At 52.4% G+C, this 116,440-nt stretch overlaps 3 protein-coding genes and 1 long non-coding RNA gene across 13 annotated transcripts; 2 read left to right on the top strand and 2 right to left on the bottom strand.

Moving 5' to 3' along the window:
* Window positions 1–3,042: 3,042 nt before the first annotated feature.
* Window positions 3,043–56,516, top strand: LOC130156972 (zinc finger protein 501-like). 10 transcript variants are annotated; one of them, XM_056356079.1, is made up of 16 exons: window positions 3,068–3,223; window positions 5,717–6,389; window positions 7,254–7,420; window positions 8,520–8,708; window positions 10,155–11,386; window positions 13,173–13,258; window positions 17,909–18,094; window positions 18,542–18,730; window positions 25,110–25,246; window positions 27,016–27,146; window positions 29,982–30,097; window positions 37,461–37,795; window positions 43,218–43,367; window positions 44,212–44,343; window positions 47,223–47,425; window positions 49,687–56,516. In XM_056356079.1, the coding sequence occupies exons 5-7, from the start codon at window positions 10,267–10,269 to the stop codon at window positions 17,945–17,947; spliced, it is 1,245 nt and encodes a 414-aa protein (XP_056212054.1). In that variant the 5' UTR covers window positions 3,068–3,223; window positions 5,717–6,389; window positions 7,254–7,420; window positions 8,520–8,708; window positions 10,155–10,266; the 3' UTR covers window positions 17,948–18,094; window positions 18,542–18,730; window positions 25,110–25,246; window positions 27,016–27,146; window positions 29,982–30,097; window positions 37,461–37,795; window positions 43,218–43,367; window positions 44,212–44,343; window positions 47,223–47,425; window positions 49,687–56,516. The 10 variants fall into 10 exon arrangements, with proteins under 10 accessions (XP_056212058.1, XP_056212057.1, XP_056212054.1 ...); XM_056356078.1 differs by lacking the exon at window positions 3,068–3,223 and adding an exon at window positions 3,240–3,504 and having other exon boundaries at window positions 4,148–6,389; XM_056356081.1 differs by lacking the exon at window positions 3,068–3,223 and adding an exon at window positions 3,243–3,504.
* A 7,361-nt stretch (window positions 56,517–63,877) lies between these two features.
* On the bottom strand, window positions 63,878–70,384 carry LOC130157203 (uncharacterized). Its single transcript, XR_008824730.1, has 2 exons — window positions 69,463–70,384; window positions 63,878–66,052 (listed from the first exon to the last, which is right to left on the bottom strand). It is a non-coding gene; the product is annotated as an uncharacterized LOC130157203 (long non-coding RNA).
* Window positions 70,385–87,847: 17,463 nt separating this feature from the next.
* On the bottom strand, window positions 87,848–94,105 carry GLUL (glutamate-ammonia ligase). The gene is made up of 7 exons (XM_056356092.1): window positions 93,960–94,105; window positions 92,584–92,774; window positions 91,195–91,356; window positions 90,784–90,930; window positions 90,218–90,345; window positions 89,838–90,037; window positions 87,848–88,883 (listed from the first exon to the last, which is right to left on the bottom strand). The coding sequence occupies exons 2-7, from the start codon at window positions 92,747–92,749 to the stop codon at window positions 88,565–88,567; spliced, it is 1,122 nt and encodes a 373-aa protein (XP_056212067.1). The 5' UTR covers window positions 92,750–92,774; window positions 93,960–94,105; the 3' UTR covers window positions 87,848–88,564.
* Window positions 94,106–102,111: 8,006 nt separating this feature from the next.
* Window positions 102,112–113,248, top strand: RGSL1 (regulator of G protein signaling like 1). Its single transcript, XM_056356207.1, is given in 15 exon segments — window positions 102,112–102,181; window positions 103,221–103,302; window positions 103,578–103,653; window positions 104,416–104,545; window positions 105,456–105,560; window positions 105,901–106,062; window positions 106,222–107,180; window positions 107,752–107,814; window positions 109,637–109,672; window positions 109,674–109,810; window positions 109,812–109,858; window positions 110,507–110,585; window positions 110,817–111,221; window positions 111,300–111,663; window positions 112,303–113,248. Coding segments are annotated over 15 exon segments (2,964 nt in total). The 3' UTR covers window positions 112,552–113,248.
* Window positions 113,249–116,440: the final 3,192 nt, after the last annotated feature.

The following is a 116,440-nucleotide window of genomic DNA, read 5'->3' as shown; positions in this document are numbered from 1 at the left end:
AATATTTTGGGTTTGCTCTGAAATCGTTACGGGAGGAGTTTCTGGATTATACATCACGGTTGCTCCTGCAATGGAAGTGCAGCTCTTCTGTCAGGGTTTCAGCCTGGTGATGTTTCTGGCTGTTAGGGTGAAACCCCAGACTGTCCCCATGGCAGGAGACAGAATACACTTGCAAATTCATGCCAGCACAGATTTTTATTAGGGAATCTTATTTACATACTGCATTCTCTTCTTGCACAAGAAAGCTGGAGGCATTCTTCTAACGTATTTTAGAGGTGATTTGACATTTTCTAATGGCTTTCAGGTATAATTGAGCCTGTTCCATGTCTGCAATTTCCAAACTAAAACTGGAAGATTCTTTGGTTCCTGCTTTTTTTGGACAATCATTACTCTCACTTTTTCCAGGTTGACCTATAAATGTCCATATGCTGCTGGATAATTGCAGTAGGTGTAGGTTCCTTTGGAGACGGTCTTGTGTGGGAGACAATATGACAGCTCATCTGCATAGCACAGGCATCATACCCCTGACTTGATTTAGCAAAGAGTCCTGGATCTGGAGGCTTCTCCCGTTTAGCCTGTATATTTAGGGGATTGCTCATATACACTGTGCACTCGCACTCTCTCGTAGAGTCATTTCTCTGTTATCTGTGGGCAGCTCGGCGGGTTTGAGAGTAAGTCGCAGCCTGCAACAGGCGCAGCAGACCCTGGCTTGGGGGCACAGCTGCTGCTGTTGGATCCTCAGGCTGTATCCAGGCATCCCATGTTGTTAAAAAATGTGTGTTAACGTACAGCTGGAAGATTTTATGTGAAAAACTTTGGGTTGACCATGTGTGACAGCAGCAATGAAGGCTGCACTGATAACCAATGGAACCGATGTCCCAGGAGAGTGTTCGGTCATCCAAACCCAGTGCCTTTTGGTTAGGAACCACACACAAGTCATCCCTAGACTTGTTGAGCTTTCGTGAGACTCCTGGGGGCAGAAAAACATCTTGGGAAGCTGGGATGCAGGTTGTCAGCCTGAAATTGGGATGAGGTACAGGAAAAGGAGCTTCATCACACCATTCCACAGCATCCCTAACCCTGTTACAGTCAGATGTCAATGATTCTCACCTGGCAGTTAGGGAATTTGTGGGCATTTAAGTGTTTATTTTGAAGACCTCCAGCAGGCAGATACCCTTCCTGTCTGACAGGCGTGTTTTGGAGAGTGATTGAGCAGATGGGCTTGAACACATAATGGAGACTGGGCGCTTTGTTTTGGAGTCCTATGTGCTCTGAGGAGGTGTTTTCCGTGGCTAAGGACCCTACAGAACAGTGTGCTCCTCCTGTGAGCGTGGCAGGGCTGTCTCCTGTTGTGTATCTTCGTGTCTATTGAGACCCCTGTGAGCAGAGGCTTCCTCAGCCCCATGGAGGGACGTGGCCTGGGCTCACCGGCTGTGCGAGGAGCAGAGACATCAGAGGCATGAGGGGCTCTGATAGGCAACTGATCCCTGTCAGGCATACTGGGGGAGCTGGTTGTCATGCTGGTACTATTGGCCATCACGTTTTCTGTGCCTGTGTCCTGGGTGCTGATGGGGTGGTGGCCCTGGGTGTCGGTCAGACTACAGCTGTGGATGCTCTGGTTTCCAGGTGTCAGTCACTCTGAGGGGCTGTAGCAGGAGCTGGAGTCTGGCTGTGTCAGGCCTACTGGAGAGGTGGCAAGGGTTGGTGGCTGGGTGACAGTCTCACTGGGAGTGGGTCTGTCAGCCTCGTGGGAGTGGGCTGCATCAGGAGCCAGGAGTGGCCTCAACGTGTCAGTCGCTTTAGAGGTTGAAGCAGGGGCTGGTTGCTGGCTGTGTCAGCCACACAGGGGTGTGTGTGACAGCGGGGCAGCCTCAGAGTCTCAGTCACACTGGGAGAGTGACAAGGCTGGTCCCTGCCTGTGTCAGTCACTCTGGGGGTGTGATGGGGCGGTTCCTGCCTGTGTCAGTCACCCTGGGGGTGTGACAGGGGCAGTCCCTGTCTGTGTCAGTCACACTGGCAATGTCAGTAGTACTGGGGGTGTGATGGGATGGTCCCTGCCTCTGTCAGTCACACTGGGGGTGTTATAGGGGAGGTCCCTGCTGGTGTCAGTCACATTGGGGATGTGATGGGGCGGTCCCTGCCTGTGTCAGTCACACTGGGGATGTTACAGGGGCTGTCCCTGCTGGTGTCAGTCACACTGGGGGTGTGATGGGGCAGGCCCTGCCTGTGTCAGTCATACTGGGGATGTTATAGGGGAGGTCCCCGCCTGTGTCAGTCACACTAGGGGTGTGATGGGGGCTAGTGTTTGGCTGTATCAGTCAGCCTGGAGGATAATAGGGATTGGTGTCTGGGTGTCAGTCACACTGGGGGAGTGTCAGGGGCTGGCCTGTGACTGCGTCATTCCCACTGGGGGGTGAGGAGGGCCAGCCTCTGGCAGTGTCAGTCACACCGGGGGCGTGACGGGTGCGTGTGTGTGTGTCCCCCTGCCTGTGTCAGTCACATTGGGGGTGTTACAGGGGAGGTCCCTGCATATGTCAGTCACACTGGGGGTGTTACAGGGGGGTGTCCCTGGCGGTGTCAGTCACATTGGGCGTAGGACAGGACTATGTAACTCACACAAAGGGTTGTGAGAGGACCTGGCCTCCAGCTGTGCCAGTCACACTGTGAGGCGTGACAGGGGCCGGTCTCCAGCTGTGAGAGTCCCGCCGGGGGCGTAACGGGGGCCGGTTTCTGGGTATCAGTCCCATGAGGGCCGACCTCTGGCTGTGCCGGCCACCGCGGCTGAGGGGCCGGCGGCCCGGGCGCGTGTCGCCACCGGGAGTGAGGGGCCGGCGGCCCGGGTGCGTGTCGCCAGGGGGGACTGCGGGGCCGGCGGCCCGGGTGCGTGTCGCCAGGGGGGACTGCGGGGCCGGCCTCAGGGCCGCGTTTCCCTGGGGGCGTCAGACGTCCGGGGGCGCGCGCCACGGTTCCTAACGCGGGCTCCGCCCCACGGCCGTGCAGCGCCCGCCGATTGGTGGAGGGGACCTGTCCGTCAGGCCGGGGCGGGGCCACGGCTGCGTCACCAGCGGGGGCGGCCTGTTTCCCTCTGCCCGTCCCTGAGGCGGGTCCGGGCATAACATGGCGGCAGCCGGCCGGGCTGGGCGGTGAGCGCGGTTGCCCTCGCCCGGCGCGGGGGGAACGCGGCGGCCGTGCACGGCCCGGCCCGGCCGCGCACGGTGAGGGGGTACAGGCGGCGGGGGCTGCTGCGGGGAGGGCCGGGCCGGGCTGCGGGCAGCAGCAGCGTGAGCCTCCTGCCCGCCCTTTTACTCTGGGAGGAGCGAGGGGCGAGGCGAGACAGGCCCTGAGGGGCAGGGCTGGGCAGCTCCCCTCGGCCCCCTTCTGGGGGGCTCCAGCGGCAGTTCAGAGGTGCTCGGTCCGTTTTTCTTTAAATCAAAAAAGAGCTCGCAGAGAGTTTGCGTTGTCCTAAGGCACCACTAAGTAAAGTCCCCGTGTCTGCTTCGTCAGGTACTCCAGTAAAAAGCCTTTATGCTGAATGGTTATTTGAAAAGATTACCAAATGCTGTTGTGAGTCAATTTAGTAATCCAAGAGGTCACAATACAAACCAAATGAGTACAGCTCAAAGGTGTTGAGAGATGTGTTCAGCAGGGAGAGATTCCTGCCTTTAACTTTTTAACAAGCTTGTGTATGCATTTTGTGGGCTTTCAAAACTAAGCATGTATGAGGTACACATGCAGATAACATACATGTCTAAAACCACAGCCAGTCATTGCAAGAAGCCACAGAGCATGTCTGTTCTTGTGTGTGCACCTTCTGGCCTGCACCAGAAGGGTTAGGTTATTGCTCTGCAGGCTCCTTTACAGCCTTGCGTGTCCAGCGCTTGAACTGAGCTGTCAGAGTTGGGTGGGGGTTGTTTTGAAAGTCAGGCAATAGCGTTGCATAGAAAATTGCTGCCTGTTTAGATCAGCGTGTGCAGAGGAAAATGCAAGTTTAAGAAACTAAAGCATGCCAGCAAGTTGTTACTTGATCCTTGCTTAGTTTCTTCCTGTTTGTTGTTCCATGTTCTTTACAGCTTGACTAGATTTTGTAACTGTATCTGATTTTCACTGTAGTTAGGACTTCCATTCTCAGTGTGTTCGTTTCTTCCAGATTCCTTGTTTATGAGATGCCTGTTGACTGGGTCCCAAAGACGTAGAAGATCCTGGCAATGTTCACGGAAAAAACCCATGTTGTAACAGGCTGGAGCTGGCTAGACATAGTGAAACAATACCTTGGTCCAGGTGATTTGAAAGAGGATTCTGCACCTTCTTTCAGCCGTGCTCTCAGCAGGGTACTGCTGGGGTTTTTGGCTGCTCACTCTTTGTGGCTGTAGCATGTTGCGTGTGGTGTAAACAGCTTTGGTGGGAGAGCGCTTGCTGGTGAGTGCTGTGATGGTTTTCTTGCAGAATTCAGTCTCTCTTAACAGTAAGCAGCTATTGCTAGTCTTTCACCAGAGTTCAGTGTGTTAAAGAGAGCCCATCTTTCCCCTGGAGAGTTAAAAGTTCAAGCTTCAGTCAAGTATCATTTCAGTCTCTCTGAATTCAGCTCCTACTTAGAAGAAAACTTGGTTGTTAGGCTTTTTTGTTTTATGTAGAAGAGTCTGAAGCTCTCAGACGTTTAAAGTGTTTATGACAGTCCTAAAACAAAGTAGCCAGATGTCAGGGGAGAAACCTATATGGCCAATAAAAATTCAAATTTGATGGGATGTGATCATAAACCCTTCATAAAATATATTAAGCTCCCATTGTGACAGCAAGCAATTTTGCACTTTTTAGCAAATTTAACAGAAACATGGGAGCATAGAGTCTAATCCTTCAAAAAAAATTTTTTTTAAATGACTCAAATCTGACAAATAGGTTACGGATACTCATCTGTCCTGACAGACTCTTCACATTTAAAAAATATAAAGTGAGGCAGCATAAATAAAAAGAAGGATTTGGCATCTATATATGTGTGTTGGGAATATAAATGTAGGATGGGTAAAAAGCACCAATAATGTAATTTTAATAGGAATCGTATATTATAAAGAGATAGGCGTTTCACTTATTTTTCTGCTGCCTTTTCTTGGAGGATTATAGCTTATTTTTTTGTGTGTGCTGGAATAACTCATCAAGGCTGATGGGATAGGCTTAGAATGCAGAATTTAACGAAATTGTGTGCTTATAAATGTGAACTATGAAATAGAAGGCAGGGTACGTTTTAAGTACCTCAGTATTAGGAGGAAAAATTATAGTATCTGGAACTTGGTAGAGCTAAGTATACTCAGCTGAAGACCAATATATACATGAGATAAGACCTCCAAATTTTGGTTCTTATTTTAGGTTAGAAGGGAAACATTAGTGGAGTGGTTTGTTCTTCATTACTGAAAGCAGGAGGCTCATGGGGACTGTGCCCATGAATTTTATGAGTATGTGGGCACTTTTGTCAGTCTGGGTGTTGCGGTGCGTACATGCTGGTTTTATTAACCTTGGTATAGAAGCCCTTTTCTGCCTCATCTTGGACTAACAGCAGAAGACATGGTGTGTTGAATAGAGTTGACCATGGACCTTGTTCTGACCCATGAGACACCGTTTGGAGTGTACTGCATTATTTAGTACTACTAATGTGTTTCCAATTAAACTGACATCTTAAATACTACCTTTTCCTGGCAGATAATGAAATCCTTATTTTTTTTCCAAGGAAGCTGACATGAAAGAAGCCAGCCATGAGAGGTTGCAGGAATTTGTACTGACTGTGTGATTACTAACAAGCAAGCACTATACGATACCATAGGCTGGAGCCGGGTGTCGTTTCTGTTAATGACCATTGCCAGACAAGTGAGGAACATTCAGGTGATTCCAGGCAAGCCTCAGAAAGGGTGGGCTGCAAAACTAGCTTGTAGCTGGAAGTGGATGAAGATTACTCACCACCTTCTAGTCCCAGGTGCATCCTCCTAGGCCTTCAGTCTGACAAGAAATCCGTATAGTACAGTACAAAGAAGAGGAGATACCTGAAATTTACTCCCAGAAGTGTAATTCAACAAACCCAACAACCTTGACCTGTAGTGTGAAGATGAATGTTTAGGATGCTTTTCCTCTGAACGCTCTGAGGAACCTCAAGGAAGGATAAGAAAGAATGAAAACATTCTTATTGATGCTTTTGAGGAGGAGGAGGAGGAGGACCTGGAGCACCTAAGACGCTTTGGTCACTTCCTTCATGATCCCTATGAGGAAGACCATTGCTTGCTTGCATTACACCGTTCCTTGGCAGCTGCAAGAGGAAATGCTGCCATTGTATCATGTTGAAGTCAAGAGGGATGTGCAGTTGTTGGATATGATCAGGACCAGCTGGACTCACCTGGGCACCTATGCTTGTAAGACTGATGTGTTAAATTAGAGCTGTTGTGCACATGTGCTAAGTGTTGCTGTCTAGACTATCACCACCCCCTGGGGCTGGTTTGCAAAAGCATCACTGTTAGGATGCACAGCCCACTTGGCCAGAACGACTCATTCACCTCCTCCCTCCATACATCCTCTCATGTTTTAATGTATTAGTCATAATAAACCATTATTTGGATTTTTTAAAAATGGCCATTCGTTGTCTGCGTCCCACACAGGTATGCTGGGCTGGGGAGGTATTGGTGCTGTATATGCTTATATATTACTGGAGTTTTCCTTACGAGGACTGATGAATGAGGGTCTTCCGTAAGGGATGTGGAAGGGGTGCATGGTTCTGTGCGTCTTGGGTCTAGGTGGAAGAAAGCCTTTGCCCTGCCCAGCTACTGTGTTGCAGTAAGAAACATCTAAAAATTTTAAATTCAGAAAAATTATAATAAAAACGAAAATCCTCTGAGGTTTTCCCCCTAGTTGGTGAGAGTTGGAATGGTTCTTTCTCTGCAAGGTTTGCCATACTGAGTAGCATGTGAGTTTCTTGTGGATTCAAAGGCTGACATTAAAGGAATGTTGCTAACTTATTTTTTAACTGCCTGATCTAAAGAAACTGAACTGCCCCTCTGCTCTCAAAAGTAGCTGGCTTTTCTGTGTGAAAGGACTAGGTACGTTTCCTCACCATCAACTCCCAGCAGAGTAGTTTCTGGTTTTGTGTTTATTTTTAGAAAGATATGTAAGAGCAGAAAAATGTAGAAATGGGAGCATTCTTATATACCATTATTTGCATGCCAACAATATACATTCTTGTTAATTTTTCATTTCAGTACCGTATTTGCTTTCAATTGTAGAAGCCCATTTCCAAAACCTGTAGGAGTTTTGTTGAGAAAAGGCAGCAAGATCACTGTCCGTTGTGCAACATAACTGCTGTTAAAGTTCTCTGCGAGGTGACACGGTGATGTTGGAGAGTCGTTTCAACTACAGGAAGCACAGAACTGGTCAACATGATAACGGAGAGGTACAGAGCACTGAGGGTCAGGGACCACTGGCTGCAGCTGGAGCTTCCCAACAGCGATCCTAGGGATTGGACCTTGAAGGGTTCCATTAATGGTGGGAATGTAAAACTGGACATGTGGGAATGAAATGTCCTGACAGGGAGTATGAACAGGAGGGAGGGCTGCAGAGCCATGGACGAACAAGGTCTTTTAGAAATGGTGGTAGAGAAATGGTGACAATTTCTGCTCCAGAGCTGTAAGGGATGGAGGAAAGGAGCTCGAGAAGGCCTACGGACTGTGCTCGAACTGTGGCTTTGGAAAAGGCAGACAGGATCCTAGGATGTGTTGGGCAAAGGACTTCCCACAAGGAAATAGTGCTGCTGTGAAAGGCCCTGGTGAGGCTCTGCTGACGATGGTACTCAGGGTGAAGAAATCCGGGGCGAAGAAATCCTGGCTGAGGCTGGAAGCGGGGCGCAGAGGCGGGGGCCGCGGACAGAGCCTTGCTGCGGGCGCAGAGCCCCTTCCATCCCGCGAAGCAAAGCCTGAAAGTGAATCCAATCGCTGCCAAACTTCTGTGGGAGGATGCGCGGTGCTGCCGTTTCGGGGGGCAGGGGGAGCACCCCGCGCCTTGCTGCGGGTTGGAGCTGGAGGAAGGCTCCGGTCCCCGCAGCACCGGGTGTCCGAGCGGGTGCGGGTGGGAAGGGCGCCCGTTCGCTTTGGAACAGCGACCGGCTCCCCCGCACCCCCCGGCCGCTGCCGCAGCAGTTTGAAACAGGGCGCCGAGAGCGGGGCGGGGGGTCCAGGTCCCCGTCCCCCTCCCCCGGGCGGCGTTACCGGAGCCGGGCTGCCCCGGTCCCGCCCCGCCGCTGGCAGCCGCGGCCGCTGCGGGCCGGGCCGGGCCGCGCTGCGATTGCGCCGCCGCCGCCGGGGGCCTCCGCGCCGGCGCGAGGGGCTGCGCGGTGGCGGTGGGGGTGGCACCGGCCTCTGCCGAGCGAGCCGCACCGGCCCCCCGGTGCGGGGGGAGGCGGGGGCTTCGTTCTGGCTGCAGCAGCAGCAGCAACAACGAAAAAAAAATCCCATTTTTCCTAATTTATTTCATTTTTTAAAATTATTCTTTTCAAGCTGGCATCGTGATGTAAATATCCCCCCCAGCCCCCGTGGAAACCGGCCGGGCCTGTCTCAGGGAGTTTGCTTAAGCCAAGCCGTGCCAGCATCCCTGGAAAAGTTCTTCTGCAACAAAGGACCTCCCAGATGAGTTGTGGGGCTGGGAGCCGGCGCTGTGCTGCTCGAGGTGCTCGGCCCGTGCAGGAGGTGAGCAACGGTTCTGTGCTTATGCACTCGTTATTAAATTAATAGGAATGGTTGAAGTTGGGGGATGACCTGAGCCATTCTGTTCCAGGCAGCGAGTAATGAAGAAAACTAATTCAGCTTGTTTTCTGTATCACAGCAGAAGAAAGCGCAGCTTGTGTCTCTGGTGAAGCTGGTCTTTCTGAGATGTGAATAAGACCTTTCACTTAATGCACATTGCTGTAGTGCCTTTGTAACTATTTAAACCTACTGAAACTAAATAGACAAGCTTTATATGTATGTATGCATGGAAATATGTACATTTTAACGTATATTTTTGCATGTATGTATGTGTGTTCGTATTCAGAGAAGTTACCTAGACAGAAGTAGTGAAGTGAAGAAACAGTGGGAGTAAAGGAAATACAAAAAGTGGGTGTGAGGGCAGTTGGAGGAACAGCCAAGGTATCCATCAGGACAGGAAAAATGCAATTTCTGAGCTTAGACTAGCAATTCAGTGTGAATGCAGGTTTAAACCAGGTGAGTGAAAGCTCCCTGTGGAGCTGCTGTCAACAGCAGCTGCTGGGACAAATCTAGAAAACCTGTTGCAAATCCATGCTTTTGTATGGCATAAACAAAAAGATCTTCACAAGAAAGTGTGTGACTCTGGTATTTCTGACCAATTACCATTACTTATCTTTTCTGCTAGCAAGGCTGGTCTGCAAAAGGGGGTTTACCCGGGGAATTTGAAGCTGTTCCAGTGGGCCAGCTCTGCAGGATTGCTAGCTGTGCTTTGAAGCCTGGGAGAGCTCTAAGTAACTCTCTGGACAGCTCTTTCATGCTTTTCCTTACATAGGTCCTCTTTGCACGGTGCTAGCTGGCAGTGGCACAGGGACCCCATATATCCCCAAGGCAGAATATTTCTGGTCAGGGTGGGAGGCCAAAGGTGGTGCTCCTGAGCTCTCCAGACCCCCCCCTTCCACACATTGCTTCTGGTTTTGGCTGTTTGACTGACACAGTTTCAGGGTCTCACTGCATTACCTAACTAGTTTCTGAGGCTTGTGACTGGCACTCCTAGTTCATATTTAGCAAGGTAAAAACAAAGATTAAACATGAATCCTCAGAACAAGGTCTTGTGGTGGGGGCAGCTGTGATGTAGGACTTGGCTGAAAGTGTTTGCACCCCAGAGTTCTGAAGTTTTCTCATCTTTAGGTGAATTCAAAGTGGAAATTATCAATTTATATTTGTAGCGAAGGCTGGATTATGATAGAGGATTTAACTTCATTAAACATTGTCTGTATTTTGTATGCTGAATGTATGTTTTCTACCTGTATAATAGTAGAAGACTGTTTCTTGTACTGCTTAACTAGTAGTCTGTCTCATTCTTTTAATCAGAAAAGAATCTTCACTGTGGTAACTGTCTTCTGTTAATATCAGAAAAATCACTGATGAAATGGGTGTTCTATTTTCTAGGTAGGACTGTAAAGAGAGCTGAGAATGAGATGGACTTACCGTGAAAGACCTGAAGCTCTTGGTATACACATCATTGATGAGCTGCAGATGAACACAGCGTACGCCTTGGAGGATGGATGTGAATGCGGACTGGGACTCTGAGAATAGCATTTGTGACACAGGTGAGAAGCGTTCACGTTATTCCAGAAAGACCACTAAGCAGGTGGGCCACACATCTAGCCTCCAGAAGGAGGTAGACATGAATTACTCGCAGACATGCAGTCCGTGTTGCAACTCTGCTGGACCTTCAGGTAAGCAGGAGCTTCCTGCAGAGCTGCAGTGTGAAGACAAAGAAACCTATGAGACCTACCAGCATCGAGTTGAGAGTACAGCTGGGGTATTCGTCCCCTCCAGTACCAGGTTTGACCTGCAGTGTGAAGATAAAGATTCAGAGCACTGTTCCTCTGAGCAGTCCAAGAAACCACAGAACAGACTACGTGACGATAGCAAAAATACCATTCTTGCTGATGTGTTCGATGAGGACCTGGAGCCTGTCCCCGAGGGAGCTCTGCCGTATCGGTGCAAGAAGTGTGGTGCTGCTTTCCAGGGTATGAGCGAGCTGCGGGAACATAAGCGAACTCACCTTGTGGAAAACTCATACCGATGTCCTGTCTGTGCCAAAGAGTTCTTCCGTGCGGCAAATTTGCGAATGCACAAGCTCATTCATTCTAGTGACAGGCCACACAAATGTCCAGAGTGTGACAAGGGTTTCATTCGCACGGCCGATGTCTGGAGGCACCTACGCAACGTGCACAAGATAGAGCGCTCCATGGTGATCTTGGGAAACGGCATGGCTAGGAACCCGTGGTCGATAGTGCACCGTAACCAGCACACTGTTGAGTACACTGATCAGCCTTGTGCAGAGAACCAGAAGTCTGAGGAAGATGACTATAATAAACCTTATGCCTGTCCAACATGCGGCAAAGGTTTCGATAAGCCTAACCTGCTTTCCAAACACAAGGTGATCCACCGGCAAGAGAAGCCCTATAAGTGTCAGGAATGTGGCATGGCATTCGTCCAGCTGCTCAGGCTGAAAAGACACCAGCAGACTCACTCTGGGGAGCGTCCCTTCTATTGTGAGGAGTGTGGAGGGACGTTCACGCGGCTGGCATCGCTCCAACGCCATCACCGCATTCATACTGGAGAGAAGCCCTACTCTTGCAATTACTGTGGTCATTCATTCACTGAGTCAGGTACCCTACGGAGGCATGAGCGCACACACAAATTGGACAAATCTTAATTCTTTGTTCATTTGTGATTGTCGTCTCCTTGGTTGCTTCTTACTTGAACGAAACCTGCGTGGTTGGGATGGAGAAAGCACTCTGCTGCATGCGCTCTGGCCAGTCCAGACCCACTTCTCGGCAGTGGCTGACAGGGAACCCTAGTTCGTCAGGGGGATCTCTGCAGCTTGTACTGGTAGAGATTGCACTTGCTGGCTTTAAACTGGCTTTGTGTGAAAAAAATAACCTAATTACCACCGAGCAATGAAATGTGAGGCCTAAGACAAGTGAAATCACTCATATGTGCTAACACAGCCTTGATTTGCTGAACTGACGATGCATCAACTTGAGCTTTTTGCAAGGATGCACGGGCTATGAGACTTCTCTCTGCAGTCTTGGTCACTAGATAAATTGGCCCTACCCTCACGTGGGATGGCTCTTTGGCACTGGGTTTGAAGATCTGTTGTTGCAGGTCTTTGCTAAGTCAGAACAGTCCAGAGTTGTCACTCTACCCCTTCTCTCCTTGCTTTCTGCTGAATTTTTCTTTCTAGTACTTCTTTTTATTTGGAGGGAAGTATTCTTGTTGGTTATTTTAAAAAAAACAACAACCACCCACAAAACAGTTCTTTAATAAACTCAACAGTTACCAGCCGTGTTTCATAAATGTTTTTGTCTAAGGGAGTACACATGCACTGTTGTGTGATTAGCTGAATGTCTGTTAATAATGGAAAAAGCTTTATTTTCGCTATGATGGTGTATGTTCTTGGGGTGAGGGATTTGAATAGATTTGTGTCTCTGATGGAACAGTGCACTGTAAATCTGTCCAGATGAGTAATACAGTAGCAGATGTTTGAGAACACAAAATTCAAAGAGCAGAAGACCAAATTTAAGCCGCCTTTGCTACTCATTGCATTGGAATCTTCTTCATTTAAACGTTTTCACACATGAGGAAGCTTCTCATAACAAAACCACGTTTTGTGTTCTGTGACATGTCTGAGCACTACCTAAAGCGTCTGCGAGGCTCTTCACTTTGATTTAGGTTCAAACGTCTAGTGAAGAAAAATTTCCTTAGAAACTAGCCCAGCAGTCTCAGGCAGGTGCTGCCAAAATCCCCTGAGGCTGTAACTTCCAAAGAGGTATGTATTGCCTCAGCTATAGCAGTGGGGTTTTAAACTTTGAAACTTAGTAATGACACTTCATCTACGGTTAACCACTGTGGTAGAATCATTCAGTTTGTCCTTAAATTGCAGCCTTAATTTCCTCTCCGTGTCAGAAAGCTTTGCTTCCTTTCCCCTGCCAGCTGCTGTAATTTCACTAATTTCTTTCTAATGCATTCTGCCTTTTCAGCAGGAAGTTGTGCAGCAGAGTGAAAGTAAAGCTTCAGGGTAATGTACCTTTGCATTTACTACCAGGCTATTTAATGTAAAGTACTGATTGTGCCATTTGTTTGCATGTTTCATAGTGTAAAAAATGGTGATGGTTGCTTAGCACCTTCCATCCGTGCAACAGCTGAGCAGGCGTTTTACAGTTGTGGATACTGTTGTGTTTGATGTGAGGTCCTTGGCTCAGATCAAGCACAACCAGCCATCCACAGCAGCACTTTAGCTTGATTGTGAATGGGAGACTAATTCTCCCAGCCTCACTTATGGGTCATTTTAATTTCATTCCTCAAAGGAGTCTCCAGATTAGGGAACTGATCTGCATCCCACTTCTTAAGGATGTGTTACGTTGTCTGAAACTATGTACTTTTGTAATGCAGATACCTCTGCCGGGATGGCTGGACCCCGCGTACCATATGCATTCGCTACAGCTGTGAGTGAGACTTCTCCAAACTCCCCTCTGCAGGTAGTTCCAGTACGGTTTTAGGTTTCTGAAGGTCTTTTGACAGGGCCCCTCACCAAAGGGTCAGTCTTACCTGAGAGCTGCTTAGTGTCTCTAAGAGGAAAGATCTTTGCATGAAAAAAATCCTGGCTAAAAGGAGACTGTGGGTAAATGATCTGCAAAGAGACATCTTCAGTGCTGTTCTGTGGGGACTGTGCTGTTCAACACAATCTGAAATGACCTGGAGTGAGGGCAGATAGCAAGGTGACAAAGCCATTCCAGAAGCTATCATGCAATAAGTTTCCACTCTTTATCTTCTAAACCCATTTTGAAGTTGTCAGCTGCAGTCTCCCCTTTTCGGCATTCTGCTTCTCCTTCAGGTGTGCAGTGCTCTTGCTGTAGGGGGTTTTAATATCCAATTAAACTTCAGCACTATGTGCACCTTCATGTTGTGTGACTGTTCTGCTTAGACAGTTGTGGTAATTGGGAACATCTAGTTATTCTGCTTTTTGGTGTTAGCAGTTGGTGGAATTCGTACCTGTAAGAGCATAATGGTGAAAGTGTTTAGAACAAAGGTCTGTTTAATGGGAAGAGTAAATGGTTGGTGAAATGAAAACTACTAGGCTTAACTAAAAGGTTATTAAAAAGATACTTGCCTGGAAGGTTGACTTGCATATAAAGTGCTTGAATGTGTGAAAGGAGTAATTAAAATGTGGCATGGTTTCTGGGAAAAGTGTGTTGAACCCTCCTCAAAGAAACTTCCACTAACTCCTGAGTAAGCTGCAGGAAATCCCTTGGAGCTTAAATCTAACCCAGAGATCATCACTTCAGCATTTCACATTTTTAGTATAAAGGTTTGGAAATGTCTCCCAGGCCCTGATGCTCTCACAGTGTCAGTCTGAGTTGCTGGTAGCCTACAACAGACATAATCAGTCACATTAGCTAGCTGAAGCAGGAAGAGAGTGAGCAAATATACCTGCTGTACAGCATTGCTTCATTAGAGAGGTTTTGAATTGTGTGGTTTCAGTAGAAGTAATTTTTCTTTGATTCAGAGTAGCTCTGTTCATTTGTGTCTGTAAAGGCCATGGAAGAAGCAGTTCCCTTTGATACTGTGCTGTGCAGAGGACTCGCTCACAGGCTGTCATTGCCAGGGCATCACGGGAAGCACCTGGACACAAGCACAGCGCTGGAGCTCTGGGCTAGGCAGGGGATCCTGATTGTGCGAGTACTTTTGGTTGCTGGATGGTGTTTGTGAACGGTGGAATGTAGAAAAAAGCTTTGCTCTTTGCTAGTTTTCCTGTCCCTTCACTACATCACTTCTGCCCAAGTCATTTCCATCACAGGAAAATTGTCTCAAGACTAAGAAGACTAGAATAGCTCCAGCACTGCAGACTCCTGGCCCTCACTGACCTGGAATCACCGGCCAGTCCTTGGCAGCTACGGTACTATTTTCTTTGTTAACAAAGGAGTTGCATGGTAAATACACCTGTGCTTGTGGGGTGTACGTACAACACCTTGCACAAAGGAAAAGCTACTACTGTACAGTCTTTCTGCTGCTCTGTATAGTGTCATCCTCCTCTTAACACTATTTGCCTTCTCCCGGTGTGGAGGAGTCTGAAGCAGGAGTCTGATGTAAACAGGGAGAACTAAGCAATCCATCATTTGTCAATTAATCTGAGCAAAGTGCATTGAAATCTCTGGAGTAGGCAGCTTTTATTTAAAGTGAGACTTCATCATGTGATGATCTGCCTCTGATGCTGTGAAGGTTCTGTTGGCATAAGGAGCCTCCACTGCGGTTTCCTTACTTACAGACTGAAAACGAGCAGGGGCTGAGGTCTCACCAACAGAAGGGCAGATGAATATTTCATTAGGATAACATAGTGGAAATAGAAGGGAAAACAGTTTTTTTTTTATTATTTTGGTGGTCCCAGCTGTGTCTGATGCTTTGAGAAAGTTAAAAAGGTGTGGGCCTGTGCAAGGCTAGGGTCATCTAACCTCCAACTTTTAAAACCAACCACTGAATGGGAGCCAGCCTATGAAGCAGGTAACACAGCCTCTGCACCAGAGTGCAGTCTACTTGCAAATTCACCGCAGGGTGGCTGTGCTGCTGAACTGCCTGCTGCTATGTGGCAGTGCTGTTTTCCAGGGAGGGTGTGCTCAACTGAACGTGCTCATGCAGTTCATGTAATGGCTTTCCTCTTGTTTATCTGCTAGAGGAAAACATCAGAGCTATCAACTCCTCTTCTTATTAAGGATAATTGTTGCTTTCCTGCTTCAAATCTGAAAGCAGGAGCGGTAATTTATTCTGAGCAGGTCTGTTTCTGTACAAGCTACCAGCACACATCTTGTTGGCTACAAGGGACTCTTAAGGAGTAGGTCCCTGGGCTCAGAGCCATGCACACGTAGCAGGAAGGTAGCCTCACCACCAGCTTGCCATTTAACACCTACTCCCAATAGCTACCTGGCATGTCTTAAAAAGGGATGTCTTCCTCGATGCAAGGATGCTCTTTGTTGAGTGTGGTAAATTTTACCCCAAAAGAGTCAGCATGTTTTGCTGACCTGCTTGCCCAGCCTCTGTTCTCCTGCTTGAAAGAGATTGTGCTAATTTTCTTCTTCCTCGATACCCTGACCATTGTTGCTGCTCCTGAAAATACTGCTGGTGGTGTCAGCAGGGATGGTTTAGTGACTTCAGCGTGGTTTTTTTGGCTTGCCTGGTCGATTGACAGTAATTTAGAAAGAGGAGTTACTAAAACTTGAGGTGTCAGCAGTTGTTAAAGGATTTGGCATGAAGACTTTTGATGGGTAAGTGGTGTGAGTGATGGATGACTTGTTTTCATCTTGGGGAAAGGGAATTGGGAGAAGGCACTATACAGCATCCCGTCTCCCAGACCACAAGATTAAAGTGTGATCTAACTGAACTTCCTTGTGGGACCTCTTAGGAAGCTTGCCAGTATGTATGTCTTAGCTCTTGCATTTAAGAAGCTCTTGGACCAGTTGTATAAATATGAAATCCAGCTAACCTTGTTTAAAAAGAAGGTGAACTTGCTTGTGGAAGTTTGTCTGCTGACTGTGTGAAATAGTTTGCCCCAGGAGCCTGAAAAAAAAGGCATTGATTTTTGCACTGAGAAGAGTCTGTGCTCTGTAACGTGGTTCAGTGCAACCCCACGGAAATATTTCTGCTGGCACAGTGTTATATGTGCTGGATGAAAGCTGACCTTGCCAGAAGGCACGGCTGTGTTGGAGCGCTGTGGGAAAATCCGGGCATTTAACACCACACTGCCTTTGCTGCTGGCACTGAACCCAGCGGACTGGGGATGTTTTTCACCTGGTGCAGTAGGCTTTGGGAGTTGCTTCCTTCCCAGAGAGCTGGGGGGTTGGGGGCTGTGTTTCCTGAGTGCAGAGGGATGGTTAGCTGTCCTGTCTTCACCTGCACATCAGCTCCCGGTTACAGCGCAGCAGCGTGCGAGCACGAAAGAAGTGCACTACGTGGAGAAGGCTGAGGTCCCTGTTTGTGACCATGGTCCTGCAGATAGAACCTCTGCTGAGACAAGGCTGCCTGCATGCTCTCTGTGAAGCCTACCACCAGCCTTTGCTTGTCATGTACCAAACCTCACCCCTCGGGATACCTGCAGGCTTGGGTTGAGGTATAAGAAGACATCTGTGAGTAGTTGCAAGACTTTGTGTCCTGCTTCACTTCTGAACATGTGCAGATGCGCAGTCCTTGCATACAGTAATAGACACTGAAATATGCTATGCATCTGTGCAAATACAGCAGCACATGTGAGCTAGAAGTGCAACAGTTTCTCTTTCAAACTGTTCATGGCATACATGAGTAGACAGAGAGTATTTATTTCCAGTGTATTCACTTGAGAGAGGAACAGCAGCTTTAAAATAGCTCCAGGGCAGTGGAGTTCATGTAAACACGAAGAATATCCCCAGTTTTAACTACATTATTTCCTTCTCTGTTTGCATACTGTGACACAGCATCCAGTTTGAAATGATCAGACAGTAATCACTACAAGAGTGAAAAATAAAGCTAGGCTCCCCCTGTCCTTGGCAGCTACAATACTATTACAGTACAAGCCCATTTATTATGAGCACATTTCTGTATCATCATTTACAGGTATATTTACATGTTTTCAATAGCACTGCGTGCCCAGGTGGTCTGGGAGCAAAGCTTGGCTCTTCAAGCAGGTTTTTACCACTTTGAAGGGCAGAATAAGAAATCCAGAAGTAACATCTGAGCAATGTGGGACATCCTCCCAAAGCACAGGGGGTTAGTGCTGGCAGCAGTGTTGTTGTAAAGGTCTGACCCACTAAGGTGGCAAAGCGAAAGACCTTTGCTCCACTCCAAACTGGAAACAAGGATGGCTCTCGTTCTGGATGTGCTTCCTCAAATTGATGCGTTTTCTTGCGATGGAAGACAGCCAGCTCTGAGCGGGGAAAGGCCCAGCTTGATCTGTTTTGTTCATACTGAAGAGGGGGAAGCAAATTTGGGAGGGCTTTCAGAAATTTCCAGTGCAGAGCCTTGTTGAGTGCCTTGTGCATTCACCTGTCTTTTGACCTGACTTCCTTTTTATTTTACAGTTTGCTATAATTGCTTTTTTTCTTCTTTTATCAGGAAACAACCTTGAGGAAGAGGTTTAAGTGACTTTTCTGTCTTGTTTTGTAAAGATTTTGCTGGCTGACTGTGTACAGACCTTTAAGACATGACCACCACCCCTGGCAGTGGAAATGATGGAGTCAGCCTAGCGTGCACCTTCCTGTCATGGTTTAACCCCAGCCAGCAAATAAGTACCATGCAGCCGCTTGCTCTCCCTCCTGCCCTGCAGTGGGATGGGGAGGAGAATTGGAAAAAAGGTAAAACTCATGGGTTGAGATAAGAACAATTTGATAATTAAAATAACAACAACAGGTGTAATGAAAAGGAGAGAGAAAGGGAGAGGAATAAAACTAAAGGGAAATAAAGCCAAGTGATGCACAATACAATTGCTGATGCCCGGCCAGCTCCTCCTGGTTTATATACCGAGCGTGATGTTCTGTGGTATGGAATAGCCCTTTGGCTAGTGCAGGTCAGCTGGGCTGGCTCTGCTCCCTCTTGGCTTCTCGTGCCCTGTGTCTCGCTGGCAGAGCATGGGAAACTTGAACAGTCCTTGATTTACAGTAAGCACTACTTGGCAACAACTAAAACATCAGTGTGTTATCAATATTATTTTCATACTAAATCCAAAACAGCACTGTACCAGCTACTGAGAAGAAAATTAACTCTGTCCCAGCCAAAACCAGGACACTTCCTTATTCTTCCAGACTGGTCCGCCAACCGTTCCTGGAAAAGCTGGCATGCTGGAGGTCGGACAGGCTGAAGCAGAGTGATATGGACTCTGGAGCAGCACAAACCCACTACGTTTCTGGGCTTCATCTGACACCTGCTTCCCTTGTGGGGGAAGGGGATACTTGTCCTAAGACCACGCAGAGCCCTGTTCTCCCTTCTGGAAGGTCAGTGCTAAACACCAGCTCAGGGTATACTCAGCTTTGCTGTGCATGAGAGAGACTAAAATCTGGGGATACTCTGACTCGGGAAACACCACCAGAAGCTTTCCTGTAGTGTTCTTGTCTCCTTCCAATGAACATGGTGTTGGGCTGGCATAGCAGGAGCGATGGAAGGAAGGGCCAGAGGCAGGGGTGCCCTTGGGTGATGGGCTGAAGTGTAAGCCAAGTGGGACTGGTGGAGGTTATGATGAGGTCAAGGATGACTTGGGGTTGTGACAAGAAGCATGAGGTTCATATGAAGAGCATTCTGGGTCTTGGATCCTGACCAGACCTGGTGTTGGTGAGCAGGCATTAATAAATAACACGCTTTTAGCTAATGAGAAAGGTGGAAGGGGCTTTCAGTTTTCTCCCAGATGCCAGGGCCCTTGCTGAATCGAAGAGGTTGGCAAGGTGCATCTGCTGTGTCCCCTGACCATTCCATGTCTTTCAGGCCCACCTCTGGCCCCATGGGACCCTCAGGTAGGCGGGGGGTGAATCTTCCTTCCCAAGCCCTGTGTTCGTGGAGTTGTGAAAAACAGCTGGGAAGTCCCTCTCCCAGAGGTGGCCAGCTGAGTTTTTGGGAGGAGCTGGCAGTGTGAGCCCTATCTGCATGAGGATGCTCCAAGGTGGGCTCCCATCCAGAGAACTGCTTCCCCTGCCTGAGAGGCTCGGGTGCAGCTGGTACACCAACGTAACTGGTGGGAAGCAAATAATGCTGGGCAGTAAGACAGCAAGGGATGGGACTGCAGCTTCATCATGGAGCTGCTCCCAGGCAGCTGCTGGAAAGGCCTTTCAGGCAAGTGCTCTAAATCAGACAGTGAAGCTCGGAGCCCTTTATGTGAATAACTTGGGCAGGGAGATCTGGCCGGCAAGATGTTGTTTGTCACCAAGTAAGGCTGAGTAAATCAGGTACCGACCTCTAAATATCTCTGTTGTCATTTGGAAAACCCTTGGGTTTTAGCATTTGGGGACGCAGCAATAACTAGCAGTTAATTATCAAGTAAGAAAGAGAAAAAAAAGCGCCTAAAATGCTTCTTGCCCTTTTGTTCTTCACAGTAGACAGGTGAAAACAATATGTTCCCAGCAGTAACTTTTAATTATTTCACCACTGCACATCTCCCTTACACTACAAGTTAGAAATGTCAGTTTAATTTTCTTTTAATTGCCTCAGCTACCAGCTACCTGAGAGAAACCATTTTTACCAACTGTCTAGTCCCTGTTTTGGTCTCAGAAAACAGCTTATTGCTGTAGGAACACTCGGTGCACTTCTGCTTTGGAAAGAGGCTCTCCAGAGAGGAGAGCGAGGGTGCAAATATTTTGCCTGTAATTACCATATCCAGCATACTCTGTGTGAAAGGGTTGTGTATTGCGGTGCTCATCTGTTTGGCAGCACAGGAGGGTTGGGCTTTGATTTAGTTTTCCTCACTTAATTCCATGTGGAATTTAAACCCAGTGTGTGTTTGTTTAACCCATAGAGGTGCTGGGCTTTTCACCGTCCCGTGGAACGTGTACAGCACCTTTGCACGGCTGGGGCAGGATGCTCAGCCTTGCCAGGGGGGCGGATGCCATGCCAGCCAAGCTGGGATCCTTTTTGTCCTGGAGGGAGAGTAATCAGAGATAAATAATGCACGAGTGACTGAGCTCTGCCTCTTTGCCCAGTGCTAGATCAGCCTGCTTTTTGCTGACCACCTCCTCTTTCCCCGTCAGCCATGGGCTGGGGGCTCCCTGGGGTGCAGAGGCACTTGCAGCCTGGTTTTCCTCTAACTGTGCAGCTCTCCCTCAACCACTTGTCCTTGTGATGGGAAAGTCAGGGTTCCTCTGCGCCGTGCTGGGGGATGTCACCGTCCATGCAGAAGGACTGGTGGTGCACGCACCACCAGGGCTGGCGGGTGCCGCTTGAGCGTGGCCATGCAGGTGAAGGCATGGGAGCAGGCAAAAAGTTGCTTGCCAGTGTGTGTGTGGTGGTGGCAAGCGAGGTGGGAGGACTGGGTGAAGGCTGTGCTGCTGTCAGGGCACTGGTAGGGCTGCTTACCCGTGTGCAGGCAGTGGTGCTGTGCGGCGTGCCCTGGTGCGAGTAGGCTTTGCCGCAGAGCTCACAGGCATCGGGCTGTGCATCTCTTGGTGGCTCAGCAAGTTGCTGGGCTACTTGTAGGAATGCTCCTCCAGGGGGAACCTCTGCAGACCCCCTGGCACGATGGCCTCTGTGCTGGTGAGAGCTGATGCTCACCAGGTGACGTGGCTGGAGTGGCTGTCTCTGGGTGCCACGCCAGAGTTGCTGCCCAGGGTCACTGTAGTGTCCTCAGCACCACAGAGCCTGGTGGCCCTGCCATCCATCCGGGGTGTGTGCTGCTGGCACAAGGGTTCCCCGCAGCTGAGCTCACCACTCAGATGAGCTCACCAGCAGCTTCAGCTTCCTGGCCACGCCATTAGCATTGACAACGGTAAAGGTTTTATAGAAGACTTCACCTTCCTGGCACAATGGGTCCCCTGGCATATCTCCCTTGGGCCATTCCCTGGACCACTCTAGTTGCTCTCCTTGGTTTCCTCCTCATCAGCATTGCCGTATGTCAGATCCCCTTCCTCTCCTCCAGGCTGCCATGGGTGTACTCCTGGTCCAGATGTTCAGGGTGCCTGGGGCTTGCTGTGCTCCTCACCTGTGTCAAGCATGGATGCCTCTGAGGCTTCTCCACCCCCTGAGCCATTGCTGTAGGGGACCTGGATTTTTAGCAGGAGGGGATGATGAGCATGAGGCACAGAAAGCAACCAGGCAGCTGTTTCTTAATGTGGCTGATCTTGTCTTTGGTCACATTGATTTATGCTTAGATCTGATGTCCTTTTTCCTTCTTCTAATGGCTACAATGCTTATTTGAAAGCATGGATTTTTATTTTCTGCATGATTTTCCCACTTTTTTAAATACACAATCACCAGGAAACAAAACACAGATGTTATTAATTACAGAGGCCCTGATACTCTGCCAGATTTCAGATCCGGTGGCTGTTTCTCCTGATGGCTAAGGAGATCACATGTTACAATGCCAAGCGAGCACTAGCCGCTTCCTCCGTTCTGGAGGGGCCCAGCAGAGAAAAGAGCTCCATGTTAATGCAGAATCATGCAGTATAAAAAAGTATCATCTTAGTAAAGGTCATGTGGCCACACAGAGCATTTCCAGAGAAAGAAAAACAGCAAGAGGGTGAGAAACCAAGGACGACATCATGTAGCTGTGATGGTGAAGGTGGGAAAGCTGCCCGACAGCCCACTGGGCTGGCTCGGCAGAGCAGATGTCCTGTGTGCTGCTGGCAGTGGATGTGGGCAAGCCGAGCTGCTTCCTGCCCCTAGGCATGGCAGCAGCAGTGCACCCACATTTCTACTCCCCTCTTTTATGAAGAACATTTAAAGAGAATTAAAATCAGACCCTGACTGCGAGCCAGATGCAGCCAGCAAGCACTGGGTTTGCTGTTTGTGGGATGTGCAGTGCCGAGGAGGGGAGGTTTGGCATGTGACCAGTGCATTTTCACCAGTGCTCTTTGCAGTTTTGCAAACAGGTCAGCGGGCTCTGCTCATGCGCATGGGTAAAATGGCCTGAGGAGCTTATGCTGCGTGTGGAGTCTGAAGAGCAATGTGTGTCTGTTCCCCATGCTGCTGCAGGGCTGGGGAGGTGTGGGGAGGGGGGCATCTGAGCAATCGATTCTCAGGAAGGCAAAACCAGCTGCAAACCCCAGCAGAGAAAGGGAGAAGCTCCATTCCTGTCACTGACAGGAGGTGCAGTGAATTCCTCTTTGGATGCTGATTTACTAGTATCCCCCATCAGCCTTGTTCAGAGGCTGCTGGGTAGTTCGAAGCCAGCTGGCTGAGCCTGAGCGGGCCTGCTGCTGACAGAGACAGCACTTGCGAGCACTGGGAAATGCCAGCGCTACTTTTATCTGTGTCCTTGCTCCCCAAGGGGAAAGCTATGGGGGAGTGTGTACAGGCTGTCCAGCCTGCTGCTGCAGAGAGAAGGGAGAGGACCTGCAGGAAAACCACACACACACCCCGCGAGGGCGAACCTGTTTCTCCGAAGCAGCTTTCCAGAGACCATAATCCACCCTTGGTCTGCAAGGGGCTGCCGGGGGCATTTGGAGGTCTCATTGCAGAGGGGAACAGAGCCCAGCAGCCTCTTGGCTGTGCCCTGTCTGGGGTCCCCCACCCACATTGCTTCTCATCACCCTCAGGCCTGCCTGCCTGCCTCCCCCCTGCCTCCCCCCAGCTCCAGCTGGCAGAGCCTTACCTTGATGGATGAGCATGGACGGGCAGCCAGCGGGGCAGGAGCAGCCCCCTGGGCCCCTCAGTGGGAGACAAGGGGGGCTGGTGCAGGGCATGCTGTGCAAGTATGTCGGTGTCTAGCTCACCCTTCTGTATCCAGTGGCCCAGCTACGGAGCCTCCAGAGGTGGGGCCCTTTTCCCTCATCCCAGCCTTGCCGCCTGCATCGAAGAAAGCAGCCTAGGAAATGCAGCAGGGCTGCCCTGCCTGCCTGAGCCCTTCCCTGCTCCTCCTCCCCACCGATGATGGAGAGCACTGGCTGCCTGCTCACTTTGTGCCTCCTGCTGCACCTACCAGGAGGCTTTCGCCTGCTCCTGGCTTTTAGATGTTATTGCCACTTCTGCTGGAGAGACCCCCAGCATCAGTAGGGCTCACTGGGTGCTTTTCCTGCGTCTTCCTCCCAGGACTTCATGCCGCAACCTTCATCTCCAGTGCATTATGTTAAATCCCTGCTTTTCTTCTGCTTCAAGATGTGCTTGTCACCATCTGGTTGTTCCTTGGCCACCATGCAAGTCCCTCCCCACGAGTCCAGTGTGGGAGCTTTCTTGCTTTTCCTCCCTGCTTCTCTTACTGCCTGTCTTGCACACTCTGCTTCGCCTTCCCTTCCTCACAGCAGGGATTTCTGTCTCCTCTCTGGCATCAGAATCAAACCTTTCCCCTTGTTTTGAGCTGACTCACTTCATAGGCAGTCTCAGCACTGAGGACCCTCTGCCTACAATTTTTATTTGGGATTAGCAGAAATTAAATCCCCGAAAGTCCTGGCAACAGCTAATATTTCAACAAAACCACTACAGAGCAGCCTCCAGTCCTGCACTGCTCATCAGGGTTTTGCATGTGCAAATACAGGAATGTGATCCTGCTGTCAGGAACTGGGGGAGCATGTGGGAAGGGGTAGTTACCCCCAGGCTGCACTCAGAGCATCTTGAAGACAGTCCAGAGCACAATACCGCTCACCAGGTGGGTGTATGACTATGACAAAACCATCTCCATCCCACTGCCTGCTCCCTGGGTGCTCATTTCCTCTGGTTTTCCTCTCTTGGACAACTTGCACGCAGTAAATGAGAGCATGTGTCTTGGAGACAGATCTGGATCCAGTAACTCAAAGGAATTAACGTTGTGGCGCCCACAGGAAACCAGAGACATGCAAACCCATTTCTGAAGTCAGAGCCAACTGGGCCACGAGGTCGCTGCCGAGCGACAGCATAGGTGAGCAGCCGTGAGCAGGCCACCTCAGCAGGGCACTGCTGCTTTCCTAGGGGCTGAAATCATTCTTGATTGTGGGGATGTGATTTTATATCACTGGCTTTTTTTATACGAACTGCCTCCCCAAACAGTATTTTCCATACGTTAGCATCACTGCTCCTGGTAGTGTGAATCCTCCTCCCAGTAGTTTTTTTTCTCCATCCCTCCTGTTGCACACCACACCATTCCAGCAAAAAGCATTCACCAGGTCTTGGCAGCATCTCTGTGAAGCAGAGGGGATTTTTCTTGGCCTGAGGAATAGTGATAGGACTTGAACCTGTAGGGAAGCTGTCACTGAATGCAAGCTGGGGATGGTTTAAAAACCAGAGGGCAAGAGAAAGTCACGGGAAGGGATCTGCAGAGGTTGGAAGCAGGTTTGGCTCATTATGGTGAGAGGAGCATCATCACTGGGGCCAGCTGAAGCCTGTTCACAAGCTGCAAAGAGAGCAGGGACCAGGGCTGGAGCTCCCTCTCTAACACAGGTTGCCAAAAATAATGCCAGGCTGGCATGGTGCCATGGTGACCCTGGCATTGCTTGTCCCCCTCCAGCCATGCTGGGTGTTTTGGGGTATCTGGGGGGGATCCCTCCCCATGCACGGCTCTTTCCCTGCTCGGGGCAGGCATGCTGCTATGGCCAGCCTGAAAGAAAAAGAAATACTGCAGAAGAAAAAGGTAATTTTGTTGTGTATCACTCTCCCCTTCAGACTCTTGAAATAGGGGACAAATGTTGTCAGGGAAAATACGACAAACTGTCCTCCACGCTCGGGTCTGTGAGTAACGTGTTCTGGGCTGGTTTCTCACTGCAGCAGAGCTCTGTGCTGAAGATGCAGCCAAGAAAATACCTTATGAGATGCCATATACTAAGGAAGCACAATGACATACAACTGGGTGAGAAAACAGTGATTTAAGAAGAAAAAGGTGTCACGAAATCTGTAACACGCAGGTAAGTGCGTTTTTCTTTATTTTTCTTTGTGAAGTCCTCCGTTTTTCCTTGCAGTCCCTGGACTGATCTGAGATCTGCCTGGTGTTTTCCCTGGTTACCAGTGTTAGGTTATGGGATAAACACCACGTTGGCTGCCCACAGAGGAATGGTGGGAGGAAGCCCAAATAACACCCTGTCTAAGCTGCTCCCAGGCCCATCACAGGAGCTGTCAGAGGCACAAAGGCAGATGGGAACCCAAATTACAGGCTCAGAGGGAGGGGACACCCTGGCTGGGTTCCCCTGGGGCTGTCTCAGGAGACCCCCAGCCACATGGGCCATCAGGACAAGGCGGCTGGAGCGGCTGTCCTAAGCACTTCTGGCGTGGATGTCCCCGCTTTTTGGGGATGTCCGAAGCCAGCTGCTGGGGGTCTCTACCACAGCTGCACTGGGGTTGTGGCACATTCAGATGCCAGCAACTGGGGAGGCTGGGATCTGGGGGAAGCTACTGGGCAGGCTGCATGTCTCAGGCCACGTGGGCAGAAAACATAGGAAATAACACCTCAGCATTTAGCAACTGAACAGCAAATCTTGGTGCCAGACCTTCCCCTCAAAGGTGATTTTGCTCTTGGACAAGCCTGATTTCACTCATTTGCACTGTCCCTCATGGCCACGTGCACACCAGCACCAAGGTGCATGGCAAGGTGGCCTGTCCAGCAGTCAGCGTGTGTCCGGATGGTCTGTTCAGGACACTGGGGACAAGGGACACCGGCTCTCGGCTTCCCTCAAGTCTCCGAGGCTGCAGTTAGGTTGGTGATCCTGAGCTGGTTTTGACTGTGCATTTCCGCACCCTTTAGGACCTGAGAGCAAAGGGAGCTCAGACACCTCGGTTAATCTCAGCATCCTGGAGTGTGAATGTACTAATCTCTTGTGGTAACTCGCTGCAGCCCTAAAGTGGACGTGACAGATGCACTCGATAGATTTGTGCTCACTGTTGTGCTCCTGTTGATAACAGGAGACATAGCCATCCCCATGAGAAAAGCATTTAATCTTGTTTGTAGGTGGAGAAAATGCTTTAAAATTAGATTTTATTTTTTCTTTATGACTGTTTTAGTACTGATACTCCAGCCCTGTTTGATCCTTTCTTTTTTTCCATCTTCTGCCATGGCAGCTGACCTACAAAGCAAGTTCCCTCAGTCCAGAGGCTGCGTCCCACATCTTGGATAACATTTCTTTTTGAGTGTATTGCTTAGCACTTGTCTTGGATCCTACCAGGGAATTTCAAAGCAGAGCCATCAGCCTTCTGGACCTGCTGGGCTTGGCTGGTCCTCCAGCACTCTGTATTTTGGCAGGTCCCACTTCAGTGGATGCAAGTGCTGTTCAAATATAAAGTGGGAATTGATAATGAGGATTGCATCTGTTCACACTAGGGCTCTTCTCAGCCCTCACTGCTTTCCAAGTAAAGGTTTGCAGTCCCTCACATCAGCCACTTTCTACCTCTTAGAACAGCAGTTGCACAAAGCCCGCTGTATACCCCGCTTTTGCCTCAGTGCTGGTAGCTGCTCCCCCCAACTTTCTGCACCAGTTAATGCAAGAAACAATATCGTATGCTGTTTCCTACAGAAGCACTGCCGCATTTGTAAACTCACATAAGAAGTCATCTAGATCCCTGCAGAGGTCAAATGATGTGATGCCTCTTGCTGATTCTCAGCCAGGCTTTGGGGATAGTCCCCACCGTCACGTAAGTAACTGGGAAAGGGAATTCATGTTCCTCCTCTGTTTTTTGCCTGCAGTAACCTCCAGCAATGTGTTCCCATGTCATCTTCCATGGCCCTGTCCCTCTCGAAGGTTAGAGCAACCCTCAGCCTTAGTCTGTGTTGTGACCTATAAACCCAGGCCTGCTTGTGGACACCTCCTGTCTCAGGTGGGTAATCTCAGTTACAAACTCCACAGCCTCTTAGAAAAGATCAGATTAAAAGCATTTAACAAGTATAGCTGAAAACCCAGTTCCTTCTCTAAAGGTTAAACTTCTGAACTGCAGATAATTACTACTCTTCTCCTCCCTTTGATGGCATCTCCTATCTTAAGCTGTAGAAACAATATGTAGGTGCTTCAAAGTTTAAAATAAGTGAACATCTCTTGATGTGGCTGTGAGTTAAAAAATACCATCTTTGTGTTTCCAAATGAAGAACCCAAGGCAGAAGAGCTGGAGGTGTGTTCCCATTCAGCGGGTGAGTCACCAGCAGAGCTGAGGGCAGTGCTCCGTGCCAGGGTCTTACTTCGAAGAGCAGCAAGGCTGGTACTTGCAAAGCCAGCCTGTTGGCAGGGGACATGGGACGCTGCTCTGCTGTCCCTGTGCTGCTGGGCGATTGCATGTTCATTAGCTGCAAAGGGGTGTACCAGCCCTGTACACAGCCCTTGGGTAGGGCGGACATGGTGGTGCTTGGTGGGACTGAAGCGCGGCTGCCTTGTGCTCCTTGCTGCTGGGCTGGAGCTGCCAGCTCTGTGCTGCCCACATGGTTTGGTGTCAGTGGGGCATCTGCCAGCCGTGGCTTTGTGTGGAGATGGTGGCGTGGGTGCTGCCCCAGCGCCTGTGGCACTCCGTGCTGGAGGGGCTCTGCAGGGACAGTCCCCTGCAGGCAGGGATGGAGGAGAACCAGGCCTGGGTGGCAGAGGCAGGCTGGCGTGTCCTGCCGAGCAGCAGGCAGCAGATGGCAATGTCGCCTTGCAAGAGCTGCAGGGGAGGATGCAGGCAGGCAGGGATGCAGGTAGATGTTTGCTGTGCTGACAACTTGAAGTGACCCTCTCGGCAGTGGCTGCAGCTTCTTTAGGGACCAGACAAAGTGACCCTCTCGGCAGTGGCTCCAGCTTCTTTAGCAGACGCTGGAGAGTTTCAAGCAGCACTGGATACCTGGTAGAGGTGCTCCTTGGCCCCGGGCTGTCTTGGGTCCCTGCTCCCTGTGGCCACCCAGGTGGGAGAGGTGAGCGAGGGGGAAGGCAGGGACACCCTTTTCTGCCTGCTGCCCTCCCGTCCTGCCAGGGAAAGGCTGCTCTGGGGCTGCCCACACTGGACTGGTTGCAGTTGGAGTAGCCTCAAGATATGAAAAAGCCCAGGCTGGCTCTTGCCAGACCCTTGCGGGGTATGATTTTGACAGCTGGGGAAACTGAGGCAGGGAGTGTGCTTGTGAATGGGTACTGGAGTCACCACGGAGCTGGTCAGCTGTTGTTTCTAGCAGTGGGGTGAAGCTGCTCCCACCGCTGAGCCTTGGTAAAGGCTTGGCGTGGCCAGGACACAAGCTTTGGCAGGGTGTCATGCCTCCTTTCCCTGACTCACCTCGTTGCCAGTGGGTATTTTTGGGGTGCAGCAGGCTGGGGGGCTCAGGTGGCCGCATCTCTTCATGCTCAGGGAGCGCTCCGTGCCCCACAGAGCCATGGTGGGGTGGAAAGCCAGGCTGTTCGCTGTTGCTGCCTGGCTTGGCCGCATCTCGGGGCCATGGGGCCATCCCAGAGCTGTACCTCAGGGGACTTTGTGCAGCCGTGCGCTCTCTATCTGATGGGAGGAGAGCCAGTGCTGGAAGCTCGCTCTTCCCCTTTTCTCTGAGAGGCTCCATCCCATCCTTTATCAGGTAGGGCTGCTGAGCTCAGGGAAATGGGAGCTGGTTTCCTGCTCGGGGCAGGCTCCTGAGGAGTGGCCATGCCATTTTGCTGACTTCCCCGAGCTAACAACATCCTAGCTACTGCATCAGCAGTACGGAAAACAGGGCTGGCATCAGCCCTGGGTGCAGTTGGGAGCTCCAGGGTGCTGCCAATGTAACATAAGCAGCCAAGGCACCTCATTGCAGGCCTGTGAAGGAGAGGCCAAAAGGTACTGGGAAGTGATTTTGAGTTGTCAAGAGGTGTACTGCGGGTCCCCTTGGCCTCCCCATTGCCTGGCTCCAGCACATGTCACCTTGGGCTGGGACCAAGCTATTCACCAGGGAGTGAGGCACTGAACTGCACTTACTGGGGCCATCCTGTGCTCCCCAAGCAGGAGTGCTTCAAATTGGCACAGGGCCATGCCGGTGCTAGAAAACAAATTAATTTATTCCAGTTGAACACTCCTGATTCAGCACTTTTCCTGCCAGCACTTTACAGCGGGTGTGAGGTAACAAGAAGATACTGTGCACAGAGGGGTGACGGTCATCCTGGCCAGGTATCTTCTGATTAGGTGCAATACAGAGATACTGACTGTGCACTCTCGGCACGCTGGGGCCAGAGGTGGGGTTCGGCAAAAGGTTGTGTGGGTCAGGGAAACAGGGATGGATCCTCATGGTGCCCCTGTCACCCACCCTCAGCTTATCCCTGGCTCTGTGCTAAAGAATGTGAGTGCCTTGGAAGGTGCTGGTTTTGGGATTCTTCTTAAAAAAAATTAAGGCTTTATGCCAGAAGGCATCAGGTCTGTGTGGCCTGAGCCTAATTTCTTCTTCTGAGAGAATTTGTGTGGCTCTGTTTTCTTTTTACATTTACCTAAAGCGTGGCATTTGTGTCATCCGTTAAACAGCAGCCAGGCTCTGCTGCAGCAGCAGCTGTGTTTTGAGGGCAGGAGAAGTGTTCTGGGCTGATACATCCACAAAACATTGCAAACGGTGCTTATGAGAGGGCGATCAGACTGAGTGAGAGGTCCCAAGAGAGGCACTGAGGTTTTTGAGCTGGGCTCTGCATTAATGCTATGTGTGGTTTCATGTATTCCTCCCCTCTGAAATTATGCTTTGGTTTATAGGAGAGACTTGACGTTTCACATTAGCCCTTTGCTGAGACACTTGTCTCAGCTGGAGGAGCACCAATTGACTGAGGCACAATGCGAAGGCGCAGAGGTCTTCTCTGTCCAAGAGGATGGTAAGTGTGATGTGTAACAAGCAGGGACCGATGGCAGAGAGGGAGTGTGGGAACCCAGAGAAGGGGACTGGCAGTGCTAGAAAAGCTGTGGCTAGAAATGAGGAAACCCTCCCTGCCTTGGAATCAAGTACCGTACTGAGCCAGATCCTTCTCCACTTGTTTTGTGTCCTGATCACCTAGAAGTCCTGGAAAAATTAATGGAGAGGGGAAAACAATCAAAACTTGAATGCATTGCATGTTAGTGGTGACCTTCCCCTGTGGTGGAGATAAGGAATATGCAGCCTTTGCAGTTAGGGGAAGGAGCCGATTTCAGTCCAGGACCAGGAGATGACTATCTAGCTGGACATTGCTTGTGCCACGTAAACCTGCTGGGGGTCAGATTGCTGCCAGTGTTATAAACCTCTGTCATTCTCCAGATGCCAATAGGCCTTTATCTCTTAAAGTGAATCTTATTAACTAGGAGTGGACTTTGCTGCCTGTATTGTGGCCTTTAAGCCTCACTTGAGGTTCTTCACCCTCAAATGAATTGGAGAGGGTTTGACAGGGTGGAGGAAAAGAAAAACAAAGTAGTTTCCTCCAGTGTGAGCTTCTCTGAGCTGTGGGTGTCCTGCCAGCCCCATGGCTGGGCACTGCTTCAGGACCAACTCCAGGTTTGCTCCAGTGCAATGGTCGGGATCCAGGGTGGTCGGGGGGCTGTGCCAAGCTCTTGGCTTCCTCTGTGCTGGAGCAGCCCAGGTCCGTCACACATGCAGGGTCTCAGTAGGGCTCTACCAACTCCAACCAAGCCAGCTGGGATGCTCTTTCTGTTTAGAGCAGGAAGCTGCCCTCACTCTGCAGTTCCCCTGGCTGGTGCAGAAGAACTCAGCAGAGACACTCACCCACCTAACACTCCTCACAACCACTAAGTCCACGGGTAGCAGGCTTGCAGCTAACAATGCTAGGCTACAGCTAACCTCACCTACAGTCCTGCAAGCAGGAACGTCACAAAGGACCTCTTAGGGTCTTAGACTAATTAATGTCTATCTTTGTGTTCCCAGGAAGGCTTCTGTAGCAAGAGCAGTAATTCACTGAGGTCCTGGCGTGGGCGATAGCTCCATTTCACACCTGGTTCCTGTTAAGGTTATTCTGCTCCCCAGGACAGTTTGAACCACCACCCTGTCCTCCCAGTGTGGCTGCTTCCCTCCACTATTTCAAGATAAAGCAGCACATTTGTCTTGGGAAAGGGAGCCTCTGGTCAAGGGGAAAGGGAACATTATCTTGTCCCTGGTGCTGGCTCCTTGTCCCTTAACACTTCACCTGTCTTGCCAGGCTGTCCCCTTCCCCATTGCATAGGGAAGGAAAGCATTGCTCAAGCTTGGTGGGTGGGACTGCAGAGGGTAGTGAAGATGTCCTGGTTTCTTTAGGTAGCTATAACCTGCAGGTGTGGAGTTCGCTGTTGGGACCACTTGGGCCTCTTCTACCAACTTGGCTTCTCAAACAGCTGCTCCAAGAGCTGTGATGAATGGCAGTTTGTCAGCAGAGAGAAATGTACTGCCTGCCTTGCTAGCAAAGAGCTAGCAGGGAGGCTGGAGGCTGGGCTGCCTGTCCAGAGGTTTGCAAAGCTGCTGAGCCCTTCATGCTGCTGCTTCCTGCATCTCCCACATCGGCAGAGGGCACTGCATGTCCACACTTGATCCACCTGGGAAGGGAGGGAAGGTCCTCTCCACCCCTCAGGCTCCAGGGCCAGAGGCATGGACCAGCAGCATTTGTGCTCTGACCACCAGGCCTCCCCCCCAGCTCCCTGCTAAAGGGCCCCGGGCTGCGGGGCCACCCCCCTGATGGAAAGATTGGGTCTGATGAGGGAAATCAGGAGGCACTCGGTGAAATGATGAGCAAATTTAGATCAAACGGCAGGAAATCCGCTCTCTGGCAGTGCAGAAAAGCCGCGCTATGGAAAGCTGTGGTCCGGCAGGAGGTCATCCAAGACAAACAGGGAGCTGCCTTCTGGGGTGGACTGGCTGCCTGGCAGGATGGGTGAGAGCCGGAGATCTGGGCAGGCAAAGCCATAAAAAAGCAGTTTGGCTTTGTGTTCTGCTGTGGTCACTGCAGGCGGTCGAGGAGGAGCTCCCACCCTGCCCACGGGCTGCAGGATGGGGGTACCCCCAGCCCACGCAGGGAGCAGAAGGAGCCTTTCCCACCATAGCCTGAGGCAGTCTGATGGTTGGGTTTTTTTCATTAGAACAAGGCATTTATCACCCTGAGTGGCATCAGCCTGCTCCTACCTGGGTTTGGTGCAAGTTGTGTCCTCCTTGGTGAGGCAGGCAGGGGGCCAGCATTTGGAGGCAGGCTTTGGGCTCTTCCAGTGGGTATTTGTGTGCAGACATAGGGATAAATGTCCTGAAGGGGATGTTTCCATGGTGCCCATGGTAGTAGCTGCTTGCTGGAGTGAACAGGACAGGTACTACCTCTTGCATTGCTGTAGCACTGCAGGTTTCAATGCAATAGTGACTTCAAGTGGAGTTCCTGGCTGAAGAGGCAGCAGTAAAGTTCAAATGGACTTTCTTGGATGGTATGTCCTGCTGTCTGTCATGGAGCAGGAAGGGAGAGCAATTGGATTGTGGAGTGTTGCCTCTCTGATTTCTTCAGTGGTTGAAATCTGTGTTTGTCTTGAGAGCTCTTGCCCTTGGATAGTGATTTGGCAGCGCTTGGATGACCACCCTGTAAACCCCACCTGCCTGGCTAGTTTCTGCAGGGTAGAAGTTACAGCTGAAGCAGTGGTGAACCTCAACAGGAGAGCAGGCTTGTGTATCTCCAGGCGGCACCTGCAGTTCGAGCAAGCCCAAAGGCTTCACTCAAATGTAAGCTGATGCATTTCTAGCCAGTAGAGGTGATTGCTCCCTAGAAACCTGCCTTGGAGTTCATTTGTTCACCGAAACCTTTATCAAGAGAGTGAAGGTGATTTTCCAGACTTGTTGATGTCCTCGGGAGATAGCTTGCATGCAGACTTTCCAAGACACTGCAATCTCAGCTATTGCCCTTTGACAGCAGCAAAGATAAAGACACATGAGCCTCCTGCTCAAGGAAGCTCCCCCCTCCTCTTGCACCACTTCCTTGAGATCAGCAAGCAGCCTGCTGCCTCACAGCCTGAGACTCTGTCCCCAGAAGAAGCAGCTGGGGTTTTACACACAGTCATAATTGCCCATGAAAGTACTCTCTGACTTGTTTCTCCTCACTTACTTGGAACAAAGGTTTCTGTGGAGGTGTCTGAGCTCTGCACAAGTGTGAGAAAGCATCAGGGTGGAGCTGGCTGATCTGCTCTGACTCTGCAAGCAAGAGGGGTGGATGGCACCTTGTTTAGGCTACCTAAACAAGTATCTGTTGCTCAGAAGAGAGGAGAAGGCTGAGCCAAAACCATGTTCCCTGACTCGATAGTGCCTGAAACAACAGTGTGTTTATGTAGGACTATAAAGAAGCCAGGAAACACCGCCAGCCGAGCCACGAATGTCCTGGTGAACCTCCTGGAGCCCGGGCATGGTCTCAGCTTGCTCCCTCTGGCAAGCATCAGACCCAAAAGGGAGAGGTCTGTAAGTGGGATGAACTAGGGAGCTCAAGGCTGCACAGACCTGACATGAGAAGGGCCTGTGGCAGTGCCAGTCAGCAAAGATGGAAGGGGAGGTGAGCTCCAGTGAGTGCTGGACCATGTCCATCCTGCAGGCTCTCCATCCTCATAGAATCGTTTAGGTTGGAAAAGATTTTTAAGATCATAGAATGCAACTGTTAACCTAGCACTGCCAAGTCCACCTCTAAACCTTATCCCTAAATGCCACATCCACACGTCTTTTAAATACCTCCAAGGATGGTGACTCGAGCACTTCCCTGGGCAGCCTGTTCCAGTGCTTGACAACCCTTTCAGTGAAAATATTTTTTCCTAATATTCAATCTAAACCTCCCCCGGTGTAATGTGGGCCATTTCCTCTTACCCTATGGCTTGTTACCTGGGAGAAGAGACCGACCCCCACCTGGCTACACCCTCCTGTCAGGCAGCTGTAGGGAGCGATAAGGTCCCCCCTGAGCCCCCTCCTCTCCAGGCTGAAACCCCCCCCCCCCCAGCCTGGTGCCCCGGCCCCTTCCCCAGCCCCTGCCCGGCTCTGGACACGCTCCAGCCCCTCAATGTCCCTCTTGTCGTGAGGGGCCCGACACTGACCCCAGGGTTCGAGGTGCCGCCTCCCCAGTGCCGAGTGCGGGGGGCCGGTCACAGCCCCGCTCCTGCTGGCCACGCTGTTTCTGGTACAAGCCAGGATGCTGTTGGCCTTCTTGGCCACCTGGGCACACTGCTGGCTCACGTTCAGCCGGTGGTCGCCCAGCACCCCCAGCCCCTTTCCCCCCAGGCGGTTTCCCAGCACCTCTGCCCCCAGCCCGTAGCGCTGCATGGGGCTGGTGTGACCCACCTGCAGGACCCGGCACTGAGCCCTGTTGAACCTCATCCAGCTGGCCTGGGCCCATCGATTCAGCCTCTCCGGGTCCCTCTGCAGAGCCTCCTGCCCTCAAGCAGATCAACACTTCTGCCCAGCTTGGCGTTGTCTGCGAAGTGACGGAGGGTGCACTCGATCCCCTCATCCAGATTGTTGTTAAAGACATTAAACAGAACTGGCCGCAAGGCTGAGCCCTGGGGAACACCAGGTGTGACCGGCTGCCAACTGGATTTAACTCACCACCACGCTTTGGGCCTGCCCATCCACAGGTCACCCCCCACAGTTCATTCTGGGAGAGGGAGCTGGGCTTGCCATCTTGCCATTGAGATGCAGTTTCAGAGGCTTTCCTCAGATGAAGTTCTGTGAAGAGTCCTGGATGTTGGGCTTAGAGTCTTTGGACTGATGAATGCAGATGAGACCTCTGCTCACCGCAAGCAACCTGCTGAAATAGGTGCTTCCAGAAGCCAGTTGTGCTTTGTCTTGGAAACAGGTTGGGTTTACGTTACTTTGTGTCCACTGGTCCCCTAAGGAGACTGCCTTGGGGACCTTCCCTCTCAACTGTCAGGAATCTTCCACAGATTTCCAGCACAAATATATCTGTGGCTGGCTTTTTCCTCATTTGTTCTTGAGCCAGAGGACAGTGCTGGCACAAACAGCTCTTCTCTCTGCCTGTACTCTTCAATGTTGATTTGAAATAGTCTTTCCTTGGCCTTGGGTTTCAGAGGGATGCATTTCAAAACCAGAAATAAATGGGCTTGAAATATTTCCCATAATTTTGCAAGATCTTGACCCTCTGATAGCAAGATTAAAAGAAAGATAACAACAAAATCAGCATTCAGGCTGGAACCACTATTGTTAAATAGACAACACTGTAAAGCCAGTACTTCTTGTTTACAATTGAACTCATGAATTTTTAGATATTAATGTATGAGGGATTGAGTAAACAACCATTGTGCCTCTAAGGAATGAGTCTCAGGCTGTCCTGAGCTGGAATACTTTGTACTTTCCTGATTGCCTTCCAAGAATTTCAAATTACTTTGTAACAGAAAAACAAGCCTGCTTCACGAGATGTTTGCGAGGTTCTCAGAACAGCCTGAATTCTTCTGCACTGTGATGTGGCTGGTTTGGAGGCAGAGCTCTACAGCTGGGTACTATGGGATGCTGAGCACGTAGGTGTTCGTAGAGTGGTGGGGACTACGCATGAAGAATAATTGGGTCAGGAGAGTCAGCCTGGATGTATTAAAACCCTGCTGTAGTGCACAGGTCTGCAACCAGTGTTTAGCCCTGTCAGTCCCTGTTCCCAGGTTGATGGGCATGGAGGCATTGTGGACACTGGCCCAGCAATCCTGTGAGTCCTGTGGTGAAGGAGAGGTGAAGGGACTAGTGGGAAGTCACACAGCAGGTCGGGGTGAGAGCCAGCAAGAAAAGGATTCTGCTTGCCTAACCTATGAGCCTTTCAGGAGCAGCTAGGATGCTCTCGGGCACCAGGCCATGGAAACAGCCCCCAAGGAGTACAAAAGGACATGTGGGCAGGGCTTGTCCCCTTGTGCACTGGAGAGACCATGCCGTGTTCTCCAGGGAAAATGCGGACCATGTTATGTACTCGTGGGCTCTCCAGGCTTACTAGGGTGTTTCTGAGCATGGTGGCCGTGACACCACAGGCTGTGGTGCACTTGCAAATTGTCTCTTATTTCTGGCTGTCCTATGCTAAGCGAGTGCTCTTCAGGACGTTGCCTGGATACTTTGCAACCAAAAATAACACTTGGGACTGGACACAAGCCTGCTTAATGTCTGTGCCAGCCCTGGGCTGCCCAAGTGCCATTTGGCTAGTTTCTGAGCCAAGACCCCACAGCCATAAATGGAGACAACTTTCCACTGGTGCTGGTGGCTGGGCATTGCAGACAGGACATGCAACAAAAGCAGCCGATGGCCTGGCAACCTTGAGGTGTCACTCCTGGCCAGCCCGGGCAATCCTGTCCTGGGCATCATGGCCAGCACTTTGGCAAAGCAGGCAGGATGGGTGCCCCGCTACCTGGGTTGTGCTTGGGTTTGGTTTCCAGTCCAGCAGCCTGAAGCTGTGGAAGGGGTCATGAATTCAAGTTACCAAACCATCTGCTGGCTGCATTTTAAAAAACAATTAAAGCAAAATTGTTTCCAGCCTTTCTGTTTGCAAGATGTAGTCTAAAGAGAGATAGCCAAGCCTGGATTTGCCTGATCCTGCTGCAGCCCCACATATGAGTTAATTTGATCTAATCCATCCCCTGTGCATTCTGGAAAGTGTGTAATTCCCCACTGAGGGCTCAGGGAGTGTGCAGGTAAACAGGGCTGCCATGCTATTAGGTTCGAGTGATGGTGAAGCCCATGAAAACGGCATTTTGATACTTTTTTTTGAGTTGCTTTTGATCCAAAATTACTAAAGAGTTTTTAAAAAAAAGGAGGAAGTAAGAATGTTTTTGCATGGTGGAGGACGATAGGGTGTTGCTGAAGACTGATGGATGACAGGTCTAGGTGATGTTGGATGGAGCTGCTGAAGCAGTGGTCTGGGGAGCTCTTCCCAGGATACCCCACAGGGCAGGGGGACTGGTGTGGCTGCATGAGTGAGTGGGGGCATGGGAGCCTTGGGAGCTGCCTCTGCTCCCACACTGGCTCTCAGTGACCTCTCAAAACACAAAACTTTGCTTTCTTCCTTTTCCTGTGGTGAAAGGCATGCAACGATGGCAAAAAAGGGGTAGGGATGAACAGAGAAGGTAGCGTGACAGCGTTCTTCCTTGTCCTCCTTTGGCAGCTGTCACCTTGTTAAATCGGAGAATAACCTTGTGTTGGAGGGGAAGGTGAGGCCATGCCTGATGGTGAGGGGCATATATATACAGAGAGGATTTAATATTCTTTCCTGGGTGTTTTTATGTCCGCAGGGTTTTCGTTCCTATTCTGCTGAGAGGTCATGCCCTGGAGAGAGGTGGAAATGAGTCCTCATAACCCATGGAGGGCATGTGTTTGGGGGCACCCTTACACCTGGGGACTGCTTGAGAGCCAAAGAGGACGGGATCAGGATGCCCTTAAAGAAAGCCAGGGACAGTTTGCCCTGGTGCTTCAGGCTGTGCTTGGTGGAGAGGATGCACACCCACACCACTGGTGCCAAACCTCTTGTGACTGCCCCTGTGATGCTCTGGGTGCAAAGCAGAAGTGAGGTTTGATGTTACAGAGCTCAGATTTGGGCTGAAGCATTGCCTTTTTCCAGCAGGAGAAGGTAACGTGCCCCAGTGCTAAGTCTTGAAGAGGATGAGATGAGATGAGATGAGATGAGATGAGATGAGATGAGATGAGATGAGATGAGATGAGATGAGATGGTGGCAGCTGGTGGTGTTGGGTGGAGTTTGGGGACTGTGGGGTGCATTGGGGACAGCCCAGCTTGGCCATCACCCACCACCCATGCCCTGCCATGCCAACGACCACTGAGTGTAGCATGGTTGTATATCGAGGGGCTGCCCATATCTTGTTTGTTGATATGAGACATACCGAGGTCTCATATCTTATCTGTTGGTGGGGGGAATAAACCAACAGGCTGGCGAAGAGGCAGGAGAGGGGTCTTCCCCGACGAGCAGGGAGGGTAGCACAGCTGCAGGGTCCTGGAGAGGCTCTGCTGGGGCAGCTGCTTGATTTGCAACAAGAAAGCCCTGAGCACGGTGCTGGGCCGTGCTGGCGGCTTATGTAAGAGCTGGCAGCAGGGCCGGCGGTGCGGAAACCCAGCGGGCTGCCAGCGGGGCGCGAGCGCCTTTGATTTCGTCCTGTTTGCTCAGCAGCTTTCATGCGGCGGGGGAGCGGGGCGAGGGCGCGAGATTCCTGCACACTGAACTCCTCTGTTTCTCTCAGCAGGATAAACAGGACATAAAACAAAGCCCCGAGCCAGCCCTCGCCTCCGAGGCAGCGGGATGCCAAACCCCCCTTGGGGCAGCCTGTCCCTCCATGTGCTTCTTGGGGAGCAGCCACCCCATCCAGGGTGCCGTGGCCTCGGCCTCGGATGCAGGGAGTTGTGGGAGCCCACCCAGAGGGGTTTCTGGGCGCTGCAGCCATTTTCGCAGCTGGGTGAGGCTTGCCCCATCACATTGGTGAGGAGTGAGGGGGAAGAAGGGGACCAAGCTCCCTGGCAGGGCTCAGGCGGCAAGCCCTATGGCCTCGGAGAGCTGAGGATGGGCGCTCCAGAGTGATGCCAGGCTGGACACCGTGTGGACACCAGCTGGGCTGAGTGTCCCCTGCAGGGGTTTTGCTGTAACCACAGGGTGCAGTCCCAGGCAGAGGTACCAAGCCCCATCTGATGCACCATGGGATGCAGTGGGGGAAGGAGAGGGGTCAGATGCTGGTCCCTTCTGCGGTGGGCTCTGTGTGTGGGGTTTCAGTGCTCCCTTAAAGCTGGGCTGCTTTATTTATAACTTCCCCTGAGGAGTAATTTCCAGGCTCTCTAGCCCCCGTGGTAGATGCCTGTCAGTGACAGAGGGCAATGGGGCTGAGCTCAGCCGTTTCCCAACGCAGTATTTGCTAAGCTGGCTCCCCAGAGATGTGCCAGCCCAAGCACGTGCCAGCTCCCCTGGATTTCCACAGGGCTGTGATTTCACCACTGCCAGCCTGCTGCAGGGCGAGGTGAGAAGGCAGGGAGCAAACGCTCACTGCTGGGATTTGAAACACTTCCAGGAGTTTCAAGTGGGGTTTGCTCTGGAGCAAAGTGGCCTGTAACCAAGGATAGGCCAAGTGCGAGGCTGCAGCAGAACTCCTAGGAAACAGTGTCACTGCTAAAGCAGCACGAAGGGTAGGTGGTTTGGTGCTGCACCTCTGTCCAGGTTGTCTGTCCTGCTGGCCATGGTGGGCGGCAAGGTCCCCTCTCCTCCAGGGCGCTGCTGGTGAGTTATCCTGAGCTGCCCTGCCCCGGCCCCGCCACGTGCCTTGTGCTGCTGCATGCAATGGCATTGCCAGCTTCTGCTCCCAAAAGGAAGAGCTTTGGCAGGGAAGAAGCCACCTGGGCAGAAAGCTGGTTTCCTGGCTGGGGTCTTAGAGGCTTTGAGCCGCACACATAAAACCCCATTGGAAGTGCAGAGGTAGGAGAGGCAGGTGCTGCCCGCTGCAGCACTGAGCCTGGAAAACCAGGATGGGGTGGCCTTCAGGGTGCTTGTCTTGTGCCCAGGCAGGAAGAACAAGCTGGTGGCTGGAGCTGTACGAGGGCTGGGGTCAGTGAAGGCTGGGGAGGAGTGTGGGGCTTTCTCCCCATGCAGCCGCACCAGCCTTGGGCAGGGGAAGCTTGAGGAGCAGCATGCCTAGGTGCCTGGTCCAGCTGCTGGTTTGTTGGTGCTGTGCACCCCTGCAAGCATGAGCAGCCAGCAGAGCCCGAGCTGAGTTCCTCTGAAACCATTAGGATCTTGACAGGGGGGGATGCAAACCCTGGGACCACTTACCCAAACTTCTTGGCCTGGGGTTTTGTGAGAGCCAGCTTTCTCATAGGATTCCCACTCCGGGCTTGATGGGTTGGAAATACTGCAAGAGCAGCCCTTTTTCTGTTTTGTTTTGGGGTTTTTTTTTTTCCCCCTGATGTTTGTGTCTTTCCACTTCTGTCTCTGGCCAAGGCGAGTGGTGCCAAGGCACAAGAGCCCGGCACACCCAGAGGGAGGGGAGGGGGAAGCAAAGCACCCTCAACCCGCAGGAAAATGGGGACAGAAAGCAAACACGGCGGCTGGGAGCAAGGAGGCGGCTTTGCTTGCCAGCTCCAGCCAAGGGACAGATCTCAGGGAGGTCCATGGACTCGAGGCACGGGTATTGTGGCTCCCATTCAGTGCCCTGTCCTCTGCTCTTGCACTGATGCTCGTTTGCCATGGGATAGGTGAGGAGGGTCTGCACTTGGGGTGCACACAAGGCTCGACACCCCCCTGCTTCCCAGCCTGGTGGTCAGGGCTCCCTGGCCCTGCTGTGAGCAGCAATATGGGCTCAAGCTGCACGAGCTGAAAAGGCTCAAGCTCTCAAAGAGCAGTGCAGGATCAAAGCTTTCTAAACACTCAGAGCATTTGGCCCGGGAGGTTTTGTTCCAACTATTTATAGCAGTTGGGGCCAAGCAAGTTCAGAATTGGAGGCAAACTTTTCCAAAGCTGGGGGCCGTTTGGATTAGGGAGGGGGAAAGGGAGTTCAGCCAGGCCCGTTTCCAGCAACCGTTGACTCCTTCCCTTAGGTATGTGTTGCTATCCATGACACACTAACAACAGCTCCGTACAGAAGTGCCTGGCTGGGGCTATAAAGATTGAAATAAAAATGTGAATTGGCTGGAGAGGAGAACATGAAATAGTGAAAGTTTCCAAACAGCAAAGCTGTAGCATTTGAAAGTGAAAACTTTCCTTACCAGCTTGTTTTCATCCTCCAGTCAACATCCTTCAATTACAAACACACTTGTATTGTTTACCAGGGGAAAGCTGGCAATTATGTTATGGCAGAAAGACCAAAATACAGCTTCCTGAAGCATATGCCATACTCAGAAGCAGAGAGGAGTGGTCTTTTTATCTTCAAGGTGAATCGTTTTGTGCTGTCACTAAAGAACACATCATTTTTCTGTGCTACCCCCCTATAGGCAAAGCCAGGCTTGAACTCTGAGCCAGCAAACCAACCACGATGCCCTTGAAACCATGTCACATTTGAAGCCGTGGCCCTTGCAGAGGATGAAGGCAGAAGCTGGGGTCTTCCTGTCTGCCAAGTGAATTGTGCTAATGGTGATGTTTAATCGTGAGGAGCGTGAGCAGCATGCTTTAGATACACACCACAGCTTTGTGCATGCCTAGATCCACTCTTCTGATCTGAGGCACTCAGAATAGGTTATAAAAATATCCCTCTAATTACCAGTAGCTTCCCAGCAACGCTCTGTAGGAGCAGCATCTCTGAGCTTACTTCTGCCTAAGGAAAGGGTGCAATTAGGTAATTATATCAGCCTAATGAGGGGACAGCTTGAGGGAGGTGGGTTTGGCAGCTGGGTGGTGTCCAGCCCAGGTGGGCTGTACGGTGAGCAATGTTAGGCTTTTTCCTGGCAAGGTTGGTGTAGATTTTCTGCACAGTGCTCCATGCTGTAGGAGCTGGGTGCTGCGTCACCAAACACAGCCCAAGCCCATCACATGTGTGCCCGGAGTTGTTTTCAGTGAGAGAAATGCCATAGCTGGACGATTTCCTTCCATCTCTGACATCCCCACCAAAACCTGTGCTCTGATGCAGAGGATGCCCATCCTTGCTGTAGATGGTTGGGCTACACTGGAGAAGCCAAACTGTTCTCCTTCAGGGAAGGCTGCAACATCTCCAGTGGATTTGTATGCAGCTGGAAAATGGGATGAAGGTGGATCCGGGATGACTGCACATCAGGTGGCCATGGCTGGTGTTGCAAGGGGAAGTGTCAGGTAGAAGGGAAGGTTTCTTTGAAGCTACCCAGATGTCAGCCTCGGGGCCTGTCTTATTTCATATTTCTGTGAATGACCAAAAAAAGTAGAAGAGCAACGTTGACTGTGTGAGTGAGGCAGAGCCGCGGGCTCTCAACAGTACAGGGAGCTGTAAGTGTTACAAAAAGAGAATGGGATGGCCTCGAAGACAGGAGCAACAAGAACAATATGAAACTCAGCAGTGTAGAACGCCAAGTCTTTGAGCTTGAGGAACAACAACATGTGGTAAGATAGGATTTCATGTTTTCTGGAGGTGACAGAGAAGGGCTTCTGACTATCCACTGATCTCAGTGCCTGGGAGCCACTGCCTGCATGCTGTCATGCAACAGGCAGGTGCACCCTTGGTGGACTCTCATGACAAGGCCTCTCTGTTGACCTTAAAACCTCGGGGCAAGAGCCACCAAGATCTCTGGAACAGCAGGTACACATCTGATCATCCTTTCTCTAGAAGAAGTTAGAGTGGAGTGAGTGCAAAGCAAATCAGCTGTCCTTGTTGCTCCAAAGGTGAAATACGTGCGAGGGTCAGATGTGGTTGTCCTTCTCCCATCTTGGTTTTTCAGTGTGGCAGAGACAGGCTCTGAGCCCAGTTTCCACTCCTACCCAGCAGAAGGAAACGTTCTCATTTTTACCTCCTAATGATGGCGATGACCATTCACCTCTTGTTTTGTATGTGTCCTTACTATGAAAGACCGTTCTTGTGCTCCATGCTGATGTTCTCAACTCTTGGCTTGGAAAGGGTACACTGGCCAACTGGACAGTCATTCGGTTTGCTGAGAGGCTGTCTGTTCTGCAATTAACAGACAAAATGCCCACCATTGTTGTTGGAAATAAGTTTTAATTAAAATCTCTTGGTATTGGCCTTGGCCAGACTGTGGAGTGTATGGGAAGAGGGCAGAAGGCCCAGGTCAGTGTCTTGGGTCACCCTAGGAGAATGTCCACTGAGCTGAGGCTGAACACAAGGAAGGACCTGGTTTATAATTGCATGGGCTTGCTTTCCCCCTCCACCTCCCTCCTCTAGCGACCTGCCCAATGGATGATCGCGAGCTGATAGGGGTGCAGATACTGCCAACCAAAAGTTGGGATAGGTCCACAGGTCATTTGAGTCCTAATGAGGAACCATGAATAGCAGCTCACATCACACAAGTGAAAAACACCTCAGTCTCGTCTCTAATGAGTGTGGCTCTCCAAATGCTTTTGTCTTGGGCTTTGCTTGTCTTTCAGAAGTGCCCAGGGTTGCATCTCCCAGTCTGGCCTCCAAGATGCTATCACTTACCCCATCTTCTCTCTGATGGCCGCCAGGAAGGTGCCTCACTCTGCCAGGTGGCCAAGGTGGATCTGCAGCGGCCCTGCGTGTTTATGACAGTGGCATGGGTAAGCAAAGTCCTTGGAGGGAGAGGTACCCCCCTGGGGGGCTGTGGTGGGCCCTGGGTGGAGGCTGCCCTCTGTGTGCTTGCCTGTGATGTGCTGGGCTCTGGACAAATGGGCATATTGTTTTGCCTGTGGTATTCCCCGCCGATGCTGTCACTGCAGGTGCTAACTCTAATGAACGAGTGTCTGGTCCTCCTGATGTCAAAGCACATTAATTAATGCAAAGGTCACATAATAAGTGCCAGGAAACTGGAACCAGGATGGGTTCCCCTATTGTCCGCACGGAGCCAGTCCTGCTTGCTTCAGTGGTAGCCAGCCCTATTTATATTCCCTCTGCTCAGGACAGGGTGATGGGCTTTCTGGCTTGAACGTTAAAGAGCAAGCAGAATTAAGAAATTAAGAAAAAAATGGAGTGGGTGCTAGCCCTACAACTTGTTGCTTGAAGTCCAACATGAGGGTCCTACCAGCCCATGTTACCCCTTGACAAGGCACCAGGGCCCTGCAGCCATGTAGGTGCTCTTCAAAATGTTACTCCAATATGTCTTTTAGTTTTTCTAATGTTGTTAGGATAACTTTTGGGGACCAAAAGCTCCCCCTTGGTTCTATGCACTGAGCCTTGATTTCTGCATCCTTCCTTCAGCACAGCGCAGACTTTGTCCGGAGGTACCCCAGACCCTTGCGCCGGAGGATGGAGCAGGCATCTGGCACAGGGAGCCAGGAAGGGGTTTTACTTTTTCTCTTGGGCTCTGGCCTAGAGAAATCAATTGGCTTTCATACATTCTAAGGAAAAGGAGGGGGAAAAAAATCCTTTCCCGCTGCAATTTAAGGTTTTGTCTCCCGCTTTCAGGTTTAATTTTGTGCTGTCAAGCTGCATGGGAGCACTGAGTAGCTCTGGAGTTTCTCAGCCCATGCTGGCGATGGAGATGTCGTCCAGGTGAACCCAGGCTCTTCAGCTCGGCTACACCTCCACATGGCCAGGGTGGGTGTAGGTGACCAGGGTGCCCCTGCCCAGCACCCATCCTGCGGGCAGGGAGGGAGAGGGAGCAGTTTGGGTGGCTGGGGCTGGGAAATCGGGAGAACCCAGCAGTGAAGCACAGGGGTGGCTCCAGGGACTGGTCCGCAGCGGGCTACAGGGCTGGGTGAAACATCCTGCTGGGGTCAGTTTAGCCCCATGCTGGGCCAGCCACCTGTGCAAACCCAGCTTTTGGGGTGAAATTAGCATTTTGGGGCAGCGGCAGGGGGATCTTTTACTGTTCCCCGAGAAAGAGGCCATTTTTAATGCCCAAGTGTAACAGACAAAGGGGCTGGCTGGCTGTGTTCTTCTCTTTCCTTTCAATCCCCTTTCTGCACGGTGACATTTTCTACTTCCAAGCCCTGTTCTGTTCTTTTTTTTTTTTTTTTTTTTTTCCTTTTCCTTCTTTTTCCTCTCCTATTTCCCGCCCCCCTCCATCCATACACCCCTGGGGGCCGGGCCCCTGCCCCTTTCCGGGGGTCCCCTCTCCTGGCAGGGTGCCGGGGAGGTGCCAAGGCGTGCAGAGGGGCGATGCCAGCGCTTCCTGCTCCCTCCCCGGCAGCACAATGGGGACATTCAGGCGGGCACCGTGTATCCCAGCACCAACCCAGAGCTAGAGACAGCCCCCCCACCCCCCCTCCATCCCCGTCCCCCCCTATCGCTGTCTCCCAAATAGCAGCGTGAGACAGAAAGCAGCTGACGCCGTGTCCCAGCGCGCTGGCGGAGGCGAACTGGAATCCAGCATCACAAAACAAGCCCTGTGCACGCTCCCCTCCCGACGCAGGCGCGTGCGTGTGTGTGTCCCCCTCCCTCCATCCCCCCAAAATCTCCAAGTCTGCCCAGTAACACCAAACTGGGCTCCCTTTCCCACCCACCCTGGCCAATCCGCGCGCTGCCAACAGGCCAGGGCCTCGGTGGCGGAGATGCGAGGGGCAGGAGCTGGTGGAGTTGCAGGGAACGGCATGTTTTCCTTCTCCCCTTCTTCCTCCCGAGCTGCTTGTTTTTTAATTCAGGGCCAGAGGGGAGGCGTGGGTCGGAGCTTGGAAGCAGCCCCCATTCTTTCCCAGTAACGCAGCCTACCCCCAAAAAAATAAGATGAGATTTCATTGCTGCTCAAGGAAGCCTTGTTGTTAATTGCAGGCAGATCAGCAGGTTTTTTAGGGGTGGGACAAAGGAGAAAGGAGCTGGGGGCAGAGCAAGGCAAGCATGGCTTCATCCTCCCTGGGTCCAACCAGATCCTTTCAGGCTTTTCTGCCTGCTCTGAGGTTGGGGGGGTTTCCCCCCTCCTCTTTGCTTTGCTGTTTTTCCTCATCTCTGGCTGTGCTTGCAGCAGCTGCTGTGTTTGCAGAGCAGGAGGCTGGGCTGCTGTAAATCCAGTGGTCCCAGGGCGCTGGGGGGTTATTGACAGCGGCCGCCGGGTGGGCTCCAGCCCACTGCCCTCCAGGACTCCCCTGGAAGCAGCTGGGGTAGGTGTGGGGATGAAAACACCAATCATGATGGGTTTCAGGGGATTTAACTGAAGGATGTCAGCTGCCTTGCAGGGGAGCTGCCAGTCCCTGTGCCTCCTCCCTGTGTCAGGGCTTTCCGCAGGTCCCTGGGGCTTAGCAGCCACAGAGCTGATCATTACTGGGTGCAAAATAATAAACACACCTTCGTCTTTTCTGGCATGTCATGAGGCAGCACCTCAGGGTGAGTTTGCTAATGTGTGAGGCATGCTTAGAGCACAGAGGTATCAGGGACATCCAGCGCCCATCCTGGATGTAAGGGATGAGTGTTTGGACCTGTGACCAGCAGGGCAGGCAGTATTTACGTGTCCCATGTTGCCTGCTTTGATGCACGGTTATGCTGAGATACAGCAGTGCCTGGTGAGAGGTGGAGGCCAGCTCACGGCTGCTGTTCCGCAGAGTCAGAGGAGCTCTGTCTGCTGCGTTGATGGCACTGACGCTCTGCTGATTTGCATCCTGCTGAAGCAGATGAGTAGTGGCTTAATGCAACCAAATCCTTGTGGGATCTCAGCATGTGGAGGACTTGAAGTTAGCGACCTTGTTGCAAAGGGTGGAAAGCAGGAGGCCAGGTAACCACGCAGCTTACATCTTGCAGGGAAATTGCTGCCAGCAGTACTACCAGCCAGATGGGATTGTCCTGACATCCAAACATTTTACAGCTGCCTCCAGAGGAGTGTCATGTTCCCTGGTCATTTTGGGTGTCACGACAATGTTGGCTGAAGACAGGATGGGACAAACATTTTCCTGACCCCTGGAGCCCCAGCGGTGGCTGCAAGCTGCTGCCCTAGGTTGCAAACAAAAAGCAGGTGGGCTGGCTCCTGCAGGCACTGTGTTGCAGCCGTTGGGCAAACTGCAGGAACAGAGCTTGTGCAGGACTGCAGACATCCCGGGGAATGGCGGGCTGCACTGTGCCAGTCTCTGGGGGGCAGCTGGGAGAGGCTGGGATGGACACCATGTCCCTGTGTGTGCTGGTGGTGCTCCACCCCAGGGAGAGGCTGTTGCCCAGGGCTTCTTGCACAAACTGCGTAGGGTGAGGAAAGCTGGGGCCTGGGGACATGGAGAATCTTGGGATGTTGTCCCGTGGCAGCTCTCCTGCAACAGCTGCCAGAGCTGGGCAGGGACCACGCTGCAGCTGCCTGCGGGAAACACCACGAATTACAGCTCCCAGGGGGCGAGGGCATTGCCAGGCAAGTGGGACCAGCTCAGCTGTGCAGGATCTTCCCTCCACAGGGATGGGGCAGGCAGCACTGGTGCAGGATGTGTCAATAAATAGGTGTTATTTCTTAAAAAGACTTCATGGTCTTTTTCTCCTGTGCTCTGCTTCCCTCATCTGCTTCTCAGCATCTGCCCTTCTCATTGACTCCAGTGAATCATATCAGGACACAGAATACCTGGCCTGAAAGCGCGCATCTTGCATGGATAACCAGCACCATCATCGCTTTCTGGCTCTGCGCTCCTCCAGCACGAAGCCAGAAGATTCAAAGCCCCAAGCTTTGACCCTTAGAGCCCTTCTGAATTACACCCGTAGATGGGATCCCCGCAAGGTACCAGAAGAGCAGCGGGGCTCTTGCCAGCGAGGATAGGTTGGAAAGTGGAGCTGGGAGGATGGCTAGCAAGGACAGATACAGTCTCCACGTGGACTTGATCAAAGGCAGGACAGGGGTTCATCCAGCAAACTCATTGCTGTCTTCACCCATGGGTGCAGAGCCAGGTAGAGGGGAGGTACTGGTTGCCCCTGGGCTGGTTTATGGTACTCACTGGGCAAACTGGTGCTCCTGGGTACCTGCTCACTCAGACTCAGGCTTGATGCAGTAGAATGCAGGCACATTATCCTATATGATATCATGGTGTAGGATACGGACACAACCTACAGCTGGCTGTAGAGAACATCAGCCAAAGTAAGAGCTTGGGAGCTGGGTTTCATATCCGATGTTGTAAGAGCTGCAGTGGTAAGAAATGTCTGGTGTTGTCCAAGTCAAAAGAAAAGAGAGAGAGGGGTTTTCATTCCCTCCTTGGCTCAGGGTCAGATTAGGAATACGGATGAAATTAGCGATCACATCAGAGTCCCTTCCTACAGGGCAGCCCCATGTCCATGAGGCAACCAGGGTAGGGAAGGCTGGGCTCAAGCTCACCCAAGAGGCTGGGAAAGGGCTGGCAGGGGGTGGGCAACGGGGGAACACCCAGCTTTGCATCAGGGTTATGGGAGGGAAAACGTGTTCAGGAGGGTGTTAGCTGTGGCGTGGCTCTGGGGTTATGGCAGTTCCCCCTGCTGCCGGTGATTTGAGCTGTACCTGCTGCAGGGCAGCAACCTTGCAGCAGGGCATGTTGCACCAGTCCAGAGCATCAAGGGTGGACCTTCTCATTGGTTTTCAAGTCTCAGAAGATATTTCCCTGGTAGAATGCCTCCGTTTTCTTTGGAACAAAGATAATCTTCCTCTCCTCCCCCACTGCTGAATGCTCTGGCATCACACCAAATAGTAAAGTCAACATGAAATACACCCTCATTTCCTGGGCCTCCCCTTCCCAGCCGTCCTTCAGCAAAGAGGAGTGATATAGCATCTGCTTTTCTAGCTGCAGCCCTCTTCCAGGGCCAGGTCTTTGTGGCTCTTCAGAGGTGGTGCCAAGAGCTTTGAAATCCATTCAAGGCACAAAAAAGCAGCAAGGAGTGAGCAGCAGCAGCAGCAATGCCTGTGGGGAGTCCTGCCTGCTGCTGGTAGCACCCTGAAGGTTCTCCGGCTTGCTCAGGCTTTTAAGGGACATTGCTGGGGCCACTGCCATCCTGTAGCATCGCACAACCTCCCCGTTCAGTGCACATGGGCAAATGAGCCGCTCACATCTCTTTCCTTCCAAGGCAGGCATAAAGACAAGTCAGAATAAGGATGTGGGCTGTGCCCCATTGGCCTGGCAACTACTGTCCACAGCTATGACGTTGAGTTAATTTGTGGGCTAAGCAGGATCAGGAGAAGCTGATCGGCAGAGGGGAATCCCATCAGGGTCTGCCAGACCATTTGCCTCCAGGAACTGGATGCAAGATGGGATCAAAGGTGCATATGGTAGCCACAGTGCCTTCACTGCACCAGCTTCTCATCTCCATCCCAGTCCTCTTGCAAAGCAGCACCAGCAGCTCTTCCCACCTCCATCCTCTTGCCTTGCTGCAGTGACCTTCCTGGGATATTGCTCCCTGCTCCTCCTTGGCTACTGGTGTGACGGACCCAGCAGGATGACCCTGGGGCCAGCTCGCATCCATTTGCTGCAGACTGTGGAGGACACGGGGCGATGGACCCACCTTCGACACAGGAGTGTCTGGTTGGGGGGGGATGCGGAAAGAAGGGGCTTTATTAAGTCCTTTGGAAGAAGGATTTAGAGACTGCAGGCCAGGCCTAGTCAGAAGGAAATCATTTAGTGGTAGGCTGGTGTTTTTTCCAGCTTCAGTATCTCATACTGCCCATTCCTTTGCACTTCATTAAGCTGCATTTCCAGCCACCCTGTTGAACTCAAAGCCAATACGAGCTTTAAACTCCTGCTGTCGGCCCCATGCTTCCCATGCCCTCCTGACTGCCATCTTTTGCCTTGGACACTGTGATAGGAACCAGCCTGGGCAGGGCAGGAGGGACCAGAGAGGGAAATAAGTTTAACGGGAAGGTGAACTCTGGAAATGACATGTTGGACAGGACTCGGGTGGGGCCTCTGGTAGTGGGGCAGGATATATCTCAGAGCTCAGATACCATGTCGAGGTGTCAGAGTTGGAAGAGGTGAGAAGGCTGGTGTGTGGATGTGCTTGCAAACATATCTATTGCCTCTCCAGGACTGCCTTACATTCAGCATTCATGGTACAGCCTCTCTTCCAGCAGCATTTCCAGGATCCAGCACTTGTTTCCAGGATTTCAAAGATGACTGGCAAATGGCATGCAGTTTCTCCCCAGCCCTTGCACGGTTCTGCCTGGGGTGAGCTTTTCCTCTGCTCTGCCCACTGCTCCCTGCTGCTCCCATCCCTCCTGCTTGCTTTCTGCATCCTGCAGAGCCAGCTGGGCAATGTGCTCTACTATTTTCTTCCAAATGAAGTTTCCTACAGTAGTAAAAAAGGAAAACTGTGCTTTGTGTTGCAACTGAGAAATGTCCATGCCCTACAGTTCTACCCTGTGCGCTCCTCTTCCCTAGAAGTGTGTGGTTACTTACACAGGTCAGTCTGGCAAAGACCCCCGAGTCCCCCTGGTCCCCATTCATTCCCAGTTGTGCCCAAACCCCTTGCCAATGGGCAATGCCTGGGGGAGTCTGGGGAGCATCCTGCAACATGGGGCCACACTGACAACCTCCAGGTCAGTCTTCTGCAGACACTGGAGAAGCAGAGGACATTTACCCTCCCTGTGATTCCTCACCAACATCAGTTCCAAACGGATGGTCCTGTGATCCCCACCATAATGAGAACCCAGCTCTGGTCCCAGTCTCCTTCACGGATCTCCACTCTCAGACCCACCAAAGCAAGACTCAAAGCACCCAAATAGTCCATGCAGTTCAGAGCATGGCCGTTCAAGCAGTGGTGCTTAGAACTGGACCTGCCTGTGCTTGCACACTAAGACAGCCTGGATGCTCGATCTCTGTAGGACAGACAGCTTACAGGAGCTGTGCAGTGTAATTCCTCATCAAGTTTGAGTCTCTGATGCAAAAATCATGGCACGGCAATAGTGGCCATGGCCTGTTCCTGTCTGGTGACCCTGCCGAGGGTGGGCAGTAAGGTGCAGATAGCTGAGTTACAAAGGAAGGAGGAAGCCATGGGCAGAAGAGGCATCTCCTACACCCTGAATCAGGTTGCTTCATGTTAGTGTTATGGGACTGTGGGGTCTTAGGGTCTGTCATTCTTTCCTAGATGAAGGCTGACCTCGCCTCACAGGCTGTTGAAGCCTTAGCATCAGCTAATCCAGCAGAAAGGGGCAAGCAGGGATACTGAGAGGGAGATAAGTGACAGAGGGACAATTCCAACCTGGAAAAAGCCTTTCCTGGAGGTTTCTCTGCTACTTCACTCTGCCTGTGGCTACAAGCCTCCTGTTCCATGCAGAAAAAGGAGGAGGCTTTGAAACATCCGTTTGCAACCCCTTTGTCCCCCTCCTGGTGTCACCTGATCACTGGCGTAGGAATCTGTGTTTAGGTGGGTAATACAAAGGGAAGAAACAGCTGCCCGGTGTAAAACCCATGGGATGGGTGGATCGTGCCAAGGAGGCAGCAGCAGAGCGTTTTGGGCAGCTCCCAGGCAGCTGACGAGCCTTTGGCTGGTAATGTGGCACGGCATGGTGGCTACAGAGAGAGGTTGGTCTCCAACAACCGCCAGAGACAGACCGTGCTCCTAACAGGTATGGAGCAACCTCTGCACTGCAACCTCGGAGCTGACTCCATGTCCAAAGGATGCATAGCAAATTCCTCCTGAACCTCTCGAGGAACTGGACTGTTGGATGGCCACATGCCATCTTCACCGCTGCAAACCTGTTCATCCTCGGTGTGCTTTCACATCACTGAAGAGCTGGCTGGCATTTCTCCTCGCCCACTGCGTACCCAGCACCGGGCAGAGACTCCTCCTGGGGTCCCTGTGTCTCACTATCTGTGCTCAGATGATCTGCTGCATTATAGTCATTACATTTAACTGGATTAGATGACTGTTACTGCAGTTACTGTTACTGTTTTGCACTGGGTGTATTTATAGGGTGCACTGGTCATATTTATAGGGCTGCAGAATCAAGTTACAACTTTCAGGGCTGCAGCCCTGGGCCCTGTATGCCAAAGTAACCCTGGATAAAGCGGAGCATCACCCGTCAGTACTGGCGCTTCCAGGGGGTCTTGGTGGCTTCTTGCTGCAGGGCAGCATTTGGCACTGCAAATAGAATCCCCACCTCCCTGCACCTCAAATCATGTTTGATCGCAGTATAGTGAAATAGAAAATCTGATTTGGGGGAATGGGGCCAGGGAGAAGATCTTAAATCTTTCTGCCTGAAGAGGGGGCAGTTCACGCAGCCATCAGTTCCTGCAAGCCTAGGAGCTGGAAAAAGAAATCTTTAAACTGCCTTATAACATCTTGATTGTCTTTGGGGGTGGAGGCCTGTGGGTTCAGTGAGTGGGGGATGCCATTTGTCACAGCCTGGTCTGCTGTCCCCGCTAGATACCTGCAACACTGGGCTTCCCACTTACCCAGCAAGGCGGGCGCTCCGCACTTTTGACGATGCTGGGGCACTTTGGTGCACGTATCCCAAGGAAAGCCACATTCAAGAGCTAATACAAACTTTGTCACACGACACAGGCTTGCGCAAGCAAGTGCAAAAGCCCCCCATGCACACCCCAGCCCCACGGCAAGCACAGCTCCCTGCCCCAGCGCCCCAAGGGTACCCTGCCAGCGTCCCCAAAGCCACCTTCCCCACGGCAGGCTCTGCCCATTGAGGTCCCCCAGCAGCTCGGAGGCAGGGGTGATGTGGCTCTGTGGAAAGCTGCCAGCTGTTCAGCTGCCATTATTATGGCAGCAGTAAACACCTTCCCACAGCTGGCCAAAGTCCAGCAGCAGCGGCAGCCCCACGGCTGTGACACAGCCCATGTCCCAGGGCCACCCTGCTGATGCTGGGTGCCAGCGTCCCTGCCCCTGGAGGGAGCGAGGCAACCTCTCTGCTCACCCTGATCCAGCTGCGGAGTGTTTGTGCAGACCTGGAGAATAATCCCTCTGGGATGGCTGATTCAGCCACGGTGAGCAGCACCAGGCATGGACCAGCACCCAGCTAGATGCTGACCTCCGCTTTGCACAGGTCTCGCTTGTCAAGCATCTTCTTTGTGTCCATCTTCTTTGAGTCTGGAGGATGTCTCTGAGGGTGCGCACACGGAGCTCCTTGCTAGTTGGCCTTAAGGATGATGAACATTGAAAAGTAGTAAGAAATTGAGCCGCTTCACCCGGCTGTCTTTAACTGCAGGCAGTCTCGGCTGTGCAACTGTGCTGCACGTTCAGATGAGCTAAAATTAGCTACACTTCCATGCAAAGGCTGTGGCAGAGCTGTTCTTGAAGCAGCGTGGCATTATGAACTGCTGCTGATGATTCTTGGGTGTTAGTACACGGCCAGAGCTGTATCTGTGCTGGGCAGCCCTTGTCCCAAAGATGAACATTTTCAAAAGAAACTCTCCTGGGGACAAGGGGAGGGCAAAGCGAGTCACCTGAAGGCTCAGGCTGTGCAATGGCCAGAGCAAAGACCCTGGTCCCACAAGTATGGGGAGCTTCTCTCCAACCCCTTGGGCTTTTGCCTGCTTACCTCCTTGCAACACTGCTCCTGTGTCCAGCCCCTGCACCATGGCACCAGCCTGACCTGCTGCTTGCTGCTGGAGAGAAGAAAAACTCATGAGCCCATCAGCAGCCATCTCATCCCAATATCCCAATGAATGAACAGGAGGATTGATAAAGCAGAGCTGTGGCAGCTCCCTGAGTGCTGGGGAGAAATGTGGTCTGGCAGAGCCAAAAGCTGACTCTGGGGTGATGCTGGGGACTTTGCTGTGGGCAATGCGAAGGAGAAAAAACAGCTCTTTCATCGGTGTCTGGCTGCTTGTGGATGGCAGTCGGAAGAGCAAAGGCACCTCCATTGCTTGGAGACCCTCCAGCAAGCAGGGTGCATGGCAGGGACCTGCCTGCCCTGCAAGGCCATGACTGACCCTCCAGCATGGGACAGCTCTTTGGAAGTAATGAGGAACTCCAGCACATGCACTAAAAATAAGGAAACAGCAGACAGAAAAATAAATCACTTTGCAGAGGCCCTCGCCTGGGAGGCTGAGCCAGGAGGCTCCCGTGCGCCTGGGCTGACTGAGCCCTGATTTGTGGTCTGACCTCAGCCACACTCATTGAACTCCTCCGGCTCCGGCTTGCCTGGCTGGAAAACCGAGTAGAATAAAAAGCAGGATGTCAAGGCTGAGCTTAGCTTTTCCTTCTGCCGATAAATCACCGGGGGATGAGGAAATTGGCTGTTTGTTTGCAAACAGCTTGCTCTCGGCCTGCCAAGTCTGCCTGAGCAGGTTGCATGGCTGAGGTGGGCGGGCAGGCAAACTCCCTGTGCCTGGTGGGAAGGTGATGGAGAATGAGCCCAACGAGCTGGTCCGCAGCAGCGGGCTGGTACCCGGGGAGAGGGAGCAGGGCATAAACCAGTGATGCGCAAAGGTAAAAGTGGAGGACCCTCTGCCTTCTGCTGATGCAACATTTGCACCACGTCCTTGGCACCTGGGTCGCACAAACACTCTCTGCCACAGCTACCAGGGAAACTACATAAATCACCTAAAAAGAAAAAATACAAGCTTTTTTTCTTCAAACATTTTCCAACCACTGGTACAAGAAGTGTTGGTTTTTTCCTTTCCATGCAAGAAATCCTTTACTTTATGCTCTCGCACGTTGTGCCATCCTAGTCTGTGTTTTGAGGGAATGGGGTTGGTGTCCGACAGCCTTGCCAATGCTCCCAGGCTCTTTGGGGTATAGTGCGCTGTGTAAATGCAAATACAGCTTGCTTTCCCTTCTCCAGCTGATGGGAAGTCGGGAAGGGTGATATGTTTTAGCTGGTGAAGTAAATCAGCCAGAGAAGAGGGCTGCTCTCGTGGATATTCAGATCATAGCAAATGTCAGTAAGTGTTTTCCATGGTAAAGAGTTTATCTAGAGGCACCTTTGCCGTTTGGCACCTGCTGGGCTTGATTTGGGGTATCTCAGTTATTAAATGCTTAACAGAGAAAGCTCGAGGGACAGAGCAGTAACTGCACCCGTGTCATCCCCATTTTTCCTGTAGCTCCCAGCAGCAGGAGTGGAGTTTTACTGTAGCTTCTGTTCCCATCTATTCTGGAACTGAAGCCATAAAAACAAATGGAGGATGATTACACCACACACTTACACTGAGGAATGGTGCGGATGCGTGAAGCAGAAGAAAAACTTGCTCATTTAGTGTTTTTCTGACTGCCTGCCAGAGCTGCATCTGCTTTTCAGCCGACGCAGTGCAAAACTGCTAGCTGGCTATTAGATGAGAAGAATTTGAGTAATTTTTGTCACGTGAAGGAAGAGGGAGCAGAGACCCACCCTGACAGCTTTTCTGAGCTACAAACTGATGCTCATGTCCATTGACTGCTATGTAAAAAATACCAATGCACAAATTTTTGAGGGAAGTGCTTTCTGTAACATTCATCATTCGAGAAGTTAATCAGCAAACCGAGCAAGCAGCAAGGCAGGCAGCTGCTGTCAGGAGGTGACCTCTTGTCCTTGATCTCATGCTTCTTCAGTGAACCTCTGCAAACTGGCCAGTTTGGGTTTTTATGGACAAAACTTCCAAGGACCAAGCAGTCTATTGCCAAGTGTTCAGAAAGGCAGGAAAACACGAAGCTGTATAAAAAACCCCGCACTGTTTAACCCCTGCTCCAAGGCTTTGTATTGTGGTTTCCCAGCGAGTTCTTCACCATTGAAAGTGAAGCTCAAAAGGACTTTGGGGCTGTGCACAAGACACCCTGAAAAGCCTTTTAGAGGCCTTCAATCCTGTACTGAGCAGATCCTAAAAATCCTACTCTTGGTGCCCCGCAGCATCGTTGCCCACAGCGTGAGTATACATCAATCCCCACACTTCTCTCTCACTTATGTATCCTGAGCGCCCTTATCCCCTGCTTTTATACCATCCACGGAGATCTGTGTATGGGTCAAGCGTCCTCCCAAAGTAACTGTTCTGAGGACTGGGCCACATAAAAGGGAAAAATATCCAGAAAAACCAGACCTGGTAAAATCAAATAAAGCCTGAAGTGTACAAGTGGAAAAGCTAAAGCACAGCTGCCATTGCTGGTGCCAGAAAGATGTTTTCAGAAGAGCAGAAAGAGCTGGTGAGAATCCAGTCCCACCTCCTCATCCTCGGCAGACCCTCTTGCCTGCCTGGTGGTCTGGCATAGAGGTGGGAAGGAGGGAAGAGGATGAGCAGATGCAATCCCTTGTAGCATCTTGGAGGCACCTGGGCTTATGGTGAAACTACTCAGACCTTCCAGATGCTGTGCTGGGAGAGCCTTCTGCTGCCCTTTCCCTCTCTTGACTTCCCATCTCTCACCACCACCTCCTCGGAGAGCTGGGACCATATTAGGTCCATTTATTTGAAGCCAGGGAGAGAGGAAGGAGAAATACAATTACCAGTCTGGAGATTTATCTCCTGCAAGGTACCTGGTGCACCGCGTGTCTGCTGAAACAAAAATTGCCATTTGTCTGCCCCTAATAATTTCACAAACAGCTCTGGATCCAGGGATGAAATATGGCCATTCTCAAGGAGGTGCATGTATCTGGACAGATACTGCAGATGGCTGCTCCGTCTGGGATGAGCAGGGATTTGCTCTGCTCTGCCCAGCAGCTCCAGACGTACCCCAAAAGCAGATCTTTTCTTTATACCCCTCCCAAGTGAAGGTGCTGGGGGGTCCAATGTGAGCCCGGTGGCAGCGATCCCCTCAGGCTTGCCTCTTGGTCTCTAATCCCGAGGGACACGCTTGGGGGTGTTTGGAGGCTGGGAGGCAGAAAGACACGAGTCTCTGAGCTGCGCTGTGTCTTTATATCATGTGTTTTAAATTGCGTTAAAAAATGTGATGTAAAAAGAATAATAATAATAATAATTCCATTTAATTAGGAAGAACCCAAGGCCTGCTGTGCTCTGGTTTGGCCTGGGGTAGGGAAAAGAGCTGGGTGCTGTAAGAGGGCTATAACAAGCAGTAAAACATAATCCTGGGATTACAGGCAGCAATTAGCACCGCGGGTATGTTCATGTCACCCCTTGCTCCCTGCCTGCGGGCTTTGGAACGCAATACAGGGACCGGAGTGTGCCTCCTACCCCAGCTCACCCCACACCGCAGTCCCAGGGTTTGGGCTAAGGCAGGATTAGTCCCATGAGTTTGCACCGTGCTGCAGTGCCTGTAACATGTTGGCATCATAGTTTATTAGGGAAATTAGCACTGGCAGAGCCTGGGGGACTCCAAGGAATGCTGGCCTGGACCTGTGAGCTGGGGAGAGCTGTTGGCAGTAGCAGGAGGTGGGGGCGAGATGCTCCGGGGGGGGGGGGTGTGGGCAGGATAGAAATAGGAGCTGCAGCCAGGGCTGCGCTGAGCAGGGATGAGCTCCCCGAGCACCAGCGTGTACCAGGCACCCTGTGCCCACCTGCACGGCTCAGCCCACACTGGGTGGGAGCAGGCAGCACCAGGCACGTCCCGGGCTGTTTTCGAGACCTGTGAATTACAGCTGCAGCAGATACCTCCTCCCCAGAGCAAGTCACTTCCCCCCTGGCTTGCCAGATAACCCCCCTAGCATGCCTGAGAGGCTGGGGGCTGCAGCAGTGGGGCTGCATGTGGCCAGGCTTTGCCACAGCCTCACCCCACTTTGCGCCATCCTTCTCCTCCGAGATGCGGAGCCCAGCTGGAAGTTACAACACATCAGGGTGTGGCTGTTCATACCTGGTGTGGAAAATGGTCCCCATGAAAAAAAATGGAAAATTCAGAGAGCCACTGGTGCTTACTTGCCAAGAAGGCATTGGGATGCACCAAGCGATGTGCCTTTCCTTGTCCCAGCTGTGCTTCCCATTGGTGATCCCAGCCCAAATTTTCATGGCCACCTCAGTCAACACAGCACATGGATTTAAAGCTGACTCAGGCACACTGCTTTATTTATAGGTAACAACGGCAGCCAACAAAAAATAAATGAAATCCGAGGCGAAACCAGCCATAGGGCCAAAGCGTGGTGGGAGAGGTCGCCTTCCCGTGGCTCCCTGCACCGCCGTGCCAGCAGCACTCACTGCTCCTGGGCAGCAGGGGTGGAAAACACCCCAGCTGGTCCTGGGGGCATGAAAACAGGCATTTGAACACAAATGTGTTAGGCCGTCCCTAGATCAATGCCACTGGCACACCAGAAGGGTTACACCGATTCCACCGAGTCCCTCCTGCCCCCGTGGCCATATCCCACAGCTGCTCATCCCCACTGGCTCCCCACTGAGCAACTTGTGGGGCTCCTCCACATACCCCCCTTCCTCTTAGTGCTTCAGCCCTGGTTTGCAGATGGCATTCCTGCATTTCTTTCTTGCTAATCCAAGGAGCAGAGCTCACATCCTAAACCAGCTCTGAGATGCCCCCAGCCTCCCTGGTGCAACAGGCCTACGTGAGCTGCACCCCTCAAACAGCTAATGCTGCATTTCTCAGGGGGCATTTCAAAATTCAGGAAATTTCCAAAGGGGGCCAGCTGCCAGCGAACCGGCGTCCAGGAGAGGGCACGCACTGCAGCACAGCACTGGCAGTTCAGGTCATGGCAAGCCAGCTGCTGCCATTTATTTCCAGCCCAGAGAGAGCTTTGCTTTTTCCACAGCTCTTCTTTTTTTTCTGCCAGTTTAAATCGCACTTACAGCTGTGGTGGTTTGTGCCTTTTCTGGCCCCTTCCAGCCCCAGGCTGTCCCTGCAGAGCCAGGGGCTGGCAGGCACCTTGTTTACGCCGTGTTCCTGGTGCTGAGCCATTGCGGCTGCTCTTTCGAGGGGTGACGTGTGCCCCGGTGGGGTGGAGAATGTGCCTTACGTTAGTCAAGGGATGGGTTGCAAGGAGCGTTGCCCTTCCAGGAAAAACGGGCAGCTCTGGTTGCCCCCAGCCATGGAGCCCCAGGTGCTGCAGAGAGCGGGGTTTGCAATGGGTGCTGCCCCATCGCAGGGATGCTGGAGTGGTACCAAGGGCTCGGGGTGGGGGGCAGCGGGGCCAGCGGTGGAGCTGGCGTCACCCCGAGAGGCTTAGCACACACTCCAGCAGCATCTCCTCGGCCAGGTCAGCCCTAGGCGGTGCATTAGATACCCTGCCTGTGGAGCTGCTGGGCAGCTCAGCCACTCACTGTTCAATCAGACTGAGAGATGGAGAAAGCAGAAGGGGAGCTGAGGGGGAGGATGGAGGAAGGTTTTCTGTGAGCAGGGATGGAGGAGGAGCAGCTAGATGGGAGAGGGTCGCTGAGCAGCGCAGTGAAGGGCACTTGCTTAGCATTGCTTTCTCCACAAATAACATCCTTGCCTGAGTCACTGCTGAGGCTCATCTGGCCTTGCTGGCCCTAACCTGTTAATGTTTAACCCACCGGACAGGGACAGCACGTCAAAGCCAGCACACGGAGGCAATGCCAGCATGGGGACAGCCACAGGCAGCTGGGCACATGCGAGGTCACCTCCCTGCACCGCCCAGTGTCACCGGCAGCACCCAGCTCCCGCACCAGTCCCATAAGCCCCGGGACCCGGTCGAGGTGAAGCAGCTTTGCTGGGGGTAATGCCACAGCTTGGAAAAGGGCCTGCGGGGCTGCGTGACCCAGGATGTCCCAGGACTGGCTTCTGGGGACCCACCAAAAGGTGAAAGTTGGGGATGCTGGCTCCAGCCTCCCCATGAAGCATAAAGCCTGGCGGGCAGAGCCATGGGGTGATGCACAGCGTGAGCGTGTTATGTTTGCGCACATAAAGCTCCTTTTCCTCTGTGGCCATCCTTCTCAGGAGCCCACACAGGCCCAGGCTTACCGGGGTGGTTAGTGCCATGTTTTAGGGTGAGCTCTGGTTTGGCTCATGAGGGAAAAAAAAAATACGGTTTCCTTGTAAGCAAACAAAGCTTGACTTTATTACCTTTAAAGTGCAACTAGCACAAACAATGGCAAAAGCGCAAACACTGATAATGCTCGGAACATTTTGAGCTGTGCAAACAAGCCGGAGGTGGAGGGGTGTGTTGAAATGAAGGGGTGAGGGGGACCGGGGGTGGGGTGGGGGTGGGGGTGTGGAAAGCCCCCGGCCCCAGCAGCCCCTCCCCAATGCTGAGTCTGGGCTGGAGGGTGGAGAAGACTCTGGGTGAGCAGGGCTGAATAGGAGCCCTGCGGAGCCCAAACCCCCCACCGAGGTGGGATGCAGATGTTATTACAACATTTGTAGCCCCAGCCTGAGGCTTTGCCCTACCCTGGCATCAGGAAGAGCTCTAGAGCCGCACAGCAGAGACACTGGCAAAAGGCAGACCCGTGCATCCCTTGCCTGGTCACTGTCCACACTGAGCATCCCACCAGTGCCTCAGATGCCTGTGGCAGACGGGACGCTGCCCCTGCCTTGCTTTTTCCCATTCTTCCTCTACCCTACCTCTTCTTTCCTAGGCGGGTGGCTGCATCGCATATGACTCATGCTCCTCCTGTGCCTTGTTCAGCATTTTCTGTCCCATCCAGCTCTCCAAAACCTCCTCTGGGTGGTGATTCATAGGTGCCTGCTGTATATCCCAGCCCTGTCCTGCTGGCTCCTTGCCAAAAAACCCAAAACCCCTTTTCCCCACTGCCACACGGCCCTCAGGGCACATTTCACCCCGGACAGGGGAAGGTGATGCATAAGAGGCTCAGTCCTTGCAGACATGAGCCGGCTTACAGGGAGCCAGAGCACCAGCGCTGTAGGTGGGAATTAAGGTCCAGCTCCTCAAGCGATGTTCAGGCGTCTGCATCTCATTAGGTTTACCCAGCAGGTGGGGAAAAGCAGGTCACTGCAAACCAGGTCAAAAGAAGAAAGGGCAAGAACTCAGATGGATCACTGGAGAAGCAGGCAGGGTGCAGAGACCTCAGCCTTTATTTTGGCTCCATCCTTTGGATCCTGATGCACTAGAGGATCTCTGCTGCCAGGCTGGGAGGGGAGGACATGCCCAGAGTTCGGACAGCCCCATCCCTCACGCACCCCCTGGGCTCTCAGCACAGCCCTCCTCATCCCAAGACGAAGGGATTGCCAAGTTTTGGCATCTGGCTAGCAAACTCTTCCCTAAGCCAGACCTGGGGAGGAGAAAGCTTTTCTTATTAAATCTATCGCCCACCCCTGTCCCGCATGGGACATCCTGGATGGCTCCCCTTCCCACCCAGGCTGCTGGACACCTCCCCGGCTGCCCCATGCTCCAGCTGATGGGGTCCCTGCCTGTCAGGAGTTTTCAGGAAACTGGGGAATCCAGCAAGCCTTTCCCTCTCTGCAAGAGATCAGCCCAGCCCCCAGCAGCGGCACCTCTTTTCATACGGCCAGAAAGACCTGAATATTGAGGAGGAACTCATGGTTTTGCCAAACCTACGCAAAATCAGCCAGTTCAGCATGTTACTGAGGGAAGGGACAGGCAAACACAATGATCACTTTGGTAAGGCTTGGGAAAACAGGCTGAAGTAACAGTACGTAACAGAAAATAGGCATGCTGGGGTAAGCTCAGTTGCTTTGGGACAAAGTGATTTATTTTTTTTATTTATACATATATACATATACACATATATAAAGCCAAAGCTTCTAATTCTGCCAAGTCTCTCCTGCGAGCAGTTTTGGGGATTTTCCCAGCTGGACTCTGTTTTCTGGTATGAGAGCCCAGGGCAGAAGCACATGCAGAGCCCAGACTCGGAGCAGAGAGGCGATGCACGTCGGACGTGACACCTGGGGGTAGTTTTGGCCCATGTGGCTTGCTGATGTAACCGAGGCTGGAGGCCAAAGGCAATAAGGGATTAGAGTAAAACAGCTCAGGCGAGCCAGCAAGGGGCTTTTCTCAGCAGAGTCTTTGCTAGGTGATGTGGGTGAAGCTCCCACGAGAGCCGCTGTGCTGGAGTGCACCCGGGTGTGCAGATGTGCAGCATCAGAGCCCGAGACACGCGCCTGTCACAGACACGCTGTCCCGTGGTGGTACCCGTGACATTCAGGGAAGAAGCCAGACAAAATGGGTGCTTCATGCTGTCGGTTTTTTGGAGCACGCTGTTTGTTGTTCTTAAACAGGTTCTTTCTTCTCTGCTGCTCACCACAAACACTCTCCTTCCAAAAACTGTGATGAGCATCACGCGAGCTAGTGAGCCCCATGAGCCCCATTTTCCCCCAGCCCAGTCCCCATGTGGGGCTCCTCTGCCATGAGCAGCTGTAGCTCACCCGCAGGGTGCTGGCCCCAAATTTCACAGCTCCCCGGGGAGCCGGAAAGCTATTTTAGAAGCAAAATTGCAGCAGCCCAAATTATTTCCTGAAGCCTGCATTAAGTTATTCAGGCATCTGGCTGCACAGGTATAAAGCAGCTCGCTCATAAAAATGCTACTCCCTGATAATTTTCCTGAGTTTTCCCACAGTCATGGGTTTTTTCTGTGCTACTGGGATGTGGGGGAAATAACCTTCTTCTAGGGAGCTTGTTCAGGATGGGACAGGAGGATATTTTTGTGTGTATGCACACTCATGGTACATGCTTGGAGACTGGCACCACCTCATCCATGGCTACATTCACCCGACTTCGAGGAGAGAGGCAACCTGAGTCTGTAAGAGGTAAATTTCACCCAGGCATGGCTAGCAGGGCAGATGGGTTTGGGAAGAGCCCTGGAAAGCAAAGTCCCTGGAGCACCCAGGCCACCCCAAGCATGCTTGGGTTTCCTCTGCCGGGCCCCAGGGAGGAGAGCCGGGTCAGTGCCCTCCCCACCAGGAAGCCCCTGTCCCAGCCTCACGCCAGGGTCAGGCGCCCGCATCACGCGCTGAAGCATCGCCACCGACTGGCACTTTACAGCTGCTTTGAGGTGCTGCCAGGGACTGTAGGTCGCAACCGCCAACAAATCAGAGCCATTGTGCTCCATTGCCCCCCCCACTTTCTCCCCATTAATAGCCCCTTTCTGTACCCAGGGAATGTGATTCTGCATCATCCCACCCCTCTGTGAACCCCAGCTCTGCTCCAGGCTGGCTGCCTGCGCCCACCATAGGTGATGTCCCAGCTGGGGCTCACCATGCTGGCCTAGCAGGAGGTTGGGTAGACATGCAGCCCCCCTTAACATCCCCCCCAAAAACCCCTACACTTTGATTTTGTATCAGGTTGGAGCATTCAGAAAAAATCTCTGCCACTGCAGTATCCATAAGTCCTTCTACCACAAAAGGGTCTTACTCCCCAGTCATTGCAAAAGCATCTCCCCCACTCACCCAGTAGCTGATGTTTGGTACCTGGAGCTGTGGTGCACAACAGTGGGTGCCCCAATGCAAGGGTTGAAGTGGGTGGGTTGTTTGGAGACTCTCCAGGAACACGAGCCACCTAGCCAAGCTGCTGTTCTCATTTGTTATTCAGTGTTAAAGAAATCTGCACCATTCTCCCATCAGCCTCCTCATCCCGGAGGATAATTGATGCTAACGTCATTTCATTTTGGTCCAGCTGCTGGGCTCAGGAACAGATGTTTTATTGTTCAAACTGAACACAGAAAACCGAAAAAAAAGAACCCAACCCAAAAAGCAACAAAAACCAACTAATTTGTGTTTGCGGTGAGGTTAGCTGCAGCTTCCTCTGCCCAGCAATGCGAGGAGACACAGCAGCAGCCCCAGGGCAGCCCCAGGCCTCTGGGAAAACCTATACATCCAGCTAAGTGTCAGCCTTTAATATACGAGGCATGTTTGCCCCCCTAAGTCTGCCATGCCCAACAGGCGGGCACTTCCAGCAGAGACATTTCCCCATCACTGGGGGGAATCCACGTCACCTTCACGTGGGATGTGCTGTAACAGCCTTCACGTCCTCCCAGGAGCCAAGATGCACCCTGGTATTTGCAAGGAGGAGTGCAGCACTTTCTTAAGACCGAGGATACCTGTCTCCTCCAAGATGCAGACAAAAATAGGTGCAAAAATGTGACAGTGACATATGCATCTTCAGTGCACAGGCAAGTGAGCTCACGATCTTTTACGGCTCATTGAAAGCAGCCTGCGTGTTTGATGCTTCAGTGCAAGAGCATTGCGGCTTGCTGCCGTAGGGGAGTGCTGGGCACCACACACACATTTCTGCAAGAGAATGGGATGGCAGCAGGAGGTCCATCACCTGCTCTGCACCAGGGGCAGGACAATATCTGGAAGTCACAGGCTGGTTCAGCTCTGGTCCAGCCAAGCACTCCACCGCACCCTTAAGTGTTCCTGTGAAGTTACCACCAGGCAAAAAGTGGAAAATACTTCCCTGGCTGCCAACAAGAGATCTGTTAAAAAATATATATATATTGCCAAAAAAAGAACCTGTACAACCACCCAGGGTAAGAGATGTTTAATATTCATTTTCTTTCCAGCACTAATAACCCTATAGATAAGAATGGCACTTCTCCCATGCCAAAGAACTGGGAAACACTGGTATCTTTTATACAAACTGGGGAGGAGCTACCAGAAGGGCAGGTGTAGCTGTTCTTGCCTCACTTGCAGAGGCCCTTTTATTGCAGTTGAAACCCTACCCTAGAAATAAGGGGCTCTGAAATGCCCACAGCAAATTGCTTGGGTAATCCCTACACGGCCAACACAGAAGGCACAGAGCTGCCTGTGGGACTGACATGAGCATTTTTTGACACCTCCTGGTGTGTGCCACACACTTGGCACTCTTTCTGGCAGGATATAGTGTTTTCTCCCTGTTCCACAAGACAGGGGGGGTAGGGATCCAATTCTAAGGGATCCAGTTCTATGCACAGCAGCATGAAATCCCTGGTCCCCCTCAGGACACCACACTGGGCATGGGAATCGGCATGTGGTTTGAAAAGCCCTGGCAGGAGAATGACCGCAGCATCTCCTCTTAGCAAGCCAACAGAAAGCCACCGACTTTTTGGTGGCTGCAAATAAAAGAGACCTCACCCACGAAGAGCCCTGGGCTCTGCAGTACCTGTGCTGTAAATCCAGCTGCCAAGACGCACCAGGGATCAGCGCCAGATGTGATGGTCCCCTTGAGAAAAGTGCTGTTAGGAAAAGGAGCCTGTAAGGGAAAGCTGTGCAGCAAGAGCAGTAAGAGGCTGGAGGTGGACAATACCTGTTGGAACATCCAACACTCAACTGGGTGAGCGGCGAGGATACAGAGTCAGTAAGTGTCCCCCTGCTTTGCCTGGTGACAAGTTGCTCCCACTTCAAAACAACCTCCCTGCATCCCACCTCTGGCCCACGGATGCTTCGCGCCTGCTCTAAGGCTGCTGCCTCCAGCATCCCAGCTGCCTTGGCAGCAGCCCATAACCACAGCCGTGTTATAGCTGCGAGTGGGCGAGGGGGAGTGTTGGAGAAACCGTCACAGCAAGCCAGCAGGCTTCAGTGTCTACGGCGAGCAGCACCGGCCCACGAGCTGCCTCGTTGGCCAGAGGAGTCCCTGGAAGGGGTTCCAGAGAGGTCACTGAAACCTTCAGGCAGGGACGTTGCGTGGGGCCATGTAGGGAATAAGGAGAAGGCAGAACCCAGCCCCGTTCCCGGCACCCGCCGAGCTCGGGCAGGCTGGCTGCAAACCCGGAGCTGGGTCAGCTATAGGTACAGAGCCCGAAAGGAGACATCGGGAAGGAGATGTCATGGAAAATATTTATCCCGTGAGGTCAGTGCACCCTCGGCTTCTCTTTGGAGGGGACTTTGAACACAGGAGGGCAGACGTTTCCCGCACGCTTCTGCAGGCGAGAGGCGGGGAAGGCAGGCGCTTCCCTCGGCTGGAAAGACAAAAAGCATAAGTGGAAAGTTTTGTGCACAAGGCAAAGCAACTGAGCCTTCAGCTGCTGGCTGCTGGGTGCTTGCTATTAGAGGAAACAGCCTGCTTTGGAAAAAACAGGGATTATCTTTGAGAACAAGGCCTGGAAAAAAAAAAAAAAAACCCGCAGGGGGGATGCCCCAGAGCAGAGCTATGGACTGGCAGTAAGACATCTAGGAGGTGCAGGCAGGCACTGGGTTGTGTATTAGAGGGGAAAAATCACCTCAAAACTGTAGTGTGTTGGAGGTGAGGCGGGCACAGGGTGGAGGGGAACCCTTGCTCTCAGCATGGACGGGAAGAAAGGACTCAGCATGTCCATGGGGCATCCCCTGCCCACTCTTACTGCCCTGCAAAGCCAGCCATCCTCTCCTCATCACATCATCCCATGCCACCACAGCAAGGAAGGATGGCTCAGAAAAGAGATCCTGGTCCCTAAGTCCAAGATCAAAGCCGCAGCCCTGGCAGCCACACCATGTTTCTAGCAATAACAGCAGTACCTTGCATCCCCTTCTCCTGCGGTTCAGCTCCCTCATGCAGGCATCCTCATCCCTACCTTTGAGGTTCAGGCTGTGATTTAAATGTTGGTTCCTGCTGACTCCCATCAGTGTATGTATCTCTGGGTGAAAACAACTGGCCCCCTCCGTAGGTGATCACCACTGGGTGCTCGGGCTGCCTGAACCGGGTGATGCCAAGCATTTGGGCAGCTCAAGCAGGGAAAACCATCTCCTAGAAGATCATCAGAAAAAGCAGAGGAAAGCATTTCACACCTCTGAAGGAGCAGCTCTCAAACAACATCTTGCTTGTCCTAATTGCTAGATTTCTTGCCTTACAGCAATGATCTGACACTTTCTGCTCTTCCTGGAAGCATCTCTTGCTACATTTTCTGGTTGGATCAGCATCCCAGGGGACAGTTTCTCATTTATTTCAGGTTTAGCTCATAAAGGGATGATTTTCGCCTGCAGCCAGCCCGCGGGGGCTATGACCTCACCATCCCTCGCAAGTGGAAGTGGGCAGGGGTTGCTCCCAGCACTGGGGTCATGTCTGGCAGTGCTGCCAGCCATGATTCAAGAGGTGGGACTCCCGCCCGCCTGACTCACTCGCTGTTGAGCCCAAAACCTAGCCAGATGCTTCCCTTGCATCACTTGTTACTGGAGATGAAGAGAATGGAGGTGTGTTCTCAAGGAGATGTGTGGTGCCATTTGAAACCCCCACACATTCCCATTCGTTCGGGTTTTCCCCTCTCCTCAGCTTTTGACTCACCACACTGCCAGCTCATCGCTCCATTGAGCAATCAGGGTATACCCTGGCCTCTTCCTAGACCTATTTGAGGTCCCCAGTTTGTCCCAGTCTCATCTCAGCATGCCCATCCCCTCGGGGCAGGGTGTCCATTGTCCTACCAAACAAATCCCCCGCTGAGATCACTTGCACCAAGAGCCCTCGGACACCCTGTGCCACCCTGGGATGGGGTCTCCAGCATGTCACAGCCAGACCCTCACTCCCAGGGGCTCTCCTAGGAGGGATAACAGCAGGAGGGCTGACCTCTGCCCAGCACCTTGCTGGTCCCCAGCTCTTCCACCCAGAGCCCCGGCACCCACCTACCCAGCTGCCCTGAGCCCCTCGCCTCAGCCAGGCGCTGTCGCGGCCGGGACACTTGAGCCCCAGCTCAGCTGTTGACTCCAGCACAGTCCCAAGGAGAGGGATGGGGACGAGGGAGGTGCTCTAGGCTCCAGGGTGGAATTTCACTCACTTTGGCGACCTTGTGCCTGCAGCACGCTCTAAAAATACAAATAAACCAGCGGGCAGCACGAAACCCACCCCATTTCCCACAGAGGGCTGCTTGGCCAAGCTCTGCCTCCCCTGCCTGCCTCCTCCTTTGTGAAAGAAATCAAGCTGAGAGCTAAAAAAAAAAAAAAAAAAAAGCAAGCTAGATCCTGTTCTTCTCCCATCTTAGCTGAAGAATATGTTTAGAAATCGATTGGGGCCAATTTGCTGAAGACCTGGGCATGGGGTAGGGATGAGGCAGGCTCTGTGTCCCCCTCACGCCCCCTGCTTTGCTAAGCCAGACAAGCCAAGCTCTTCCTACGTCCCCTGGGTTCTCCCATCCCTCTGACCACCCTGTCACCCCTCTCATCCAAAGCTGACTGCTGCAGGAGGCCAGGCTGGGCAAGAGGGCACAGTGGTCCCCTGTGCCGTGGGGAGCCCATCCTGAGCCACCGAGAGCATCTCACCCTCACGGTGTCCTTGCTCCCAGCCATCTCCTCCTCTGCCACTTCAGACAAGGCCTGAAGCAGCAGCTGAAGCTTTTCTTCCCCACCCTCACCTGCACAATTTTATGCTCTGTATTAACTTGTTTCACCCCCGTTCCTACCTCCCCAGGTCTCGGGCTCATCAATACTCAGCCCCTGCATGGAGGTTGTTAACTGGTCTAATCGGCATCACTTGTGATTGTGAAATCCCCATTCCCACCCCCCACTCCTCTTGCATCTGGGGACACAGCGAACTCAGGACCCAGCCACCTTGCCCTGCCTCGGCCCCTGCACAGCGGCGGGTGTCCCCTCGCATGTCCCCAGCTGGCACGCTAGGACACTGCTGCTCCCGGGGACGGGCGGCCGAAGGGGACGGCAGGCAGCGGAGGTCATGGTTTCCCTGCACACAGCAATAAACAAGCTCTGCCGAGCGGCAGGGGAGGGAGGGAGGGAGGGAGGGAGGGGGGCAGAAAGCCCAAGCGAGATGGAGATGTCTTTCTGTGAGCGGGCACATTAGGAGCAGCTCGAGGCGTGCTGGCAGCCGGCACCGAGAGCCGCTGTTATCTGTGAATGGGTGCAGGCTGTGACCCGCCGCCCCCGCTGCTGCCAGCACGGGGAGGTGGGAAGGGGAGGCTGGGGGAGATGTTTGCTCCTCTGCCAAGTGGCTATTTATGACTTTGGGAGCCCGTGGCTGAGGCCGGAGAGGGTTTGCAAGTAGCAGCTGGACCCAGGCTGTACCCAAGGAATATCCATCCGTCCTGGGCTGGAGAAGCTGCCCTGTCCCCAGACCCTTGTGGCAAACTCCCCTCTGCCTTCCCGTCACTCCTGACGCACCACTGGCAATGCCCCGTGCCCTGGAACATGCCATCCCATGCACTGGCACCCTAAGAAGCCGTTAGGCTAGTGAGGTCCCCAGGCAGGGAGCAGCTAACGCAGGAAGCTGATTGAGTTACAGGCCAGCGGTTGTATCATGTTTACCAGCTCCCCACCGTGTATCCTGTGCCGAGAGGATTCCTGGAAGTGGGAGCTGATTTCACACCCCCTCCCTGTGCCGCACAAACACACGAGCTGTGCCTAAAGCAGATCTCCACACGTGACCACCATCGTTATTACCCAACTGGCTGATGGGATCACCCACCCCCTTCCTCACTCTCCCCCCCTGGCCATACACCTCCCATCTCCAGCACAGGGCTGGCCCCATCCCTTTTTTTATTCTTCTTCCCCTCCTCTTAACTCTAACTTTTCCCATCTTTGAATTTAAAGCAGAGGTGGTGGCCCTGTGGGAGATCTCCAAACCTCCCATGGGATGATTAAATCCTGGGTTTCCTCCTCCCTTGTGCCTTTGGGCCACTCAGGGGACACCAAAGCCCCAGCCAGCCACTCTGGGATGAATAAAGTCCCGGAGTCCAGAGTGCCTAAGTGGTACAGGAACCCTTTACCGGTGCAGGGAAACGGTGTAAGTCAGCCACAAACCCTGAGCATCACTCGCAAACCCAGGCGCTAGGAGAGCAGTCTGCAGCCCCAGAGCGCTGGGGTTTGAGGATGCTGCAATGCCTTCCCTCCATCTGGCAGACAGAGTAGAGGAGGGAGATTTTCCTGCCTCCCCTGGGCCATGGATGGACACACTGCAGACCTCTGACACTGCACCCTGCTACCCAGAAACTCAGCCTGGAGATCTTCCCTGCACAGCACCTGAATGCAGCCTCTCAGATCAAGTTCAGGCTGTTCCTGCAGCCCTGCCAACATCTCTTCTCCCTGTCAGCATCAGCAGGTTTTGGGGTGGCAGTTACTGTGTTGGTAGGTCCCATCTCTCTTTTTTTTTTTTTTTCCCCCCATATCTGGGCCAGCTGACTTGGTGAGATGCTAGAGTGCCCAAGGGCTACCACCTACCTGTTGGCGATAACACTTTGCTGGCGATCGTCTTGCTGGCATGCCACCACAGTGGGATGGGACACTGAGCAGAAGGGCTGGAACTGGGCAGATACATCACTGCCGGGGAGCCTGGGAAAAGCAGCCACCTGGGTTTCTCCCAGCCAGCCTCTCCTGCATCCCCATTAACATCCCAGCAACACCCCTGAGAAATGGGAATGCCAGCCCAACTGGGAACCGTGCCTCTGTTTGGCGATCCAGCTCCTTCAGCCTCAATACTCAGGGGCATGCAGAAGGCACGGCTTGCCGCTAGCTTGCTTGCAGTCCTCTTCCCCGAGCCCCTCCATGCCTCTGATATCAGCGGTGCAGGGCAGAGGGAGATGAGCTCTTGCAGATGCCGGTTCTGAGCGCTCCTCAGCCCACGTGCCCTGCTTGCAGATGTGAGCTGTTCTGGATGGGGATCGCATAACCAGCAGCAAGCAATAAGCAGCTCCCTGCCAGGCACAGCACAGCCCTGGCCCTACAGCCCAGTGTAAAACATTTATTCTCCCTCCCTTTTTAAAACAGCATCACCCACAGCTGGTCTTTACCCGCTGACCCACCTGAATTCCCCTCATTCATGTAACACTTTCCAGTGTGAGATTTCAGATGTCCAGCATCTCCATAGGGCTCCTGGTATTGCTCCCTGATTTGTTTTAAATACAACCCTTCTTAAGAAAGATCGTTTACATCTATCCGAGGGTTTTGTGTGTCTGATTCTTTCTGGTTTTTATTTGATTGCTTTCTAAGATAGGCTGGAAACTATTCTGAGTTGCCACCAGAGCGAAGGTTTCCCTCAGCTATATTTACACATTCAGGAAGGCAAACTACAAGACCTAATCTTGCAAAGACTCGTGCATGTGTTTGACCTGAGGCACTTGCACCATTCCTTCGTGGGAAGTGAAACGGCTTCAAGCTGAAAGTTAACCCACACCTACTGGGTTTTTTTCTGGTATGCATTTTTCCCTTGTAAACAAAGAGCCCAACAAAGCATCTTTGCCACCCAGTGGAAAATTGAACTTGGGCAAAAAAAGCTTTGGAAATAAATGGTGGGATTTGCAAAGGGTCAGCATGGCACCCACCCCAGCTGGGTGGGCTCTGGGAACACGAGTGGTGAGTACTGCTGCATAAAATAAGGGGGAAAGAGAAAGGGAAGGGAAGGATGTGGAAAGGAAGAGCAGAGAGCCTCTGCGGGCAGCAGGAAAATGCCATGAGCACCCTCAGATTTAAGGTGACCTCTCCCAGTGCTCAGCACTGTTGCTGCACGGGGCAGCTCTGACACGGTGCAGGGGCTGGATCCCCATCCCACACGTGAGAACACCCTGTCCTCAACCTCCCTGGCACGCCGATGACTTGGGGGGGAACCCACGCTGATGCCATGGATATGAGTAATCTTGATGCTGATTTTTAGTGTAAGCATCCCTTCCTGTGACCTCCTTGGAGAGCCCCAGCTCCTCTGCAAGCTTGGTCTCTCCCATCACATCTGTGTGCTTTGTCCCCTTCCTCCACCAAACCCCCCTCCCTCCTTCCTTTAATTATAAATATCATGTAAGTCCGGGCAAAAACCCAGTTAGCAGCCAGGCTCCTGTCAGCACCTATTATCTCTGTGCGTTAGCCGCGTCCTTAGCGAACTGCTTAAAAATAAAGGCAGAGGGATGTTGCCCATAGGCAGGAATTTTCCACCATGTAAGCACGGCCAAACCAGGTCACGCGATGTGGTGCCCTGGCTTGCATCACCTGCTGGCACTCTGAGAGGCAGCTATGCCCACGGGCAGCCCCTTCCTGCGCTGCCTGAACCCCTCTGCCCAGGACATTACCCAAAAAAGTACCTTCCACAGGTCAGTTCAACCTGAGACACCCCTGACCTCATCCCCAGGGGACAGGCTCCAGTCTCCAAATTCATGCAGAGCTGGTAGCTCCTTGAGACTTGTTCAGCGTGACCTTGGCACAAGGCTTCACACATCAGACTGTTTCATGTAGACCGCTGACCTTGGGACTTGAGGACTGAGCAGAGGGATGAGTCTCTTGGTGATGGGTCTCCCTGTCCTATCAAGTTGCCTGCGGGACTTTTAATAGAGTCCACCATCACTGGTGTTGCTCAGGAGGAGATGATGAGGACCAAGGGCTGTTTGAGGAGGGGAAGATGGGGACCAAGGGCTTTCTGAGGATGAGGACATGTCTAGGAGGGAAGGCATCCTCACCTTTGCTGGAGCACAGAAGGACCCCGCTCAAACTGTTGCAAACCAGCTGAATAGCTGGCAGGGCAGCCCAAACCGCTTCGCCCAGCCACAAGCAGTGAGATCCAGAGGGTTTCCAGGGGAAAACTCCACTGCCCGCTCCCCAGCCCACTTCCCGGCTGGCAACAGGCTGCCTCCGGCTCCCTGCCGATACACATCTGGAAGAGAAACATCAGGAAGAGACACGCTGGGCACTTCCCTCCTGCACATCTGGGAATTGAGAGCGCTGCTTCATTGTGCTGGGCAGGGAGGGTTTCGCTGGTGTTATTATTCCAAGCTGGCCCAGAGTCCTAGGAAAACAAAAGGTTCTTCTTTGCCAAAGGAAGGGCTGGCTAGAGACAGCCACTGGAGAAAAGGGCTGGGCTATTCTCTGGGCTTCTAAATGCTACATTTTGGTGTTTAAATTTAGCCCTAGATCAAAATTTTGCAGACGCGAGCCCTTCTGGTGAGCCGGCAGCCTGGCCAGCATCAACGCTAGCTTTTGCCATGCAACGCACCAAGCAAGTGCCCTTCCTTCCCCGTGAGCTCAGCCCCCGAGCCTCCAGCCCCAGCAGCAACGTGCTCCATGGGGCAGACCCCTGGCTGCCCATCAGCAAAGAAACCACCCAGACGTGCTCTGGAGAGCAACGATGGCTGGACAAGGCAGTCCAGTTGGAATAACAAGTGGTTTCGGCCATCCAGTCCGCACTGAGACAAAGGAAGATGCTTGCAGTTTTTCCCTCTCCTCTTTAGGCAGAGAACTTTCCAGAAGCAATGGGGATGTCAGGTGTTGAGAGCTCTGGCCATGCCCTGTGTCACCTGCTTTTTTTCCTGGGGCACAGAAAGTCATTACAGCTTTTGGCCTCTTGTATTCCAGCCCTTAAGCTTTAGGATGCTAGTCCTGGCCTGGGAAGGGAGCCAAGCCCCACATTTCTATTTTATCACTGTTATATCACATCCCTTATGTGATATATCACATATATTATTGCTGTCCATTTTCCTCATCTAACTCCAAAGCATGGCAAATGTCTTCAAGGAAAAAAGCCTTCTTCACAACAGGTCTCCCCTCTGCACTGAGACCCCCAGATGTGATAGACGCTGGGTTTTTTTTTCCCTCTCCCAAACACATAATTTAAAGGCTCCAGCCAGAATTTGTTTCCATAGTGCTTGCTCACGCCACCTGGGAAGCTGGGCACCGTCCAATACTTGCCAAAGGCTGTCGCCCCCCCCTGCTGCCAAGCTCTGTGGCCTCTGCTTGAGTTGGCCATTGGAGTTAGAGCAGGCAAATAAGGAATCAGGAGGAATGCTGTTTATTTGCTGCAGTTCTGCAAACAATTAATACGGCCTTGTCCTTTGGATGAACCTGGTGTGATAAGGATCCTATTCATATTCCAGTGATTCCTTAAGAACAGCAAGTTGAATGCAAGCAATCCAGCTCTTGTCTGCTCAGTGCCTGCAAGGGAAACTCGCCTGCAGGCTCATACCCCTGGGAAAAGAGATGCTCCAAGCTTTCAAGGCTTTTCTGCACAAATCCAGTGGTGCACACGAGAGGTACCCTATAAACGAGGTGGAAGGGACTGGGAATGGTGGGGAATCACTCCTACATAACATGACACAAGGTCATTGCATACAGTAGCTCTTCTGCAACCGCTTTCCCCAAAAAAGCTATTCAACCCCAAATCCAGACCTCTGGATTTGTTCGGAGCTGCTGCACGTGGCCACTGGCTGGCTGATAAGCACTGGAGTAGGATGGGGCTGAAGAGACAGCCTTACTTTCAAAGGGCACCTAAGAATAGAAATACCGCAATAGATCTTCTGTAAGATGAATGGACTAAAAATTACAAATTTTTTTATACACAAATTAGAGTACTGGAGTAATGCAAACAGCTAAATACCCAGTTCCGTGGCTTATGAAAATCCAGGGGAAGCTGATCGTCTCTACACAGCTCCCTCGGGATGAACTGTGTTTCATTGCTCTGTGTCAGGCTTCAAATGCTACAAGGATGCACAGAAAGCTTTTGAGCACAGCAAGTCTCCAGAAAACACAAAGGTAGCTTTGTCTGGAGTATGTCGACCTTTTTTCTTAAATACTAATTCTTACTGGAAGATAAATACGAAATATGCAGGGAAATGTGTGCTCTTCTCTAGGAAAGGAACTGTAAACTCACCCTGCCGTGCACAAGCCCGGAAGAGCAGAAACACAGCCAGCTTCGTGGGGAATAACTTTTTCCCCACGACAAAGAGAACCTGGTGCCAGTGTAAGGGGAATCAAGTGGATTCAGTGAGTCACTTAAGCGTATGCTTTGCTAAACTGGTGACTCATCAAGGAAGAAGGATCAAAGGAAGATCGCCTGCTGCAGGAGAGACCGTAACACAGATGTAAGGGAACTCAGCTGCTCTGCTGAAGCTTTGAGTGATCCTGAAGATCTGGGGGACACAGGCCAGCTCTATTTAAATCAATATTTAAATAAAAAAAAAATCTAATTAAATCAGTATTTAAATCAATTGCTCCTACAGTCCCCAATCTTTTCCTTAGCAAGTGCTTTTGCTTTGAACCACTTTTATTGCTTCTCTTTCCTGACCACTCACTGCCTCTGACAGATTCAGCCCTGTCAGAAGTGCTCACATCTTCAGATTAAAATGCGATTCTGCTCTGAAGAGTGGCTGTGGAAGGGTTGCAGGTGGTTTGATCTCAATGACCTGCAGAAACTGAGCCCACGGCTGCATCAGCTCTGCAGTGCTCCCAAGGAATAAAAGGGCTTTAAACCAAAGCAAGAGGTTGTTGCTCAGAAAACCCACGGGGAGCACATCCAAGTTTCATGGGGTCTCCGACCCATAGAGACTGTGTGATGTTTCTCGAGGATGGGCTGCACTTGGAGATGAACTGGATGGCTGAGCCATACTAATAAATCCAAAAGGAAAATTAGCAAGCTACAAGCGTAATAAGAACATTTTGCAGATTTTACTGCCCAGAGTCACATCTTTGCTTTTGGTTTGCAGGAATCCCTGATATTTTTGCAAAGGCTGATTTGACCTTGGTAAAAGGAAAGTATTGCTGGACTCAAGCTGCCTTGGGCCAGACTCTGCTCTGTAGCTGCAAAGTGCCATCTCCTCTCACTTCTAGATGGCTATATAAATATATACAAAAACTTGGGGTTTTACCACTCTATTAATTTCTAGACAGGTCTTCACGAGAACAACCCTTCCTGGATGCCATCTGATTTCACAAGTGCCAAGAATTTTTTAAGCAACTCCTAGAAACCAGGGAAAACACACTTGAAATGAGCAAAGGCAATCAGCTGAAAAAAAACAAACCCACAACCACATGCCTTGAGTGCATCCCATGGATGAGGGGAAGGGGAGGCAGAAAGCCAACACTGGCCTCGATGCCGGCCGTGTCCCATTGCAACGATACAGGTTGGGAGGGCAGCCCAGCACAGCCCACCGCCTCCAATCCCGCCGGCAGCTCATGTTGCTATGGCCCTTCAGGTCTGAAACTTTGGAAATTAGGTAAAAGGTCTAAACATGAAGCTTTTTTTTTTCCTTTCCCTCCTCCTCCTAAGCAGTGGTGCCCCTTGCCTAGCACAATCCCTCTTCCTGCTGAGCTCTAGGAGGAGAGCAGTTGGGATGAAGAATTAACTCTCGCGGTCCCAGGGGCTTTCTGAAACAGGAGCAGTGATGTGTGACACAAACGGCCTTGCAGGGAAGAGGGGGTGTACAAGCAGATCTTGCTTCCCACCTGCCCTGTGGTGATGAACTGGAGAAAAAAAGCTTGTGCATGAGGATGGATGCATCCTCTCCTGCCCCCAAAAAGGGGATGGATTTTAAATGGGTGGTGGAACAAGCTGCTTGGAGATCCCAGGGGATGGGATTTTGCCATCCCCTGGGTAGAATCTGGCATTTCTAAGGGTACACCCTCGACCTGGAGGGACTCATCTCCTTCCCTTCCAAAGGAAAGGATACAGCCCTGACACTCACACGCATGGGTCCCCGAGCTCTCCCTTCAGCCTAGCGAGGGGGTGGCTTCGCATGGTGGAGGTCCGTTTGGCGCAGGCTCGACCAAGGGCACCTCTGAGCGAGGTCAGAGCATGGCGATTAGAGCCTTAGTGCTCAGATTAGTGCTGAGCTGGGGAGGCACCTGCCTGCCACAGACTCATGCAGTGACGCTCCCCCTGTTCCTGCAGGCAGCCTGCCTGCACCCACTCGCTCTGCACTACACCCGCATGCCTGCACCCTCCAGGGCCACCCCATTGTACGGATGTACCTGGAGAGGCCACCCATCCCACTACAAGCACCAAGGCGGGCTGGGTGGGAAGGTGTTGGCCCCGTCGGCAGTTTCAGGGTTTACCCCATCTAAGCCCCCACTACGCTGCTGCCGGGAGGGAGGCTGCATCTCCAGGTGAGAGAGCAACAACCACCAGTTTTCATCTCTGGGAAGCTCTTGGCTGCTCAGCCAGCCTCCCCCACAACCTCTCATCTGGGTAGCAAGCCAAGTACCTCACCGGCACAGGGCCAGGCAGCTCTACAGGGCAGGGGAACTGTGACAAAGGCATCTTTGTTCCTCCTGCGTGCTTGCTGCCTCACCCCAGCCCTGGTGTGACACCTACCGAGGTGGATTCACCTTTCGAGAGAAAGCCTCCAGCAGCGTTTCCCAGATGCTGCATCACATCAGCAGGATCGGGTTCATCACCCCCCTTTTCCCAGCCACCAAGGCAGGAGCCAAGCAGGGGAGCCAGGAGCCATCGAGGCAGGATTTGGCCACTACCTGCTTGACCAGGTGTTTGCATTAATCCTTCCTAGAGCAGGCTCCGGTCCCCATCTTCACCTGTCTCCCCACGAGCCAGGCTCACTGCCTACCCAGTATGCCCCTTCCCCAGCGCCCTGGGGTCTGAAAGCCAGGAAAAGCACCATATGCATTTTATCTTCTCTCTTTCAGCCTTGTTTACACAGGAAAGTTAAGACAGCTGAACTATAGGTGCCAAGTCCTTAAAGTTTGTAGGGAAAGGAATTAGCTTCTAGTGAAACAGCTAGGAAAGCCCCAAGGGGATGCTGCTCCAAATCCATCTTACACCTGAGAAGGTGCAAGAAGTCTTCAAACCAAGGGCAGACCAGGAGCAGAGCTAGCTCACGTACCTAGTTTGAAGCTGGCTGCATCTCTGCTTGTGCATTTCTTGTTTTCTTTCCCTTGTGCCAGCAGGTCACCTGTTTTTCTTCCAGCGAGCCGGTGTGTCTAACAGAAGTATTACCTCTCCTGACAAACACTGTCTTGCCCATTACCTGAAACCAGCCCAGCAGCCACAACAACACTGCTACTGCTTGGAAAGCACGGTCCGTCTTCCTGCAGATGATCTCACTGAGAAATAAATCTCCGTTTGGCACAACAGCTAGATTTAGCTACAGCAAAATACGATCCCTTCTAGAACATTGTCATGTTTTTTGTTTGTGCTCTCAACTCCCTCTTAGAAAAAGCCCACCTGGGAAAAAAAAAAACGCCCTTGGATATTAAACACCCGCAGCTCCTATAAAACATCATCTGGGGGCACTGAAAGGGAAGGTAGATGCCCATCAGTGGAGGACTTTGCTGCCTGAGCATCACTTGGCTGCTTTCAGCACTGTCGGGTGGTTTGGAAGCTGTGAGCAGGGTTAGGATGGAAGTTCATGCCTCTCCCACCAGAATGAGCTCCTGAGGCAACCCGGTTCCTGGCCATCCCCATGCCCAGGGGAGCAGCAGGAGCCAAGCTGGAACCCAGCGGGGTTACTACCACGTAGCTGTTGGGATCCCAGGCTGCACTGGCACTCTGGGAGGCAGCAATAATCACCAGTTTCCTTGCAAACTGCCTTTGATCTCAAAATATTTGGGATGCTAAAAACATGCGTCCTATGCCTTGCTTTTGCTTTTAAACACAGCGCTGCTTTGCAAAGCAGTGTTCTGCTATACCACCTGAAAAAAGAAAAACCACAAAAAAAACGCCAAACCAACCCAAACCCAAACCAAAACCCCAAAGGGCATGGCCTTGCTAGGGCACAGTTTACATGGCAGAGACTGATTTCTGGAACCGCAGCTGGAAGCAGGGGGTCTGCCCAGGGCTCAGCCTGCCTCGCACACGGCCGGGGGTGAGGAGGTGAGGGTCGCTGCCGGCTTGGAGATGTGCAGTTAGGAGGAGGTGAAGGAAGGGTTGAATGCTGTGTGCCAGCATGAGTTAACACGACAGTGTACAGCCAGTTACTCACAAGCACTCGCTCCAGCAGTGGGTGAGAGACTTTTCCAGGCAGCTGCTGCCCCAGCCTCCCCACCGAGTTAATCATTTCATCGCTCCTGCTGAGGACAGACTGCGGCAGTGAGCTCGCCCTTTGCCTGGCCTCGTTACTCAGCGGTTCCTAGTCCTTAGCCTCTGGGAATCTCCCTCGGCCCATCTGCCGCTGCAGGGACCTACAACCCGCAAGCCATGGGGACCAAGGCAGGCAGGAGGTCAAACTGGGAGCCTGGCCAGAAGGATGGTTAGATTGGTCTGGCAGCCCTGCCCTAGCAAAGGCAGAAACAGGAGCCAGGACTCGCTGTGACCAGCACCAGCGACTCCGCTGCTGAGGGCAGTAATCCAGGCAGCAAGATGTGTTCATCTTGCCTGAATCCCACTCCACTTCATCTGGAGCAGCAGCCTTGACACAGGCTAGGCTGCAACTCGGGAAGCACCAACCTGCCTGAAGTGCCATACAGTGACAGCCAAGCACAGCATCCTTTAGCCCCTGACTCCAACAGCCATGCTACGTGGTGGTAGCAGTTAAAGAGCATCTCATTTCCTCCAGGGCGAGCAAAACAATATTCTCCCCTGTCTCTGCAAGAGGAAAGAGATGGAAAAGATGCAGGGTGGAGTAAAAATTAATGAAATGTCTTCCCCCCCTGCAATTCTCTCTTGCCACATAGGATTTAATGGTTGGAAAGCAATCAGCGATCAGCAGATGTCAACAGCACTGGAGAAACGCACCCGTGCAAGTGAGTCACGAGCCCAGCACACCCAGGCAAATGAAGAGGCAGGGCAGAAATGTGCAAGACGACAAACCCTGTGCAGCTTCTAGGAAAGAGAAACCAAGTCAGGCAGAAAAAGCCATCCATGGGTATGATTCATTCAGTGCCTTCCTCTCACCCCCACTGCTCCCGCCACTGCTGTTTCCACTTGCTGCTGTGTTGAGGGCACATCCACGTTGCTCTGAAGGAGCCACCTGGGTCCCTGTGGACATGGCAGGCTGGAGCCAGCCAGCACAAGTACTGGGAACAGCACGGCCAGGACAGGCATTTGTTTATTCAGCAAGGGGCAGAGGGAGGTGCAAAGCAGATGGAAATCTCCGGTAGTAGCAGGATGATGGACACAGTGCCTGTGACAGTTCCTTAGGACTAAGAACCAAATCTTGGGGCAGAGGGTGGAAAAAAAACTGGGTTTTCTTACAGAATAAGGTTGCGTATTTCCTCATGACCAGAATATAACAAATAACCCAAAAGAAAAAAAAAAAACAAATGCAAGCATCTCATCTGAGCACGTTCCCTGCTGCCCAGCTCCCCCAGCCTTCTCCAGTTCCCCACATCCTTCTCATCCCAGTCCCATGCTGAGTTACACATTAGTGGTCAGACTGGTCAGAGGGATGGGAGGGTTGAGCTGAACATCGAGACACTATTTTAATTAATCCATCACACAGAGCAGCTTTGCTGCCTAAAACCTTCTGTTCAAAGGACAGGGGACTGGCTGAGACCATGGGGCGGTGCTGGTACGAGGGGGTCCAGCATGTCCCGGGGGGCCAGCAGCACAGGGGCAGGTTCCTGAAGGCAGCAGTGCCAGAGGAATGATTCCTGCCCATGCTCACAGGCACATCTGCTCCTGCTTTCTCTACTTTCCATGCCAACAACATTCAAAACAAGCTATTCCCAAGCCCAGAGGAAGGGCTGGCGCCTGCCCCACAGTACCTGGCAGTGGGAGGCACAGTGTATCCGGCGGGACAAGCACACGGTGCTGTGGATGCTTCCCAGAAGGGCTGGAGGTTTTGGCAGGGCTGGTGTTTTGGTTTTGCAGTACGCGCAGTGTGTAGCAATACGCACATACACGCTCCAGGTGCCCCGGACACAAAAGAGTTTGGGGTTTTTTTGTTTGGGGGTTTTGGTTTGGGTTTTTTGGTTGGTTTTTTTTGCATGCTTTAGAAGAGGACTATCAAACGGCAAGTGCTCAGAGACATCCCCACACAACCGAAATCCCATCCAGCAGCAGCTCCTGCCTGACTGCACAGCTGAGCTCCTCACCCGCCTGCTCCACAGACACCACTCGCAGCATGCATGACTATGTCACCCCTACAGAGAGCACTTTTCCTCCCCCCAAAATCCCCCAAAGCCTCAGTCTGGGAGCACAAATCGAAGGTGATATCAAGCAGCTCAGCACTGAGGTCAATCAGAATTACACCCATTTCCACCAGCCATAGATTTGGCCCAACTTTGCCAAGAACATTTGATCTCCCAGAGCGCTGCCAGCTGGTTGAAATACAGCTGCAGCTTCAATAGCATGTGCAGCAAAAGGCCTGATGTTATTCACAACAAAAAAAAAGTCAAAGATTGCAGCATTTGCTTTACATTTCATGGGAGCATTTTCCACTGGCTGGGGAGGAGCAGGGGGAGACGAGCAGGGTGAGCTGCTGGGTGTCAGAGAGCTGTTTGGGCTACGCTGGCACTAGCTGCTACCTGAGATGTCCCATGACAACGGGGTCACACACTGTGTGGGTACTTTGGGAGTGATCCAGCTCAGCTATGGCGCATTAGTAACCCACTCACCCTGGTCTTGCAGGTGCTCTGCAGAACCCACATGGCATCACCGCCTTACCCCCACCCCAACCTTTGCGCGGAGGTTTCTGTTTTGCTGACACCAGATCTTCCAGCAGAAGGTCCCATCTTACGTGCTCCATACGACCTTCTCCAGCACAAGATCCCCAGCAAGCCCAGGCTGCCTCTTTGCAAGACACAGCATGCAGAAGGACTGTCTTTTGTTTCAAAAGGAAACAACACATCGACTCGTGCAGAGCCACGTGCAGGCTCAAATTGCATGGCCCACTCCTTCCCACACGCTTTGGGGCCACCATGGGTGGCTCACGGGGTGACTCAGAGCTCTTCGGCTCCTGCCATGCCACAGCCTGACTCCCTGTACACACGGGTGTTGCAGTACCATCGTTCAGGCTGTATTCAACCCCTACTGCTCTCGGTTGCCTGCGTAAGCCAGCGAGACACCACCCGTAGGGTCCTGGATACTGCACAGACAGCCATGCATGAGCTCTACAATTCACATCTTAGGAGTAAGATATCACTGTTGCCAGCTCTCTTTTCCTTCCCCATGAAAGCAGAGACCCAGAGACCCAGATGAAATGCCTCACTCTGACCAGGATGTTCCCTCAGACTGTTAGCATGCCACAAATCTTTTGGATGCTCTTTGGTCCCAAACCACCACCCATGGTTTGTCCCTGGCTCCTCGTACGCGGGTCACACCCCCAGCTCCATGCACAGCCCCAAAATGGTGCGGAGGACAGCCCCACCAGAGACCACCTCCTTCCCCAGCCAGCTTCACAAGCAGCTTTCTTCATTCTTGAGAGATTACAGATAGAAAAACTTCCACACCAAAGCAATCTCTACTCTTAATGAAATGCTTCCTCATAGGTCTACAGCCCACACTGACAGTCACCCGCTTGGTTATTTGCCAGAAGGGAAGGCACCCACATTACAGTGAAAGCATCTTAAAGAGTGGATGGAGGTCTTGCCAGGAGAGCCAGCCACAAGTAGAGGTGGAAAAAAATGGAGCCAGTTAATAATCACCCTGCATGTGTTATCTGTCTGGGTGGAAAATAGTCTGAAAATATCTTGTATTTCAGAGCAAGCGCATAGTTTTCGGTGATTCAACGAGCTGAAGCCCTGGTCTCCAAGTTTCAGAGACAAGTTAAGCCCATCTCTAAGGCCAACTGTTCCTGGGGAAGCTTCCTAAATGGAAAGAGCATCCGAACAACACAGCCCTGGGGCATGTCTATTCCCACCTCTGACTTGGTGGCTTGCTCAGGATCCCCTAAACACAGAGAGGCATTGAGCAGATTGCTATTTGTGGTTGAAGCAAGTGTTGATCCTAGCATTTTACCAGATACCTGCTGGCCAGCATGCTTTCCAGAATCCTGCAGGTTCAGCTCAGTAGGGGCTTGCTTTGCCAGTATTTTAGGCATTTTGGCCAAGCTCTGGCTCAGGACAGAAGCAGCTGGGCAATTCAGCCAGCTGCTCAGCATCTCCACGAGCCATACAGATGGGCTTGAGCCACCTGGCTTTGTGATGAGAAAAAGCAGCCCAAACCTGGGTTTGATTAATAATTCTCATTTTAGCAGCATGTTTGGCACCGGGGAAAGCTGCCAGCAAAAACTGTGGAGTCTGGTACCTCATCCACCCACAGGACGTGAAAACACACAGCAAGGCATTGCTGCTGTCAGCTTCATCTAGAACCTGAGTGGAGGACCTTTGCTTTTGAACCCATCCAGCCCATGACCAGCCAAGGGGGGTTCTAAAGATCATCAGTCCTGAGGTCAGGGGCTTAAGGCAACGGGCTCAGGCTGCTGGGGACCCAACACCCTGCCAAGCACCCATCGCTGTCCTGTACCCTGCACCCAGCCAGGCTGGTGCCACAGGACCCCTGGGTGCAGGATCTTCAGGGCTCCCCCAGATCCTCAGTGGGACAAGGGTCACATCCTACAGACGAGGCACTCTGGGAGGGCAGTCAGTGGTGGGACAGATGGAGAAGCTGTTGGCACCGACATGGTCTTTCCCAGCCTCTGCAGCCTGCCTACTTTCCACGCAACAGACCTTTGCCACCATTTTTTGGGCTAGAATTGTAGAAGTATCCGCTTCCATTTTTCTCCCCTACCAGCCTTTCTGAGCAAGTGCCATCTGAGCCACAGGGCATGGAGAGTTCCACAAACAAGAGGAGGAGAGGAAGGTCCCAAGGTGGTGTGCATGCCCACGCCAACCCTCCTAGCAGCCAAGGAAAGGGCTTGCTAAGAGGACTCATGGGCACAACCTGTTGACAAAGGAAAGCAGGGCTCCTGCAGAAATGAACTGGCTCCACCTGGGGCAAGGGATTAGAAGCCTTGGCGCAGCTCTCCAATTCCTCCCAACTAACCAACTGTGGCTGGAGGCAGGGATTAAACCCAGCAGCAGAGGAATGTGGCTCCTTCCCGCTGCGAAGTCCAAGTTGGCACTGCATCCCCACTCAAGACGTGGCTTACATAATGCAGCTTATGAACGCAAAATAGCCCGGCGGTGCCAGCCTGCGGGCAGGCCAGGATGGAGCGGGGGGAAGGAAAAAAAAGAAATATTTTAGCTGAGGTAAAATCTAGTTGCCCCCCTGCACCACTACCCCAGTACACGCAGCAGTCCTGCACCATCTCACCAGGAAAGGGAGGAAAGGAGCAGTGAGGGAGAAGGCTTAGAAGAGGCAAAGGGCCTGATCCTCCTACAAGACTGTGAAGGAGTGCAGCCCTAGTGCTCATTCCAGAGTCACAAATATGGATTTCCCCCCCACGTTTCCCCCTCTGGCCCTAGGTTTCTCTCCAGCCAGGCAGGTTCCCATTGAGGCCAACCCATGCATGCTCTGCATGCAAGGCCACTGCAGGTTTGGGGGGGGCTAATCCGCAAGAATTGCCCAGCCCGAGCCCTCATTCCTTCCAAACACAGGCCAGACACTTCCAGGAGCAGCTGGGAGACGCTCTGATCCACATCATCCCCCACTGGGGATGTAGGCCCCGGAGACACTTCAGTGTAGAGGACAGCAGGGTTGGGTCTACCCAGAGCTCTTCTCCGCATGTTCACATCAAAAGGCATCGCACAGGAGAGAGGAACAGTCCCAAAACACACAGCACTGGCTCGGAGAGGAGTCACAAGGAGCAAACTGAGATCACCATTTCTTTATGAACCAGGCAATTAACTAGTGACACCTTTAAGCATCCAGAGAGGTCATTACTGAGTGACTGATATCCCCCATACTCTACATGATCTCAGGAAAAGCTATTCGTCTCTCCATACTACAAATCCTGGAGATGGACTGGTCCCTTTATCGGCAAGCAAAGCGAGGCAGGACTCAGTTTAAAGGCTGCATGGTGAAAACCAGGCACTGCACATAAGTGGTCAGTTCCAGCTGAAGAGCCAGGAGAACCACTCATGGGTGGAAGACCCACTCACAAGCCACCCCAGGTCTGACCCTGCATCCAGCTGGCCAGGGAAGCCAGGCAGACCTAAGGAGATCTTCCCTTTCAAGAGCTCCCACTTGTTTCTAAGTGGCTGTCCTCAGTTTAATCAGTAACTGAACAAGTAGGATGAAATCCTGGCTGGACTGAAGCCAAATTACTGGTATCTGTGATGGCAGGATTCCCCTCCCAGGCTCCACCACCTTTCTCATCTGGGTCACTCAAAAAACCTGCCAACCGGCCACACTTGACATGTCCCCAAGCAGGCTGGGCTCCAGCACCTTTCCAGAGCACACCCTGTCCTCCTTCCAGAGGCCATAGGACCTCCAGCCCCTCTTCTATGGCTCTACACCAGCTCACAACACAGCTGGTGAACAGCGAACGCAGATCTCGGCTGGGGCTCCTCCCAACACCACATCGGAGGGGCTGCTGGACCTCCAAGAGGCATTTTGGGGGAGCAAAGCAGGGCTGCTCTGGAAGCATGAGGTTCAAGCACAAGCAGAAGCTGTTGCAGAGCTCTGTAAATCACCCCTCAGCACTGTGCTGGCTCCCTTCCTGGGACCATCCCTTCCCAACCTCCACGGGCAGAAAGAGATGCAGGACAGACGCACGGACCACTATCAACACCCCGGGAAAAGGGAAAAGTGCAGTCACAGAGAAATAAAAACAGTTTTGCCTTGCAACCAGAAAAAGTGCCTCTCTCTCCCCAGGTAACAGCATCCAAAAGGCAGTTCAGCAAAACAACCCACCTGAGACTGGCCGAGCTCTTTTCCAGAAGATGCATTTGGGAAGGGAGAGGTAGGCACAGCCAGAGGCTATGTGAGGATGCGAAGGCTGATCAACCAAAGAGGGTCATTTAGGAAAATCGGGGAAATGGTATGTGGATACTGGAGCAGCATCAGGGCACTCTGAAAGTGCGAAAGAAGAAACCCAGCCAGACTCACCTGATTCATCAGGATTTTCAGAAAAAGTCCTCGTGTCCTCACAGTAACCGGGCTGGCACAGCCCAGTGTTAAAAGGTGCTGCAAGTGTGATCCTGATTAGCTCGTCTGCTGCAGGCTATATTTGAAGGGAGCTGTGGCTAATCTTATTTTGGTTGCCTTAAAATTCAGTTATGAGGAAAAGCCTGGTGTGTGAGCAGATTTATTAATCGTTATGGAGCAGCCTTGTCTCCTAGGCTGGTGTTTGATTAAAAGGGAGCGCAACCAACACGCATCTCAAAAGGCTGGTGCTATTTTTGGCGGCTTCATTCGGAGCAGTTCCTGATGCTCTAATGTGCCCAGCAAACCCTTTGGGACAAGTACTTGCGTTTTCTTGTATCCAGTGAAAATTTCTATATCATTGTTTGCCTTTTAAGGATGTGTGAGTAAACAGAGAAAAGGGATTCACTTCCTCCTGAGAGGCTAAATTTAAAAGTCAAAATGTTTTCTATAAATGCATAAGCAGTAAATTCAGCTTTTGAAGGTTTCAGGCTCAATTTTCAAGAGTTCCACAGCCTGAAAACGAGGCCTCTTGACCCTACACAGCTGGGAAATGCTGTTTAGGTAACTGCAAAGCAGGCTCAGCAAGGAGGCTTTAGGCAAAATGTCAGAAAACAATGTCACGAAGAAAGGAGAGATTTTTTTCCTTCTAATTCATTATAATATTTTTTAAAATATATTTTTAATAATCATCTGAAAAGCCATTTTGCACACAACATTGCTTCACCCTTGTTTTCAGCTGGGTAATTGTGATGTGAGTGGATAATGCTTTCTCAGCTGAGAACAAAAGGAACCATTAAGCATCAAGCTCCTATCCTAAATTTATGTTCAGGGCAGCTGGAGAAGTGAAGGACTGACGCCAGCTTCCCGTTGTCACCCTGATGGCCAGCCTGGAGGTGGCATCCATCCTCTGTGGGGACACACAAGTGTTACTCCCCGTCTCTGCATCGATGAGGCTCTGTGGGGTGCAGGGAGGTGCTGTTTAGCTCCAGAATAAAACCTGGTTGCCCATCAGCTGCTGCCTTGGCTGCTGCTGCTGCTTGGTGGCCAAAACTAAGCCATGCTCCCTTTCCACAATTCCTTCGTCCCCTGGAGGAACAGGGTATCTGGAGGGACATGGCTCCAGCCTCAAGGATGCACAGTGTTCAGAGGTACAGAAGTCTCAAAAAAAGCGTTACCATGTCTTGTCCATCCTGCTGTGCAGATACCCTTACAGATGTTTAAGCGCAATCCACTTTTTCCTCTGTAACATTTTCTCAGAAGGCAGAAAGAAAAGTAGCTGCCTTCCCCACGCCCAACTCAGCAGAAAACCCCAGTGTTTCTGGGCTTGTAAGTTAGTCCAGAACAGCGGGGGTTTCTTCTGGCTGCAGTAGCCCTGCTCCAGCCCTGACAGAGGCCAAAGCCCTCGTGGTCATGTCATGATCGGAGGAAAGGACACGGGGTCCGCTTTGCTTCTCCTCCGGTGACACTCCATCCTCATGGGCACAGAGGGAGAGGGTGATTTGGGGACTCTGGTGAGGAAGGTGCTGCCTTGAATGTTCCCCAGAAGGGAGATACAAAAGACCCCTTGGTCCACAAAATTGCAGTGGCAGGAACAGCCTCATCAGCCCAGCAGGATGCTTGTCTGTGGTTAATCCAGATTTAAAGATGGGAATAATTAAAGCATCCACCTCTGAAGAACGTACCTCTCTAGGAGCTGGGAAACAGCACCACAAGCTAAATAAAGGACCGTGGGCAACAACATGATACATTTCTACTACCTTGCGTACTTTTCTAAATGTATATACCAAAGGTGGGTGAGCAGCATTTTCTCCATAGGGAGAGTGGGAAAGGGTCCTCTTTCACAAAGACCCTTTTTTCATGAAGTTTGCTGGGATTTTGTTTTCTGTGGCTCTCTACGTCCTGCAGAACTCATGTGAAGGAGGCAGGGAGATGCACAAACACCTGTACTTACCCCATAACCCTCCCTATGGCCACTCACAAGCCCAGTCCCTTTCCCATACCAAGAAAACGCCATTCCGGTCACAGCTGGACCACCAGAGGATCAACAGCCACCTACAAACCCTCTTTTTCTGGAGAGCACACATGGACTGCAAGACCCCTACCCCAAAAAACCCACCCCACAAATGAAAAGCCAAAGCCTACCCACCAGCAAGGTCAAATTCCCTTCAAATGGCAAAGGCAACACACAGACCAAAGCAGCTGCCAGGGTGACTCCGAGAAAGGAGGCAGAAGCTAAAATTAAGGTTTCGTTCTTTTTTCTCTCTTTTTTTTATTATTAAAAAAAACTATTCGGAAGAAGTCCAAATGCAACGGAGTATCACTGGCACCATCTAAGATACCCAAGTGTAAAATCCCAGAATGTTTGAGTCACCCCAGTGTGATCTGGGAGGGACCGGTGGCCTCTCCCTTCTCCTAGCCCCCATCACCACTGGATGGCAGGCAGCCCAAGAGCCAGGACACAACAGTGACAAACGGTCTCTGTAAAACCATTCAGTTTTATAAACTAAGAATATTCTGGAAAAAAAATAATCTAAATCACTTTTTTTTTTTTCTTCCTTTATCAAAAGCCCTGCTTTAGTGACATGCTAACCCCGCTGGAAAGGTAACACACCCACAGCTCCGTCCAGAACACGGGTAAGTTGACCGGTCAACTCTTAGCTCAGGACACCTTCCTCCCATGGATCGACACACTCAGGAGCATGTCACAGCTGTTCAAGTTCCAGCAATAAATGCTTCTGCGGGTTTCCCAGGTCTGGGAACTGCCTCCTGCAAAATCCACGCTGCAACAAATCTCATCCCAGTCTCCTCCACTGAGCCCTCCAAGATCACCCTCAGTCCCACCTGGAGGCCCTCTGCCAGCATCCTCGGGAGCTCTGCCTGCTCTAGCTGGGTGAGTCATTGGAACATCGTATCTCTTCTTTTTAAAAAAACAAACAAACAAACAAACAACCACTTTCATATATAATTTTTTTGTTGTTTTTATATTTAAATAGAAAAATACTACTTCACTCTGTGTTATGAACCAGAGACCAGCTGACCTCCAGTGACAGAACCAGGAGTTCTCAATGCTCCTACGCTGAGCTCAATGCCAGAAAATTCCCAGAAACCTCAGAGTGGCCAGTGGCTGGAGATCTCCCCTTCACACCGTACAGGCACATGGGGCTCCACCATAGCTCCAGTCTTCCCTTCCCCGCAGAAGGCCACCAATCTTAGAGGACCATTAGTCTGCAGAGAGCCAGCAGTGGGGCTAACACCCCAAATTTGACTCTTGGGGAAGTCAGCTATAGTTTCTAAGCTTTCCACTTGCCTACTGGCTTTTTGTGTGTGCAGTCTGTCCCTGGAAGCCACTGGATCCCATCAGATGTACACATGAATTAGACCAAAAAAAAAAAAAAAAAAAAAAAAACCAAAACCAAAAACAGTGGTTAAAAGTTCTCTAACACCCTCTCCTCCTCTTGTCTTCTGAAGGGTCAATGACAAACAGACATGGATAAAACTAGATTTGCCCTCCTCCCCACCTCAAGACAACAAGAGTTACTGAGACACAAAACGTGTTATCTTGTACCCTCGGGATTACATCTAGAAGGAAAGTTTAGGGGGGTGGGAAGCTGGGGGGGGGGGCAGGTGGTGTCTGTGGGCGCAGTCTGCTTAGTTCTTGTACTCAAAAGGCTCATCTCCAGTTTCGTTGAGGAGACACGTGCGAACGAGGGCCTCTGTCACAGCGTAAGGATCACAGTTGGCGGAGGGCCGGCGGTCCTCAAAGTAGCCCTTCTTCTCATGGCCCACGTTCCTGGGGATGCGGATGCTGGCGCCGCGGTTGGCCACACCAGCGGAGAACTCGTGGATGTTGGATGTCTCGTGGAAACCCGTCAGGCGCCTGGCATTGTCCAGCCCCCCTTTGGGGTCATAGGCACGGATGTGGTACTGGTGACGCTTGCTCAGCTTCTCGATGGCCTCTTCAATGTGCCTGCGAAGGGAGCAAGGAAGAGGGGAAGACACAGTGAGCATCTGATGGATGGCATGAACTGAGCCACTCTCGACTGTTGCTTCAAAGCGACAAGAGTTTCATCACTGTCCCCAAGCTACTTTGTGATGAAGCCTTATGTCCTACAACCCACTTTTCTCGATCGCCTCAATACAAGGCTTCTCTCCACTCCTACTGCTGACCCAGGCTGGTTCTCTGTAAAGGATCCCCATGGCCAAATCCCACAGAGTTCCTCAGGAGTGCTGTGTGTGAGACACCACCAGTGCAACCCATGGCCAAACCCCACAGGCGCACTGCTGCTGGGGAACCTGCTCAACACACAAGTTTCTATGCAGGAAGCTCACATGTTCACAGGTTGGCTCGTTATCTCGGGCCATCGCTAAGATTAAGGCAAGAAAACACAGGTGCCAGGAGGAAAACCTTCCTAGGGATCTGCACCCCAGTGCTGTAAGGTCCCTGCCTGCAATCGGCACAGCAGTCCCTTATGGGAACTCAGGTTTTACATTTCCAGAAGAAAACATGGCATTTGCTTCCACACCCTGGCCTAGACAGAAGCAAATGGTCTCTCATCATAGTTTTATTAAAAAAAAAAAAAAAAAAAAAGGATAATCTGTGCTGAGTTTGTTTGCAGCACTAGCAGATCAAGAGCTGAACAGCCTGTTACAAATAGCTGCATCCTGGCTACCCATGCTTCTGTCAGCACTGATGGAGCTGTGCCACCAGCTGAATTTCCCACCCAGGACCAAGACAGGAATGTATCATTATTTAAAAAAAAAAAAAAAGAAAAAGAATCCAGAAGAAAGGCTCAGACAACACCAAGCACCAGAGTGAAATCTCCCAAGCTGTCCAAAGCTGTGCAAAAAGCTTGCTGCTACCAACCAAGCCCAGCCTGCTGCCTAGTAAACAGATGCTACTTGCCCATCTCAAACAACTTACTTGAGACCTCCGTCTTCCCTCATGTTCTTGGTGCTGAAGTTGGTGTGACAGCCAGCACCGTTCCAGTTCCCAGGGATGGGTTTGGGATCGAAGGACACAATGACACCGAAGTCTTCACACACCCGATGGAGGATGAAGCGTGCAATCCAGAGGTGATCCCCCATCTCGATCCCTTCACATGGTCCCACCTGGAACTCCCACTACAAGGAGGAGTCATCACCAGTTTAGTGGTGCAGAAACACTCGCTGTGAAGCACTTCCCACCCCCTTACTCTCTGACTGTTGGTAAAAACTACACGACTCGGAGCAGGCAGCAACAGCTCTGGCTGCCCGAGATTTTTCTGTACTATCTCATTCCATGAGGCACCTAAAACAACTTACCTGGGCTGGCATCACTTCTGCATTGGTTCCTCCGATTTTCACACCAGCATAAAGGCACGCTCGGTAGTGGGCTTCCACAATGTCTCTGCCATAGGCTTTGTCTGCCCCTACACCGCAGTAGTACGGACCTGGAACAGCACATGCAAATAGCAAGGGGAACATGAGTTTCCGGAAGGAAAAAAGCTTAAATTCAGTGAAGGCCAACCACACACAGGAAAGAACTCTCAAAAGGCTTGGGATGTGTGGAAAAGCCATCTAAACTGGTTTTCATGGAAGCACTAGCAAAGCACTGATGGACAGCAAGTCCCTCAGAGTCTGGGCTCGTGCTCCGTCATACCGGGCACGGTTTAAGTCACCGGCAGATTAACAAACCAAGCAGCAAATCTGGATTGGAACAATCTTAATCTCACGGGCTAGTTTTTGCCAATATCCTGCTTGCTGTTGTTCACCCTCCGTTCTAGAAACACCTCGAATCTTTCAGCTTGCCTGAAGCACGTAAGCTGCATCACACAGATTACAGTTCAAATGCTCCTGGGCTGGTCAGGTGCAGACTCCTGAAAGGTTACCTTGGGGTCCAGGGAAGCCGTTGGAAGGCCAGCCAAATGGATGTCCATCTGTCCCCAGAAGAGTGTACTCTTGCTCCATCCCAAACCAGGGGTGCTGGTTGGACACCATATCCATAATCCGCCTGCAGGTGTGTCGGAGATTTGTCTCTAGAAGGGAAAAAGCAACAAGAGGCTTATTAGCATCTCCACCTCCATTGCCCATTCCCACTTTATGTACAGTTCGAGTCCCAGCAGTGCTGGTGAAGAATCCCAGGACCAGCCTTTTCTCCATCACCAGCACACTGTTTGCCTTTTACTGTCAGGGCAGGGATTATTTTTGTGTCATGCGTGATGCTAAGGACATGAACAGCACTTGGACAGGTCTCCCCTTCCCCTCCCCAGAACACCACCTCCACCAGGAGGTCTATTCACCTGCAGACTGGCGGTTGTATTTGAAGACCTCACAGAGAACTAGTTTATTGGGATCCTTGCGAAAAGGGTCCCGAAACATGGCAGCAGGTCGCAGGTACATGTCGCTGTTGGAGCCTTCAGCCTGGAAGGTGCTGGAGCCATCAAAATTCCACTCGGGGAGATCTGGAGTGGAGAGAGGAATGAGCCACAGTGACCCAGTGTCCCCAGTCACCAGGAGGATGGGTGCCCTGCCACCCTCCAGCACTACAGAGGTGAAAATGCTTATAGACAACAGCCCTACAATAGGTTTAATCCCAGCTCAGCTGATTTTTGTTCCAAATGGGGGAAGCCAAAAAAAACCCCAAAACAAAGCAAAAAACAGGGGAGTGCAACTCCCCAGCCACCCTGGGAAACACAAGGAGCTGGGCTGCTGGCCAAGCCCAAGTGAAATGAGCAGCACTGAGGATGTTTCCCATGTCGCAACAACCACAGGGACAAGCAGAGCACCCAGTCTCCTTGCAGACTGGGCAAGCTGGGAGAAGGCACAGCACGAGGCATCTTCAAGCTATAGGAATGAGGGGAGCCATAAAAATACTCTTATCCACGTTGCATGGCCTAGAGAAGGTGGGAAAGCAAATCACGTCTAGATGAAGCCTCACATGGAGGAGGAGTACGGCCAGCGTGGCCCCCTCACCCACCCCTCCTGGCTGTGCACTGCCCTCCAGGTCAAAGCGAAACAGCAAACTCAAATGGGGCAATGTTATCTCCTCCATATCCTGGGGGAAACGTGGGGGATGGGAAACACTGAGATTCTAGAGGAGCTGTGCCAACCACTCCCTTCGAGGGAAAAGGGGAAGGGGGGAAAAAACAGGAAAAAAAAAAAGATAATTCTGCTCAGTCACACACAGTATTTTCATTTCATAACTGTCTCCAGCCAGCACCATGGCAACCTGGGGAAAATCCTAATGCTATTATTGTGTAAGCTGGGACTGTTTGTTCTGAGGGACACAAGCTCTTAATTACACCGGATAGCTCCATTCTTTCCCCTCCACTTTCTTCTGCCAAACTACTTCCGGCCAAAACTTGAGCCCTTGAGCGTCAATGGGCCACCAAGCCCCTGCCAACAGCCCCCAGCCCCTGCCAACAGCCCCCTCCGCAGCGGGGGCAGTGCCAGGGGCTGGCTCCTCACCCCCAGCATCTCACTGAGACTCCACATCTGGAGAGCTGGGAAGCTTCCCCTGGAGTATTTGGGGAAAGAGGTAACTGGGAGGAGGTGAGGAGCAATGTCTTCCCCAGATACCATCCTCCTGCCATGAAAAGGGAGGAATGACATCCTTTCTCCCGAGCAGCCAAGCACAGCTGCTTTTTCCACCCGGCGAGGGCCTGTGAATCCTGCACCTGCCCTCTCACCTTCAAGGCTCTTGGGCTCGTGGTCCAGCGTGCGGGTTTTGCAGCGGAGGTGCTCCCCTGTCCCATCGATCCAGATGTACATGGCTTGGACCTTCTCCCCCTGTGGCAGCTTCATGTACATGTGCTTGATGGCTTTGCTCAGGTGGGAGCTCGCCGAGGTGGCCATGGCTGCAGATCGGACGAGGGGGTTCCTGCAGGGAGGATATAAAAAACCAGCTCCAACCGTGAACCTTTCCCCACACTCCCAGATTTTTCACCCCCCAGCCATGGAGGAGCACAGGCCAGCCCAGCCATGGGGCTGGCTGCCATCTCCAGCAGTCTCATGCCACCGTGCAGGCAGAAAATGCAGCAGCTCAGGCAGACGCAGCTAGGAAAGCCCGGCTCAAGGAGCGATGCTTTCAAAGCGTCCCATTAATACCCAAACTCCTGCCAATAACTTAGGTGTTTTCCACCAAGCCACAGCTTTCAAAAGTGCTTCTCAGCCCTGCGTGAACTTTTCACCTCCACACTCCCCACTGCTCCGGAGCAAGGCTAATGCACAGGGAAGCTTAGCTGGGGCTTTCTTAATATACTTGCTCCAGCGAGGAGGGCTTGCCAGCCCCAGCTGCCTTCTCAGATCAGCTGCTCTGAAGTTACACAAGCCCTGTGTGGGGCTGGAGGCAGCCCGAAAAACAGCAACAGGCAGCGCAAGCAATCCCTGAGCAACTCAGGCAGCAGCCTGCAGGCACCGGGAGGGGGGGGGGAAGGTTTGAAGGGGCTGCGGGCCCCCGCAGCATCCCCGCAAGCCCCCACAGCCTGGAGCTGGGCTCCCAGCGACAGCCAGCCCACGTGTGTCAAGACCACGGCAGCCGCGACCCACGCGTCGTTGCAGGAGCTTGGAAACGCAAACGATTTAGAAATTTGAAGTGTCTTCGAAAGTCACTCCAACACTCTATAGCCCCCTGCAGGGGCGGGGCGGGCTGGCTGGACCAGCCCCCACCCCCCCCCGCTATGGCGCCGGAGGGGTCCCTACCGGCCCCACTCCGCTGCGAGAAGCATCACCCACGCGTGCATCTACCTCCTGGCAGGGAGGAAGGCACCGTGTTTTAAGCAAGCAGCTAAAGCGCCTGGCGAAGAAAAAAAACCAACAACAAAAACTCAAAGAAACTGGGAAGAGCATCTGTTTTCAGGAGATAACGCCAGCTGCCTTCCCCCCCGCCCCCCTCCGCCCACAATAAAATGAAAAAATAAAAAAAAAAAAAAAAAAAAAAAAAGCGAAGCAGGAATTTCCCCTAGAAGGTGCGGGGAGCCCCGGCCCACGGCTGAGCTGCCCCCCGCCCGAGGGGCTGCAGCGGGCCGGGCCCCCCTACCCTACCCTACCCCCCCGGGGCCGTTACCTGCGCTGGGCGGCGGGCCCGGAGCTCCCACGCTCGGCTCCCGGGGCCGCGCCCGCCGCCGCTTTATGGCCCCGCAGCGCCGGCCCCGCCGCACCGATTGGGCAGCGGGGGCAGGACGGGGGGGCAAGGGACCGCCCCGCCTCCTTCCTCCTCCTCCTCCACCTCCTGCAGCCGCTTCCCGTTCAGCAAAGCAGGGAAGCCCCCCGTTTCGCCCCGCACCGAGGGGCGGGGGGCGGGCGGCTGGGGTGTCCTTTTGCAACCTTCCCAGCCCGAAAAAATAACCCCTCATCTCGCCTAGTTCTGGGGAAGTGGCGGCGGGAGCGGGTCCAGGGCTTTCCGCAGCGTTTACGTTAGCGGCTTCCTTTGCATAACTCGCAGGGAGGGAAATCAGCCGCCCTGGGTAAACAGGGCAGCGGGGAGGGGGGGGAGGAACGGGAGCCACCACCCCCACCCCCCCCGGCCCCCGGCTCTGCCTTGGTGCAAACGTTTGTGGGGGGGTTGGGGGCGTGCAGGGAACGGGCAGTGCCTGCTCAGTGCCCCGCTTTGTGCCTCGGAGCAGGTAACAAGCTCCAGCACCTGGATTTGCAGCCGAGACTCTTGCTCCGAGGTACAGGATCGGTCACTGTCACACGACGGAGGGGAAATTCCCCAGCCCCACCGTGGGTGCGGGAGCACCCACTCCAGGGGCACCCAGGTGGCAAGGGGCACCCAGCTAACTGCAAGCACTGCCTGGTATTTTTCCACCCCGGCAGCTCGCTTGCTTGTCACATCCCTGCTCCTGTTCAGCCCTCTGTGGCTGCCACCCATGTGGACATGCCTGCACACACATGCAGGTACCACGCCAAGCACACACCAGTATCAGGCCAAGCACATGCCACCCACATGCCTGCCTCGGGGCAACAGGATCCTGGGCTGCCCCCTGCCAAAACTGCTGTCCTTCCAGAAGCTGGACCCTCTCCACCATCACGGCCACCCTGCTGAAGACACGGCCTCTTTGCAGCCAGAGCCTGGGGGAACAGTGGGCAGGGAGAGCTGGATCCTCAGCCAGGAGGAGGTGAAGTGTTGGCTAAGGCCTCACCTTTATTTATTGCCCATCTCAAGATCTCCGTCCCCACCCTCCCTCTGGGGACAAGCCAGCTCATTCTTTACCATTGCCTTGCAGCGGCTGTAAAATCCCCTGAGGCTGTCCAGAGCAGAGGTGAAATTCAGGTGCCTTTCACCTCCTCACATGGCTTGGGCAAGGCAGAGCCACCAAAGCCTTGTAGCAGAACCTGCCTTCCCCGGTACCCCAGCTCCTGCACCCTACCTGTAGAGCAAAGGTTTCAACGCAGAAACAAATGCTGTGTTTTACCCATAGAAATTAGCTCAGGATTTCATATTCAGACCGAGTTCAGCTGTGGTCACCTGAATCGAACAGCTCAGCTGAAGCAAAGGAGGCAGGAGCTGGTGCAGAGACCCAGTCAGGCCAGGAGAGACCCAAAATAGCTCCCATAAAGGGGAGCTGCCAAGCCACGGGCACCATAAAGCCGTGCCCAGCTAGGTTTGTGAGAGGGTTTGTTTAATCAAGACACTGACAGCTCTGATAGCTCCAAACTCTTGGAAATGTGCTTGCTACCCGTAAATTTCCCAGAAACTTTGGCCACCAGAGCTGGCTGCAGACAAGCCCAGGGTGTTCACAGATGGGAGACCCCGCGGCGTAGGGTGACCCTCAGGCCGACCCAGCCGTGGGGTTGGGCAGCTCATCTTTTCACCTGCTGAGCTCCAAACAACCCCGAAGGGAAGCAGGGAGCAAAGGCAGCTTGCAATGTAAACATCTCCGCATCCAATAAATACGTGCCGGCCAGCAAACCCCTGCCGGGGGAGACCCCCAGCCTGGGCCGGGGGGATGTCGCTCCCTGCACCGGGGCCGGTTTGGCGGCAGTCCCATTGCCTGTGCCCTCACCCTGCACAACATGTTTACGAGCCAGCAGAGAAGCACCGGGTGCTGCAGCCGCACAGCCAGGGAAGCCGGCGGCAGGGGCGGGGGGGGGGAGCGTCCCCTCGCAGGGCTCACCACAGCGTGTTTACTGCCTGCCTTCCCCTTCCCCTCCTCCCGTTGCAGGCCGCCGGGGTTTTTTTGGGAAACATGGCTCAGCCTGTGCCTTCGCCCAGCTGCGTGCTCCAGTGACCCGTATTGTCGCCGGCGTTCAGCGAGACAAAAACCTCATCGGGGAGCTGGGGAAGGCACGATGCCAACAGGTGACACGTCCCAGGAGTGGATTTAAATCAGCCTTCAAAGGGCCCCGCTCTAAATGCGCAGCCAGCCCGCTGGAGACAATGCCTCGCTCCAGGGGCGAGATCCCAACTGGCACATGTTTTTCTTTCTTCCTCCTATTAATTCGTGGGAACACCTTTATTCGCCTGCCCCGGCACTTCCCTCCGGCCCGGTTTGTATCCTGCGAGAACTGTCAGAGTTGGAAAGCATCTGGTGAGCTGGGAGGGTCAGTCTGGGCTGGACTTTGCAGCCTTCTGCCTCCGAGGCAGCAATGCCAACCCAGCAGGGACACAGCAAGGTCCCTGGTCTCTCCAGGAGAGGTCTGGGATGGTCAGGCATCCCAGAGTGGGCATGTGTGCCCAGCCTGATACCACCTGCCATCTCTTTTTCCAGCCCCAGCCAGGAGCCAAGCAGTGAGGGTTCATGGCTTCCCTCTCTGCTGTGCCTTGCTGGGGCTGCTGTCACCTCTCCCTGCCCACCTGTGTCCCCCAGCTGCCCTGGGCAGTTTGCTGTGGGCACAGGGACGTTGCACCCCTGCCTGGCTGCAGGGACTGCCTCTAAGTGCAGCCTTGTAAATTCAGGAATGCCTGGAAATGTGGAAATTCCCCCCATAGGGGAAAAAAGAAAAAGGGAAGGGCAATTAAAGAGTTAAAAAGGCATGATGTGAAACTTCCCCATGGCTCAGGCCCTGAGGCAGGCGGCCGCTGGCAGTGCTGAGTGCTGGGACTCTTTCCCAAAACCCTGGGGCCATCTGCATGGGTGGCCCATGACTGCAGACTGGCTGGTCTACAGGCAGACGGGTCACCCCCTGGCTTTCAACCCAACAGACTGCAGATCTGGTCCGCTAAGCCCCGGTACCCATTTGCCTTTCACCAGCACTCAAAAATACATTCTGAAGTAGAAAGTAATTATTTCTTTTTTAAAAACAGATGTTGCACATCCAGGGAGGAGGAACGGTCCATTTTGTTATGACCAGTTAGATCCTGGGAGGAGACCTGATGCACCCAGAATGCCCCAGCCTCTATCAACGACACAGCTGGGAGGGAGGAGGGACGAGCATAGATAGAATTGTAAAGTAATTTGGGTTGGAAGGGACCTTGAAAGGTCATCTTAGTCCAACCCCTGCCCTGCAATGGGCAGGGACATCTTCAGCATCTCTCCTCTCCCCATGCCCAACAATTAAGACACTTGCAAATTCAGAAATACCATTTTCAGACCCATCCAGGAAAGTGCTTTGGGCTGCGAGGTCCCATGTAAGGAACTGAAATGCACCCAAAGTGTGTTTCACCCAAAGTCCAGACATAGGCTGGATGTCCTGGTGCTGCATCACCTCCATCTCTGCCTACCACCGGCCACAGCGGCCTCGGCTTGGACCCACCACAGCATGTCCACCGCCACTGGGACCTGGGCTCCGGAGTAGCTCATGGGGCTGGAGGAACTGAAGATGCAGCCCCTGTTACCCGTGATTACTGAGGGTTGGAAAAAATAAACCTAATGCCTTAGTAAGACGAGCAAGCGCTTAAATACCAAGCCGCACAGGTAAGAATGGGACAGCAGTAACCGACTGAGGACAGGGAGCTGGCCACGGGGCGGGGAAAACATCTGCACTGGGGGGGACTGACCTTGTGCAAGCAGCAGTGGCAGGCTGGTCTCTCCTGGATGGCTGTGGAAGGCTGATGAAACCCCCCAAGGCAGGGAGGCGGTAGCTGCTCGCCCGATAAGTGAGCAAACATTGCACGCTCCGCAGCAGGCCCATGCTCCCTTTGAAGATGCTGCCAGGGTCAAGGGTAGCCAAGGGCTGGTGACCAGAGGGCTTTCGAAGGCACAGCAGATTACCTGGGCTGCACAGAAGGGCAATTTAGGAAAGCAAATTAGTGAACATGCAGAGGCACATGCAAATGGCAAAAAGCTCCCTCCTCATGCAGCTCAGTTACAATGGGCACCCACGTGCATTTGGGGGAAGAGGGGTCTTGGCCCACAGCAGCCAGGAAAGCCTTGTGCAAAAGCCCCACTTGCCTGGACCACCCTCTTCACCCCTTTCTCAGCCACCTTCATGCCAGTCGCCATGCCCCATGCCCACTTTGGTCCCCCAGCAGCCAGCTCCCCCCGGGGAGGGCTCTTGGCAGAAGGGGCATCGCTGGTGCCAGCTGAAGGCAGGTGTGGCAGCGACTCGGGCAGGCAGCACCTACCTGTCACCCGCTCTGCCCTGCGCGTGTGCAGACCTGGCGCAGGGGCTGAGTGTCTTCAGCGAGCACAGGCTGCTGCTGAGAAACATGTGCTTGCCTTCAAAAGCAGCCAGGGGAAGCTGGAAGATGAGAACATCAGGGGCAGACGGGATTTGAGACCTAGAAATTGCTTGGCTCGCTTTGCTCTGTACAAGGGTGGAGAATATCCCAGGGAGCGCTCAGCACATGCCTTTCCCTGCAGTTGGAAATTGGTCACAGTGTGCATTGGCAGGGTTGGTTTTGTTGTTTTTTGGGGTTTTTTTGTCTTTTTTTTTTTTTATTAGCACTGTTCATGCTGCTAAACGCACTCCCAGCTAGGTCAGGGCCGCGTTCGCTGTGGCTGGCAGATTAATTTCAGCCTAAAACACTTCACAGCTCCGTAAGTGAGAGTGCAGAAATCCTCAAAGCGCTGCCCAAGTGGATTAAATGGTGGGATCCAGGCCCAACATTGGAACTTATAAAAGGTAACTCCAAAGTGCTGTTGTCTCTTATGGCTGAATTAGATCCCCATTCTGCCACAACACGTGCTTAAGCTGGACTGGTGAAGCCAACAGACCCGGACACTTGTACAAGGTTACACAAGTGATTTTGTTTTAGCTGGAGAAGAGGCAAGCAAACAGAGCCTGCTGCAGGGGCTGTCAGGTGTAACAGGTCAGAGCCCAGCCTTCACGGTCAGTCCCAAACAAAGAAACTACAAGACAGATGGCAATAGGCTCAAAAATACTTCTAATTAACATAAGGATATACCAGAAATGTCCTGGCTGAGCAAACAAGTTTTACAAACCCAGGAGATCGAGCATGACACTCAGGTATAAAAAAAATGATCCTAATATGTTCAAGAAAGGAATTAATATTTCAAGCTGAACTGCCATACCTGAGACCTCAGACAACTCCAGTTTTAAGGTGCTGTGGGTCCCAAAGGATCATACCCATGGCTGACAGTCTTTGACGTGTCCTGAACTGTTTATATGAGAACAGGCTGAGGCTGTATCGGACAGAAAAAAACCCCAGATCTTCCCCCAGAAGCTCACTCTGGGTGTGTGACAGTTACGCTAGAGGGAGAGCAGGCTTGTGCAGCAAAGTACCAGCACTGCTCCCTCATGCTCGAGCTTCCCAGCTTGCAGGGGCTGTACACCATCACCTGAGATCAAAAGTAATGCCAGGGTGTTCAGGGTTGTCATGGGTGGGTGGGTACCGACTGCAGGTGGGAGGAGGGGACACCCCCACACCCCACGCCCCCCCCATGGCATGGCAAGGGGCAGGTTGGGCTGCCTGGGGAGGCTGTGAGCGCCCAGCAGCCGCAGGCAGAGGGGCTGACCCCACCGTCGGGCAGCCTTGGACTTCGCCACCACGGCAAGCTGTGCCAGCTTATATTGGGTAAGAAGGCCAGCCCCATCCCCACGGCCACCCCAGGAGCAGGGGGGCAGAGGACATGGGTAATTTGGGCTCGAACAGAGGGGGAGGAAAGCCCTTCTGACGTGTTTGGTGTTGCAGCCCTGCCCTTATCTTTGTACAAAGAGTCCAGCCACTCTGCGCTCCTCTCCAAGCCCTCTTCTAAATCTGGGCTGTGCTCACGTTTCCACCTGTTTTTTTAAACCTCTATTTTTTTAAGTTGTGGGTTTTGGTTTGGTTTTTTTTTTTTCCTTAGTAGCCACACAGCTCACATGAACTCCTTTTTCAAGGAGCTGTTGCAGCAAGATGAACAGAGGAGATGAGTCCATGCATGCACCGAGCAAAGCCCGGGGAGCTGCGGCCCCGCTGAGTGGAGCTCCATCCTGCCAGACCTCCTGGGGGTCTCCTGTTGGGGAGAAGCTCCATGGAAATGGCCCTGTGCACTCCCACAGTAACTGTGTCAGCCTGTTCCTGTTCACAACCTTGGCCCTTCCCTGGCAGAAACCGGCAAAGTCCTGCCAAGGTCAGCCCGGAGCCTGACGGGCACCAGCAGGGCTACGGCAACCTCTGAGGCTCTCACCGGGCATCTGCTCAGTTGTCAACTGAAAATTCTTTTTTTTTATATATTTTTTTTGACAATTGCAACCTTTCTCTGAGGACTTTTTGAGTTTTTCATGTGTGAGACAGCCACTATACCAGCTCATCCCTAACCCCTCCTCTCATCTCTTGGGGCTTAGGGGCATAAATCCTGATGAATTTGTGATCGGAGCTACTCCTCCCCAGGGTCTACCCTAACTCCTTCCTGCAGCTCTGCCTGGCACCACTACAACAAGCAGATGTTTTGTGGCTCACGGCTGCCCCTTCCCCATGTCAGTTTGGGTTTTTGGCATAGTGACCAGCCAATGTGCCCGGGCTGTGACTGAAGGAAGGGGAGCATGCATTCCCAAGGGGCTGCACTCAGCCCTGTCCCCGCAGCAGGGCTGCAGCACCGCCAAGCCCTCTGCAGCCAGGCACCAGCCAGTCCTCACCCCCACCTCCCAGAAAGCAAAGCATCACCTGAAGGACTGACAACATCCCTTCGTTGTCACCGTGAGGACTTGCATCCCACGTGCGCCATGAGGACATGTACACCACCCGCTGCTGTTGGACCCAACAGATTCAACAATGGTGGCCCAGTGCCTTGCAGCAGGGTGGGATGTCACCTCCCCAGGGCACATGTGTGTGCACAGGACAGTTCAGGTGTGATCTCTAACATGCTTAACCTAAAGCTCTGTCGTGTCCCTCCCGGCTTGGTACAGCACCAGCTATCCTCCCGCGCCCAGGGCAGCACAGCGATACACAAAGAAACGAACTCACTCGCTCAGGGTGGTGGCATGAGCCGGAGCCAGCCCAGGACTGTCACCCTGGGGTCACCAGCCCCACAATAAATTCGAAATGGTCCCCGTACTAATAGCGGCTGTGGCGTCACCCAGCCGTTGCTGAGCTGCAGCGCCCTGTGGCTGCTGGGGACAGCTTCACATTCCTGGTCTGACAGCGCCACCTCGTGAGGTGGCCCCGCTCCTGGGGACGCGGCGGGGTGCGGGTGTCTGTCCCACCCCAGGTACCCCCCGCCCCGCGCGGGGCTGGCTCCGGGGGTGCTGCACACCGGTAGGTGTTTTTTAACCTGCCCACACCGGTGAGAACAGCAGGGGCTGCAGCCACGGCAGCAGAAGGGGACACGACGCTCGGCAGAACGCGATGGTGTTTCATCAGTGGCCAGAATGAGGAAGCTCAGGGCTTCTTAGCGACAGAAGGTTGGCAGGGTTTAATCCTGCAGCCCCCCCTCCCGCTTAGGCAAGCACAGAAGAGATGTGCAGTGCAGGAGAAGCCACCAAAACCCCTGCCCCACACTCTCCACAGACCATGAAACCTTTCCCACTCCCACCACAGCACAGAGCCCCAGGTAGGCAGACCCGCTGCTCTGCTACAAGGCACGTCGGAGACCCCAGGCACCATGGTGCCCAGAGCCTGGAGGGCAGTAGCAGCCCTGACCACAGACAGGGCAAACAAATACCCACCTGGGGAGCAGGTTCCTCCTCCTGCCAGGGAAACAGGTCACTGCTGCTGCAAGAGAGATGTGGTTCCTTCTTTTTTTCTCCTCTTCCCACTGGGGAGTCTCCAAGGTTGGGTCTCAGCGCCCCAGATCTGATGAAGCAGGACAGCTAAGAAGAAATCTGGGTTATTTGTCTGGGGCAGATGTAGCAGGGTCTCCTCTAAAATTTCTGTCACCACCTAAGCAGACATGCCGACAGCAGCCACACGCAGTGCCCAGGTGCTACCAAAGAACCTGGTACGAAGTTTGCCCAAATGGGGCAAGGGGAAAGGCTTAATTTCAGGACTGCCCAAGTGTGTTTGCAGAGCTGCTGATTTAAAAAAGTGACGTTTCCCTGAAAGACCTCAAAGGGAGAGATGCTGAGAACCCTGCTGTCTCCGAGAGCCCTGCAGCCCCCCTAAAGACTCAATGGGACAAGCACGTCACAAACAGCGTGGCGCTCTGGAACCCATCCCCAGAACATGGCAGCATAATGGTCACTGGTGAATTACTTTTGCTGGGAGCTTCAGCCCCTCTAAGCACACCCCAAAGGGGACAGAGGGGAAAAAGGAGCGTTAAGCTTCCGAAGTGTGGGTCCTCCCTGTGACACAGCTCTGCCTTCACACAAGTGGACATTTCCAAGGGCGTCCACCCATCGGTAGGCTGATGCCAGCCGACCCCATTCTATCCAGACCTTTCAGGATCCCACTTCACAGCATAGCGGGACACTGGCACACTGTCTTGATGTCCTGGGTGGATGGGGTGGGGGTCTGCAGTGATTGTCACTATACCCAGAACGACAACCTGCCCTCAGCCTGATGGTGCCTGCTAATTTGGGGCAATTTGCTACCAGAACCTGAGCAAGAGGACTCCTAGGGCACCAAGGCAGTGGGGCTGGAGCAGCAGCATTAGAGCACAGCACATGGATCCTTTCCATGATAGCAGGGTCATGCCTGCTGTCTGGGTAAGGTGGAGGAATGCAGCTTGTCCCCTCGAGCCACAGCACCTCCTTTCTCCTGCCCTACAGATGCCATCGCATTTGTGCTCAGCCTCCGTGAACCATGTACTTTTGCTCTTACAAGCAAAAGCTGAGCCTGGTGCTTTCCAAACACCCCGTGCCTCCCACCCAGAGCACGTGGGTGCTCTGGGACCCAAATTTCATGGACTGTCCCACGTCCAAATTCTCCTGCGTGTGCACAGGACAAGCCCACACCACACATTCCCTAAAGCTGTCGCTCTCAAAACTCATCCTTTGGTTCACATTTATATCGCATTTGGTGACACAAAGGCTGGATAATTCTCTCTTCTCCCCCTTACAGCAACCACAGCCTCCATGGACATGGGGCTTCTCCTGAAAGATGATGTTTTTGTCGACTTTTTCAACATGTTTCTCAATCTTCCCATAAGTCTACTCTGTACCATAAAGCCTGGGACCTTTCTGAGCTCTTCTCAGGTGAACTTTCAGCTTCTGTGGTGTTAGAGGCCTCAGGAAAATTTGGAATACACCACACTCAGGCCAGAAAAATCAGGGAAACCTGAGGACCTCAGCTTGGAGGTAGAGGTCTGAAAAGGAAGGGGATGCTCTTCTCTGTAGTGAGGACTAACTAGAACAGCGGGGCTCTGGGCTCCCCTGCCACCCTCCATCTCTTTCAGCTCTCCCCTTTCCTTTTGGTACAGGTTTTTGGCCCGGCACCCATTTACATCAGCAGCACGGGCTGGTGGGACCTCTGGCCAGAGCTGCCAAGCCACCCGGTGAGAAAACACCCCTAGTAAGGAGGGGGAGGAAAGGCACAGGGCAGGAGGGGAAGGAGCCACTTCTTTACCAAGGCCACTCTCTGGCTCTCCGGCTCATGCAGCCAGGAGATTATTTCAAACCCAGGTGTAATTTTGCTGTTAAGCCCTGGGAGGAGCACAAGTCATTTAAAGTCCTGGTGCAGTTTATGGGGTCCATCCAGCCCTCAGTAAACATCGATAGCTGGAGTTAAGGAGAGCATGTGTGGTGGCAGAGAAGGAGGACAGAAATATCAACCCTCTGTGTCCTGTATTCCTCCTGAATTCATCGGGAGTGAAGTCCTGTTGATGCTCAAAGCAGCTCAGCTCTCCCCGTGGATGTCCCCCTTCCCCACAGCCACGAGCACTGCTAGCAGTGCTCAGATCCCGTAGCAAAAGGGAACCTGCTCCTCCATGCTGCTAGAAAGCTGCCGTGCCTTCCTGCCTGGGCTCGGGGAAAGCAGGCAGGCTGTGAGGAGAGGCAGCCTTGCCAGCAGCCACGCAGCGCCGGATCTCCCAGCTTTGCAGGCAGAGCTCACGGGGATGCAGGCAAGGGGCTATAGCTGGAGTATCCCCCTTCTTTCTCAGCATGGGGGTGGCTTGCACTGCTGTCTAGCAACAGGGTGCCTTTCCCTGCCTCCTTCCCCTGTAGCCAGGGCCCGTTACTCACCCTAATCCCCAGGCAAGAGACGGCTCCTTGCTCACAGCCTAATCTTCTCCTTGGGCATGGGGGTTGCAACGCAGGATCCCAGCCCCCCGGCTTTACTGGCTTGGCTGGAAAAGCACCGGCTGCCTCACTTCTGCAAATCCAGCCTGTGCCTCCACTTCATCCTCTGCCAGAAGCTCCTGGGTTTCAGTCGGTCGGGGGAAGCAGGTGAGTCATTGAGGCACAAAAGAAATCAGAGTGGCTTCGCTGCCACAGCAGAGCTTCCTCTCACTGGGGCTGTCACCGCCTGGTGCCTGCCCAGCAGGTTGTGCCTCTGCTCCAGGTTGAAAAGGCATTGCACGTCCAATTTATAGGCATGCAGCAGATCCCAGCGTTTCCACGAGATGAGCAGGACTTTACCCCACAGCCAGGGGTACAGGCTCGCTGCCTGCACGCCGTTGAGCTGAAACGGCTGCTTAGCGGGGTTTACCATGCAGTTGATGGGTGGAGCGTGGCTGGAGAGCATCCCAGGGCATGGGAAACAGGGGTCCTGATGTTTGAGGTTTGCTGCTGTGCAGGGTACCCGGGGCTCTCGCACTGTATCGCAATATGCTCCTCATCTGCATCCTACACTGGAAAAACAGGGCTATACCATGGTCTGTCTTGCTGGCAGCAGGTCCGAACTTTACTGCTGTTTACTCCCAAACGGAGCCATCTAAGCCCAGCCAACTGCTTTGTCAGCACGAGGGAAGGCCGCTGGAAAGCTGTGGCAGCAAGTACACCGTGCTGCTTCTGGGTGCGTTGCTGCTGCTTCTCCAGCCAGCTTGAACCTCATGGTGAAGGGTGTTGAGGGCAAGCCCCAAACTCAAGCAAAAAAGACAGATGTTTGCAAAGGGGAAGAGGCACGATAGCTGGGCAGACTGTCATGGACATGAGCAGGTTGTCCTTGCAAACGCCACACATGCATCTCACAACCTGTCTGAAACTCCCGTTTCAGTGGGATTTGCTGGTCTCCTGGCTTGCAGCACTGCTGCCCTCTGGCAGCCTCTGTCAGGGATGCTGGTGGGGTCTGGAGGGCTTTCTCAGGGGCTGCTCCTGCATGCAGCCCTGATGCCTTGCTCTGTGCTCTCTCCAACAGCAAAACTGCTGAATTGGCGAAGTGCTGACCAGTGGCTGCTGGACAAGTGCGTCAGCAGGAGCCAGGGCATGTGGCACTTTCAGGCCTTCATCCAAGGAACAGCAGGTGGGCATGGGATGCTCGGCAGTCCCTTCTCAGCCAGCCGCAGGTGAGCTGCCTGGTTCGACACTGGCATGGAGCCTGGGGGCATGGGTAAGCACCAGCGGGAACAGGAGACACTGTGATCCCAGATAGAGCCCTGGAAGATGAGCCAGCAGCAGAGCCCCAGCATGGGCACTGGACATTGGGGAGATGCATAACCCTGGCTCTTCTCTACACTGTCCCCTCTGTTCATCCAGGTGATCTTTCCCCCCTTTTTTTTTTTTTTTTTTTTAAAAAAAAAGCTGCTTCGCTCATTAGCAGGGCTTTCAGAGACTCCAACTCCTGTTCCTTGTCTGATCCATAGGGGAAGAACTGACCAACTTCTGGCTTGCCACTGAAAGGCTTCTGGCACTTAACGAGTCAGATGCAAAGCAGAAGAACCTCTACCTAGCCTTGCTGCACAGGCTGAAAGCCACTCACCTGCGTGAAGGCTTCAGCATCATCACTCTCTGCAGGACCACTGTTGGTAAGAAACATGGGAGCTGGGGACAAGCAGTGCCCTTCCAGAGAGGTGGCCTTTCCTGGATGCTCTGAAGGAGATGGGATACCATCACCAGCTTTGTTTGGCTGAGGAATGGTCTGCATGGAGCCGTCACCCCATCGTAATCCCCTGCACCCATTTCAGGATCACTGCTGAAAGCCAAGCATGTTCAGCCCATCAGCACCAGCAGAGAGATGCTGAGCAAGATGCAGTAATGGGCACTTTTTATGATTCAGAGTTAATGGCTCCCTAAATTCCTCATCCACTGCAAGATGGGCACGAAGGAAGAGAAATCATGCCAGGCCCTGCTGCAGGAATATTGGGAGCGTTTATTATGGGCCAGCTCGCAGGAGCCCTCAGGCTTTTCTGAGAACCTCTACCCAACGTGTATTGAAAGGAGTCAGGGTTTGTCAGGGCCCTACTGCAGCAAGAAGCCCAAAGCAGAGATCTGGGCTCTGCTCAAGGTGGGAAGAGACACTCAAGAAATGAAGGTGCCCAATTTTCAGGTGCAACCAGAAAGGCAGCTGCGGCCAGCTGAGAGCACAAAGAAATCATGTCTGGATGCTTTGGGATCGTTTCATCAGCAGTCAGAACAGCCTGCAAACACTGCCTTTGGAGGCAAAGGTGGAGCAACTTCTCCCAAAAGACCTAGACCCAATGCAAAGCAGGTCTTTCACCTGGAAAACCTCTGTGAAGAGAAAGTCCTCTCTAACCTGTGTTCCTCTGCACCCCTTATCCAGCTGCCATGCCTGAAAAAGCCCATCAAGACCTTGAGTTTCCTTCCCTGGGCCCTTAGTGCTGAGACCTTCATGGGACGGCCCTTCAGGGACTTCTTGAAGCACCAGGACTGGTCTGTGGAGACTTGTCTCCTGGACCTGTGGTGTGACCTGGAGGAATTTCTGCCTGTGGTGCTGGAGCCCAGCAGAGAAAACAGTTTCTTCCTGCATCATTTGATTGGGAAGAAGATATGCAAGACTTACCTAGAGGAGAACACCATTCAGCAGCTTCCCTTGGATACCAGGACTCTCAGGAACTTGAGGAACCATCTGATGTCTGCAGAAATCTCCCTCTGGATATTCAGAGCCCAGAAGGAGATTTGCAAGGTACAGAGTGGTGCTGGCAGTGGTCAAGCCAGAAGGTACAGCTGGCATTGGCACCCCTCAGCTGGTGTGAGGGCTGTGGGCATGTTTAAGAAGAGGTATTTGGAAAAAGATGACGAGAACTGATTAGGAAAGGCAAAACTTACAGTGACACGCTACCTTGCGCTGGAACCAGTGACAAAGATGTGCCAGGCCAGTGGAGAGGAGCATCCTCACTGGAATGTGGGGCAGTGGAGCAGAGGCGAGCAGTCATTTAGCAGCTGTTAACCTCACTTGTTACATGCACATGCCGAGGGCCAGGGGTGGCAAGGCAGCGGCCATCCCTTTGCATCAGAGTCACTGGTTCCAGCACATGAGTAAAACACATGTAAAACCCAAACCCTTCTGGGCAGCCTCTGAGCAGCTCAGTGGACCAGCCTGGGTGTACAGATCCTAGCAGACCTGCCCAGGGCATCTCAGAGAGGTGTAACCTGCCCACAGTGTCACCACTGCAGCCTCAGGGTATGGTGGGGCTGGGGGTGGCGGTTGCTGCTGGAGCACTGCCTGAGGACAACCCACCTGCGCTCCTCCTCAGGTGCTCTGCTGCTTCTATGAGGAATTTCTGGCTGATGATGACAGGACGTTCCTCCAGTTTATGGTAAAGGGGATGCACAGGGTACGCAGGCACCCTCATGGGGTGTGCAGGCACCAGTGGGAATGTGAAAAGTTGGGAGAGAGGGAGGGAGGAGAAGCCCAGCAGTAGCTGCAGTGGTCCAGCATCCCACAGTGTACCCCAGCCAATGCTGCCACAGGGCAATAGGGCAGAACCTGCTCTGCTCCAGCTGCCTGGAGCAACGATTCACACACAGCTCTTCCACCACAGCATCCTGCAAATCAGCAGCGCTGCAGGTACACCCTGCAGGAGCTCCCCTGAGATGGGCCATGACCTGGCCCAAAAGCAAGGAGACACTTAAACACAGCCTTTCAGGGTAGGCAGGGGTGAGACCCGGAGCAGGCAGTGCACTGGGTAACTGCCTCAAGTTTGCCCACGTCTGGGTATTAACTCTCCCTCTTTTTTTCCTTGCCCACAGCAAACAGCACCATTAATGTGACTCAAACGCAGACGCACACACATATGTCCCCGTTTCAGCATGAGTGCCTGGCCAACACGCTGGGGAAAGAGGGCATGCAGCCTTTTAGCCTATGATTCAACCTCAAGTTTTCCACATTATTTTTTTCCACTGTGTAAAGGGATGATTTTAAAAAAGCAGTCACACAAGCACTCATCTTCCCAGACTATTGTCCCCTCCTAGTGGGAAATCCCACTAATACCCCCTGGTTATTAACACCCTACATGCTAACCTTACACCCAGAAACCTCCTTGTGGACAGAACCCCCCCCAGCATCCCAGCTGCTTGGGCCCCTGCACAACAAATGCAGGCAATATTGCTCGCTGCAGTGTTCTTCAAACCAACCCTTAGGTCTCTCCACCCCATCCCCCCAAAAAAAAATATTAAAAAAAAAAATCACCAGCTGATCCTGGAAATAGCAAGGAGAGGCTGTCAGGGCTAGTGCCCCCAAGGACCTGGCTTGCAGAGATGCCAGCATCTCAGTCAGCGAGAGGTGAGCGTTTTGGAAAAGTCAGCTGGCCACTCCTGACCCCGATTCATGAAATGCTCTTGGCTGCAAGTTAATTAGCCCCCCAGGTTTTTAAGCATCTCTTGTCAAGGAAATTACCCCTCAGAGCAGCGTCCGGGTCTAGGAGTGCAATTAGCACTCCGGCAGGTGTCAAGGCCATGGCTCTCGGCAGGCACCATCCCCCATGCCAGCTTCCTCCCGGGTCTCGCTGCACTGATATCAGGGAACTGCTCGGGGGCTTAGCGGGGATATTTTTGGTGCTTCCTCTCAGCAGCCTGTATCTTGGTCAGGAACCAGCTGCTCTGACTCTGCTGCTTGGCAAGCCGTGCAAACTGCTCGCTGGCGGGGAGGGCCAAAACCCGCAGGAGGGTCTCAGCGGTGGGCGAGGGAGGTATCCCCAGGGCACGGGCCAGCCCCAGCCCCAGGGATAGCAGCCAACCCAAAAGGCACATGAGGTTATCTCTCTGCCTGGGACACCGGGGTTCTTTACAGCCCTCCTGGGTGGATGTTGATTTCTTTAGGAAAGCTGCTGAATTGCTGGCACGCTGTTGTCTGCCCTACCTGGGGGACCTGCTGCATGTCCCCAGGACATCCCAGATGCAGGCAGATGTAAGCCAGCTTTAAGCAGCTGCATGGGTGGGTTTAAGGTCTATGTTGAGCTTTGTAGAGCTCACATAGATTTCATCCAGATGGTTTAAAGCTAAAGCAGAGATCTAACTTGGGTGGGTTTGTACTCTGAGGTACAGTAGAAGGTGCAGCTAGCCCATCAGGCACAGCACAGGAGTGGTCTCTCAGGTGGGGTCTGTGCTCTGTGCGATCACCCTCTGCTCTTCTTACTGCAGTCTCTGCAGAGTGTTGTCCCAATGCCAGAGGTGCAAGCAAGGCCATGATGTTGGGAAAGATGGATGTTCCCTCCTGTCCCAGTGGATAAACCAGTCCTTGAAGTTGAGCCAGGCCTTGCATGGCACGAGGAACTTGGAAGGTCTCTCCTCTGAGCACTGGTGATTAGTTGCCACTCGGGACCTCCATCCGGGCAGAGGTGGAACCTTTCCTGTGCAGCACCGGTAAGGTGATGCTCTGAATTTCTGCCATGGTTCACGTTGGCTCAAGCTGATAAAACATATTTTGTGCACCCGTAGTGACGTAGCACTCAGATGTACTGCTGCCAGGTCACGGACATCATGGAGTGGGTTGGGACAGGGTATCTGGGAGCCATCAGCTATAATCAGAGCTTTGACAGTGACAAATGGGCCAAATTCCCTCCTGCCAGTACCAGAGGCACCAAATGCCACATCCCTGCACTGGCCTGGGTCGCCAGATCAGACAGAGGCAGCAGCAAAGTGACTGAAACCCAAAGCCAGCAACACCCACTGTCACCCCACTTCCACATCTTGACCTCCTCCTGTGGAGGCTGGGACTGGCCATACTGGTGTAACACCCCAGCTTTGTCTTACGTCACGTTTTGACAATGACATCAAGTTTCTGGGCACCTTCCAGAGCACTGAGAGTGACAGCAGTCACCTGTAGCAACCCTTAAGTAGCTTGTGGGGCCTCCATCATACCTGAGAAACGCAGTGTGACTGGTAGGTCATGGGAACAGGGCACAGAAGGGGAAAGGAAACGTAAGTAACAATCGCAATACGGCATTCTGAGCTCCTCGTGGCCAGAAGGAATGAACATGGCATCTGTCCCCTCTTCTTTATCTGATTAAGACTCCCAGAAGATGGCAACAAATGAGCTGCCTGTTCAGAAACCCTTACTGGCTGTGGATAGCCCAAGCAAGGAAAATAAGCTTGTGTCTCAAAAGCCCATCCCTTGATGGGTCCAGTCTGAGCAGGCTAGAAACAAGGTGGACTCCCAACCATCAAGCCCTTGCAGGTGCTCCTGCATACCCTTAGGGGACTGGACAAGCAGGGGTCTTCCCTGCTTGCATCCCATCATCCAGTAGAACAACTCCAGAAAGAGAAAGAGAGAGAGAGGCCTAGCCACCCCTGAAAGGCATGTTTTGGGGTGTTAATCCAGCCAGAGAGGGTGGAAGTGGGAGGATTTCTCTAAAGCAGATGCCAAAGAGGTCAAACCATGTGGAGGTAAAGAATTCCCACAGCACCCAGTCTCTCCTGAGCCAAGTTCACCGTGCAGACATCAGCATGGTGGCTCTGGGCACCTTTGCCCTACAGACAGCTGTGAGCAGGCTCTGGCTGTCACCAGAGGAAGGGGCCAACCCTGTTCTGTCCCCACAGACATCAAACTGAAGAACAGAAAGACTGTCCCTATGAGAAAAACTAAATCAAGCACGATGGAGTCCACCACCGTTGCAGTAGAGAAGCCATCTAGAAGACCAAGGTCTGGCACCTTGCAGCACAGGACTTTGCTGGTTTTTTGCTGCTTCCACTCCTTTCAGGAAAAAGATTTTTCCCATGCTTTCCTGTAGTGCCACTGCCTCTGCTTCACCACCAGGCCCCCTCAGATGTAGCTGTGGGTGGCCCATGGGTCTGAACTGTAGAGTTACCAGGGAAAGGAGAAAAATGATTTAACAGGTCAGGTGAATGCCGTGACCATGAGAAGCAGTAGAAGAGGGAAGTGGCTTTTCATCCCTCCTGTTTCACTGCTCCACACCTTGTGGTTCCCTTTTTCTGGCCCAGCAAACACAAAGCCAAGCAAGAACTCAACTGTCCAGCCTAGCAGTCAAGAGCGCTTTGTCTTGGAGCAAAAACCCACGTGCCTTTGCAGGTTTTCCAGGCTGGCTGATTCAGTTGAAGCTCTGGCAGCCTGCAACACACAAACAGAAAAGGAAGTTGCTTTTTTCAAAATGAAAGTCATCCTCTTCATCAAACTCTTCCTGAACTCCGGTATTCCCCCTAAGTTGTGGGTAAGATCCTGGGACCCTCCCAGGAAGGCTGAAGGCTGCTGCCTGCTCATTGCTCAAGACCGTTGGATCACAGCTGCGAGTGGTTGTGGGGAAAGGGGAACCAAGAAGAGGTCAGGATCTGCTCTATCAAAGCACACCGTGAAGCTTCAGAGCATAATCTGGAGCTTGGGACCTCCACTTGGGCCCAATGGGATAGGAAGTGATCCACCACCAGACCCATGCTAGCACTTGACCCAAATAGACTGAGAAGTGTGTGGACAAGGAGATGGTGAAATCATCTACCTGCTGGAGAAATACCAGGGCTGAAGCACCAGGATGGGTACTGCATGCCACCAATTCAGTCCTTTCACTCTCCAGAGGTCAATGTCACCCATCATCCCCTCCCCGCTGCACTCAGCTCTTCCCCTTGTAGTAGCCATGACTTTGCCTACCTTCCCTTTGGAAAGCACACCACAGTGCTTTCCACTGAAATCCAGGGGGATCCTGCCCTTCTATTTGGGACTGTCAGCCCAGACATAAATATTTTATCTTCTTCAAGACTGCCAAAATGCAAGGTGGGATCAGGGAGAGAAGCATGCCTAGGGCCCATCAGGAGTGCTACAAGCCACTTTGGTGAAGCAAGGTCTCTTCTGTGGCCAGGTAAACATCTCTGAAGAAGAGAGATACTTAATCTGCAGTTTGTCTTCCAAGGGGCTACTGAACCGTGACTTCTACCATAGGTAGAAGGTCATCATCTTCCCCATCCTGATGCACTTCTGGAGAAGGTACCTATCCCCTCTCTCCAAAGGTGGGGGAGGCTCTGTGGATGCCACCCTTTTTTCTCCAGCCATCCGTCTCTCTGACATGATGAAAATACAGATAAGACACTCCCCAGGAGCTCAGCTGTAGATGCCTGTTTGGAGGTTTGCTGTCTTCAGTATTTCTCATACAGGTTCTGCACCTAGAAGGTGATGAGGAGCTTTTGGGTCTCTGTGAAGGACAGGGTGCCAATCTCCTTGCTTAGGACAAAAACACCTTCCAAATTGTATGGCGTCCACAGTCCAAATAAGCTGAGTGCCTGTCCTCCTCCAATTTGTCCATAAACTTGTTCTTCCAATGCAGAGATGTTCAGACCTGGGGTTTGGTGTCCCCACAGGGTTCCCCTTAGAAGATCCTAACTCCTTCCTTGCGTGCAGTGGTGCAGGCCTGTTGAAAAATGAAGCATCTCTGAAATCATTCCTTTCCATCAAATTCAGTCAAAATTGCCCAGTGGGTTTTTAGAAGTTTCTTTGGGGAATAGGGAAGTGGGTGCAGGGACTTCATGACTAAAGAAGTGTTGCATAACTCTTGCTTACTTTGATAACCAAGTCAAAAATAGTCTCATGCAGAAGTAAAATAACAGATGTTTTGAGTTGCAAGTCAGATGGGAGCAGGAAAATGAGAACCACCATGCAGCCAAACACCAAGCTCAGTGGCATTACATGGAGGATGCTGAGAAGATCTGGAATGGAGAACAAGCTTAGTCGGGATTTGAGGTGACACTCACCAGGACATCTCAGAGGAAAGGTATTTTTCTTTCCTCATCCACTTGTTTAGTTTAGATATGGTGAATAACTCTAAATAAAAAAAACCCACACAAATAAAGTGGTGCTAAGTGCTGCCAGTTTGCCTGACAACCCAGCTCCTTAACTGAATATTCATTTGGAAATTGTCTAATTGATTTTTTGATTAAAGGGGAAACCAAAATAGGCACATAAAATCTCGCTTTGACGGTCGAGTGGGTGTCAAAAAGCCAGTGTTCCGCTCCCTATCATTTATCACTGTCAAGTTCGGGTTTAAAATCAGCAGAGTTACAGAATTTTGATAGCTGCAGGCAGGTGCTTGAGCTACTGCTCCGCAGCTGAGCTGGGGTAACAGACCCCTGGGCTGGTGTTCTCCAAGACCAGCAAGCCATGTCCATAAGCTCAAACCACCCCACACCTTGGGTATTCCCCTGGCCAACAAGCAGTATTCAGCTTGAGTCTTCACCTTGTTAGAGAGCCTCACTGCACTTCTAAGGCCACCTCAAGAACAGTCGCTTTAATGCAAAAACCTATTGCCACCAGAAAAAAACCCAGACAAAACCTAACCCATCACATACGTATTGCTAGCTAGTGACAAACCAGAGGCATAGTTACTTAGGAGCTACCTGTTGTGTTATCTGGGACAAAAATAAGTGTTTGCCAAGGTCTTCAGTGGGAAGAGAGACATTTAACCACTGCAAACTGTTGCAAAGGTTAGGACAGTCCCACCACTGCCCAAGTGGTGCAGCCTGTATTAAGTACACAGAGCCTCAGAGAGTGAATACAGCAAGCTACTGCTCTGGAGGGACAGCTGGGGATGTATAGAAGAAACCATGATCTTTCTCACATGGACATGAATCCTGCAGTGACTGTCCCTGGGGCAACTGTCCCCAAGCCACACAGCTCCTTGTAGCACCTCCCAGGGATGAAGAACCAGGGCCAGACAGATCAAATCCCTCAGCTCCGGTGGTGCGTCTTGGGAAGAAGCATGCCATCTCTCAGCCCTCTCTTGTTTCTCCTGCCCTAGCCTGTGTGGCTGGCACATGCAGCCGGGTTGGAAAGGCAAGTGCCACCACGCCGTGGTGGGGCAGAGCTGTACCCAGGGGTGCAGCACGGGCTGGCTCCTGCTCTGCATCGCCCGCCAGCCCTGGCTGCAGCACCCTGACTCCCAGAGAGCAGCAAACCCAGTCAGCCTGCAGCCCCCAGACAGCTGCTGCTTCTGGCTGCGCTAATGCCTCTGCCGCCTTTTGCTCAGGACGTTTTTCTGTGCCTTATCACACTTTTAATAATGACCTTTAGATAAAGGTCTTGCTTTTCTGACCTTCAGATTAAAAGCTTGCTTTTCAGCTGGGAGAAATTGATTGCCTTTCAAAGGTACTAAAATTCCTAGGGAAAACACCTGCAATTCCAGAGAACACCTCCTATCACGCACACCTTTCTTTTCTCCAATTTTGAGGGTTGCTGCTTTGCACAGATGTGGTGCATGCACAGCTGGGATGGTGGCAGACATTAATCCATCCCCCTTCACCAGGCGTCACTGGCACTGCCTAGGCCTTTGAATGAAGCAGAGGGGCCTGTCCTGCTGAGCCTGGACATGCTGCCTGCACCCCGCTCCATGGGCACGAGCAAGGAGTTCCCCTTGGGAGAAGCTGCCCAAGCAGGCAGAGAGCTGGGAGCACATTTATGCATAGGGCCAGCTGTGCACACCCATCTCCCCAAAGGCCCTTTCCTTGCAAGCCTCCCATCTGCCACCAAGGACCCTTCAACCCTACAGCAGAGCCAGGGTTGGACATATCACTCCCACCCTGCAACCCCCAAACTACTTCACAGTCAAGGAGATCCAGGTAATTCAAGTCCTTGGTCAACCACCCTTCCTTGACCTCCATACAAGCTCCACGGGATTCAAAGGGGACAGCACATCCTGCTGTCCTCCCTCATTTGCCATCATAACGCTGACTGTACAGTACCACTTCATCTCTTCTCCCTCACCAGACAATCACACCATCATTGTCTTCACTCTCCTGAAAAGCATCCAGATCCTGCTGCCACAGCCCCAGAAGAAAAAAAAAAAAAAAAAAAAAAGAGCCATTGGAGGAGCAAAAAGGTGAGCCAGCACTAAAAGGAGTGCTCCTGCTCTCAAGGGTTGCTCTGGCTGCTGGGACATGGGTTAGCAGTGGACCTGGCAGTACTGGGTTAACAGCTGAACTCAACGATCTTAAAGGTCTCTACCAACCTAAACAATTTTATGATGGGAGTTGGGCTTTAGGGCTCCCTGCATCAGTCCCTGATAGGAAGTTTGTGCATGTTGTTTTTCCTCAGATTCAGATAAGAGTCTCGAGAAAAAGCTCTCATTCATCAAGCCTACCTCCTGGCCTGCAGAGCAGGTAGGTGATCACAGAGGCAATCTACCTCCCCCTAACCATACCAGCACCTGGAGCTGCAGAGCTATGACTCCCCTTAAAAACCCAAAGGCCAGCTGGGTGAGTTTGTGCAGCATGCTGGTCACCCCCACCATCTCCAGTAACATTCACAGAAAATCCCCAGTTGCGCCTCCCCATGCCCTGAACACCCTTCCAGGAGCACGCAGCCACGTTGTTCATCCCCAATCACCCACACCCTGCCCCCAGCAGGGGCAGCCACTGATGCAACATCTTCCCTTCCTCCACAGGCACTGAGGAAAGGACAGACCTCCCAACACACCACCCACACCAAAGAGGACAAGGGCACGCTCCAAGGAAGCTGAACAGCCCAGACACGCTGCAGTTTGCACTTAACCAGCCGCAAGACCTAAAAAATAAAGCAACTCACAGCATCCCCCAGCTTGCTTGGCAACATAGCACAGCAGCTTGCACCTCTGCCGCAATGGCAGGGGCATGCCACAGCACATACTTCCACCCAAGGAGATACCCCTGTCCACAGCACAGCCTCCTTCCTCATGCATAGCTGTAAAAGATTGCATTGCCCATAGCTGGGACCCAGTAACAACTTAATTAAACCAAACCAGGTGCACAGCACAACACCACCCTTGAGGTTTTTCTTCCCAAGAAACATGAAAGGTGCCTAAAGGCAGAAAGCAATCACAGTAAGTACCTCACCCAAGGAAGGAGCTCCTCAAAGACCACCCAACCCTAGAAGCTGCTCCAGCCCTACTTTTCTCCACCCAGCATAGCCCACAGCCTAACATCCCAGCTCCTCACCCCTCTATGCTTTTCACACAAATTAAATAACTCCTGTGG

Source organism: Falco biarmicus, chromosome 11, assembly GCF_023638135.1.
Source record: "Falco biarmicus isolate bFalBia1 chromosome 11, bFalBia1.pri, whole genome shotgun sequence".
Lineage (NCBI taxonomy): Eukaryota > Metazoa > Chordata > Aves > Falconiformes > Falconidae > Falco > Falco biarmicus.
Note: the sequence above shows the minus strand (reverse complement) of the source record. Positions and strands in the feature narration are given on the sequence as shown.

Bases quoted from the DNA above. Each gene is read 5' to 3' on its own strand.
- LOC130156972 (XM_056356083.1), top strand. From the start codon at position 10,267: ATGGATGTGAATGCGGACTGGGACTCTGAGAATAGCATTTGTGACACA. The intron at 11,387-13,172 runs GTACCCTACGGA...TTTGTAATGCAG, and splicing joins TCATTCATTCACTGAGTCAG to ATACCTCTGCCGGGATGGCT. The intron at 13,259-17,908 runs GTAGTTCCAGTA...TGTTTTGTAAAG, and splicing joins CTCCAAACTCCCCTCTGCAG to ATTTTGCTGGCTGACTGTGT.
- GLUL (XM_056356092.1), bottom strand. From the start codon at position 92,749: ATGGCCACCTCGGCGAGCTCCCACCTGAGCAAAGCCATCAAGCACATG. The intron at 90,931-91,194 runs GTGAATAGACCT...TTTCCCTTCTAG, and splicing joins ATACAACCGCCAGTCTGCAG to AGACAAATCTCCGACACACC. The intron at 88,884-89,837 runs GTAAGTTGTTTG...CTCCCTTCGCAG, and splicing joins AGGGAAGACGGAGGTCTCAA to GCACATTGAAGAGGCCATCG.